This window comes from Macaca fascicularis, chromosome 8 (assembly GCF_037993035.2).
Source record: "Macaca fascicularis isolate 582-1 chromosome 8, T2T-MFA8v1.1".
In the NCBI taxonomy this organism is placed as follows: Eukaryota; Metazoa; Chordata; class Mammalia; order Primates; family Cercopithecidae; genus Macaca; species Macaca fascicularis.
The window spans coordinates 135,547,667-135,691,845 of record NC_088382.1 but is presented as its reverse complement, the minus strand read 5'-3'; the positions used below and the strand labels follow the sequence as shown (position 1 = coordinate 135,691,845).

At 38.0% G+C, this 144,179-nt stretch overlaps 2 long non-coding RNA genes, 1 other non-coding gene and 2 pseudogenes across 5 annotated transcripts; 2 read left to right on the top strand and 3 right to left on the bottom strand.

Annotated features, from left to right (window-relative positions):
- Positions 1 to 64,020: 64,020 nt before the first annotated feature.
- LOC107130690 (uncharacterized) lies at positions 64,021 to 69,548 on the bottom strand. The gene is made up of 5 exons (XR_001493148.4): positions 69,193 to 69,548; positions 68,597 to 68,757; positions 66,606 to 66,870; positions 65,777 to 65,846; positions 64,021 to 64,808 (listed from the first exon to the last, which is right to left on the bottom strand). It is a non-coding gene; the product is annotated as an uncharacterized lncRNA (long non-coding RNA).
- A 2,374-nt stretch (positions 69,549 to 71,922) lies between these two features.
- Positions 71,923 to 72,493, top strand: LOC102123468 (superoxide dismutase [Cu-Zn]-like; annotated as a pseudogene).
- Positions 72,494 to 73,074: 581 nt separating this feature from the next.
- Positions 73,075 to 117,590, top strand: LOC102122467 (uncharacterized). Of its 3 annotated transcripts, XR_012416948.1 has the most exons (6): positions 73,075 to 73,311; positions 87,947 to 88,040; positions 104,346 to 104,557; positions 105,663 to 105,821; positions 108,866 to 109,009; positions 115,556 to 115,694. It is a non-coding gene; the product is annotated as an uncharacterized lncRNA (long non-coding RNA). The 3 variants fall into 3 exon arrangements; XR_010577484.2 differs by lacking the exons at positions 108,866 to 109,009; positions 115,556 to 115,694 and adding an exon at positions 117,358 to 117,590 and having other exon boundaries at positions 105,663 to 105,829; XR_010577485.2 differs by lacking the exons at positions 108,866 to 109,009; positions 115,556 to 115,694 and adding an exon at positions 106,844 to 107,089.
- Positions 111,745 to 112,217, bottom strand: LOC102122078 (small ribosomal subunit protein eS25 pseudogene; annotated as a pseudogene).
- Positions 117,591 to 128,097: 10,507 nt separating the features above from the next.
- Positions 128,098 to 128,200, bottom strand: LOC123575341 (U6 spliceosomal RNA). Its single transcript, XR_006700639.2, has one exon. It is a non-coding gene; the product is annotated as a U6 spliceosomal RNA (small nuclear RNA).
- Between the last annotated feature and the right edge of the window lie 15,979 nt (positions 128,201 to 144,179).

Sequence of the window (144,179 nt, the reverse complement as noted above, 5' to 3'; positions counted from 1 at the left end):
GGCCTGCTCTGCTATCATTTACATTTTTAATTTCTCATTGAGTTACTTCATATATTTCAATTGCTTATAATTGCAACTGTGATAATTTATAAAATACTAGTCAATCATATGGTCTTTAGTCAGCACACTTCTGTTCCTTTTATTAGAACTTGCAGTAAAGAGTCTGACTCCATTTTGATGTTTGACTGCTGACAGCTTGCCTTCTGCCCCACATCTGGGCAAGATGTCAAGAAATCAAATTCTCCCTCCTTTAGCACCAGTCTGAAAATCACATAAGCTCCAGCCTCTGGTGCACAGGAACCCCCTCTCCTACCACATTTAACTATTATAAACACCCTAAGCCAGCCTCTTTTCCAGCTTTCTCAAGCTATTTTTGGACAAGGTTTGGGAGCCTGCCTTGCTATCCTCAGAAAGCCTCAATATGTAAGGAATAAACTTTTCATGCTGTATTAGCCTGTTCTCACACTGCTAATAAAAACATACCTGAGACTGGGTAATTTGTAAAGGAAATAGGTCTAATTGACTCCCAGTTCCACATGGCCAGGAAGGCCTCACAATCATGGCAGAAGATAAAGGAGGAACAAAATAACTTCTTACATGGTGGCAGGCAGAGACAGTGTGTGTAGGGGAACTTCCCTTTCTAAAATCATCAGATCTCATGAGACTTATTCACTGTTATGAGAAAAGCATGGGAAAGATCCACCCCCATGATTCAATTACCTCTTACTAGGTCCCTCGCTTAACATGTGGGAATTATGGGAGCTACAATTCAAGATGAGATTTGGGTGGGAACACAGCCAAACCATATTATATATCCACTAGGTGTGTATGTGGTATCCTCATTCTCAACATCTGAACCAAAACTTTGGGTTCAAATTTTGGGGTCCATCCTTATGCAGAGGGAATAAAATAACTCTTCATTTTTGTATTTTACACACTATTTAACAATTATATAGAGAATTTACCTAGCTAGAAGAAAAGATCTCAGTTGGTCTGAATCACTTTACCAAAGGAAAAAAAAAAAACTGTATTGTGTTTAGACAAGTTAGATAGAGCAACCTTTTCATCTTATTTGCTTTAATGAGCAAGGAACTAAGCTAGACCAGGTGATATAAGTTTCCTTTTACCTGAATATGAGGAGGGCTTAAATAATTTATAACAATAAGTATGATTGGCACATGTTTTTACAGCTAAAATGAGCAAATTCTAATATAACTATCCACCCCAACATACACATTCTATAGAATAAGAAACAGTACTTATTTAAGGAGGTTATATTTCTGGTAGATTAAAATTACCTTTGTATTTAATATTGAGTGAAAATAGAGACAAATAAGATCTTTTCTGTACTTTCTAAAGTTCTTGACATAATAGAGTTATTTCCTCCCACATTTTTATAGGTTATCTTGTCAAACTATGATTTATATTTCTCAAATAATGTACCCAAATTATCTATTTTGATTATTTATTCACTGATTAATTTATTTCCATCCCCATGTCCGAATTGAGTTGGCAGTAGTTCTTAGAGATGACTGGCACAGAATCATTGTTGGTCTGTGTCTGGTCTCTTTCTTTCTTTCTTTCTTTCTTTTTCTTTCTTTCTTTCTTTCTTTCTTTCTTTCTTTCTTTCCTTCTTTCCTTCTTTCCTTCTTTCCTTCTTTCCTTCTTTCCTTCTTTCCTTCTTTCTTTCTTTCTTTCTTTCTTTCTTTCTTTCTTTCTTTCTTTCTTTCTTTCTTTCTTTCTTTCCTTCCTTCCTTCCTTCCTTCCTTCCTTCCTTCCTTCTTTTTCCCTTTATCCTTCTTTCTTTTTCCTTCTTTCTTTATTTTTCCTTCTTCCTTTCTTCTTTCTTTTTTTTCACTCTTTCTTTTATATGTTATTGTTTCTCTCCACATTAGAGTTTCCAGATAAAATATGGAATGGCCACTTAAATTTGAATTTTAGATTAACAGCATTTTTTTGTAAAAATATGACCACATATTTAGTATAGGTATATGCCATGCAATATTTTGGACTCAAACACACAAACGAAACAACTACTGCTGCTTTTCCTTGTAAATCCTCTTGGGCTGGTCAAGGTTGAAATGGTGGCCCTCTCAAATGGTAGTCTTTTTAATCCAATATTATTTGATTACAATTAACTATTATTTGTTGTTCATCTAAATTTAAATTTAACATCATGCCTTTGTCCTTATCCCCTGAACTTAATTCACACTTACATAAGCTCCTAGTCTTGTATATTTAGTATGTAAATATTTTCATTTATGTTTAATTATATATATTCATAAAGTATTATATATGCATGTATATATTTAAAATTTAAGTAATTATTTGACTTCAAATCACATTCTGCTTTCTCTTTTAGCATGACTATTTTTATGTTCTATCCAGTAGGCTAATACATAGTATTCTACCTAGGCATGGACTACAATTCACTCATACTTTCCCCTAAGGCTAATACTTATGATGTTTTGTTTTTTTGCAAAAAGCAATGCTGAAATTATATTCTTGTACATGTACTCTTCTGTCCCTGTATTGAAATTTCTATGACATACACACAAGAGTGAAATCACTGACTTGGATATGTATTTGTTCTTCATTTAAAAATAAACTGCCAGATGGTTCTCTTAACAGTTACTTCAGTTTACACTCTCAACAAAAGCACATGAGATTTTCTTTCTCTTGGTCTTCTTCAGCAATTAATATTATTAAATTTTCCTTTTTTGTCAAAGTATAACATTTTAAACTATACTTTTAATTTTTACTTATCTGATTACTAATGAGATTAAGCACTATAATATCGTACTTTTCTAGTACATCACATTTTTGTGCTTCTCTTTGTGTGTTGGGTAATTTTGGACTCTTTCCTGCACACTTTGAATGTTATGTTTGGGGCCTTTGCAATCAAAGACCCTTTTTTCCCCAAAGGAGTGTTATAGTCATGTGTTTGTTGCTTGGTTAAATACACTGTTCTACAAAATGCATTAGCTCAGATCTCTGTGCAATTGATGACATTCAGATTTTTTACTTAGCTAAGGTATTTACTCTCCATCCTGTTTATGTGTAGTTCAGTAATCAGACCGAGACTAGACAAAGTTTACACATACAACCTGAGTGGGGTCCACTTTCTCTGCCCCTCTTCCCTCACACATTGTTCTCTCACTATTGGGCATTTATGGTCATGACCCCAGCTTTTTCCTTTCTTGTGCAAGAAAAGACGACATGTTTTCTCCTGGCGCTTCAGCCACCTACAAAATGTCATGAACAGGGCCCACTCTCAAGCTAAGTCTACAAAGGTGGGGAACTCCCCCATTCCCATCTCTTCTTCTGAGTTTCAGTTTACCTCCAAAGTCTGAGTTTGGTAATTGCCTTTTAAATTTTGTTCAGAGTTTATAGTTGTTTTCTGTAGGTGGATTGATCTACCATGAAGTTACTCTGTCACATGGAAGCAGAACTCCTCGCTCACGAAGTTTTATACTGCATTATTTATATATTTCACTTTTACAATTTTCATTTGGTCTATTGCAATTTTTTTCTGGTCACTGGAAAAATATTCTCTTGTTCCTTGTATATTTTGTAATATAATCTGTTTCATTTACTTTGTATGTGGTAATTCAAATATCTGATGTCTTTCAGGGTTTCACTCTTGTTTGCAGTTTCTACTGCTTTCTCTCTTCTTGTTTTCATGTGTTTTTTTGTAAATTTTTTTCATTGTAAGCTCATAATTGGCTCAATGTAGTCTATGAGAATCTGAAGGGTCATAAATTGAGCCTGCTTTTCTCAAGATAAGAGTTTTTATTTGCTTCTGCCATATGTTTGGTCTTTCAAACATGCCACAAACATGGAACAGCTTTCTTTTTTTTTTATTTTGTTTTAACCTAGTGATAACCTAATGAGAGGACAGTCAGTGCAGACGTTATGGGTGGCCAGACCTGTGTGGGCACACAGAGCCTTGAACTCAGAAAGACATCACACTTGGTGTGATGCTCTGCTGTGGCCATTCACAAATTCTTAATAACAATTTTTAAACAAAGGCTCTCACAGTTTCATTTCACACTGGCCCCACCACAGCTGATCTTGAGGAGCGTATACCTGAGTTCACTGAACGAATATTCCTATAGCCATAAATTCTATGGAAATACTATTTTCTTGTTATTGTTGAAAGTATTTCCATGGTATAGTGAATAAATGAACTCTCTGTTGCTTCCATTTATAGGCAGCTAGACGTTCTTCTGTCTACACTTATACAGAAGTTGTATTTCTTTGAATGCCAATGTTTTATTAAGATACTCCACTTCTGCTCCCCAACTGTAGCAGACAATGCTAGTGATGACACAGATGCCCTCCAATCCATTTCAAGCTAAATATCTTCAGAGAGCCTCCCTTAAGCTACTAGAGCCATTGTACTGGATCTGCACAGAAACTAGAAGTTCCTAGGAGTTTCTCCCTTCAACCTCCCCATATATACCGTTAGCCAATTACTATTAGGTGCAGGTGTGTGAAAACCCAGGATTTTTTTAGAACTGAATAAATAACATTACTATATAATATTATAGTAATCTATCATTATAATAATTACCTGCCAATATTTTAGTAATAGAATATATAATTTATGATAACATATATAATATTACCTCATAATTATAATAAACTATAATAACTAAATAACAACATTACATTCTGCCTGTGAGATCAGGTGATAATTACTTTAACAAGATTTCCCCTGAAGGTATAGCTTTGGTTGGCTTCTTACACGGTTTGGCTGTGTCCCTACTCAATTCTCAACTTGAATTGTATCTCCCAGAATTCCCCCATGTTGTGGGAGGGACCCAGGGGGAGGTAATTGAATCATGGGGGCTGGTCTTTCCCGTGCTATTCTCGTGATAGTGAATAAGCCTCACAAGACCCCGTGGGTTTATCAGGGTTACCTCTTTTGCTTCTTCTTCATTTTTCTCTTGCTGCCGCCAGGTAAGAAGTGCCTTTCACTTCCCGCCGTGATTCTGAGGCCTCCCCAGCCATGTGGAACTGTAAGTCCACTTAAAGTCCATTTTTCTTCCCAGTCTTGGATATGTCTTTATCAGCAGCATGAAAACAGACTAATACAGCATCTTTCCTTTCTTTCCTACTTCCTCCTCTTTTTATTGGTTTTATGGGTTTCCTGTGGTAGTACTTCCTTAAATGCCTGCACAAGAATTTTTATTTTTGGATCTGCTTCTAAAGAACCTATTGACTTGGCATCGTCTTAAAACCTTATTTGTATTCTTTCACATTGGACTAATACCTCAAATTCTGAGTTCCTGATAGTGGCTTAGGTCCTAGGGTATTATCTCTATAGTTTCAGACCTCTCTCTCTCCACAGAGGATTTCCCATACATTTGTTAATGAGTTCAGCAATGTATTTAAAATAAATGTGTTGTAAATTATTCAGAATGTGGATGTTTAAGGCAACTGAGCTATTTTTAGAACACCTGGAAGGCCATACTCCTGGAAGTATAAAATGTTTTGCTTTTTTCTTGTTTGTGTTGAATGCTTAGCTCATGTTTCAGTCTATTTTTTTCTAATCAGTGGATTAAAAGCTATATATACTTCTCTAAGAATTGTTTTATTCACACATATATTGTTATTCCTTGCTTTCATTGTGATTTAGCTCAAAGTATTTTGTCATTTACTGTACATTTTTTTTAACACAGGCGTTTTTCCATAAGTACATTTTTTAGCTTAAATTCATAAGTAATTTAACAACCTATTCTTTTGGAGTTTCATTTCTAACTTTATATTTTTGTGTGTCCAAGAGAGACTGTATGGTACAACGTTAATTCTTTTTTTTAACGGTACTATATTGATATCTGTTTAAAGATACGTTTGTAGCCTAGTACATGATACATTTTTGTGACTATTTTACTTGTTACAGAAAGTTCTCTATGTACCTCTGAATGACAGTCATTTATCACTACATACAAATCTATATCTTGCTTATTTTTGTCTGCTTGTTCTATCAATTTCTGAGAGTGATGTGTTAAAATTTCCAATTATAAGATTAATTGCTACATTAATCTGTCACTTTCTGCTTTAATATGTTTTGAACTTATATATATTTACATGCATATATTTGGCTGGTTGTTCTATCTTCCAGATCTATTACTGCTTTTCATAGTAAGTAGCATTTCTCTCTGTCACTGATTATGCTTTTGCCGTAAAATCTATCTTGTGCTCTACTAAATTGCTACTCTGTATTTCTTCTGGTGTACATTTGCCTTACATTTTTATATTAACTTTGTTTTTAACTCTTGTGTATCCATTTAGAATAATTCTTACATCTGCTGGTTTTGTCATTGTGATGTAATACAATCTGACAAAATACAAAAGTATTGCTGTATTTTGACCAATGAGTTGAAATAGTTTTTATTTTAATTTAATTTAATTTTATTCTAAGTTCCAGGATACATGTGCAGGACATGCAGGTTTGTTACAAAGGTAACTGAGTGCCATGGTGGTTTGCAACACCAATCAACCCGTCACCTAGGTATTAAGCCCTGCATGCATTAGCTATTTTTCCTAACACTCTCCCTCCTTCTGCCTCCGATGCAGGCCCCAGTGTGTGCTGTTCCTGTCCTCCTCCCTGTGTCCATGTGTTCTCATTATTCAGCTCTCACTTATATGTGAGAATGTGCGGTATTTGGTTTTCTGTTCATGTGTTGTTTGTTGAGGATAATGACTTCCAGCTCCATCCATGTCCTTGCAAATGATGTGATCTCGTTCCTTTATATGGCTGCATGGTATTCCATGGTATATATGTACCCCATTTTCTTTATCCAGTCTATCACTGATGGGCATTTGGGTTGATTCCATGTCTTTACTACTGTCAATAGTGCTGCAATGAACATACGCATACATGTATCTTTATATTAGAAGGATTTGTATTCCTTTGGGTATGTACCCAGTAATGTGATTGCTGAGTCAAATGGTATTTCTGGTTCTGGGTCTTTGAGGAATCACCACACTGTCTTTCACAATGGTTAAACTAATTTACACTCCCATCAACAGTATAAAAGCATTCTTATGAAATTGTTTTTATTTATTAAAAATGATTTTATATTAAATGCACAGTACATAATATATATGTGTGTGAGTAAATATTATCCTTTATTTTTATCAATTAATTTTGTTTTATGATTACTAAGCTCTTTTTAATTTTTGGTTTTCCTTCTTCTTTCTACCTTCCATTACAGAGATTGAATCTTGATTTAGTAATATCCACACTTAAATTTACTTTACGCTCTCGATACCTAAAAGTTTAGTAATATATATATTTCCCCCAAAGCAAGACAAGAATCTTAGCATTCTTATCTCCCACCATTGCTCTCAAATTTCTACATTATTAAAATATATGTTTATATATTACTCCTTATTTAGGATATAATATAGCTTACAAAAAAAGTTTGCTTATTATATTTCATGTACTTTATCATTAACTCTCAGATTTATCCTACCAGGGTATACCTAGCAAGAGATTTTTAAAAGAGGCTTTAGTTGAGTAAAATGTCTGAGACACTTTGCATGCACAGGAATATTATCATTGTATCCTCATTTTTAGATGATTAGTTAGTTGAATATAAAATTCTAAATCCAAAATTATTTTTTTCAACACTTTGAAGATACTAATCCACTGATGATTGCTAAAGCTTTGATGTTGAAAAATCAGGTATCATTCAAGAAATTAATTTATCTGGGCTTTCAAATTCTGTATTTGTCAAAGGAAAAGTCTTTAGTAGAGTGTGTTTTTGCATTAGTTAAAAATGAACCTGGCTATGACAGGCAAAAAAAAAAAAGCTTTATTAAATTGGTTAATAAATACACAAGAATTTATTTGTCCCGTGTGAAAAGAAGTCACGAGGCAGACAACTCGGAATTAGCTCAACAAAACCATCAGGAACCCAAAGTTCTCTAATTGCTAGTTTTAAAGGAAAGTTTCAATTTCCCCATCTTTAAAATAAAGGGATTTTACTAGATGACTACTAAGATCTCTTCTAGCCACAACATTCTGTTATTCTGCAAACAATAATATCACACAATACAATCAGAGGTGCTCACAATAATGGCCTTGAGTTTTTAAGAAATTAATATATCATGCAGCTTGATTGAGACTTTAATAAAACTGAAGGGCTTTTTTTTTTTTTTTTTTGCCTGACAAAGGCTGACAGATCATCCAGGCTAGTATACATAGTAGATGAAGTCTTTTAAAGGTTTATGTATTTCAAGATCTAATTTTTCATGTTCATTTTAAATAAAACTGTTAATATACCTAAGGGTAATCTGGCTCTTAGATATTGGCTTCTGTCACTGCATTCATGTGATACTGACATATAAATACTACAATAATAATGTATTCAACTGTAGCAAAAATAAATAATCTAGTGAAATACTTGCCCGAAACTTCTGCTCACTGCATTCTCTTACTATAGATAATTTAACAAAGATAGTCATTTTTTTTAAGGATGTAGCTTGACGAGCATGATAACAGAGCGAGGATATCAAGGTATGCATCCATTTATGTGTGCATTCATTCAAACGTACTGATTTAGAGCATACCCTGTGGTAAAAACTTCCGAGAAATTTAAATACCATGGTAAGGCTTTTATAATTTTAAGAAAAAATTACATACAGTATAATGAACAAACATTAATCATTTAACTCAATGAATATTTAAAGTTTGTTCCTGTGTACCTTCCATATCAGCATACGGTATTTCCAACAACTCAGAAAGTTTTCTGGAGAGATATCAGAAACAGCAGACTTTCCAGACTGGGTTATAGGCATACTCTTATCTTCCCACAACTACTTGACCTTGTTGTGACTTCTATAATCGTAGTTGTGTTGACCTGTTCTTGAACTTCATCTTCATGAAATTATGTACTCTATTTTTTGTGTCTGTCTTCTTTTGACCAAGCACATATTTTAAACACTCATTCAATACTGTTATGTATACCAGTAGTTTATTCCTTTTAATTTCTGAATAATATTCTATTGTATTGCATGAATATACCACAAAAATTTGCTTATTCTTCTCTTCAGACACATTTAATCTGTTTCCATTTTCTTAGATAAGTAATAAAGCTGCTATAAGTCATCTTATATACTTATTTTTATGGAGATATATATATATATATATATATATTCATTTCTCTTTGATGTATACCTAGGAGTGTAATTTCTTGATCACAGGGTAGGTACATCTTGAATTTCGTTAGCAGTGTCTAAAAAGTTTTCCAAAGTGGTTTTGCTATTATAAATTCCCACAAGCAATGTATAAGAATTCCAGTTGCTCTATTTCATCTTCGAAACTGATGTTTCTCCACCGAAGGTTTAAGTCTGCAGGTTTAGGGAATTCAAGCTCTGTACATTCCAAAAAGTCAACCAGTTCGTGATCTGCTCCTGAGAGATAACCTTTGAATCCTTGAAATATCCTGCATGATAACAGTGAATTTGTAAATGCGGGGCCTTCGACTAGGCCAAATAGTTTATGCTAACCATGTGATTTATGGTGGGGAACTTGAGCCATGTTGTCAGTTTGACATTCGGAGGGGCTGAGTGCTAAATAAACTAAGGTTGGCCACATGGCAGTTCATGCCTATGTAACTGAAGTCTAATAGAATCTCTAGACAACAAACAGCTTGGGTGAGCTTCCCTGGTTGATAATATTCCACGTTTTTCTGAAAGAATTGACATTGTTTACACAGCTTCACTAGGAGCGCACAACTGGAAATTTGCCTCTGGTCTTGCTGATTTTAACCTGTATCTCTTCACTGTAACAAACCATAACCATGAGTATAGCAGGTTTTTTGAGTTCTGTGAGTCCTTCTAGAAAATCATTAAACCTGAGTGGTATTGGGGACACCTAGCACAACGCTGTCGGACTTTAAAAATTTAGTCATCTCGTAGTGTTGGGGAGGTTGCATATTTCTCTAAAAACTAACCATGTTGCGTATCTTTCTATGTGCTTATTGGCCATTGTGATGTTTTCTTTTATGAGGTTTCTGTTTAAATTATTCACTATTTATTTTTTAAAACTGGGTGTTTGTCTAATTCCTTTTGATTGATGGAGGTTCTTTATACTGCAGATGAGTTATTTGTAAAATATATGTATTTCAAGTATCTTTCCCAAGGTTGTGTCTTGTATTTTTACATACTTAATAGTGCATTTTGATGAGAAGATTTTAATTTCATTAAGTCCAATTTATCAAAGCAATAAATAAATTTTTAAATTTTTTTCAAGAAACTTAACATTCACATTTAGATATGTATCCTAATTTAATGTTTACATATAGTGCAAGAAAGAGGTTAAATTTTACTTTTCAATATGGCTAGCCAATTGCTTCAACACCACATATTAGAAAGACCTCCCCTTCTCCCATTGAATTCCTTTGGCACGTTGTTGAAAATCAATTAAACATATATGTGATTGTCTACTTTGGGGCTCTTCTTTTTTTCATGTGTATTTATTTTTATGCCAATACCAGGCAGTCTTAATTAGGGTAGCATAATAGTGAGTCCTAAAATCTGATAGTTTAGGTACCCCAACCTCTTTTTTAGACTTTGATATTGTCAGGTAGCCTAAGTTTTCCAACTATGTTCTTTCTTTTCAAGATTGTTTAGGTTATAGGCATGATCATATCTACTTTAAAAGCAGCTTGTCCATAACTTTTTAAGTTTCCTGTCATTTGACTTTAATATCACAATTCTTGTAGGATTGTATTCAATCTATGGGTCAATAAAGAATAGTCATCTGATACAATTTGGATGTTTGTCCCTTCCAAATCTCATGTTGAAATGTGATTCTCAATGATAGAAATGGAGCCTGGTGGGAGGTGCTTTGGTCATGAGGGCAGAACCCTCATGAATGGCTTGGTGCTGTCCTCACAGTAATAAGTCAATTCTACTCTATGAGTCCATGCAAGATCTGGTTGTTTAAAAGAGCCTGGCACCTTCTCCCTCTCTCTCTAGCTCCCTCTCTCACTATGTTACACACTGGCTCCTTTTGCCTTCTGCCATGATTGTAAGCTTCTTGAAGCCCTCATGAAAAGCAGAAGCTGGCACGATGATTCAGCCTGCAGAACCATGAGCCAAATAAACCACTTTTCTTTATAAATTACCCAACCTCATGTACTTCTTTATAGCAATGCAAAATTGACTAATACATCATCTTAAACATATTTTGTCTTTCAATCCATAAACATAATGTATTTCTAATTAATTAAATATTATTTCAGTATTTGAGGGGTTACTTTTTAGTACAAACATCTTTCATTTAATTTATTAATTATTAAATATTAATGATTTTATTATTAATATTTTTTATTAATTTTTAAATAATATTTACAAATATTTACTAAATATTTGATATGATATTTGATATGATGCTATTTTACATACTTTATTATGTTTTCGAAATGTCTGTTGCTAGTATATAGAAGTGTGATAGATTTTGTATAGATTTTGTAACCAATTATTTTGACATGGTTTGTAAATTCCTTTGCATACTGTATGTATACACTCACATCATCTTTGATTGAAAACAAATATACATATTTTTCCAATATTTATGCATTTTGTTTCTTTTCCTAGTCTCATTCTACTCGTTAGAACCTCCAAGTTAATACTGAATTGAAACTGTGAGAGTGGACATAATTGCCTTGTGTATTAGTCTTCTCAGGCTGCCGCAACCAATACCATAAACTGGGGAATTTAAACAGAAATTTATTTCTTATAGTTCTGGAGACTGGGAAGTCCCAATCCAGGTGCCAGCAAATTCAGCTCCCGAGTGAGAGCTCTATTCCTGGCTTATGATGGCCACTTTCTCACTATGTCTTCACATGTCAGAGAGAGAGCTCTGATGTCTCCTCCTCTTGTGACATAAGAGTCCCACCATGAGTGCTCTACCAGCTTGACCTTATCTAAACTTAATCGTCTTGTAAGATCTCATCTGAGCATCTCATCACATTGAGGGCTTTCAGCATATGAATTTATGTTGGGGAGGATGGAGGAACACAATTCAATCCATACCACTTTGCTTCAAATCTTAGAGGGAAGACATTTAGTCTTCCACCATTAAATATGATAATATCTATAAAACCATATAAACTCTTAATCAGTCTGAAAAAGTTTCCTTTTATTTATAGACTGTTGAATTTGTTTTGTTTTTATCATGAAATAATGCATATATATGTATTTTTTCTCTCTCTCTAACTAAATTTTACAATTTACCTTTTTTCTCCTTTCCAAGGGTTTTGGCCAAGACTATAAACACAAAGATATAAGATAAGAGCAGTAATGTATACTAATGTATGTTAAGGACCTAGAATAGTGCCTAAATTACAGTAGACATCTAATATAAATATTTATTAAGTGAATGAATGAACTATGGCAAATGAAACAGATGTTATACAAGTACAGTGTTTCCCAATAAGATGAATTATAGAAAATAGTAGACACCCTAGGCACATGCCTGAGTAACTCCTCCTTTCCTTCTAAATTGGAAAAATATAAGCTAAAACAATAGGGCCTTCCTGGTTTAGTTACAGGCTTAAGTGCACAAAGCAGAGGCAGTTAACTACATGGAATGAAGACCTGAAGAACATAGTCCTTGAGAGAGAGGAGGAGGGAAAAAAGAAATAAAGAAACACAAAGGCATAGAGACAGACAGAAACAGAGACAGACAGAGAAAAATCGAGTCAGAGAAATCTGTTTCTGAGACCCCACTTATAACGTGGATAAGTCAAAATTACCATTCATTCTTTTTAGGAGAAGAGCAAGTAAAATGGTGAACAAGAAGACAGAGTGTATTTTTGCAATTCCTGTATGAAGGCAGGAGTATTTGCAGAGGGGAGAATGTGGAAGAAATAGAGAATAGTTATCTCTTACCAAATGTAATGGCTTTTCTTGTGATTTTTCTTTTCTAATAAAATAGTGTTAGCTGCCCTTTTTGTTTCTGTTTGTCTGTCAAATATTTTCCTGTCATTTTCAAGTTATTTTTTATTTATAATTTTAAGTATTTTGTAAACCACTTGTGATGTGATTTTGTGTTTTAAACCTTATCCAAGCCTTTGTCATTTACTAAAATAACCCATTTACTCATTTTATCATATAGAAGTCTACCTTTTAACTGACACTTTAAGTGATAGAAGAGTGGTTATTATAACTTAGGGTACAAACGATTTTTAACAATGTAGTAATGGCTAAATTACAAAGCAAAGACTCACTACTACAGAGCTCAGTTGAAAAACAAAATCACTCTACCATTGGTTCTTTCACATATTGAAAATATCATCAATCAAAAAAATAAACATCATATCAGACGGAACCAGAGACACTCAAGAAGAATAAACTGCAAGGAAAATTTGACCAACAAATTATAGCAACAGCAAGAGTTTAATACTTGGGATCTTTTTTTTTTTTTCTATTGAGAATATGTTGTGACCTTTCTGGGCTTCTGAAAATGATGTTATAATAGGTTTAGCTAAGAATAATAAGAGTTAACATTGAGTGGCTGTTTTGTGGGAGTCACTGTGCTAAGAGTTTTACGTTTATTAACTTTTGTAATCCTCACAAAGATACTAAAAGGTCCTATAAGTCTCCTTACCATTAGATAATATGCACCCAGTATTGCCATAACCCTCAGAGAAATAGCAAAACCCTTTTGGGTTTTTCTGTAACATATTAGTAACCACTTTGCTATGTACCCTGTGTGTATATTTTGAAAATAAAAGAAAATATACTCTGATATATGTATTAAAATGGCAATACTGGTGAATATTATCTAATAGTAAAGAGCAACTCTTTAATTATTGAGACCACAAGTCACCAAATAATGTCACCTGGCAGTGGTCAGAGACAGATGATGGGGTCTAAGAGTGGCGCTGGCTCATAGGAAGAAAGACCTTGGTGACTGTTGAGGAAACTAAGGCTACAGAGAGGCCGTGGTGGCAAGAGCATATGCAGTGCCTACTGGCTGCTCCTGGAAAGCCCAGCACTGGCAGGGGCATCTGTCCAGGCGGCAGGACAGGTGGTATTCACAGCAGCATTGTCAGCATGAACCAAGGTTAAAGCAATAGAGTATGTATTCACATCTAAATGAATACTTGGCTATGCCTTATAAGCAATGTGTCCAGCACCTTCTGGCTGCAACAAAACACCAGACATCAAGCCACCTTCTGGTTGCAATAAAGCACTAGACACCCAGTACCTAATGATAATGAGTTAAATGGGAATGTTGGAACATTTTGATGTGGTTCCTATGTCAAGCCATGACTCGTCAGGGGTAAAATCGCAATAAACACTTTTCAAACTTAACAGGTGATTTGTGAATAAAATGATGTGATAAGGAGTTTTCTCTGTAACCACATTACTTCGTAACCACTTTGTTATGTACCCTGTGTATATATTTAGAAACGAAAAGAAAATATATTTTAATATATGTATTTATTTAAGTAATAATTTATATTACTATACCAGTGGCTGAGTATGTTGAATATTGCATCTGAGACCTATTTTCATTCCCTATTTTTCAGATGAAGAAACTAGACACAGAATAGTTAAGCAGCTTGTCCAACGTTATAAATATCAGCTCTGAGTAAATATCAGAGCTGAGATTCAAAAAGAGACCAGCTCTGGAGTTTATGAGCTTCAACACCATGTTTTACTGCCTGTCAAATTATTGCTCTGATAAATGGTTTTTCCACCACTTTTTATTTAACACAACATTTTAAGATTATTGCCAGATGCTAAATTACCTTTTTTAGGAGAATTAGTGCACATTTGAAGTTCTGTTTTGTTGTAAAAATTGATAAGAAACTGCATTTATGTTCTTTTATAACTAAAATTGTTTTGGATTTTTTTTTGCCCTATATTCAATCTAAAAGAAAAGCAATAACAGATACCTAACACATTCTCAAATTAACTACAAGATTATACTTGGTAACATGAAACCTTAACTTTGTTTTTCTTTTTAGATTCTAAATTTATTCTATGCCATATCCACTAGAACACATTTTGAGGTTAAGATATCCAAACTCTAGAAAAAATATTTTATCCAAAACAGGTCAGGTACTATATATTTCAGTTAAATTAGTTTCTATATCAACTGCTGTGAACGATATTTCTACTATTACTCTTTCATGCTTTCTTGTTTTTCTGCCTTACTGTTCTTTTATGTCATTTTCTATAAGTACGAAGTTTAATTTGCTTATATCTTCCCAGAGTTGTGGAAAGTTCATATGTCTTGTTTTTGTAACTATACATAGAGAAATTGCCAAGTTTTTCAAAAGCACGTTTTAAGCTCTTTTTCTAATTATCAGTGGCAAAGAAAGGCTACAATTTGTTTGTAAAATATAAACTATTAAAGAGTCAGTACATTTTTTTCCCTTTCACCATTATGCCATCCCTTATTATTCATACTTCAGAATGTTTGTAAAAGTAATCTGAAATTGTAAATTGGCATTATTAATGTCATAGTCTTATGTATTATTATATTAAGTACCTTGTGCTTACAAATAATATAAACAATAAGATCTCCAATGTGCCCATCCCCCAAGTTTATGAAATAAAGCTTAATGAAGACAAATTAAGGTTTTTCTATGACCACCAACATTAACTTCTATCCTGAATTTAGTATTTATCTTTCTGTGCATTTAAAAAAAGTTACTACATATTTAAATATCTCTACATTTTAAAAATGTTACTACATATATACCTTACTATATATGTATATTTATATAATATATAATTTGTAACCATGTATACAGTTTAGAACTATATATTACATTGTTTTGCCTGCTTAGGCTTTATGAATAGTACACATTCCATGAGCTATTCCGCAACTGGCTTATTTCATTCAATAGTATATTTTTGTGATTACTATATTGATATGTACAGCTTCATTAAATAATTTAAATGTGGTATTAAATAGATTGTAACCAAACTGATTATTCTCCTGTAAGTGGACACTTTAAGTTCTTTCCAACTTCCTACTGCAGGCAAAATGGCTGTGAAGATTCTTATGCATGTATTTTTGTGAAAGGTTCTCCAGGATCAAAACCTCAGAGTGGAATTAGTAAGCCGTAGATCTGACTTTACATAGACTTTGGCTTTACTAGATATTGCCAAGTCCTTCCCAAATCAACTGCAGCAATTTACACTCCCACAGGCAATTAGAGTTTCCAACTCCATTCACATCCTTGCTAATGTGATTTTGTCAGAATTTTTTATCTATACCAGTCTGTTGCATGTAAAGTGTATCTCATTATGGGTCCTATTTTTACTTCCTTCGTTACTAGGGAGGTGGAGCATCTTTTCATTTGTTTACTGGCCATTAAGGTTTTCTTTTACCTGTACCTATTTTTTTTTTCTTTTTGATTGCCTTTTTCTTATGGATTAGTAGAAGTTATTCTCCTCTTTATTATGGACAGAAAGTGTCTTATCAGTTTTATGTGTTACTAAAATCTTCTCCCAGTCTACTGCTTGTCATTTTTATAATGTCATTTTCTGCAAAGAGGCAGAAAATTTTAAAATAGTGCATCCAATTTTTCTTTCATGATTTGGGCTTGGGGACATCTTATTTAAAATATTTGTTCCTTCCCAAGGTCATAATATTATCTTCAAAGGTTTTTGAAGTTTTACTTTACACATTAAGACTTTAATCCAGTTATAATATATTTTTGTGTATTATATGAGGTGAAATTATTATTATTACCTTTATATGTGGATAACAAATTATTCAAGCAAAATTATTAAATAGTCTACTCTTTTCCCATTGGCTTTAATGCTTCCTCTGTCATGCATCACATTTTCATGCCTTTGTATGGCTTTTTCTGGGTTCTTTACTATATTTCATTGCTATAGGCATATGGCTAAATTCTTGTAACAATATTTCACTTGATTATTATTACATGTCATAATACATTTTGATATTTGATAATGAGGCTTATCATAAGACTTACTATATAAGTTATTACATAACTTTGTAAATCAATAAATTAGAGGTATTCTTTGGCCAGGATTTTTACCAGACACTTTAAATCTGAATACCAAGTGGAAAAGTTTGTATCAGAAGAATTTCCTTCAATTAAATTTTTGATTATTATGAGAAACAAACTCACCCATCCAAACCAAAGAATGAACTCAGAGCCCAGAGGACGGCAAAAAAGTGAGACTTTTAATGATGGTCTTGCAAGATTGGGGATCTGATGGGCAGGCACACGCAGCACAGTTACAACAAGCAATTTATTCCCTAGTGAGCAGGTCCTTCCCCTGGTTCCTCTTAGGCTGAGTACTATGGGGTAACAGTCTTCCTGGATGTCACCTATCAGTAGTTGGGTAGGGGCTGTAGGTGCTTTCTTTAGGGTTGTCTGGCTGCATTTTGTTGCAGCCCACAATGCATTGCAATCCTAGTCAGCTCAGGGGTTTTTCAAGTATTTGACTTATGGCCTAAGTAGCTAGGCAGTCTGATAAGAACAGACAAAGCGAGATATTTTGGAGGCTTTCATCTTGGACGGAATTTCTTTGGTTCAGGTGAGGGCAACTAAGGGGTGGGGGGTTGGGGCCTAAAAAGCAGGCATTGAACATCCAAGCAGGGACCTACTATATCCTATTTTTTATGTAGCTTGCTGACCTAAACCAATTCAAGGCACTTTGTCTTGGAAATGGACCACTGTATACATTATTTCCTTCAATTCCGTCCTCTTTTTCTTTTTACTCCTTTTGCTCCCATTTCCACATTTATTTTTGTGTCCTTTGGTCCTCAAATCATTTCAAGAACTGTTGACTTTCTTGATTATAAGAAAGTAGATCTGATTTGATTTCTAATAATAGTTGATATGTTATGGGCATTTGTTGATGGCTGTTTCGATTAATTTTGGGGTTAACCCTCTAACACAGGCGATAACACAACACCCTACAGCTGTTAGGATTTCAGCCACTATGATAAGGGAGATTAAAATGGAGGCTACCATTCCTTTCCATTTCCCAAACCAACTCTCTAGCCAATCAGTAAATGGGGCATCAATTCTGACATTTTCCACCAATTCATTGGCTAAAGTTGTTCACCCTTGGGATGCCTTTGTGATGTTTCCATCTGGGGCAATATTGTTAGGAATGAAGGTGCAACACTTTCCACCCAGCATGATGCATATGCTCCATTTTTCTGCTAAGATTATGTTTAGTGCCAAGTTTGTTCTCCCAGGCCATTTGGCTGGTGGCATCTAACTGACTAACCACTCCTTTGAGAGCTTTTTGAGTATACTTGATGAATCTTTGTTGATTACAAAAGATGTAATTAATTTAATTCACTTTTTTTTTTTTTTTTTTTTTTTTTTTGAGACGGAGTCTCGCTCTGTCGCCCAGGCTGGAGTGCAGTGGCCGGATCTCAGCTCACTGCAAGCTCCGCCTCCTGGGTTTACGCCATTCTCCTGCCTCAGCCTCCCGAGTAGCTGGGACTACAGGCGCCCGCCACCTCGCCCGGCTAGTTTTTTTGTATTTTTTAGTAGAGACGGGGTTCACCGTGTTAGCCAGGATGGTCTCAATCTCCTGACCTCGTGATCTACCCGTCTCGGCCTCCCAAAGTGCTGGGATTACAGGCTTGAGCCACCGCGCCCGGCCTTCACATTTTTATTAATAGTCGACCACCAGAAGAGTGCTGGTTTAAACCCAGTAGCTATTCAGTTTCAGGCCTTAAATTTATTAGGTATTCCTTTAGGGACTTCTATTGAGTCAATATAAATGTTGGGATTAAAATAATTTGTTAGATCTCTCTGACATCGGTGGCCATGTGGATTCTTGGGGATTTTATGGAATGCCAGGGTGAATCAAATGGCCGATTGAAGTAAGGTACAAGTCCCGGTCGAATTGAACAGTAACAAGTCACGGAGGTTCCTCTTTCCACGATACCACCAGACATCAGCTCAGGGTATATGGAGAGCCAAGTACTTGCCTTTGTTTGACTCACCAGTAATGTTTCAGATAAGGGTACAAGTTGAGAGTTCTCCCACGGGCTTATTGAACTCTGCCCCCTGACAAGAGAGAAAAGAGGAGTGGTTCATATTCCCTATAGAGAATGAAGGGATTGCTCTAGGGTCTGATCTCTGCAAGGTGGGAAAGAGCAATGATAGACTTTGCAAGCCTCATTTCCCCATGCATCCCTGTCCTGGTATAGAGCCAACCTGCAACTCATTCCATTGGGATTGGTATCCCATCCTAGGGGAAATGGAACCACCTGTGCCTGAGGCTGCGCAGCAGAGCATGCGTAACAGTTGCTCTTATTAAGAGCTAGTACTGAAAATTTGACCCGTTCAACCCAGGCATTTACATCCCCCAATCCAGTCTCAATTTCTAAAATCTGCCTCAAGTCAATTACCTTAATTATTTTTACTCTCTTAGGGTCATTGTCTGGTGGGTTAAAGGACGAAATGGGACCGGGAGTTATAGTAACCTGGGTTGGGCTCAGGGTGGAGTTGGTGACTAGCCTAAAAGCCAACTCTCCCACAGGATCCCTTCCTGAGACATTTATTCCTAATCCATGCCTCCAAGGTTCCTGGTCTAGAGTAGCTGGGTTGTTTATGGTAATTGATATAGGATTGCATTCTAAATTTCTACAGTTAGGTGGCATGGGGCCCTTATACAAATGTACTTTATTCTTTAAGGGTTTGTTTTTGGAAGAATGGCTCACCCAGCCTCCAAATTGAGTGGTCCACAAGACCTCATTCCAGCTAGAATGGGGCTTGCCCCAATGACAACCTGTTTCAGGATAGATATTTGTTTGCTTGTGACAGCTGTCTTTGGTTCCCTAAATTCCTGAAATGTAAGACTTGGCAGGCATTGAACTTTATGGTCTGGGGGGTGGGGGTTCTAGTTATGTTGACTATTACTTTGACTGGATGTTATTCTTCTACCGGGCTCCATCCAATCATTGTGAACCCTCTCACCCCTGGTAGTAGGATTAATCCTAACTACATCCACCCCCAGTGACAGAGCCTGCTCATAGCTTCCTTCTAGGTTTTCCTTAGAGTTCGCTTTAAGAGTTTCTTAAGTGATCTATACACTTCCCATTCACACATTTCTCTTCCTTCTAGGGGTTCTTTTACCAGTCACCTGACCTGAGTGTAATGTGTCCACCCCCATTCAGCTGTTCCTACAGCTGTCTCAGAGATCAGGAGCACTTGATAGGGACCTTCCCAGCTTGGGCGAAGCTTGTCTTCTTTCCAAGTCTTAATTAGCACCTAGTCGCCATGCTGGAAGAGGTAAACCATGAACTCAAGAGGCAGGGTTTGAGTGAGAAGTCCTTTCAACCTAAGGGATGACAGGGTGGAGGATACGGCCAGTATACAATTTCTAACAAAGTGGTCTTTGGTTTCCACAGTAGGAAAACAGTAGTCCTACCTAAATCCGGGAGTCCATATAATAACTCATGAGACAGTCCCACATCTTTCCTTGGGGCTGTCCTACTCCTAAGCAGTGCTATTGGGAGACATTTGGTCCAAGGCATTTCAGTTTCTAAGATTCATTTAGTAATATGCTTTTTGAGAGTCTGATTCATTCTTTCTACTTTTCCAGAGGAGGAGGGATACCAAGGGGTGTGGTAATCCCATCTAACGTGTTAACCTTCCATAATTCCCCTTAGCACCCTTGAGGTAAAGTGGCTCCAGTTGTCTGAATCAATATTTTCTACCAGGCCAAATCTGGGTATAATTTGTTCTAAGATTATTTTGATCACATTCCCGGGGGTGGCAGTTGGGAGGGAGAAGGTCTCCACCCAGCTGGAGAGGTGGTTTACCATTGCCAGTAGTCTCCCTATTTGGGGCATTTCTGTAAAATCTACCTGAATGCTTTGAAATGGCTTTAACCTAGGAGGTTTTCCTCTGGTAGTCTGTTTTTCTAACTACCTTTTTGTTTATTTTCTGGCACCTCGCATAACCCCCACACACTTGTTTAGCAAGGGTATAAATCTCTGTACACCCATAACTCTTAAGCATTGTATTACACATCAGCTAGGGACCCCGATGACTTTCCCTATGCAGTATGGACATTAGTTTTCTCATTATGGGTTCATTTATCATTTCTCTCCCATCAGGGAGCACCCACCTCCCATCCTTAGTTTGAGTGTCGCCTATCTTGCCCAGCTCTTCCTCCTCCTCTTTAGAAAACTGGGGTTTTAATGTCACCTCAGGGATACCTAGGATTGGTCCAAACAGTTTAATTTTTTCCTCCAGGGAGACTTGCTTAGCAGCGTTATTTGCAAGCCTATTTTCTACAGCTTCTATACTGTTTCCTTTCTGATGGCCATTTACATGAACTATGGCTACCTCTGCGGGAAGCAGGAGGTTTTTCAAAACTTGTGTGACTAGTTCCCCAAGTACCAATTCTTTCCGCCTGCTATTTATTAGGACCTGCTCTGTCCATATTTTTCTGAAGGTGTGTACTACTCCATAGGCATATTTGGAATCAGTATATATAATGCCTTATTGGCCTTCTAGGAGCTTTAGGGCCTAGTTAAGAGCATATAATTCACAGGTTTGGGCTGGCCAGTTATTGGGCAATCCACCTTTTTTGTATAAGGATTGTTTATTTCCACCAGTGACAGCAAAGCCGTTATGTCTTTTACTGTTTATCACTTGGAATGACCCCTCCACAAACAGCCTTATCCCATCACATAGTGGAGTTCCTCTAAGGTCTGGTCTAACTTTGGTTTGATATTCTATGATATCTAAATAGTTATGGTCTGATGCCTCTTCATTCTCCTCTTCTGTCCATAAGAAACTGACTGGATTCAAGCAAGTATCTGTTGTTAAGACCAAATTATCTTTTTCAAGTAATACGGTTTCATCTTTTAAAATCCGGGAATCAGTCAACCATCTCCCAGCTCTTTGATTTAATATATTCCTGACCCAATGCGGGGTGCTTACCACCAGGGCCCTGCCAAAGGTCAGCTTCTGACTCTCCTCTACCAGCAGGGCCGTGGCAGCTACTGCTTACTTGAGCTTTTGTCTCTGTCTCCCGTCTTTCATGGACTCTCTCTCTCTCTCTCGCTTCCTCTTGTACTTTTACTTCCTCTTACATTATCTTTCTTTTCAGTCTCACCTTCTGTGCCTCTCTTTGATCTCTGTCTTTCCCAGTCTCTCTCTCGCTCATTTTCTTCTTCTATCTCTCTCTCTGTCATCCCATTGTCCTTCTCCCTCATCCTCATTTCTTCCTCTTTCTCTCTCTCTCTGGCCCTCTACTTTTGCTGTTTCCTCTCCTTTCTCTTTCCGATTTCCTTTCTTACTTTTTTCTTTTCCTCCCTTTCCCAGTTTCTCTTTTTTTTTTTTTTTGACAAAAACCTTTGAGCTTCCCTCAGTAGTCCTTTAATCCATTTTTACTTCATCCATTAATCTTTTACAGTTTCTTAGTAATATCAGGACAGCTTTTAGTCACAAAATTAACCTTTAAAAGACTTTGCCCTGCTGGGTTCTCTGGATCTAACCTTGAATATTTTCTCATTTGATCCCTGAGTCTCTGCAGAAACAGAGAAGGAGACTCCTTTTGTTGTTGCTGTTGTCGTCATCGTTGTTGTTGTATCTCAAATGCTTTGGAGACATTTTGTGTCCCAGGAGTGGACTTTTTAATCTGTTTAATTATTAGTTCCTTTAGGTCCTGCATTTGGGTCTGATCTCTGGAGTTATTGTTATCCCATCTGGGATTTGCATTTGGGAATTTCTGCTCAGCTGACAGGACTCCTTGCCTGGGAGGATGCTGTCTCTCCCAAATGTTCATGGCTTCCCTTCTAATCATTCCCCTGTCTTCCTCAGTAAACAGAATATTTGTGATTGACAGCATCTCAGCCCAAGTGTAAAAACTGAGTCCTAAAAAATTGATCTAGCTGCTCTGGTAAACCTAGGGGATCTTCCAAGAGTGGCATCATTTCCTTTTTAAAATTTCTAACCTCAGTACTTGTTAGAGGTGCACTCACAAATCCAACTCCTCCCTGTCCCATAGGGACTTCTCTAAGAGGGTACATGTTAGACATCTGCTGTTTAGAGGAGATAGGGAAATTCTCAATGTCCTTCTTACTTTGTTCTAATTCTTTCCTCAAGTTTGGATAAGAATTTAAGAGAGCATTGCGTTTACCTCCTTCATGACCCCCAGATTCCTCTTCCTCTGGTCTTCCTGTTACCCCCCAATCTCCATGTCTACTTGGTGAGATGTATGGGGGTGGGGTCAAGCGTGTTAGGGGATCCCAGGGCTTTTCATTGAGTGAGAGCTCTTTACTATGCTCTTTTTTTTTTTCCTTCCTCTTCTTTAAGGGGGAACATGGGAATTAATTCACCAATCCAATGAAGGCCATAACCCATCTCCCCTTGTGAGGATGGGGTTTTATCATTCACAGAGAGAATTAAAGCTTGGCCCACTCAGTCCTCATCTGAGCCAAACTTAGGCCAAAAGACCGAGGACTGATGAATGGGCTCTTTGGGCCAGATAAAACAGCAATACTTTATCATCTTTTGTTTTTCCTTGTTGCTGGTTCGAGGGTTATCCCTCCAAACCTGTAGCATTCTCCCCAGTGGACTATTTGGGGGAATTTCAGAGAGAGTTTCTTTAGTTCCCTCTTTCCTTTGTTCCCTAGGCCTAGGATTCTTATTTCCCATTTTTAGTTAGTCTCTGTGTCTGAGTGTGTCCCTGTATACTCACTGCCATGCCACTGGAGGTTTCTTGCACACTCAAGAATCACTTCATCCATCTCCAGCCGTTTCCCTTACGGGAGTAGGGAACCATGGATTGGGACTCCGCACTTGTTTTGTATCTTAGATACGTCTCAGTCACACACACTCGACCCCCGAAAATGCCCAACCACGAAGGCAGTGCTTACAGTCCAATTTTCCTACCTTGGCTCATGCACAAGGTTGCCTGGTTGCTGCAGTGCCTGCTTTTCTCCCTGTGTCACTTTCGTTGTCTCCTGAGTAACAGTCTCAGGTTTATCTATGGCTTCTGTGGGGAGCTGGGACACCAGGACAGAGTGGGCCACCTAAATCAAGTGGGACGAGTCTCCCCTTTCAGCCAGAGTCCCACTGCATGCAGGCACAGAGCTCCCCATACCGGCCACCAAGTTGTGAGAAACAAACTCACCCATCCAAACCCAAAGAATAGACTCAGAGGCAGGCGTGGTGGCTGACGCCTGTAATCCCAGCACTTTGGGAGGCCAAGGCAGGCAGATCGCGAGGTCAGAGGCTTGAGACCAGCCTGACCAACATGGTGAAACCCCTCTCTACTAAAAATACAAAAATTAACTGGGCGTAGTGGCACGTGGCTGTAATCCCAGCTACTCAGGAGGCTGAGGCAGAAGAATTGCTTGAACTCAGGAGGGAGAGGTTGTAGTGAGCCAAGATTGCACCACTGAACTCCAGCCTGGGTGACAGGGTGAGTCTTTGTCTAAAAACAAACAAACAAACAAACAAACAAACAAAAAAACAGGACTCAGAGAACAGCAAAAGTGAGACTTTTAATGATGGTCTTGCAAGATCGGGGGTCTGTGGGCAGGCACATGCAACACGGTTACAACAAGCAATTTATCCTCTAGTGCACAGGTCCCTCCCCAGATTCCTCATAGGCTGAGTACTGTGGGATCACAGTCTTCCCAGACATCACGTATCAGTTGTTGGCTAGGGGCTTTATGTGTTTTCTTTAGGGTTGTCTTGTTGCATTTTGTTGCAGCCCACAATGCATTGCAATCCTACTCAGCTCAGGGGCTCTTCAAGTATTTGACTTATGACCTAAGTAATTGGGTAGGCTGATAAGCACAGACAAAGTGAGATATTTTGCAGGCTAGTAAACTTTTATCTTAGACTAAATTTCTTTGGTTCAGGTAAGGGCAACTAAGCAGGAGGGGAGGGGAGTTGACAAGCAGGTGTCGGCTATCCAAGCAGGGACCTAGTATATCCTATTTTTTTCTGTAGCTTGCTGACTTAAACCAATTCAAGGCACTTTGTCTTGGAAAAGGACCACCATATATATTATTTCCTCCAATTATTAATGATTCAGAATATCTATCAAGCTCAATCTCCAAAGTCTAATGTACTTTGTTTTCATCTATTTGTCTTTTTCACACACATTTCTGGAAAGCAAATAATTTTATCCTTCACATTTCTGATCTGATATATTGGCTTTCATTTTCTCCATGATAGATTTTTAACCTCATCTCATTTGTATTTCCTGTGTCCTTCTTTACCCCTTCTACCTCCACTTTGCAATGTCTTCTCTTTATAGTTTCCAATCAGCCTATTCTCTCCTAAAGCAAATAAAAGAAAAAAATTACCGATTTATAAATTCTGGGAATAAATTGCAGGAGACAAGCATGGTTTTTGAGGATTAAAATTCAACCTGAGTTTTAGGTGGGGACAAATATCCATACTATATCACTGTCTATCATCTATCAATCAATCAATCTATCTATCTTTCTATCTATCTATTGACATCTATCTATTGATGCACACATCATATACATAATTAAAAATAAAAAAGTAAAGTAAAATTAAACGTAAGAATAGGCTGAACTCTTTTATAAAAACAAAAAACATGTTCACAATGCCTAATTGGATAAATAAAACCTATACTGAGCATAGTTCAGTATCACAACAAAATCAAGTAGAATGAAAAATTATTAAAGTTGTATGAGGACTAAACAACAAAATCAATAAAGTAGAATTGCCTAGTTATACATGAAGAGATACAGTTATACCTTAAAGAAATTGCAAGTTTGGTTTCAGACCACCAAATAAAGCAAGTATCACAATAAAGTATGTAACTTTTTGGTTTTCCAATGTGCATAAAAGTTATGTGCATACTATATTATAGTTTATTAAGTGCGCAATAGCATCATGGCTTAAAAAGTACATACCTTAATTAAAAATACTTTATTTCTAAAAAAAGAGAGAAAGACAGAGAAACCTGCCAAGCCTTTCATTCTCAGCCATTAGTGAGTCATGATCATTTTGCTGGTGGAGTGTCTTGTCTCAATGTTCATGGCTGCTGACGGATCAGGGTAGTGGTTACTGAGGGTCGGAGTGGCTGTGGCAATTACTTTACATAAAACAATGATGAAGTTTGCCACATTGATTAAATCTTCCTTTAATGAAAGATTTTTCTGTAGTATGCAGTGCTCTTGACAGCATTTCATCTAGGGTAGAACTTTGAAAATTGTAGTCAGTCTTCTCAAACTCTGCAGTTGCTTGATCAACTAAGTAGATGTAATATTCTAAATCCTTTGTCATTTCAACAATGTTTCCAGCATCTTCACCAAGAGTAGATTCCATCTCAAGAAAGTGCTTTCTTTGCTCATTCATAAGAAACAACTCCTCATCCACCCAAGTTTTATCATGAGATTGCAGGAATTGAATCACATCTTCAGCCTCCACTCCTAATTCTAGTTCTCTTGCTATTTTCACTACATCTGCAGTGACTTCCTCCACTGATACCCTCAACCCCTCAAAGGCGTATATGAAGGTTGGAATCAACTTCTTCCAGCCTCCTGATAACGTTGCTTTTTGACCTCCTCTCATGAATTACAAATGTTTTTATTGGCATCTAGAATGGTGAATTCTTTCCAGAAGGCTTTTGATATACTTTGCCCAGATCCATCAGAGAAATCAATGTCTATGGCAGCTATAGCTTTATGAAATGTATTTCTAAAATAATAAGATTTTGAAAGTTGAAATTGTTCTTGGATCCATGGACTACAGAATGGATGTTGCATTAGCAGAATTGAGAACATTGATTTCCTTGTACATCCCCATTAGAACTCTTGGTTAACCAAGTTCATTGTCAATGAGCAGAAATAGTTTGAAAGGAATCTTTCGAGCAGCAGTTCTCAACAGTGGGTTTAAAATATGGTTAGTAAACCATGCTGTTAACAGATGTGATCTCACCCAGACTTTGTTGTTCCATTTAGGGCATATGCAGAGTAAATTCAGTGTAATCCTAGAAATTTTGAAATGGCAAACGATCGTTGGCTTCAATTTAAAGTCACCAACTAAAGTAGCCCTATCCTTTGAAGCTGGGCTTCAGAGAGGATCAGCCTATTCTTTGAGAAAGGCAGCATGTCCTTTGAAACTTTGAAGCCAAGCCTGAACTTTTCTCTAGTTATGGAACTCCTAGGAACCATCTTCTCCCAATGTCAAGTGGCTTCATCTACACTGAAAATTTGTTGTTGGAGTAGCCATTTTCATCAATTATCTTAACTAGATGTTCTGGAAAACTTGCTGCAGCTTCTACCTAAGCACTTACTGCTTCACTTTGCACTTTCATATTATGGAGATGGCTTCTTTTCTTAAACCTCATGAACTGACCTCTGCTAGCTTAAAACTTTTGTAGCTTCCTCACCTGTCTTAGCCTTCACAGAATTTAAAAGAGTTAGGACAGTGCTCTGGATTAGACTTTGACTTAAAAAAAAAAAAATGTTGTGTCTGGTTTGATCTTCTGTCCTGGCCCCTAAAACTTTCTCCATATCAGCAATAAGGCTGTTTCACTTCTTATCATCATGTGTTTTCCTTGCCTATTGGAGGAACAATTTTGATTTTCTTCAAGACTTTTGTCTGCATTCTCAATTTGGTTAATTTTTTGGTACAGGAGACCTCGTTTTCAAGTTTATCTTTTGTTATGCCTTTCTCACTAAGCTTAATCATTTCTATCTTTCAATTTAAACTGAGAGACATGCAACTCTTCCATTTGCTTGAACAGTTAGAGGTCATTGTGAGGTTATTAATTAGCCTAATTTCATTACTACTGTCTCAGGGAATACAGAGGCTAGAGGAGGGAGACAGAGATGAGGGAATGGCAGGTCAGTGGAACAGGAAGAACACACACATTTATTGGTTAAATTCCCTGTTTTATTTGGATGTGGTTTATGGCTACCAAAAGCAATTATAATAGTAACATCGAAGACCACCGATCACAAATTAACATAATAACGAAAAAGTCTGAAATACTGTGAGAGTTTCAAAATGTGACACAAAACTACAAACTGAGCACATGCTGTTGGAAAAATGGCACCAAATGTGGTCGATGCAGGGTTGCCACAAACCTTCAATTTGTAAAGAAAAAAAAAATCTGTAGCACAATATTTACAATTGTACAATTGTATCTGAAGCACAGTAAAATCAAGTGCAATAAAAATGAGTTATGCCTATATCTATATATAAAATCAACCCTGCTAATCAAGAATATCTATTTTTAAATGCATATGAATCAGTCATGAAAATTGGCATTCCTTGATCTACAAAAAACACCTCAATAAATTCCAGGCACTAGAAACAATACAAATACTATTTTCTGACATTATGCAATAAAATCAAAAGTTAGTTAAAATAAAAAGGTCTTTTATATGAAAAAAATTTAGAACTCAAATTTAAAAAATAAATTAAAAACTTTTAAAAGGGATGTCTAGGCCAGGCACAGTGGCTCACACCTGTAATCCTAGCACTTTGGGGGGCCAAGGCAGGCAGATCACTTGAGTCCAGGAGTTCAGGACCAGCATTGGCAACATGGCAAAACCCCATCTACACAAAATACAAAACTTAGCCAGGCATAGTGGCAGTCACCTGTAGTCCCTGCTACTCAGGAGGCTGAGGTGGGAAGATCACCTGGGCCCACAAGGTCGAGGCTACAGTGAGCTGTGATTGTGCCACTGCACTCCAGCTTGGGTAACAGAGTGAGACCCTGTCAAAAAAAAAGAGGGGTTGTCTATTAAATAACTCAGGACAAAGTTTATTTTTTTTTAAAAAATGGGCACTTTCTCAAAATTAATGATAATGGAAACAGTATATCCAGATGTGTGGAATATGACTAAAAAATCTCTAAAGTGAAAATGTCTATTAAATACTTTATTAAAAAATAGAAATAAAAGTAAATTAATCAAACTTACCACAGAGAAAGCTAAGTATGCAAAATAACAAATATTAATAGATCTAAATATTTTTTCTGTAAAGATAATAGCTAATTTAATAAACTAGAAAACAAAAAAAAACTAGAATAAACAAATATATTCAAAAAGAATTTTTTTTTAAATCTACAAAATTAAAAAAAATAATACTACCTAACCTGCTTCAACAGAAAAGGAGAAAGTCAAATACACATTTTGGAAATGACAGGTAAAAATAGCCATAAAAAACAGAAACTGAATACATCAAAAAACTACTTTACCTAGTTTTATATAATTTTTTTTTTTTGTTTCAGTAGCTTTAGAAGTACAAATGCTGTTTGGTTACATGGATGAATTGTACAGTGGTAAAGTCTGAGATTTTAGTGCACCCATGACCTGAGTAGTGTACTTTTTCATCCTCATCCCTGCTACCCCTTCCCCACTTCTGAGTCTCCAGTGTCCATTACACCACTCTGTATGTTTTTGTGTACCCAAAGCTTAGCTCTCACTTACAAGTGAGAACATGTTGTATTTGGTTTTCCATTCCTAAATTACTTCTTTTAGAATAGTGGTCTCCAGTTCTATCCAAGTTGCTGCAAAAGACATTATATCATTACTTTTTATGGCTAAGTAGTATTCCATGGTGTATGTATACCACGTTTTCTTTATCAACTCATTGGTTGATAGGGACTTAGGTTGATTCCATATCTTTGCAATTGTGAATTGTGCTGTAATAAATGTACACATGCAGGTGCCCTTTTTCTAGAGTGACTTCTTTTCTCTTAGCTAGATACTCAGCAGTAGAATTGCTAGATCGAATGGTAGATCTACTTTTAGTTCTTTGAGAAATCCCCATGCTGTTTTCCATAGAGGCTGTACTAGTTTACATTCCCACCAGCAGTGTCTAAGCACTCCCTTTTCACCACATCCATGCCAATATTTACTGTTTTTTGACTTTTTAGTAATGGCCATTCTGGCTGGGGTAAGGTACCAGCTCTTTGTGGCTTTAACTGTCTTAGCAAATAAATTTAAAAGCGTAAGTCAAAAGGATAATTTTTTTGAAAAATGTTACTTACTAAAATTGACCCCAGTAGAGACAAGACTAACTAAGCTAATTACTGCACCTCGTGGGGCAGGGGGGAATCAGAAAGTACAGTAGCTAATAACGCCTCCACAAAAATAAATGAATAAGCACCAGGCCCATAATTTTTAGAGACAGATCATTCTGAAGCTCTGTGAACTATTTCAAAGTATAGAAAAAGGATTTGTTGATGAGACAGGTATAACTTTCATCCCAAAATCTAAAAATGATAATGTTAAACAAAGAAAACAAAAGACCACTCCTACACATGAATGAGTATAGAAATTTCAAATAAAATACTAACAATGAGAATTCAATCAAATTTTTTAGAACTTTTTGATCATGTGAATGCAAAGGAGTTTCGACATTTAGAAATCAGTAAATATAGCTGGCCATGGTCGCTCACACCTGTAATCCCAGCACTTTGGGAGGCCGAAGCGAGCAGATCACGAGGTCAGGAGTTCAAGACCAGCCTGGCCAACATGGTGAAATCCCATTCTACTAAAAATACAAAAATTAGCCAGGCGTAGTGGCGGGTGCCTGTAGTCCCAGCTACTTGGGAGGCTGAGGCAGAAGAATTGCTTGAAACTGGAAGGCAGAGGTTGTACTGAGCCGAGATTATGCCACTGAACTCCATCCTGGGCGAAAGAGTGAAACGATCAGAAAGAAAGAGAGAAAGAGAGAAAGAAAGAGAGAAATCGGTAAATGTAACCCATCATATTTGTAGAGCTATGCAGAAAAATTATGTAACATATCCATTGATGTTACTACGTTGGTGCAAAAGTAATTGCAGCTTTTGCCATTAAAAGTAATGGCAAAACCTAATATATATATTTAGCACCAACCTAATATATGGAAAATATATTTTATAAAATTCAACACCTATTTATAACAAAACATTAAATTCAATATAAACTGATGAATAAATCTTTAACATAATAATATTTACCTTAGTCCCCAAACCAGCATCTTAATAGGAAACATTATAGGGTGCATAATTTTTCCTCTGAAATTAGGGAAAAGATAAGGATACTTATGCTCTCCCCCATTACTTAACATGACAGTGAAGGCATCGTTAGCCAAATAAATGTGACAAAAGGAAGCAATTGGGAGAATAAATTTTGGAAAGTAATATGTAAATCAATCACTATTTACTAATGACATAGCTATAAATTAGGAATTCTCCTTGTCTCCTTTCCAGTCTCTGCTGCTGCTGTCCAGTGCCACCAGCACACCCAAGCTCCACTTTCGGCTTTAAAGCAGACTCTCTGGATTTGGCTTAGCAGTGACAAGATAAAAGGAGCAAGAGCCCCAACTTGGCTGTGAAGCCCTAACTGCCTGCCAGAACTTAAATTTGTTCTCCTAAATTATAGGAGATCAGGCATTTCCCTGATTGTATAATCTGGCAATGAACCCTTACGAGTATAAATTTTCCAGTCAATGTAAAGGAAGGAATGGTGAGTGGTAGGATTTCTGGATCTTCACCCAGAAAACTTAGTACCAAGTACATCACAATTAGCTCTCAGAGCTAATTATATAGCTGCTGTAACAAACTGCCACAAACTCAATGGCCTAAAACAACGTACATTTATCATCTTACAGTTCTGGTGGACAGAATCCTATAAAGAGAAGCCTGGGCTAAAATCAAGGTGTAGGCAAGGCCATATTCCTTCTGGAGGCTCTGAGAGCGAATCCCTTTCTTTGCCTTTCACTGCCCAGATTCCATGACTTGTGGTTTCTTCCTCTATCTTCAAAGTCAGCAAAGGTGGGCGGGTCATTCTCACAAGGCCATCTCTCTGGTTCTTTCTCTCTTCTGCCTTCCTTTTCTGCTTATAAGAACCCCTGTGGTTACACTGTGTCTACCTGGATCATCTAGGCTAGTCTCCACATCTCACGGTCAGCTGCTTAGCAACTGTAATTCCACCTGCAACCTTAATTTGCCTTTCCATGTAACCTGACACTCACAAATTTCAGTGATTGAGATGTGGACATCTTTGGGTGACCATTATTCTACTTACAGCAAGCTTTTAGAGGAGAGAGCCATAATTTTACAAATCAGGAATCTGAGATCAATAAAAGTAAAATGATCCACCTAAAATCACACAGTTAGCTCTAATCTTGGTTGAATATAGATTAGAATCAAATATTCCTATCTTTTAAACCAGAATAATATTCCCATAGAAGACTCAATACACATTAGATACTACAGCCCTCCTGCAATACAAAAATATACTACTCCATTTACAGTATATAGAACATTTTAAAAGTTTAACACACAAGCAGATATTTGACATACACTTAGTTTTTAAATTGAAAATGTAATGCCTCATTAGTGTTTTCAGTATACTAGGTGACAGTGAAGATGACAGCAAAACAAATTACGGAATTGGGATTGTTATGAATATTCCTGCTAGCAAAACTTGAAAACCCGAGCCCTGATATAGAAAGGAAGTTCTTCTTTTATTAAACATACATTGAATTTGTGCATCTAAAGGGACTTTCTATCACAGCACTGAAATTCAATGTTTGATCTTTAGGCTCACATTTAAGTTATTATACACTGCACTTACACATACACACACTTGCTTTTTCTACGTGAATAAATGTCTAGCCTTCTTTTTCTTGGACAGGTCAGCGTTTTTCACTTTGGGAATGTCATTAGAGACACCTCTCCCTTTTGCAGTGAGGTGACAGGGAATATTAGTTCTTGGAACCACAGAAATTAAAGAGCAAGGGGGACCAGGGAGGTCATACATTCATATTCATCTTCATGACACTCAAGGACTGCCTTTTACAGACCTCTTCAGTGAATTGTTCCCTTCTGTTTTGACTGCAGAAAAGAAAGGGTGCTGTAAACCTCATTTAGAAGGTTATTTCACGTTTCTACGTGTTAGGTGCTCTTTTCTCTCGATGTCTTCCTTCTTTTATTATAACCCCATGCTCTTGGCGATTACCTTTCACTCTCATTCATGCATTGCCTCATGAGATTGTCTGCGTAATTTTCATCCATGAAGAGAACCAATTAGCTCTGTGTTCTATAAAGAGGTCTTTGGCCTCTTTGAAGAAAGACAAGGCTGGCAGAGAAAGGGAATTAGACTGACTCCATGGCTGAGTTTGGGGCCCGAGATTAAGAATCAATGATATTGTTCTCTCAAGAACAAACTGTTCTTTCCTGCTCTGGTGTTGACTGAGGTTGGATACCTACACATCTCTGAAAATTTCAGGCTCTCTGAGCTCTGGACATTATCCAGGGAAAAAAACAGTTGTGAATACTAAGGAGTGAAAAAGACTCTATGGGCGACCAGGAAAAAATTCAACATAATTCTACTGCAGATCATGAGGTACTTTTCTAAGTTCTGAAAGGACACCTTTAAGTTTAGAAGAAACAAAGGAAAGAACACATTAGTTCCAACATGAGTAAGAGGAAGAGATGAGCAGGTGAGACGCTTTGTGAAGGAGCCAAGTTCTTTAAGGGTAGCCACTGGTTTTTCATCATAATACCAGCACCACAGAGGGTTGCAGAGCCTTGAGTTTTGTAAGCCTAGGAAGTTTGATTCCCTCCCCCATCTCCATCTGTGGAGAAAGTAGGTTTAATACAAGGAAAAAGGACTTTGTAGTTATTTAAACCTTGGCTCGAAAATCACTCTAACACAAGCTGGGGGATCTCAAAAGAAATTTAACCCTCCTTAGTCTCAGTTCTCTCATTAAAAACAGCAGCAGGCAGAGGTGTCCCACTTCCAGCTTGTTTTGCTGATGAGAAAATATGCAGGCACTTGGAATCACCGCACACGAAATCATGCAAATCTTTGGATTTCAATTTTAAAAAATAGTAATTATATTTCTTGCTCTCTTTCTGCTTCCTTTGATTCTCCCCCCCTTCATAACAGGTCATTATTAAAGGTAATAGAGTTAACGGAAGCATAGTTAAGACGATAATATCCTGTCGACTACTGTGGAACCTTCCTAACTCTTGCTACTGCCTCTCTTCATTCAGTTTCCATCAAGATCGTCCACTGCTACTTCCCACACTTAACTTTATATTCCACATTACCATATCAAACTTGATAAAAATGTTTCTCAGCTCAAAATAAAAGCTCTTCAGCATGAAATTCAAATCCATCTACAATCTGGTCTCTGTCTACTTCTCCAGCTCAGAGATAACAAGGTTATTTATTTTTTCATTCATTCAACAAATATTTATAGGCTACCTAGTATGAGCAAGGTACTATAGCAGGTGTTAGGCAATTAAATTTGAAGATGTTGACAGAAAAAGAGAGATGAAATGTAATTTTATAGATTTAAATTTCCATTATGCTCAGCTTATTTTCTAAAATAAGTATGTATCACTGATATAACTATTTTTAAAAGCCATATCAGGTCTATAACATCTCTGTTTTATTAATGAGAGCATCAAGACTCTGAAAAATTAAGTGAATTTTCCAAAATAAAACAGCATTAAAAAGCCAAGTAGAATTTGAATTATATAATTTTAAATTCTGCCATTTTTGTTTGTGTGGTCCTTTGGCCTTTAACTTACTTTAAGAATGCTTCTTATCTGTATCTGCTCTCATGAGTTTTAACAAAGACTTTCATGTTTTCAGAAATAATTTCTTTTAAGTGACAATGAATCAAACATTTAAAGATGCTTTTTCCTACCTTCTGTATCCCAGTAAAGGAATTTCCTACCTTAGCCAGAAACCATAGAATGACAGAATTGAGCAATGCAATTCTTGCATCTTTACAACTATTTTCTGGCCTAGAGTTCTTTTATCCTTGGGAGATTCAGAAGCATTATTTATATATGACATTTTGAGGTTGGTAACCCTCTTCAGAAATTTTCTTTCCTTCCAATGCAAAGGAAATGAAACACTCTTTGCATACATTTTTCACCTCAAAAACTCTCAGGCATGTAATCAATTTTGACCCATTTGGGGACCGCTACATACAGTGGAAAAAAATATGGCCTCAATGATCTTGGTAACAATTGCCGTATTTTTCGACCAAAACCAATGAAGGTTTTAGGGATTTGAATCTCTTGTCAGAATGTTATCACTTATTACGTTGGCCAGGCTGGACAGTGACCAAATTGTTACAGAGTTTGTTTTGTTTTGATTTGTGTTCTTTGCCTCCTTGGGTTTTAGGGTAGGGTAAGAATGTCATTCTCTTGCCAAGCAAAGATGCAAATGGCAAATCATAGGATAGCACTGTGACCTAAGATATTTTAAGGAGACTGCCTTTCTCTTCTAGTAGTCTTTCTACTTGGGGACATATTTTCATAATTCTCTCTCTAGGGGACAACATCTGACTAACACCCAAGGCTGCTAAATCTTCTGAGCTCAAGTTCGTCTTCTGCCTTCCTCTGGTGTTGGTTTTCCTTGGATGTTTAGCTATTCCATGTTGTGTGTTCAGTTTTTGGATTGGTGTTTCCTGTCAGACTACCTGATACATCTCCGCAGTGTCAGCTTGAAGGTAACCACAGAATGTGCTGCTGAGGCTGTCCTCACTGGGAAGGCGAGGCATCTGAGGATGGCGGCCCACCATTTTCTCCCAAAGGGACCAACCATCTAGGATACAGTCTTTTATATCCAATCCAAGCTCCCACAACCTCCGCATCCACCTAGAAATGCACATTGAAGTGAGGATACATGAATATACAGTCAAGTGCTGAGCTATTCCTAGTGGCAAAACCAACGAATCACTTTGCTGGTTGTCAAGAGTTGTTTTCTGCTCTGAATATAGGCCATTCCCAGGGTGCAAGCATTTTTCTGCCAACTTCAATTTTGTTATCACACCTTTTAGGGTAGTTTTAGGCTGTGGTTGCAGTCTTCAACTCTATGTCTTTCATGGATTTCACACAGTTCCTGGTCCATAGAATGACTCTTTTGTGTGCATCATGTACACGGATTTATTTATTTATTTACATGCCATTTTTATCATTTTGTATTTGGAGCAAGAGTGGGATGCTAGAGCCTATTTCAGTCTACCATCCTCAACAAATGAACTGAACATATGCTCTCAGCTGTGGTGGGTTGAATATGGATTGAATGGTTTTTTTTTCCTCCAAAACCCATGTTGAAATTTAATCCCCAATGCAACAATGTTGGGAAGTGGGGTCTAGTGGGAGGTGTTTTGATCATGAGGGCTCTGGCCCATTAATGGATTAATGCCATTTTAAAGGGCTTGAGGGAGGGAGTTTGCTCTCTCTTGCTCTCTTGGCCTTCCACCCTTTACCATGGAATGACAAAGCAAGAGGGCCCTTGCCAGATGCTGGCTTCTTCATTTTCAACTTCCCAGCCTCCAGAACTATAAGATATAGATTTCTGTTCTTCATAAATTACCCAGTCTGCAGTAATTTGTTATAGCAGCACAAAATAAACCAAGGCAATAGTGTCCTCTAAAAGCTCACGTTCACCCAGACCTCATGATATCACTTTATTTGGAAACAGAGTTCTTTACCGATGGAATTAAGGACCTCAAGATGAAATAGCCCTGGGGTTAGGGTGGGCATTAAATCCAATGACTGGCATCCTTGTAAGAGGAGAGGACCCAGAAAGACTTAGATACACAACGTGGAGGCTGCTGTGTGAAGTGAAGGCAGCACATTGAAGTGATGTATATACTAGCCAAATAATGACAAGAATTGCTAACAACCACCGGAAACTGATGTATGGTAGGCAAACCCCAAAATTAGCTTAGTCCAGGAGGGTCCTTGGCTTTATTCAGGAAAGAATTCAAGAGCAAGATAGTGGTAGAAGAAAGCAGGTTTACTGAAACAGCAGCACATAACAGAATGGCTGCTCCTTGCATAACTGGGATAACCCCTTGGCAGTGCGCCTACCGTAGCAGTGTACAGCAAACTGGCTGCTCCATAGGCAGAGCAGCCTGGAGTAGTAGTAGTAGCAGCAGCAGCAGCAGCAGCAGCAGCAGCAGCAGTGCCAAGCAGCAGCAGAAGCAGTATACATCAACAGTAGCTGTCTGGAACAGCCGTTGGGGCAGGAGCAGTGGCCGCAGCTGAAGCCACAGCTGCAGAGGCAGCCCCGGCATGGATTGCTAGCTAGCTATATTTATACCCACTCTTAATTATATGCTAATTAAGGGGTGGGTTATTCATAATTTTCTAGAAAATAAGTGGGGAGTTCCTGGAGCTATATAAGGTCACTTCCTAGTTGTTGCCACGGCATGTTGCCATGGCATTTGTAAACTGTCATGACACTGGTAGGAGTGTCTTTAATTATGAACAGTGTGGGCACCAGAAGTCACTTTTGTCACCATCTGCTGGTTTTGGCACGTTTCTTTACAGCATCCTGTTTTTGATCAGCAAGGTCATTATCAGTGCTCAGAAAACAAGCTCTACTGATATCTCCACTTCAAAACTAGAAAAGAAGCGTGAAAAGACTTCCTTACAGCCTGCAGAAGGAACCAACCATATCAGTATCTTTATTTCAGACTTCTTGCCTCTTAAACTGTAAGAGAATACATTTCTGTTGTTTTAAGCCACCCAGCTTTCAGTACTTTGGTACTTTTGGTACTTTGTTACAGCTGAGTAATTATACCCTAGGAAACTAATACAACAGCTCTCCTCATTCACATAAATTTCATAAAGATACAATAAATTATAATTTTTATAAGGCAAGGGTAAAATGATCTCTATTTATATATCTTTTCCATTATTCTTTTCATGGTATGGCTAGAAACCCAGAAAAGTCTGAATCCTGCTTCATGATTTATTCCTACTTTTTCCATTCTTTCTTCCACCTCCAATCCCCATCCTGTAACCCACCCCAACCAAAGCCAGTTTCCTAGAGAGCTACATATAAGAACAGAGGTTACATGAAAAACAAAGTATTACTTTATTTAATGGAATAGCACCATTTAACCTTTAAATCAGAGCAGTGGTAAAAATTAGATTGGAGAATATAGATCAAGCCTGAGGCGTAAATGGGATCCCCTAGATCCCTCTGAATTTAAGTCCTGAGATGAAAAGAGGAGAGACATAGCTCTGCATCTAGCTCAGGGCTATTGACCTTGCTAATGCCTGCTTCCTATATGAAAAGGAGAAGCAGAAAGTGCAAGAGAGTGCCATCCGCACCTGTGCATTCTATCCTTTTAATGTCACCAGACTCCAGTCACCAGACTCACTAATAACTATTAGCCAATCCAAACTCAAGACTCTGATTGAATTAGCAGATTCTCTTATCTTGGAGGGGGGGTTTGGATTAAGCAAGAAGAGGTAGAATCTTCCTGTTAGGGCAAAGAGTACAACAGTATTTTCTTCCCTCTCCTCTCCAAATTGATCCCAGTACTTTGCATACAGCTAAGCAGTCAATAAATGTCTATTGAAATAAGACATTCAGTTTAAATAATACATATTAAATACACTACAGCCATCAATTTATTAGATCCAGTTCTGACTTGCTTTTTTTCAGACCGCAGGGAAACCTCAACGTACATTTGCTTTTAAATCTATTCATTTATTTCAAGCCTATATAAAGTGACTATTTAATGGCAGTTTTTCTGGTAGGCACTTAAGATCAGAAATAATGAAATAGTTCATGAAGCTCAGAATCCAATGAGGATATGTATAGAAAAATAAGCAAAGAAGTATGATGCTCATGATAAATGTCATTGCACAGACGTCCAGAAAAGCCCAGGGAAGATACAGCTAACACTGAATATCAGGAGCTAGAAGATTAGGAAAGGTGATACTGAAATGAGTCTTGTTTGTTTGTTTGTTTGTTTTTGAGATGAAGTCTCACTCTGTCACCAGGCTAGAGTGTTGTGGCACAATCTCTGCTCACTGCAACTTCCAACTCCCTGGTTCAAGCGATTCTCCTGCCTCAGCCTCCTAAGTAGCTGGGATTAAAGGCATGCGCCACCACACCCAGCTAATATTTTTTGTATTTTTAGTAGAGACGGGGTTTCACCATGTTGGCCAGGATGGTTTTGATCTCCTGACCTCGTGATCCATCCGCTTTGACCTCCCAAAGTGCTGGGATTACAGGCATGAGCCACCGTGCCCAGCCGAGATGAGTCTTCAGTGATGAGTACAAAGAAGTACAATCAGAAGAAGGTTGGCAGAAGGTAAAATATTTAAAGCAGAGAAGAAGGTTTACATAAAATTCTGTGAAGATGACAGAGGATTGCGTAGAGATAGGAGCCACACACACACACACACACACACACAAGCAATTTAGACTGTCAGTATCATGGGGTGTTGATAGGTGGAGAAAATCAGTGAAGTTAGAAAGGCAATTGGAGGTTATGCCCTGGTGGGTCAAAAGGGACCGAACTGCATGTTTAAAACTAGAGATTGTGATATTCATGATGATGATGGCATCTTCAAGCAAAGGCGAAATAAATTCATGTTCAGCATACTCTAATAGAAGAGATTCATGTAAAGACTGCAGTGTCACTTACCTAGGAAGCTAATTTATCATAAAATTTTTATTATAAATATACAGGAATGATTCAGATATTTTATAAATAAAATTTATAATAAAACGAATTTGTATTAACTACTGTTCCAAGCACTTAACAACATATTCTCCCTCATAATACAAAATCCTCCAAGGTGATAACAATTATCACCCTGTTTCACAGATGGGAAAACTGAGGTAGGGAGAAGATATCTTACCCAAAGTGGCAGGTCCAGTCAAGCCAGGATTCAAACTCAGGCTGTTAAATCAGGAGCATGTTCTCTCATATCAGCATATTACAGTGTGATGATGGACCACCAAAAATATACAGAATGTGGGTGCCCCATGGGTTTTCCTCTCAGTTAGTCCTGAAACCCACAATACAAAATCAGGGGCAGCTCTACCAGGACCTAAGTAAAAGCCTCACTTGAAATAAGTTGTATTCCTCTGGCATCTATTTTTTTTTCATTTTTTTAATGTAGCCTAATTCAAATATTATTCCCTTGTCATATGATTTGCTCCTTACAGGCATTTGTGTCATGGACATAACCTTATTTTTTCTGCTACTAACCAATGGGTACTTGGCTTTTCCAATAAGTTTATGCTGCTTATGAATTGCGATCTCATCGTTTCCTGGAGTCAAGCCTGAGTTTTCATAGCTCTTATAAACAAACCACTCTGAGTATATGACTCACACGTGAACAGCATCTGGCTGAATCTGACTAGGGGATATCATTTGTGGCATTATTGGTATATTAGCCTACTAAGGCTGCCATAACGAAATGCCATACTCAGATGGCTTAAACAACGTAAATTTATTTTCACACTGTTCTAGAAACTAGAAGTCCAAGATCAAAATGTCGGTGAATTTAGTTCCTGCCAAGGCTTCTCTCTTTGGCTTGCAGATGGCTGTGCCCTCACCTTGTCTTTTCTCTGTGCTTGTGCACCCCTCGTGTCTCTTTATGTGTCCACATTTTCTCTTTTTATAGGGACATCAGCGAAATTTCATTAGGGTCCATCTTAAAGGCCTCATTTTGACTGAATTATCTCTTTAAAGGCCTTATCTCCAAATAAAGTCACGTTCTAAATTACTGGAAGTTAAGGCTTCAACGTATGAATTTGGAGGCCAGGACACAACTCATCCCACAGCACTCAGTCTAAAAACATCAACATTGCATAATTTGTAGGGCACATACCAGCTCTTACGTGTTTACATGAGCATCTAACAATGTGTCTTTCAAAAGATTCTGCAGATGCAATGCCCTCATATGCAATATCTTCCCTTATAAATGACCAAGGCAATAACAGAGAAATTGAGGCTGAAAGTCTTGTGAAAGTTTGCTTGGATACAAATTTCAGCTTCACTACTTGCTGGGTATTAGCCTTAGGCAAGTCACTAATGTGACTAGGCCTCAGTGACCGCATCTGGGGATAATAACAGTGCATATCTCATAAGGATTTTTGAGGATCAAATCTGATAATGCCTGCAAAATACTTAATATAGTCCCTTGCATATCATAAGCGCTTCACAGACATTAGATATCACCATTATTATTATTATAAATGGCTAAAATCTACACACACACACACCCACACACACATATATATATGTAGTTCATCAGTAGTCTGAACTTATAGAGATGAAAAAGCAACATAAAATTTTACAATAATGGAGGTTCCCAAATTTCCAAGTAAGCAGGAGAAGTGTTTATCATGGTTTGGTTTGAAAAATTACACATGAAGTAGTTGCCTCCTTAATAGGGGCAAATCTCATAGGTTGGTTCACTTACCATCTATTCACAACAATGCTCTCCTCAATCACAAGGGTAGAAGGAGCCAAATACTTGATTTTCTGGGTCAGCTTATGAGAGAGAAATAAAGTCTTCTGGAAAGAGTTCCCCTTCCTAAATAAAAAGACAAAGTCCACTTGGTACCAATATTTGTTCTTTTAATGTCATTCTCCAAAGAAAGGGACCAGGGAACCTTAAAGAAATGGCTCATTCTAGAGAACATACAAGGTGAGGAGGGAGCACATTGCCAGAAAGAAAGGAAGGGCTCAAAACAAAAACAATGGGTGTATATCAAAGGGCCCCAGGAGTCAACTGAAAAAGTTCCCAACAGCCAAAACTGAAACCACATCAACAACAAAATAAATAAAGTAGTATTGGGTAATAATCCAAAGCATAAAATAATTTTTCATGAATACACACACACACACACACACACACACACACACCTGTGTGTGCGCGCACACACATGGCATATATACTTATATTAGAGACAGGATCTTTCTGTGTTGCCCACGCTAGAATGAAGTGGCACGATTATAACTCACTGTAACCTCAAACTCCTCGGCTCAAGTGATCCTCCTGCCTCAGCCTCCTGAGTAGCTAAGACTATAAGCCTGCACCAAACACCTGACTAATTTTTTTAAAAAAACTTTTTTGTAGAGACAGGTGTTCTGTGTTGCCCGGGTTGGTCTCAAACTCCTGGTCGCAAGCAATCCTCTTGCCTCAGCCTCCCAAAGAGACTGGATTAGAGGCACGAGTCACCATGCCCACCCTACAGAGATATTAATAAAGGATTGCCCATATAAATAAACGGAAGAAACACACCTCTTGTGCAGAATTTCAGTTAACACTGCATGTGCCTTCAGAGATGGCCTTATATTCCATAAGTATCTGTGGATTATTATTTATGACAATAACAATGGTGCAGGACTGAGACTGGCCCCTGTTTGAGCTTGAGATTTCTCAGATTGTATCTGCTCTGCTCTGACCATATCACAGTTTCAGGGACTTTTCCTTCCATACATTCTCCACCTCTTAATAACCAGGACCCACCTTCTCTTTTGTTGGTGAAGGACGAAGGCAGTGAGGGTGGTTGTTCCACAGGGTAAACAAGGCAAGGACAAAGCAAAGGCCTAAGGCAGACATGGGAACCGCTCCTGCCCAACAGTTCACAGGCGATGTCTGGCTGTGCTATGGACACTAGTGATGGCATCATCAGTGCAGCCCTCAAGATGCAACAAGAACAGCACTCACTCATGAGAAGCCGAGCTCTCTTTGGCTGCTTACTGTACTTCTCCAAGACAGTCTGCTCAGTTCTGGTCCCTCAGTTGGGGCCACACATTCCCCTCAACCTTCGCACATTCTACTCCCTCCTTCCCCTCAACAAAGCCTGGGGAAATTATCTGGTCTCATTATAGAAGCCTTTCTCTTGTCTTCACATATTCCAGTTTTATTCTTTATGCCTTGGATTTTTATTTATTGGCAACTAAGTTTTAAGATCTTGAATCTCAAAACCGTCTTAATGCTGCCATATCCTTTATTGGAGGCACTTAATGAACAGTTTAAAGAGAACCAAATGATGACAGAATTGGGGAAAAAAAAAAGTTAACATTTTGAAAATATTCTACTTCATTCTCTCTCCTTTTTCTCCTCCTCTCCCTCCAGTCCTGAAGCATCCGTGTATTCCAGTCATTATATGCAACGTAGAATTTCCCCAGTGTTTTACAACATGTATGGATAAGATGAAGAGGCACATGAGAGAGTATGGTCAGCTTGTAGATAAGCCTTGAAGGATGGGGAGCTAGGCACACAGGACGTGGGAAAGGGCATTCTTGGAAGAAAAGGCAGCCTGGAACTAAGCAGGCAGCAGAGGAGGGCCCATTTGTAGCAAGAATAGCTTGGCCAGTTTGTTTGAAGCACAGGCTTATAATGCCAGGAAAGCTAATTTGTACTTTGCACCCTTGTTAGGACATGCTGGAGTCATGAGAGGAGGGGAGGGGTATGGTAGGAACAGGGCCGAGTAAGACATACTGCTGATCATCTGACAGGCAGATGGACAAGAATAGAAAATAGAAACAAAGTCTGGTCCAACAACTTTTATAACTATCAGCTGAGAGATAACAAGGGCCCAATCTGGAAAACAGCAATGAAGAGGATGAATAGTACAATCAACACAGGACCGCAAAACAGTCAGAGCACATCCAGCACCCGCCACTCTATGCCAGACATAGGACCTCAGGTTTCACCAGGATTAATTCATTCAATCCTTACTGCAGGTCAATGCAAGTTACCTTATTATTACCCATATTTTACAGAAAAGGAGACTGAGAGTGGGGTTGGATGGCAGTCCCTGGGGTAATCCTGGGTTATGTTTTTTTTTTCCTAATGTAGTTATTGAGGTAGCTCCTCTCTGTGAGCACCACCACCACCTCTTTTCCTGTTGTGTGAAAGTACCACTCTCCCATCAGGAAGCATTGTCTATTCATCCTGTGGACTCCAGGCTGTCCTTTGGTCAATATAATTTTGTGGAAGTGATACTGTGCCAGTTCCAAGCATCACTTTTGGAGGACTTGTGATTTTCACCTGTGCCTCTTATAGAGAATGCTTGTTGGTACGGATATCCTTCCTCAGAACTCAGTGCCACGCTGTGGTTAATCCAAGCCACATAAAAAGGTCACACATAGGTGCTTAGTCCCAGCTGATAGCCAACACCAAATTTCTGCCGTATGAGAGGGTCATTATAGAGATATAATCCAGGTGAGTCTTCAGATGATACTGTGTCCGGAATTGGTGGGTTCTTGGTCTCGCTGACTTCAAGAATGAAGCCACGTACCCTCCCAGTCAGTGTTACAGTTCTTAAAGAGGGTGTATCTGGAGTCTGTTCCTTCAGATGTTCAGATGTGTCCGCAGTTTCTTTCTTCTGGTGGGTTCATGGTCTCACTAACTTCAGGAGTGAAGCTGCAGACCTTCCTGGTGAGTGTTATAGTTCCTACAGATGGTGCGTCTGGAGTTGTTCATTCTTCCCAGCGAGTTCGTGGTCTTGCTGGCTTCAGAAGTAAAGCTGCAGACCTTCGTGGTGAGTGTGACAGCTCATACAGGCAGCGTGGACCTAAATAGTGAGCAGCAGCAAGATTTATTGTAAAGAACAAAAAAACAAGGCTTCCACAATCCGGAAGTGGACCCCAGCGGATTGCCACTGCTGGCTCCAGCACCCTGCTTTTATTCCCTTATCTGACCCCACCCACATCCTGCTGCTTGGTCCATTTTACAGAGAGCTGATTGGTCTATTTTACAGAGAGCTGATTGGTCCATTTTGACAGAGTGCTGATTGGTGCATTTACAATCCTGTAGCTAGACACAGTGGTAGACAGAAAAGTTCTCCAAGTCCCCACTAGGTTAGCTAGACACAGAGTACTGATTGGTGTATTTACAAACCTTGAGCTAGACAAAAAGTACTGATTGGTGTGTTTACAATCCCTGAGCTAGACACAGAGTGCTGATTGGTGTATTTACAATACCTTAGCTAGACATAAAGGTTCTCCAAGTCCCCACTAGACTCAGGAGCCCAGGTGGCTTCACCTAGGGGATCCCGCACCAGGGCTGGCGGAGCTGCCCGCCAGTCCCATGCCCTGCGAGCCCGCACTCCTCAGCCCTTGGGCAGTCGATGGGACTGGACGCTGCAGCGCACGGGGGGCACTGGTCAGGGAGGCTCAGGCAGCGCAGGAGGCCACGGTGGGGAGGGGGTGGAGTGCGAGACTCAGGCATGGCGGGCCCTGCCCCACGGGGAGGCAGCTGAGGCCTGGCGAAAATTGGAGCGCAGCTCTGGCAGGCCTGCACTGCTGGGGGACCTGGCACACCCTCTGCAGTTGCTGGCCCAGGTGCTAAGTCCCTCACTGCCCACAGCCAGCAGCCACGGCCGGCTGCTCCCAGTGCGGGGCCTGCCGAGCCCACGACCACATGGAACTCGGGCTGGTGCAGCCTTGGTTCCCACCTGCGCCTCTCCCTCCACACCTCACCGCAAGCAGAGGGAGACTGCTGCGGCCTCGGCCAGCCCAGAGAGGGTCTCCCACAGTGCCATGGCGGGCTGAAGGGCTCCTCAAACGCTGCCAGAGGGGATGCCAAGGCCGAGGAGGCACGGAGAGTGAGGGCTGCTAGCATGTTGTCACCTCTCAATACCACTCCCAGCCAACAACCACACAAAAGAAGACGAGTGAGAACCACCCCTTGAGCCAAGCCTGATCAACACAGAGAGAATCATAGGTGATAATAATAATGCCTGTTTTAAGCCACTAAGTTTTGGAGTCTTTTTCCACAGCAATAGGTAACAAAAGCAATTATTAATAATGTTCCCTTTGTCTCTCAAAAGAAGTCTGCTGTGGACAATATATTACATGACTTACCTAGCTAAGTAAGTGTTGAATAAGTATAAATGTTGAATTAAAATGTTTAAGTGAATAATTAAATAAATGAATGGGTTTAATGGATACATTAGGGTCGACTGCCCTTAGTTTGTTTAATGATTGGGGAGGCACTTCTCCACATTGGCCAGCAGCACCATTTGCAGAAAAAGAGACAGTGGATGCACTTACCAGGTCACAGCATGGCCTCATTGCCTGTTCTTAGCCTAGTCTTTAACCACCATGGGGAAGTAAGGGTGGCGGGGGAGCGGGGGGGCAGGGGGAAACCTAAGTATGAGACAAAGTCTATTATGAGGTCTTAATAAACTCTAGCATGGACACTTTAAAAAATGATCTAACTTTTTTTCTAGAATAGAAATTCTGTCTAGCTTTTATAATGGCTCAGGCTTTCCTCGAGCACTTTCCCCATAAATTTTAACATTAGCATCCGTAGTAATGCTTAACTGCAGGTAATATATTTTTTAAACCATATTTTTCTCCTAGAGCTCATTAAAAGCACTCACCCTGCTAATGATTTCTGAGCCTCAAGTTAGACTTAGTAGTGCACAAGGAGCAATAGATGCCTAAATGTCAGGCCTGTTTACCAGATCAAAGTGTGGTTGCTGTGGTGGCATTTGTCTCTTGTGGGACATGCTGACTGTGGATAGTTCACTCTATTTTTTTCCTGGTGGGAAATGATCCTGAATCCAATGCTGTTTCATTCAACCAAACTTCAGCACAGAGAATTACACTCTGAATCAGCACCTTGCCAGTGTGGATTTAACTGAAGGAGTTATTGCTGATGCTGCCTCGGAGTCTTCCCTGCCTTCTGGGCAAACTCTAAACCTGCAATTTTATTTATCCTTTTGTTAGTAATGCTTGTTATAGTGCCTAGAACGAATATCCAAACCAATAAATGTTTGTCTGCCTTAGTTTTGCCTCTTTTTCCTTCTTTCTGTATCATCTGCTTCTATTTGATCAATGTTTAAAAATTTTAGATTCAACCTCCTTTAATAATTCTCAAACCCAACCCCTCTCAACTCCATTCTTTCACTTGTTACCTGAGTCCAAGGCTACATCATCCCTCAACTGGAATCTTGTGCAGTCTTCTAATACCTCCTCCTCCATCCATTCTCCACATTGATGCCAAAATGACAGTGAGCTTTGCTCCATTCATACTTAAAGCACCTCAGTGACTCCTCGTCGTCCATCTCTTATCACAGGAAAAATTCAAACTAATCTTGGTACGTAGTCAAGGCCCTTTTGATCTATTCTTTCTGTGAGCCCAGAAAATTTGAGACAGGTCTCAGTTAATCTGGAAAGTTTATTTTGCTAAGGTTGAGGATGCACACTCATAACAGCCTCAGGAGGTCCTGACAACATGTGTCCAAGGTGGTCAGAGCACACAGCTTGGTTTTACACATTCTAGGGAGACATGAGACATCAATCAACATATGTAAAATGAACACTGGTTTGGTCCAAAAAGTCAGGACAACTGGAAGCAAAAGCAGAACAACTTGAAGCGGGGAAGGGGCTTCCAGGTCACAGGTAAGTGACAGACAAGTGACTACATTATTTTGAGTTTCTGATTATCCTTTCCAAAGTAGGCATCACATACGCATTTATCTCAGTTAGCAGAGGGGTGACTTTGAATAGAATGGGAGGCAGGTTACCCTAAGCAGTTCCCAACCTGAATTTTTCTTTTAGCTTAGTGATTTTGGGGCTTAAGATATTTTCCTTTCATGTCCCAATATGTTCTAGCTTCATTTCTTGCTCAACATATCTAGGCAAACTCTGGCTTAATCAAGCCAGACTCCTCATTCTCATAATATTTCATGCACTTTTCTTCATTTTGTTGTATTGTATGGTTTTCTTCCGGAGCCTAGAATATTATTCCTGAGCCTAGAATATTCTTCCTGCTGTCTCAGCATGTCAAAATTTCTGTTTTCTTTTTTTTATTTTATTTTATTTTATTTTTATTATTATTATTATACTTTAAGTTCTAGGGTACATGTGCATAACGTGCAGGTTTGTTACATATGTATACTTGTGCCATGTTGCTGTGCTGCACCCATCAACTCGTCAGCACCCAACAACTCATCATTTACATCAGGTATAACTCCCAATGCAATCCCTCCCCCCTCCCCCCTCCCCATAATAGGCCCCGGTGTGTGATGTCCCCCTTCCCGAGTCCAAGTGATCTCATTGTTCAGTTCCCACCTATGAGTGAGAACATGCGGTGTTTGGTTTTCTGTTCTTGTGATAGTTTGCTAAGAATGATGGTTTCCAGCTGCATCCATGTCCCTACAAGGGACACAAACTCATCCTTTTTTATGGCTGAATAGTATTCCATGGTGTATATGTGCCACATTTTCTTAATCCAGTCTGTCACTGATGGACATTTGGGTTGATTCCAAGTCTTTGCTATGGTGAATAGTGCCGCAATGAACATACGTGTGCATGTGTCTTTATAGCAGCATGATTTATAATCCTTTGGGTATATACCCAGTAATGGGATGGCTGGGTCATATGGTACATCTAGTTCTAGATCCTTGAGGAATTGCCATACTGTTTTCCATAATGGTTGAACTAGTTTACAATCCCACCAACAGTGTAAAAGTGTTCCTATTTCTCCACATCCTCTCCAGCACCTGTTGTTTCCTGACTTTTTAATGATCGCCATTCTAACTGGTGTGAGATGGTATCTCCTTGTGGTTTTGATTTGCATTTCTCTGATGGCCAGTGATGATGAGCATTTTTTCATGTGTCTGTTGGCTGTATGAATGTCTTCTTTTGAGAAATCTCTGTTCATATCCTTTGCCTACTTTTTGATGGGGTTGTTTGTTTTTTTCTTGTAAATTTGTTTGAGTTCTTTGTAGGTTCTAGATATTAGCCCTTTGTCAGATGAGTAGATTGCAAAAATTTTCTCCCATTCTGTAGGTTGCCTGTTCACTCTGATGGTAGTTTCTTTTGCTGTGCAGAAGCTTTTTAGTATGTTTTCTTTACAACCTAGTGAAAATGCTTTCAACACCCTCAAATTCTTTTCTACCACTTTCTTAAGACCCTCACGTTTAAATATAATTACTCCCTTCTCTGTCACCTCCACAACCTCCCACACTCACATCCTGTTTGTGCTATTGAAACTCAGCAGGAAGGCAGCAGAGGATAGGGGTGACAACTCAAATTTGGAGGTTGCCTGCTGGGTTTAAACCAAAGCTCTGCTGCTCACTGGCCTTGTTACCTTGAGCAAATTATTTTATCTCTCTCAGTTTCCTCAACAATAAAATGGGAATAAGGATGGTGTCAAAGTATAGCATTGCTATGATAATTAAATGACTTTATTATCTGATCCATTGAAAGTGCTGTGTAAGCATTCTTCAATAAAATAAAATTCTCCTAAATCACTGATCAGAGGTTCTCCAAGCATGTCTAGCAGCATCAGTCTCACCTAGGAAAGTACTAGAAATTCAAATTATCAGGTCTCATGTCCAGGCTACTGAATCAGAAACTCTGAGCATGGGACCCAGCAGCATAACAACCTCTCAGAATAATACTGATGCACCATCGAGTTTGAGAACCACTCTACAGATGATCTCTAAGATGTCTTTCAGCTCTCACCACCTATGGATTGATTACAATCCTCCTGTTCAGTCATTGAAAACTGGAATATCCCATCTGAAGGCAATTTTAAATGATTGGAAAGGGAAGTAAGAAATTAAGTAAAGAAATTAAAAGTGAAAAGGGAAACAACATATCCATTTGCAGGAAGGAACAAATGAGGCAAGAGGAAAAATAACACTTAAAGGGGAAAAAAAGCCAAGGGTGTTTTTTCTTAGTTCTTTCTTTTCTCATAAAAGCAAGAAGCCTCACATAGACTACTGATCTAAAGATTTATTGATAACTTTTTTTAAATTTCTATACTCACATTAGCAAAACTCTCTTTCCTTCTTAACTTTTCTTGACTTGGGAATTGTATCTTTGGGGCAAGAACACTGAAAAAACTTGCTTAAAAATGCAACCAACTTAGTGTTTATCACTAGACATAAATATGTGTGAAAAACTAAAATAAGACACAAGATGGGTTGCACATAGCACCAACCAGCAAAATAGTTCTTTGCAAGGCTGAAGTCATGCAGCAGAAACTGTTGCCAAAAGAAAAGGCATTCTGAAATATTTTAGACATACAAAAAGGTACAAAATATATATCTGTGCATCTAACAAGAAGCTGAAGAACCTTCATGCACCCAGATATTCCTACAATTGGTTTTCAAAGGATGAAAAAACATTTATGTATTTAAAATGGTGTGTGGCTATTAAAAGTAATTTTAAAAGCATAGCACAGGGCTTATCACAATAAATGTCCACTCCCTCCTTGTGACCCCCTCCTCTCAAAATGTGCAAGCAAGTTGTCTGGCAGTGGGACTTCCAGACTGAAATATGCCTTTGTGGGTAAATTTTGGGATGGTGAAATTGTTACAAGTGAATAAAAACAATTACTGCTGTTGTATTCTCCAAATGAAATAATGTATTCTTACAGGAGGTGTATTTTACCCTTTAATAAATAAAGATTTGTGCTAAAAATGCTTTGGAAAACTCCTAGGGAGAATTCCACTATTCATGTGAAATATTACAGATTCTGAGGGTGAAAAAATCAATGCTATTTAACTCTGATGATTGTGAATGTTTTTGTAAGCAGGAGGGAAAAATATGGCCATGAAAGCCTACAGAGAAATTACACAAACATGTAAAATCAACTAAATATAACTTCCACGTGCTCTTTATTGATTCCCCTGGAACTCTGGCTTGCTAAGATAAAACAGAAAATGTAAAAGGTTATCTGGATTTTCTCCCTTCTTTTATTGGTTCATCTTACTATTCGTCTATCAATTTTATCTTTTCTCAGCAAAATCGGCATACAAAGGACATACCTCAATGTAATAAAAGCCATCTATCACAAAACCACAGCCAACATAATACTGAATGGGGAAAAGTTGAAAGCATTCCCTCTGGGTACTGGAACAAGACAAGGATGCCCACTCTCACCACTCCTCTTCAACATAGTACTGAAAGTCCTAGCCAGAGCAATCAGACACAAGAAAGAAATAAAGGACATCCAAATCGGTAAAGAGGAAGTCAAACTGTCACTGATGACAATATGGTCGTTTACCTTGAAAACCCTAAAGACTCCTCCAGAAAGCGCCTAGAACTGATAAAAGAATTCAGCGAAGTTTCTGGATACAAGATTAATGTATACAAATCAGTAGGTCTTCTATATACCAGTAGCAACCAAGCAGAGAATCAAATCAAGAACTCAACCCTTTTTACAATAGCTGCAAAAATAATACAATACTTGGGAATATACCTAACCAAGGAGGCAAAAGACCTCTACAAAGAAAACTACAAAACACTGCTGAGAGAAATAATAGATGACACAAATAAATGGAAACACATCCCATGCTCATGGATGGGTAGAATCAATATTGTGAAGATGACCATACTGCCAAAAGCAATCTACAAATTCAATGCAATCCACATCAAAACACCACCATCATTCTTCACAGAATTGAAAAATACACACACACACACAATTCTGAAATTAATATGGAACCAAGAAAGAGCCTGCATAGCCAAAGCAATACTAAGCAAAAAGAACAAATCTGGAGGTATCACACTACCTGATTTCTAACTACACTGTAAGGCCACAGTCACCAAAATAACATGGCCCTGGTATTAAAATATGCACATAGACCAATGGAACAGAATAGAGAACACAGAAATAAACCCAAATACAGCCAACTGATCTTTGCCAAAGCAAACAAAAACATAAAGTGGGAAAAAAACACCCTGTTCAACAAATGGTGCTGGGATAATTGGCTAGCCACATGTAGGAGAATGAAAGTGGATCTTCATCTCTCACTTACACAAAAACCAACTCAAGATAAATTAAGGACTTAAATCTAAGACCTGAAACTATAAAAATTCTAGAAGATAGCACTGGAAAATGCCTTCTAGACATTGGCTTAGGCAAGGATTACATGACCAAGAACCCAAAAGCAAATGCAATAAAGACAAAGATAAATAATTGCGACCTAACTAAACTAAAGAGCTTTTGCAAAAGGAACAGTCAGCAAAGTAAACAGACAACCCACAGAGTGGGAGAAAATCTTCACAATTCTCCCATTCTGACAAAGGACTAATATCCAGAATCTGCAATGAACTCAAACAAATCAGTAAGAAAAAACAAACAATCCCATCAAAAAGTGGGCTAAGGACATGAATACACAATTCTCAAAAGAAGATATACAAATGGTCAACAAACACATGAAAAAATACTCAACATTACTAATGATCAGGGAAATGCAAATTAAAACCACAATGAGATACCATCTTACTCCTGCAAGAATGATCAGAATCAAAAAAATAAAAAACAGTAGATGCTTGCATGAATGTGGTGATCAGGGAACACTACTACACTGCTGGTAGGAACGTAAACTAGTACAGCCACTGTGGAAAACAGTGTGGAGATTCCTTAAAGAACTAAAAGTAGAACTACCATTTGATCCAGCAATCCCATTACTGGATATCTATCCAAAGGAAAAAAACGTCATTTTTTGAAAAAGATACTTGCACACGCATAGTTTATAGGAACACAATTCGCATTTGCAAAATTGTGGAACCAGCCCATATGCCCATCAGTCAATGAGTGGATAAAGAAATTGTGGTATGTATACATGATGGAATACTGTTCAGCATAAAAAGGAATGAATTAACAGCATTTGCAGCGACCTGGATGAGACTGGAGACTATTATTCTAAGTGAAGTAACTCAGGGATGGAAAACCAAACATTGTATGTTCTCACTGATATGTGGGAGCTAAGCTACGAGGACACAAAAGCATAAGAACGATACAGTGGACTTTGGGGACTTGCAGGGAAGGATGGGAGGGGTGAGGGATAAAAGACTACAAATAGGGTGCAGTGTATACTGCTTGTGTGATGGATGCACCAAAATCTCACAAATCACCACTAAAGAACTTACTCATGTAACCAAATACCACCCGTACCCCAATAACTTAAGGAAAAATAAAAGTAAATAAATAAACAAGAAAACGTAAAAGAACATAATAATGTTTACTTTTAATGAGCAACTTTCAGATGAAATCATTGTGCTAAGTACTTTATAGATGCTAATTTGTTTAATCTTTATAATGATTCAAGTTGGTAGGTATTGTGAGGCACTTCTTCTAACTAAGGAAATCGGTCATAAGAGAAGTTACGTGACGTGTCCAGAGTCAATGTTAGGAAATGGAGGCGTTGGGGTCTAACTCCTGTATTTTAACCAGTAGCCACTCAGAGTATATTGCCAAAGACTGAGGACCCCTAGTCATTTAGGAAGCAGTTGACCAATAGATAACTCATTTAGTCCAATCTCTTCATCTCAAGGGTAAGGAAACTAAGGCTGCAATGGGAAAGGCACTTCTCCAAGGTTACAGAGCTGAGGCTAGCATGTAGGATTCCTAAATCTGTTACCCATTCTCACTGGTCCAAATGAAATGGATCTTCTTTCCCTTCAAAACCTGGTTATTTGTTCAGCCATATTCTAACTCCAGAAAGGAGTGTGTGTATTTGTGTGTGTACACATAACATGCACAATTTTAAAAGATCATACCTTCCAAACAAGAACCCACACTGAGACGCACACAGTAAATGCATGCATTTCTCCATCTAACAAACATTTACCCAACATCTGACTCAAACTGTTCCAGTTGTGTCTGACTGCACCACAAGGTCATTTGAGGAATTAAAAAAATACCAAAGCCAGAATACCACTCAAGAAATTTTTATATATTTTGGTCCAGGGTGGGGCCAGGACTCTACATTGCCTCAGTTTGTACATATTATAGGGTTCTGAAAACTAACATGGACACAATAGCTCCCTTCATTCTGTCTCCATAACTCAAAGAAACCCAAGTGAACCCTACTGGGATCCAAATCTTTTGCATCTCAGTAAATAGCACCACCAGGTTGCCCAGGCCAGAAACTAGCATTTATTCTTTATTCCTCTTTTCCTTGTCCATCTATGTCCAATCCGTCAGCTTGAGTCAGGTGTTGGGTAAATATTTGTTAGATGGAGAAATGCATGCATTTACTGTGTGCATCTCAGTGTGGGTTCTTGTTTGGAAGGTACAATCTTTTAAAATTACGCATGTGTACACACACACATACACACACTTCCTTTTTGGACTGTTTCTCCTGTCATTCCTTCATGTGTTTGAGGGCTCGGAGCTCCTCTTTGAGTAGGTTGAGCTGCAGACAAATTATTGGACTGCTTTTTGAGCTCTCACATTTTTCAGTTATATTCTTCCCTTCTATGCTTCATGCTTTTCTCATAATTGGCCTATCTAAACAAGCATTTTTGTGGCCCTAGAGGAGAATGTTCTGCTCTGGAAAAAACTGATAAAGTTTCATTACTGTATAATCTCCATCACCTTTTAGACAAACAAGAAATAAATAGTTTCAAGATTGAAACAAGCAGAGGCCTCTGATCGGTCATGAGTCTGATCTGTCTGGATTATACTGTCACAAAGAAAGGGTACCTCTTTGGCCTCCCATACCTTAGCCTCACTTGCAGTGGTGTGAACAGACCTCACATTCCAGGGCTGTGACCTCACATGTTGGGAAGAGTCAATGACCAATAACAATTTTAAAGTCGGAAAGCCATAGATGATTTTCTTCTTTCTGATGATCACACAGCAGGTAGAGTGCTTCAAAGTTTGGGCTTTGTATTTTAACCAAGAAACAAAAGTATTCTAGAGTAGTGCTGTCAAATAGAAATAAATATGAGCCAAATATGGATCTTGAAATTTCTAGCAGCCACATTAAAAATAGTAAGAACAGATGAGATTAGTTTTAATATTTTATTTGTCCTAATATATCAAAAATTATTACTTCTACATCTAATAAATATAAAAATTGTTAATGAGATATTTTACTATTTTTTCATACTGTCTTCAAAATCCAGTGAGCATTCTATGCTTATTGCACATCACAATTTGGATGCTAGGTTTATAATAGTTTAAGTAAAATTATACTTCTACCAAAGCAATAAAGTTATATTTAATGGAAAATAATTAAAATTGAAATTTAGTTTCGTGGTCACACTATCCACATTGCAAGTGCTTAATAGTGCTGGGTGGCTCATAGACACCATATTAGACAACTCACCTTCAGATGCTAGAATATGGCTTTTATGATTTTTTATTAATAGTATTAAGGACCTTGTAAAGTATCCAGTCTTTTTTAAATGTTATTGAATTCTTACTAATTGATAAAATTATTTTTAAAACCACTGAAACAAAAGAAAGAAAAATATTAAGTATGGAATCAGAAAGAAGGACAAGTTTGTTTTACATCTCACAACTCAAATGTCCTTATCTGTCAATGAAATGTTAAGTTCTTCAGTACTACCTAAAGCGTATCTGTGGACAAATGATTCAAGAGCAAGCAAATTTGGGAAATGCTGCATACAAATCCATCTCACCAGATATTCACACAACAGACTACTATTATCTTTTACATTCATGGATCAGAGATTCAGAGCAAGCTTTGTCTTATGCTGTGTGCTCATCTTTGGTCTACAACTATCTTTCTTCTCTCTCTCTCTGTTTCTTTTGTCAATGTAGTTAGCAAGTATGAGCCCAAAACAATATAGAAAATGCAGAACTTTAAAGTAGCTTACAACTTTGGCCTAAGGTAATCATTATTCCAGCCAAATCCTATGCTTATGATTAAGATTTCCTTACTTTCACTTGATAAATATTTATATCACATATGCTTTAGCAAAATGTGATATATAATTTATTACACACACAGTCATACTATAGTGAGTTATATTATATATAATTTTGAAACCTACTATACATTGAGTCAGATTGAAAAATCTATAAGATACCTCCTCAATCTTTGTTCAAGCCTCTGTCATCTCTAAATCTATCTCTAGACTATTTTATTAGTCTTTTAAATGCATTTTGCCTAACTTCAATCTTTTCTCTCTTCAGTTCATCATCCATACTACCTTCATAGTTACCTGTCTAAAACATAAACTTGACTATATAATTCCACTGTTTAATACCCTTTAGAGATGCCTCAATCATTAAAAGATAAAGTTCAAACTCCTTACAAGATTGTATTAGACTTTTTAAAATTTCCATAGTTTTCCTATTCCAGTAGACACTGGTATACTGCAATGTGACTTTGCCATTCCTGTCATCAGTCCTGGGACTCTTTCTCCATTCTCTTTAATCTGGGCTAGCTTTATAACTTGCTTTGATTAATAGAATGTGGCAAAAATGACAATTCAATTTTTTTTTTATTTTAAGTTCTGGGATAAAAATGTAGAATATGTAAGTTTGTTACATAAGTATATGTGTGCCATGGTGGTTTGCTGCATCTATCAACCGTCATCTATGTTTTAAGCCCTGCATGCATTAGCTGTATGTCCTAATGTTCTCCCTCCCCTCACTCCCTAACCCCCAACTGGCCCTGGTGTGTGTTTTTCCCCTCCCTGTGTCCATGTATTCTCATTGTTCAACTCCCACTTACCAGTGAGAACACGTGGTGTTTGGTTTTCTGTTCCTGTGCTAGTTTGCTGAGGATGATGGCTTCTAGTTCCATCCATGTCCCTGCAAAAGACATGATCTCATTCCTTTTTATGGCTGTACAGTATTCCATGGTATATATATACCACATTTTCTTTATCCAGCCTATCATTGATGGGCATTTGGATTGGTTCCATGTCTTTGCTATGGCAAAATAGTGCTGTAATAAACATATGTGTGCACGTATCTTTATGGCAGAATGATTTGTATTCCTTTGGGTATATGCCCAGCAATGGGATTACTGGGTCAAATAGTATTTTTGGTTCTAGATCCTTGAGGAATCACCACTGTCTTCCACAATGATTGAACTAATTTACATTCCCACCAACAGTGTAAAAGTGTTCCTATTTCTCCACAGTCTCGCCAGCATCTATCGTTTCTTGATTTTTTAATAATCACCCTTCTGACTGGCATGAAATGGTATCTCATTGGGATTTCAATTTGCATTTCTCTAAAGATCAGTGATGTTGAGCTATTTTTTATATGTTTGTTGGCTGCATACATGTCTTTTTTTTTTTTTGAGAAGTGTCTGTTCATATCCTTCGCTCACTTTTTGATGTGGTTTTTTTTTTTTTCTTGTAGATTTCTTTAAGTTACTTGTAGATATTAGACTACAATGGATATTAGACCTTTCTCAGATGGGCAGATTGCAAAAATTTTCTCCCATTCTGTAGGTTGCCTGTTCACTCTGATGATAGTTTATTTTGCTGTGCAGAAGCTCTTTAGTTTAAATAGATTCCATTTGTCAATTTTGGATTCTGTTGCCATTGCTTTTGGCATTTTTGTCATGAAGTCAGCCCACGCATATGTCCTGAATGGTATTGTCTAGGTTTTCTTTTAGAGTTTTTATGATTTGGGTTTTACATTTAAGTCTTTAATCTATCTTGAGTTAATTTTTGTATAAAGTGTAAGAGAAGGGTCCAGTTTGTTTTCTGCATATGGCTAGCCACTTTTCCTAGCACCATTTATTAAATAGGGAATCCTTTCCCCATTGCTCATTTTGGTCTGGTTTGTCGAAGATCAGATGGTTGTAGATGTGTGGTGTTATTTCTGAGGTTTCGGTTCTGTTCCATCGATCTACATGTCTGTTTTTGTACCAGTACCATGCTGTTTTGGTAACTAGCCTTGCATAGGTTGAAGTCGGGTAGCATGATTCCTCCACCTTTGTTCTTTTTGCTTATTATTGTCTTAGCTATACTGGCTCTTTTTTGGTTCCATATGAAATCTAAAGCAGTTTTTTCTCATTCTTCGAAGAATGTCAATGGTAGTTTGATGGGAATAGCATTGAATCTATAAATCACTTTAGGCAGTATGGCCATTTTTATAATATTGATTCTTCCTATCCATAAAGATGGAATGTTTTTCCATTTGATTGTGTCTTCTCTTATTTCCTTGAGCAGTGGTTTGTAGTTCTTTTTGAGGAGGTCCTTCACATCACTTGTTAGCTGTTTTCCTAGGTATTTTATTCTCTTTGTAGCAATTGTGAATGGGAGTTCATTCATGATGTGACTTTGCTCGTCTGTTGTTGGTGTATAAGAATGATTGTGATTTTTCACACAGATTTTCTATCCTGAGACTGCCTAAGTTGCTTATTAGCTTAAGGAGTTTTGGGGCTCAGACAATGGGGTGTTTTAAATATAGAATCATGTCATCTGCAAACAGAGACAATTTGTTTTCCTATTTGAATACCCTTTACTTCTTTTGCTTGCCTGATTTCCCTGGCCAGAACCTCCAATACTATGTTGAATAGGAGTGGTGAGAGAGGGCATCTCGTCCTGTGTTGTTTTTCAAAGGGAATGCTTCCAGCTTTTGCCCATTCAGTATGATATTGGCTGTGGATTTTTCATAAACAGTTCTTATTATTTTGAGATATGTTCCATCAATACCTGGCTTATTGAGAATTTTTAACATGAAGGGATGTTGAATTTTATCTAAGGCCTTTTCTGCATCTATTGAGATGATCATGTGGTTTTCATCATTGGTGCTATTTATGTGATGGATTAGGTTTATTGGGTTTGCATATGTTGAACCAGCCTTGCATCCCAGGGATGAAGCCAACTTGATCATGGTGGATAAGATTTTTGATGTGCTGCTGGGTTCAGTTTGCCAGTATTTTATTGACGATTTTTGTATTTATATTCATCAGGGATATTGGCCTGAAGTTTTTGTTGTTGTTGTTGTTGTGTCTGCCTGGTTTTGGTATCAGGATGATGCTGGCCATATAAAATGAGTTAGGGAGCAGTCCTTCCTTTATGGTTGTTTGGAATCGTTTCAGAAGGAATGGTACCAGCTCTTCTTTGTATCTCTCGTAGATTTGGGGTGTGAATCCATCTGGTCCTGGGCTGTTTTTGGTTGGTAGGCTCTTAATTGTCTCAATTTCAGAATTTGTTATTGGTTTATTCAGGGATTTAACTTTTTCCTGGTTTAGTATTGGGCAGGTATATGTGTCTAGTAATTTATCCATTTCTTCTAGAGTTTCTAGTTTATTTGCATAGAGGTGTTTATGCTATTCTCCAATGGTAGTTTGTATTTTTGTAGAGTCAGTGGTAATTAGCCTTTTATGATGTTTTTATTGTGTCTATTTGATTCTTCTCTCTTTTCTTCTTTACTGGTCTAGCTAGCTGTCTATTTTGTTAAGTAAAAAAAAAAAAAAAAAAAAAAAAAAAACAAAAAACAGCTCCTGAATTCATTGATTTTTTGCAGGGTTTTTTTTTTTTTTTTGTCTCTATCTCCTTCAGTTCTGCTCTGATCTTAGTTATTTCTTGTCTCCCGAGAGCTTTTGGATTTGTTTGCTCTTGCTTCTCTAGCTTTTTTAATTGTGATTTTAGGGTGTCAATTTGAGGTCTTTCTAGCTTTCTGATGTGAGCATTTAGTGCTATAAATTTCCCTCTTAACACTGCTTTAGCTGTGTCCCAGATATCCTAGTACAGTGTCTCTTTGTTCTCATTGGTTTCAAAGAACTTCTTGATTTCTGTCTTAATTTTGTTATTTGCCCAGGAGTCATTCAGGAGCAGATTGTTCAATTTCCATGTAGTTGTGTGGTTTTCAATGAGTTTCTTAATCCTGAGTTCTAATTTGATTGTACTGTGGTCTAAGAGACTCTTTGTTATGATTTCAGTTTTTTGCATTTTCTGAGGAGTGTTTTACTTCCAATTATGTGGTTGATTTTAGAATAAGTGCTATGTGGCACTGAGAAGAATATTTATTCTGTTGGTTTGGGATGGAGAGTTCTGCAGATGTCTATTAGGTCTACTTGATCCAGAGCTGAGTTCAAATCTTGAATATCCTTGTGAATTTTCTGTCTCATTGATCTGTCTAATATTGACAGTGGGGTGTTAAAGTATCCCACTATTATTATGTGGGAATCTAAGTCTCTTCATAGGTCTCTAAGAACGTGTTATATGAATCTGGGTGCTCCTGTATTGAGTGCATATATATGTAGGATAGTTAGCTCTTCTTATTGAATTGATCCTTTTGTCAATATGTAATGCCCTTCTTTGACTTTTTTTATCTTTGTTGGTATAAAGTCTGTTTTGTCAGAGACTAGGATTGCTACCCCTGCTTTTTATTTTTTTTCCATTTGCTTGGTACATTTTCCACCATTCCTTTATTTTGAGCCTATGTGTGTCTTTGTACATGAGATGGGTCTCCTAAATACAGCACACCAATGGGTCTTGACTCTTTATCCAATTTGCCAGTCTGTGTTCTTTAATTGGGGTATTTAGTCCATTTACATTTAAGGTTAATATTGTTATGTGTTAATTTGATCCTCTCATAATGATGCTATCTGGTTATTTTGCACACTAGTTGATGCAGTTCCTTCATCGTGTCATTGGTCTTTATATTTTGGTGTGTTTTTGCAGTGGCTGGTACCGGTTTTTCCTTTCCACATTTTGTGCTTCCTTCAGGAGCTTTTGCAAGGCAGGCTTGGTGGTGATGAAATCCCTCAGTATTTGCTTGACTGGAAAGGATTTTATTTCCGCTTCACTTATGAAGCTTAGTTTGTCTGGATATGAAATTCGGGTTGAAAATTCTTTTCTTTAAGAATGTTGAATATTGACTCCACCACTCTTTTGGCTGGCTTGTAGGTTTCTGCTGAGAGGTCCACTGTTAGTCTGATGGGCTTCCTTTTGTAGGTGACCTGGCCTTTCTCTCTGGCTGCCCTTAATATTTTTTCCTTCATTTTGACCTTGGAGAATCTGATGATTATGTTTCTTGGGGTTGATCCTCTCGTGGAGTACCTCAGTGGTATTCTCCGTGTTTCCTGAATTTGAATGTTGGCCTGTCTTGCTAGGTTGGGGAAGTTCTGGATGATATCCTGAAGTGTGTTTTCCAACTTGGTTCCATTCTCCCCATCTCTTTCAGGTACTCCAATCAATCATAGGTTCAATCTTTTTAAATAGTCCCATATTTCTTAGAGGTTTTGTTCATTCTTTTTCATTCTTTTTTCTCTAATCTTGACTGCATACCTTATCTCAGCAAGACGGTCTTCAAACTCTGATATCCCTTCTTCTCATTGGTCAATTTGGGTATTGATACTTGCGTATGCTTCATGAAGCTCTTGTGTTGTTTTTTTTTCAGCTCCATCAGGTCATTTCTGTTCCTCTATAAACTGGTTATTCTAGCTAGCAGTTCCTTTTATCAAGGTTCTTAGTTGCTTTGCATTGGGTTAGAACATGTTCCTTTAGCTCAGTGGAGTTTGTTGTTACCCACTTTCTGAAGCCTACTTCTGTCAATTCGTCCATCTCATCCTCCGTCCAGTTCTGCACCCTTGCTGGAGAGACTTTGTGATCATTTGGAGGAGAAAAGAGATTCTGGCCTTTTGGGTTTTCAGTGTTTTTTCAATGATTCTTTCTCATCTTCATGAATTTGTCTGTATCAATCTTTGAGGCTGCTGACCTTTGGATGGGGTTTTTGTGGGAACTTTTTTTGCTGTTGATGCTATTGTTACTGCTTTCTGTTTGTTTCTCTTGCAACTGTCATGTCCCTTTTCTGTAGGGCTACAGAAGTTTGCTGGGGATTCACTTCAGGCCCTATTCATCTCATTCATTGCTGCTCCTGGAAATGTAACTTGAGGAGGCTGGAGAACAGTATAGATGGATGCGTGCTCCATCCTCTGGGATCTCTGACCTCGAAGGGCACCAATCTGATGCCAGTAGGAATGCTTCTGTATAGGTTGTCTGACAACCCCTGTTGGAGGGTCTCACCTAGTTGGGTGGCACAGGGAGCAGGACCTGTTTAATGAAGCACTTTGACTATCCCTTGGGAGAGGGGATGTGCTTTACTGGGGAGAAACCCATTCATCTGGGTTGCTTGGATTCCTCATAACTAGCAGGAGAAAAGACTAAGTCTGCTAGTCTGCAGAGACCACAGCCACCCCTCCCACTAGGGGCTCAGGCCCAGGGAGGTCGTGAGCCCCTGGCTGGAGTTGTTTGAGTTCCTCTTGGGAGGCCCCACCTGGTGAGGAGAAATGGGTCAAGGTCAGGCCTGAAGAGGCACTCTGTCTGCAGTATGTCACAGCCAATGTGTTGGGCTGTGGGGGATACCTCTTGCGACCAAGTCATCCAGCCTTCCCAGCTCCAGCAGGGGAAAAGTGCAGACTGGAGCTATAGAGATGACTGCTGCCTTTCCCCACCCTGGGAGCTTAGTGTATTAGGAGACTATCAGTCCCAGTGTTGGCTGTCACCCCTCCCGCAAGGAGCTCAAACAGCTTAGGCAGCAGGCAGCTGCAGCTGTGGTGCTGGTCACCCCTCCCCATGGGAGCTTGGAAGGCTTAAGCAGATTCTATATCCGTGGCTATTGGGAATCTGCAGGGCTTCATGGTTGGGACCCTAGGCCCGGGTGGTGTGGGCTCACGAGTGGGATCTTCCGATCCATGGGTTGCACAGTTCCACGGAAAAAGCACGTTTTCCCAGGCTGAGTAGCACGCTCACTCACCACCTCCCTTGGCTTGGGGATGGGGGCTCCCCTGCCTCATGTGGCTCTCAGGTGGGCCGCTGCACCACACTGCTCTTCCTTCCTCTCCGTGGGTCACACCAGCCACCTAGTCAGTTCTGATGGCAGAACATGGATGCCTCAATTGCTAATGCAGAATTCGTGTGCTCTTATGGTTCTTTTTGATGGAGCTTCTGATCGCTGCTGCTTCTAGTTGGCCATCTTGGCTGGCCCCCTTGAAAATGCAACTTTTGAGGTTAGGTTTAGGAGGCTTTGCATTTTCTGATTTTGTTCTCTTGTAACACTTCCCTGAGTCAGTCATGAAAATAATCTTAATTCACCTACTGAAAGATGACAGGCCATGTGGAGAAAAACCATGCTATCCCAGCCAAAGAACAGAATCAGTGGCCAGAAAGGTCATCTTGTACCTGCCAGTCTAGTCAAATCTCCAGCTATAATGAATCACATGAGTGAATCCAGGAAAAATCTGTACAAGACTCTCCTAATTGACCCATAAAATGATTATAATTTTTTTAAAATAATGATTGCTTTAATTCACTAAGCTTTGAAATGATTCATTACATAGCAATGGATAACTACAAAACCCTTTATTAAGACTTTAGACATTGAAGACTGTGCCTGGTAGACCCTCTCAGACAAAAAGGACTTCTAATGATCTTTGCATTTTCACAGACAACAGAAGTAGATGGAGGCTTTACTTAAAAAATAATTATGGATATGTTTTTTGAGGCATAGGGAAAGTCGCCTATCAGATTCATGGAAAATTCACAGAGCTTTTAAGAGAATTTTCATCAGTAAAAATACTGGCAGTTTGAATTAAAAAGGACAAAGATAGCTTGAAAACGGTTCAAATTTACTGTATTCAGAAAGCAGGCAATCAAAAAGCTTAACACCTGCAAACATGGGTCATTTGTTTTCTTTTTTTTTTAACAAGTATATTGAGATACAATTCACATACCATACAATTCATGCATTTAAAGTATATAATACTGTGGCTTTTAGTATATTCATATATTTTGAATCTATCATCACAGTTTTAGAAAATTTTTTTACCTCAAAAAAATTACCGTTTAGCTATCATTTCCCACACTACCCACTAATCCTTCCCATCTCTACGCAATTATTAACCTACTTTCTATACCTATAGATGATGAAATCTATAGGTTGCTTATTCTGGACATTTTATATAAATAGGTCATAAAATACATGGCCTTTTGTGATTGGCATCTTCACTTAACATAATGTAATCAAGGTTCATTCATGTTATAGCATGTATAACTACCTGATTTCTTTTATGGGCAAATAATATTCTACTATATAAATATATCACATTTTGTTTATTCACTCATCAGTTGATATGCATGCGGGTTGATTTCAACTTTTAGCTTTTATGAGTATTGAATATTAGAGCTGTAAACATTTGTTTACATTTTGTGTTTTTATTTCTCTTGACTATATACATAGGTGGGAAATTTCTGAGTCTTAGGGTAAATATATGTCTTATCATTTGAGGAAACTGCCAGATTGTTTTCCAAAGTTCTTGCACTATTTTACATTTCCAGCAACAGTCTATGAGGATTCAAATTTCTCCACCTTCTTGTCAACTCATATTATTATCTGATGTTTTGATTCTAACTGTCCTTGGGGGTATTGTGGGTATACTACTTTATCTCATTGTGGTTTGGATTTGTATTTACTTGATGAGTAGTGATGCCATGCATCTTTTTATATATGTGTTGGCCATTTATTTATCTCTCTTGAAAGAATGTGTCTTTAAATTATTTATCACTGATAAAATTAGGTTATTTGTCTTTTTTTATTATTGATTTGAGGAGTTCCTTGTATATTCTACATACAAATTCCTTATCAGATATATGTCTTGCAAGTATCTCTATAGTCTGTTGGTTGTCTTTTGACTTTCTTGATAATATTCTTTGAAGCACAAAAGTTTTTAATTTTGATAAAGCTCGATTGCTAGATTTTTATTTTGCTGCTTGTGCTTTTGGTGTCATATCTAAAAATCTATTATCACATCTAAGGTCATGAAAATTTACTCCTATATTTTCTTCTAAGTTTTTATAGTTTGAGTTCTTATATTTAGATCTTCAGTCCATTTTGAATTTTTCAAAAAGATATTGTAAAGTAAGAATTCAACTTAATTATTTTGCTTTTGGCTATTCAGTTTCCCCAGAACCATTTGTTTAAAAGACTACTTTCCCCCTTGAATGATCTTGGCACCTTCATCAAAAATCAGTTGTCCACAAACACCTGTAGACATGAATCTTACTGGAGTCATGAGGAAAAGTAGACAGGAAGACTTATCTAAGTCGTATGAAGCAGGATGTTTTCACTGAAGTAAGTCTTTCTCAGGAACACAAATGATGGAGGGATTTCTTAATCATCAGTGTCACTGTTTTCCAGGAACACAGAGCTCAGGTAAAGTTCCACAGTGTCAGGCTCTTCTTTTGTCCAAGATGAACAAATATAATAGATTGCTGAGCAAATAAAAGACAATATAAACTTCCCGAGTGGGATGAAGCAGGATCTAATAAATAGTCTCTCCAGGGCTTTTGTTGGTGTTCCTCCTGTAAAATAAATTGAACCATCTGATGAGAAGTGTTAGAAAAGGTCAATTATTTTAGAATCCTGAAGTGCAAGTGTCTTAAACAAGCATTCCTGAAATGAAAAAGAGAAATGTTAATGTAGAAGATTGAATTAAAGCAAATAGCCAGGAGTCACACCCTGAGGGCGACAAGTCGAGTGGATTGAGTGGGTTGCAAGAGGTTGGTGGAAAAAAAATCTTTTGATACAAGCAGCACTGGTGTGAAATTACCAGCTAACCAGAGAGGTTACATATTTGGATTTCTATTTGTCTCTTTCAGATGGCAAGTATTTAGCCCATTGCCCTCAGAAAGTTGTTGAATTTAAAATTAGAATTACATAGTATCTGATCAATAGATTATAACAATTGAGTTTTTTTTCTAGGAAAGGTGGATATTAGTAAAGTCACAGACTGATTTGTTTAAGATCGTTTTTCCATGAAGGTGCAAGTAGAAAAACTGTCAACTATAATTTCTTATGGTCTTATTTGATAAGGCAGAGGCTTTTGTAATAGGATCAGGAGATGAATAAAATGTCTAGCCATCAGTATGACTAAGAGCAGTGATTACTGTTTGGGATAAACTAGGAACAACATTAGGATCAGTATCTTGTGACCTAACAATTATAATAAAGAGGAAAGGTCTATTATGAGTAGATGACAAGCAATGGTCTATAGAAAATAAGAACAAAAATGATTATGAGCAAGTAGATAAACAAAACAGAAATTAGAAAGAGGTCTTGGTTCCAGCATCTTGAGCAGAATCTGTCCACTGTCTGAAATCATCTGCTTGTTCCAAAGGTGTTGGGTCAGTCATTGCTTTCAAAGATCAGCTGTATCTACAGGATCACCGAGCATCCTCATATTGAAGTCCCTGTTAGAGTAGTCTTCCAATTGTACAAAAATCTGAATCACCAAACATTGACTCACTACTGTTTTTGTTGTTGACAATACCTGACAAGGTATCTTCCAATGAGAACAAGAGAAGTTTTCCTCTGATGCCTCTTCCAATAGATGAAGTATACTGTTCGAAGATCAGAAAAAAATGTACTTTAGGAAAACGTTCTGCAAGGGTATCCTTAATCCTTTAGATAGGACAGAGTATAGTACGTGAGCCGCTTACAATATTTTGCCATGCCACCATGCAGTAGGAAGTCTAGCAACAGACGTAAAATCCCTAAATGCATAGGCCTTCCGGTTACCAATTCATAGGGAGATAACCAATGTGCTCCTGAGTGAGTGGTCTGTATGGCCGTGAGAGCTAGGGGGAGTATCTTTGGCCTAGGGAGCTTAAAGGTTTTAAAAAGTTTTGTAATTTTAATTTTAAAATGTAGTTAGTCTATTCAACCTTTCTAGAAGATTGTGGGTGGTAAAGACAGTATTGTTTTTTGAGTAAGAAATATTGTTTTACAGAGTTCTTTTATAATGGTTTTTGTTAAGGGAGGGCTCAATCACTTGATACAAAATTTGGGCTGTCCCAGTTTGAAAACACAAAATCCAGCAGCTTTTTTGGTGTCTATAAGGATTATAGCTTTTTAGCAAGGACATGCTATAGCCTCTCCTGAAAATAGATATACAAAAACTAAAACAATTTAAATCTCACAGAGGTTGTAAACTGGATAAAATTCGTTTGAAGATATTCAGAGTGAGACATTGGGTCCTGGCCATGTTTAATCTTTATAATTTTTTCCAGGATTATGTTGCTGACAGGTGACACATAACCTGAAAATAGCCTCAGCTTCTTTTTAAAGTTTTCTCACTAATGGTGATTAAAAATACTAACCGATTTTTATATTCCATGATGAGTAGTTTCATGAAGAAATTTAGTTAATATCCACTTGAAATGATCTGGTGCCATAAGCAACCACCTTGAGCATTTCAGAGATTATATCAATGAAGAGTACAACTAGAATTTTTCCACTCTTCGTTTTCACAGTTTCACCAGAGATTTATCCTTTGAGGGTTTAGCTTGTTGAGCATAATGATCTGCTTGAGTATTTCCTTTAAGTGGTCTCTCTTTCCATAAGTTCCAACATTTATAGTCATCTCTGTAGGTAGTAGGAGTGCATGTAAAAGTTACTTCACTTATTGTCCATTTTTAGAAAGGTCCAAGCAGAGATAAGAAACCCCCTTGTCATGAAAGCATACCAAAGTCATGTACTACTCCAAAAGCATTATCTGCTATCTATCCATCTATCCATCTATCTATTTATTTTCTCTCTGGAATTTAGCTAGTTGACAAACACTAGTAAGTGTAAGAAGTTCTGCAATATGGGATGATTTTAATTCTAGTAGAGGACTATATTCTAAAACCTATCTTCTTAAATTATTGATGGCACATCCTGTTTACTAACTTCTAGTTTCAGTTTTGTGATATGATTCACCAATTAGATCAGGTTTCCCAGGAGGATCTTTAATGTATCGGAGTGAGGCAAATAAAGTTCCCTAACCGAAATTAGACAATCATGATGTTGCACTTATTTCAGGTGGGGCAGGAGAGCAGTAGGACTCAGTGTGTCGGAGTGATAAATAGTAATGTGAGAGAAAGATAGAGTATTAGATGCTAGTAAATTGGCTAAAAAGTGTTACATATACTCAGTCAATAGTAATGTCTGTGCTGCATGAGGAACCATGAGGTCAAGCAGAGAGCCTAGAACTAGTTTAGCACAAGCATTGAAAAGTTTTGTAGCTGTTACCTGTTGTCTTAAGTCAAGAAGGATAAGCCACCACAGCTGAGTCAAAATTGAGGCTATGGTGATAAATAGGATTTTCATGAATCCCATGAAACTAAGCTAAAACCCTAAGGGCATGTCCATAACACTCATGCACAAATTAATGGAATGACTTTTTATATAATAGTTAGGGATGACTAAGGAAGGAGGCTGTTGAAGGGCTGTCTTCAGATTACAGAACACCTGCTCATGTTTGAGCTCCCACATCAGAGACCGGGATTTAGCCAATTTGTAAAGAGATATTGCAATCACAGAAAAAAATTGGTCCCCATTGTCTGCAATATCTAGTCATATCTAGAGGAGCTCTCTGTTGCCACCTTGAAAAGGGTCTAGAAAGAGTTTTGATAATCTAAAAGGAGATAATGCTTTTTCTTCCTTAAATGGGTCATGCCACAAATAATGGGCTGTGCTCTGGAAAATTTATAATATATCTTCGAAATATTATGTTATTTTTCTGCTAGGGCTGAGAGCAATTAAGTGGAATCCTTTTTATAGGTCTCCTTGTTTAGTGAACAAAGTAAGAGATCATCTACATATTGTATCAGAAAAGAATCACAAAAGAAATTTATGAATCATGTAAATTTGGATTGAGGATCTGGGGAAAATAGGAGGGGGCTTCAGTGAACCACTGAGGTATGAATGTCTAGGTATATTGTTGTTCTACCCAGAGGAAGGCAAAAGGGTATATCCTGATCTACAGTCTACAGGCACACTCAAGAAAGGCCAAACAAAGATCCACAACAGTGAAGCAAATGTTGTTAGGCAGAATGGATGACAAGATGGTAGTTGAGTTAGGAACTAAAACTCACTGGTCTCTGAAACTAGCACTAACAATAGTCTTAAAAGACCCATGCCAGTGTTCTACCCTGTGATTCTCCTTATGACAAACTACACTTTTAGGGAGCATAACACAAAAGAGTAACACAAATGAGGGCAAAAAAGGGATGAAAAGAAGGGCTTGGTTTTGCCAAAAATGCAAACAAATGGTAAGGAATAACAAAACCAGGGAATCAAACACAGAATAAATAGTCAAAGAACTCACCACAAAGAGAGTGGAGTTCAGACCTGGTGCTGACTCGACAACATCACTGTGGACTTGATAAGTGGCAAACAATAAGGCACAAGGGGTTCTGCCCCAGTTGAAGGCTAGGGTCTGTGGTGATAGGCAGAGCAGATCTTATCTTGATGGAATTTCAAAGAAAACTGTGAAATAAATAAAAATCACTCAAATGAGAACAAATGTTATTTATTCAGAGTTTGATAAACAAAAGAGTCACCAATCATTTATGTTTGGCAGAGACTAAAATGCAGGTAAAGTGATAGGAAAGCTGTACAGTGGAAAAAGGGAAGGTATTAGGTATGCCTAATTGGAGGCTGTTGGCATGGGGAAATTAGAAACAGGCTAATTAGAAGTGGATCATCCTATGTGATTTGTTAGGAGTGCATATTTGGCTTCCTATGATTGGTTCTAAGTTAGAAATACAAGCAAAAGGGAATCTGGCAATTATTGACCAGGTCCTTACTGATGTTGAAGAGGTTGTGGTTGGGCTTCATAGACTGGTTGTTACAGAAGTTATAGTCAAAGTTGTATTTTTACGTATGGCTTGGCAATTGTATATTCACTTTCCCACCACTTACTGAGTTTTTGAAGACAAGATGTTGATCATATTGGTAATGATGTCCACAGTGTTGGTTACTTCTCCAATAAGGGCGTGCATGACCTGAGCATTTTGCCAAACTTTCTAAGCAGTCCAAAAAGTGGCTTATCCAAAGAGATAGTTGGACCATGAATGTTTAGCTGGAATGGTAATAAGTTCTTCTAGGCTTATAACAAATCCTCAGACTTGAACTTGCAGTGATTCTTCAAATCCTAGGGGATAAAGACCAGCAACAGGGCAACCTAGAGTCCTAATAAGTATCTAGGCAGTCAGATTTTAGTTCTCAGTGACTACAAGTTTAGAGGAAGAAATAAAAATAGAATCGTTTTTAAGGCTGTTAGTTTGTAGCCAGATGCTGAAGGAAACTGGAATAATTGAAAATTTAGTAAAGGTTGACAATCTGTGCCAGGTTAACAATCTGTGCAAGGTAAATACCAAGCTGAAGTTTCCACAATGATAGAGAAAGCTTGGCTACAAAGTTTGCATATTGATGAGTTACTAGCAGTTTACAAAGTGGCACTAAATAGCTCAAACACAAATTAACAGGATCAGAATCTGATAATCCAGAAAGATGTGCTGTGATTTCCCATGGAAACACAAATTTTCTTTCTACAGTTACTCCTCCTGTTTTGATCAAAGACAATCTCAAAGAAAGATTATTCTTGATCACAAATTAAAGTTGGTCTCATGAGATTCGGCCTGGTTATTTGCATAGGTGCAGCAAGAGTGGCAATTTACATATAGATCATATTATAGTTGCTTTGCTGGAAGTTTTCATAAAGAATGTCAAATTGGACTTTTCAAAGCCTCTTGAGGATAAGAAGCCAAGCCAACAACTCACATCAGATTACGCATGCAGTACCTATCGATTTGGCAGGCATTCCTTTCTTCATGAAATCCCACAAATATCCTAAGATTCCAGAGCCTGCTGGGAAGTGATATTCCTTGCTCACCTACAAAGCTGCGAACCCTGCAAAACCAGGTTTCAAGCCAGTTTTCACAAGAGGAGCTTTGTAAGCATTGGCCCCATAAGGTCAACCTTAGTTCCTAAAAGTGTCTGGTCATATCTGATCAAATAAATGTCATTCTCAAATGTGACATCCAGGCAAAGCCTTGGTTGTATTACCAATGTTTTTGTGCCCTGTTAACAAAGAGGACAGACTCTTATGGAATCTATGCAAATAACCATGAAGATTCAATGAGAGTTTCCAAATTGTGAATGGATGAGTCAGGGAAGAAAAGAAAGAAGTTTCATTTCTGTTTACAAGAAATTAGCATAGTTTATAAAATTGTTTGAGTGATAGCTTAAGAGAAAAAGAAAAGAAATTGTTATTTCCAGAAAATAGAACAATAAAACATCAACAATATTTCAAATAAAAATCATAACCATCTGCTCATTCAGTTCTATAAAATTAACTTTTCTTCCACCTGATCTTGTGTTACTTGTTTCATGAATGCATCCGCTTCTCAATTAGAAGTCTGCAACTCCTGACTCAGTCCAATGGTATGGTTTCATAGTCATTTGAAAAATGCCATCAGAAATCTGTTCCCCAGAGTGTATGGCATGATCCTTTTCCACCAGACTCTAAGATTGTTCTTTTTTGCTGAAGATAGAAAACCTTAGCCTATAATTGATTGCAAGGATTTTATGGAAACATCAGTGTAAAACAGAACAAACAAAACTATCAGTAAATGACAAAAGTCTAAAAATGGCTATCATGTACATATTATTGATAATTTTCTTTCTTTATTTTATTTTTATTTATTTTTTTTTTTTTGAGACGGAATCTTGCTCTATCGCCCAGGCTGGAGTGCAGTGGCGCGATCTCAGCTCACTGCAAGCTCCGCCTCCCGGGTTCACGCCATTCTCCTGCCTCGGCCTCCCGAGTAGCTGGGACTACAGGCGCCTGCCACCAGGCCCGGCTAAGTTTTTGTATTTTTAGTAGAGACGAGGTTTCACGGTGTTAGCCAGGATGGTCTCGATCTCCTGACCTCGTGATCCGCCCACCTCGGCTTCCCTAAGTGCTGGGATTACAGGCGTGAGCCACCGCGCCTGGCCTATTGATAATTTTCAAAAGTGAATAATCTGAATAGAGTTCATTATAAGAATAACACAATTGACAAACACATCTGGTTGTTTCTGTTGTACAAAATAAAATAAATTCAATCCAAAAAACATTTTAGACAAAATATCTATAAATACAATGTATTAGCAATATTTTCAAAGAGGTTATATCTAATTTATAAAAATGCTTATATATAACCTTACAAAGAAAACATTTTCATATATAACATAAAAATACTGAAACATTAGATGCCGCAAATACCTAGCACTTCATTAGAATTTACTAAAAATATATCAGTTATCAAGTAGAGTCAGTAAATCTGAAGTAGATTCAGAACATTAGAGTATTAATAAAAATGCAAAGATAAGTGAAGTGAATCCCCAGTGTAAAACTACCAGCCTAGCATATATTGGTTCCAAGTAAAAGAAGTAAAGTTTTAACCAAGTTACATTTTGAAAATATAATGAATTATGACTGATAACACTATACTGTTTTTATCTAACATCAAGCAAAGCAACACCAGGAGTCCGATAAATAGAAATATATCATGGACAGTGAAAACATTAACAATTCTGGGGTTTGTGTTGTCATCTCTTACAGCATTTCCTGTTTCCCTGGCAATCCTCAGAACTCAGACAGGAGGGTGGCCCCATCAGTGCATGTTGAAGGGCGAAGGCCTGGTACAGAGAATTATCCATTTCAAGCAGAAGGAAAATGGACAAGTTGTGGTGTTGGGACACATTACAGGATTGCCTGAAGGACAGCAGATTCCATGCTCATCAGTTTGCAAATAATATACAAGGCTGTACTAGTGCCGGTCCTCACTTTAATCCTCTATCTCCAAAACATGGTGGACCAAAGGATCAAGAGAGGCATGTTGAACACCTGGGCAATGTGACTGCTGGAAAAGATGGTGCGGCAATGTGTCTATTGAACATTCTGTGATCTCACTGTCAGGAGGCCACTCCATCATTGGCCACACAATGGTGGTCCATGAAAAACCAGATGACTTGGGCAAAGATGGGAATGAAGAAAGTACAAAGATGGGAAATGCTGGAAGTTATTTGGCTTGTGGTGTACTTGGGAATTCCCAGTAAACGTTCCCTTGGATGAGGTCTGAGTGCCAGTAACACATTTGTTATCCTGCTAGCTGTAGAAATGTAACTTGATAAACATTTAACACTGTAATCTTAAAAGTGTAAAGAAAAAAAAAAACACACAATTTCACAATTCTCCAGAAACTTCTTATGTAGAATACAGTTTTAAACATGTTTATGGTAATAACATTTTACCCATACAAATTTAACCTGTGCAAATCTAAGCATCTCTTCTGATTGGACAATACTTCCTAGACATCTTATCAATGATAACATATCAAATCATCCTATTTCCAACTCTCATCTTTTCCCACAGTAAAAGAACACATCTTTGCAACTTTCAGAGATCCTCTGGGAAATCTCAAGGGCAATTTTGGGCACTGAGGAGGCTAGGAAGACTGTGCTTGATTGTTAGCTGAAACAACTTTTGGCTGTTTTGCACAGGACTAACAGGCCCTCTGCTTTATGTGAATTTCTCACTTTAACTTGCTTGCTCCATTTTGGGTGCAGACCCAGCCCCATGTGCCTGACCACAAACCAACATTTCCTGTCTCAATTCTCCTATTCATATAATGTTTGAGGATGTTTGTTAAGTTTTAAGAATTCCCTCCCCTCCCCCCAGATTTAAGCAGGGTTTTGTTAATTTCCCCTCAACTTCCCACAAGTATCTTAAAAACTTTGCTCACTCATCCCTTCTCTGAATTAGGATTTGAGCATCTTTCTGTTATGCTGTTGCCCCACTCTTATTGCAATACTCCCCTTCTTCAGAAAGTTTTTCTAGACTAATGTCCAGATTAAGCTTCTTTTCTTTGACAATAATGATGCCACGACTTGGGCAAAATGCCCATTGCCCCTGGCTCCTGCTTTCTTCACCCAGTGCTGCCTTATTGGACTCCTTGTGCCTCTCCGTGACTGGGGAAATCAGGATCCACAGTGGTAAGTCATGATTTCTAATCCAGTGTTCCAGACATCTGTCTGTTGTAGCACAGTGAGAAGTTGACTTATATTTCTCTCATTTTTGTCATTTTCTTCTGTTTTTCTATCTTTCCCTTCTGCCTTTTTTGAGTGTGGTGAAAGCCCCTCATTCTCTCCTGAGAATCATAACTGAGTTGAAATCCCAAGGCCTCTAGCACTGGCAGGTGTCCCTTCCATTATCATGAGAAATCGTCAGTTTGGCTGTTGTTCTCCAGACCCCTCAACTGTGGGGTATACTTTGTGTTACTATGGTAATAATTCCACCCACTTTCTTCAGAAAAAAATGGTAATATTTTACAACTTAAATTTCAATGGCCTCTTTGGAGAATGTAGAATTTTTCTAAATTGTCTCATTCTGCAAAGGGTTATTGAATCCTGCACCACCAAGATCTCATCGAAGCGATAGATGCTTTGTTGATGGTGGTGGGCATTTGGTACAAAGAGGCAGAAAAAAAAAATGCTCTCTCTCAAAAACTTTTCAGTGACCATTGCTTCTTTCAAAGACAGTCTTCCTTCCGCAACACCTCCTGTGACCTGTGTCTTCCATCACCTATCCCCCAATCTCTCTTTTCTACCGTCTTCCATGTTCCCTTCAGCTCCCTTTAATTCTTGGATCTTCCTCTTTCAACCCTCTATCTCCTCCACCTTTCTGTCCACTCCTGCCAGACCTTTCCTCTTCCACTCTGGCCCCTCAATTCCTTATAATCACTTGAGCTTTAAGTCCTGTCCCTTCATAGGAGGCTCTAGAGGAGCCCGGGGCACTGAGAGCAACAGCCTGGGGCTAAAAGGGCTCACTGGAAACAGGCTGAATGTTTTAACCACTCAGGTGGACTCTGAAGACACCAGATGACTGCTTGGTCTCTCCTCTATGCCTCCCTTAAAATTGGGTCCACAACTTCCCTAGAATTATACACCAGAGCCAAGGGTAGCTTATGGGTCTCCTACACAAATATTGGGGAAGATGCTTCAGTTCTCATATTGAACACGTTACTTCAACTTGCCCATCTACCAAAAATATTACCCTTATAAAAATATAAAGGCGAGGCAATGATGATACTTTGTTTCTTTGTTTGTTTTTTGAGATGGAGTCTCGCTGTGTCACCAGGCTGGTGTACAGTGGCACGATCTCGGCTCACTGCAATCTCCACCTCCCAGGTTCAAGTGATTCTCCTGTCGCAGCCTCCAAAGTAGCTGGGATCACAAGTGCATGCCACCATACCCAGCTAATTTTTGTATTTTTAGTAGACAGTGTGTTTCACCATGTTGGCCAGGATGGTCTCGATCCTCTGACTTCATCATCTGACTGCCTTGGCCTCCCAAAGTGCTGAGATTACAGGCATGAGCCACTGTGCCCAGACAATACTCTGTTTTTTTATATGAATCAGTGAGTTTTGCATTTCTGTGATTATGCCTAAGTCATGGCTAAAATTTAAAAATTAAAGCTGTAAGTTGGCTATGTCTGCCTATATGTTTATGTATGTGTGTTTCTGCATGTGCACATACATTTTGTTTGTGTAATATTTTCCTACCTCCAGATGGTATTACCACATTAAATTATAATACACCTTAAATAAGCTCGTTTTGGGTTGGCTTAGAGATGAATGAGAGCCTACATAAGTATTCTTGAACTTCCTTGAAATTAGGATAATCAAATTTCTAACATCGTCAGTGTGAAAAAAGTATTTTTATAAAAGTTTAACAAAATGTTAAAAAAAATACAAGTTCACCAAATTTAGATAAACCTTTGGCCATTGAGAGTAGTTTGATATAATTGATTTAATAAATAAAGATAGCTATGTCTTCTGAGTTGTCCACATTATAAAAATACATTTTTGTTCTATATGAGTATTTTTTTCCTAAACTTATACAAATATACTGAATCTCTGTGCTTGATAATCTAAATGCATTCTTGATATACTCTAACTGTATGTTTGATATATTCATGACATATTATGTCTCATGATTATCATGTATTTCTTTTATTTTTATTTTATTTTATTTTATTTTATTTTTTGAGATGGAGTCTCACTCTGTTGCCCAGGCTGGAGTGCAGTGGCACGATCTCACCTCACTGCAACCTCCACCTGCTAGGCTCAAGGGATTCTCCTGCCTCAGCCTCCCAAGTCGCTGGGACTACAGGCAACTGCCATCACACCCAGCTAATTTTTGTATTTTTAGTAGAGACGGGGTTTTACCATGTTGTCCAGGCTAATCTCCAATTCCTGACCTTGTGCTTGAGATCCACCTGCCTCGGCCTCCCAAAGTGCTGGGATTACAGGCATGAGCCACTGCGCCCAGTTGATCATGTTATATCTGAAAATGTTTTCTCTATAAAAATTATGCCCATCCACTTTCATAAATTTGATGTAATATCCACCCTTTTTAGAAAATAAAATTAATTATTATGTTTACACATATTTTCTCTGAAACTTTCTGTGGCAACTTTAAGTGCCATAATGACAATTAAATTTTTCTGCCAATTGTATTATTTTTATAGCAAACTTCATCAGATCTTTTACTTTCAAAAATTATCAAAAACATGTTAACCACGGCAATTTTAAGTCTTTTGTCATCTATGGAGGACTTAGTTTCAACCAAAAAGGACTGACTCAGAGATACATGGAAAAGGATTATGCTAGGTACTCTTGTGTAAAAGTTTCTAATTACGTTGTTTAAATAACTTTGGGACCAAAACAATGAACCGAGTCAGGAATTCTAGAACTCTAGTTGAAAAAGAGATGGGTTCATAAGACTACTAATCTGTGATCAAGTGGGACAAGAACTAATTACTTAGGAGTGAATGAACTGATGATGGATAATTATGGGACTTTTTTGGAATAGGGCTATTCCTTTAATGTACTATTTTCCTATTTTCTCTTTTATTTTTTTCTTTTCTTTTCTTTTCTTTTTTTTTTTTTTTGAGACAGAGTTTTGCTCCTGTTGCCCAGGCTGGAGTATAATGGCATGGTCTCGGCTCACTGAAACCTCTGCCTCCCAGGTTCAAGCAATTCTCCTGTCTCAGCCTCCCGAGTAGCTGGGATTACAGGGGAGTGCCACTACACCCGGCTATTTTTGTATTTTTAGTAGAGGCAGGGTTTCACCATGTTGGCCAGGCTGGTCTCAATCTCTCAACCTCATGATCCACCCGCCTCGGCCTCCCGAAGTGCTGGGATAACAGATGTGAGCCACCACGCCTGGACTAATATTCTATTTTCTGGACATAAGAAAACCCGTCCTCTTTTTTTTAAAACTATTCATCACTCATAACAATTTCATAGACTATGCTAATTTCTAGTAAACAGAAATGAAACTTCTTTCTTTTCTTCCCTGACTCACCCTTTCAAAATCTGGAAATTCTCATTGAGTCTTCTTATTTTCATGGCAATATGGTTATTTGCATAGATTCCATAAGAGTCTGTCCTCTTTGTTAACAGGGCACAAAAACATTGGTAATACAACCAAGGCTTTGCCTGGATGTCACATTTGAGAATGACGTTTATTTGATCAGATATGACCAGACACTTTTAGGAACTAAGGTTGACCTTATGGGGTCGATGCTTACAAAGCTCCTCTTGTGAAAACTGGCTTGAAACCTGGTTTTGCAGGGTTCGCAGCTTTGTAGGTGAGCAAGGAATATCACTTCCCAGCAGGCTCTGGAATCTTAGGATATTTGTGGGATTTCATGAAGAAAGGAATGCCTGCCAAATCGATAGGTACTGCATGCGTAATCTGATGTGAGTTGTTGGCTTGGCTTCTTATCCTCAAGAGGCTTTGAAAAGTCCAATTTGACATTCTTTATGAAAACTTCCAGCAAAGCAACTATAATATGATCTATATGTAAATTGCCACTCTTGCTGCACCTATGCAAATAACCAGGCCGAATCTCACGAGACCAACTTTAATTTGTGATCAAGAATAATCTTTCTTTGAGATTGTCTTTGATCAAAACAGGAGGAGTAACTGTAGAAAGAAAATTTGTGTTTCCATGGGAAATCACAGCACATCTTTCTGGATTATCAGATTCTGATCCTGTTAATTTGTGTTTGAGCTATTTAGTGCCACTTTGTAAACTGCAGGTAACTGATAGTTATGCAGACTCTCTCTTCTCTGGTAGAGATTTAACTGACTTTCTCTCACATTATGGAAAAATTAGTAGTTTTTGTAACTACTAATAAATTGTACTTGAATCTGTTATCTTGCCCAAATTGTGCACTTTTACTAAATTTTCAAATCTTCCAATTTTTCTCAATATCTAGTCATAAAGCCCTAAAGTAACCTTCCAATGTTTCTCCTCTTGTATTACTTATAGTCACTGAGAAAGCCTTACTATCCAGATCCCATTTGAGACCCTAGGTTGCCTTGTGGCTGGCCCCCAGGCTCTGAAGAATTACTGCAAGCTCAAGTCTGATGACTTGTTACAATCCTATGAAGATCCATCATTGCTAGCAGACTATGCATGGTTCTGTTTTTCTCTGGACAAGCCCTGACTGGACCACAAAAAAAGGATGGGGAAATGCTCAGGTCATGCATTTTCTGATAGAAGAGGTAACCCAGACTCTGGGCAGCATTACCAAGAGCATCAAAACATTCAAAGATCAATGCTACATGATCAAAAGGGCTCATCCACTAACCTCTTGAAACCTTCTGGAATGGATACCCTTGGGTTCAACTTCTGTCTTTCTCACATTAAGATCTCCTTTTATATTAACATTTCTTTTTTTTCCTTTTAGGCATCCAACTTTTAAGATGCCTGATCTGAAGGACACTAAAACCACTGACCTTTGCCAGCATGCCAAACAGATGGTTTAACTAGTCCTCCAGGAACAACACTGAGCAATCCTGACCTGGGACTATTTAACTCTGCCATCTCCTACTTGAGATTCTCCTTGTCTCTCTGTTCAAGGATACTTTTTCTGAGCCTTCCTTGAACAAGAGTGGAGGATTGATAGGGCGATTAAACTGTGTCCTTGACACAACTTTAGGTTGGTTTGCCTAAACCACTAGGTGGTCAAATCTATATGAACCTCCTCCAGCATTCTAATTTGTTTTCTCTATCTTAGACCCAGAATCCCACTCCATGTGCCTAATCATAAACCAATCTTCATGCCTTAACTTCTCTGCTACCAATATTTGATGTAGCCCAGTAAGTTTCAGCATCATCCCTCACCTCCACACAGTCTCCCACCCCCTCACCGCCCCCACCCCCCCCACACACATATACCAGCTCTTAGCATCAAACTCCCTTCCACTTTCCATAAGCATCTCTCCCAAGGTCTCTGCATATAATAGCTATGTTTGCTCACCCCATGCCTGAGACTTTCCTGGCTTAGATCTTGAGCATCATTCTATTGTAAGATTCTCCCTTAGTAATGTTTTCCTCACTTAGCTTCAGATTTGTAAATTTTTTTTTCCTTGACAGTGCAAAAAGATACCATTTAGGATTTGATTTTCAGAAGGTAAAATATAAAACGTTGTCAGGAAATTTGAATACTTAATTAAGTAGGATAATGGATTACTGAGAAATAGTACTTGGTTATCTATTTAATCAAATGATGTAAAATAATTTTAGAGTAGATATAGGAGGTAACGTAATTGCAAAGAACTTCATCTCTTTTATATGAAGACTGTTCTCTTAAACAATCAAGGACTCGAGAAAGTCAGTACAAAGCACAGAAAATTATTCTGATGAGATTCTGAATGTTTATCTTCTAAGTAGATTACTCAGAAGGTAAAGAAAAATATTTTACAAACTCTTATTAAGAGAATACACTAATCCAAATAAAATATTTTAATAGAGAATAAAACAAATGCTAGTTTTGCATCTGCATATTTGATACTAACGCTTATATTAAAAATTTTGTAAACAAACCCATTAAGCTTTAGCCAGCTGTGACTACAAGAAACAAAATTTCCTATCCATGAACCTCCTACAACTTTATCTAGTTAGGGTTTTGTAGGGTTTTGCCCTACACTTTCCCATTTCTCATCCTGGGATAACTACTCATTTGACTTCAGAAAAAAATTACTCTTGTTTTCCTTAACAAAAAAATATCCTGCATACCTTGCACTCAAAATGTTCCTTCCTGCCACAGTCACTTCTACTAGAGTCTCATTCATCTCACTGATGTATATTGGTTATAACTTTTTTTTTAATGTTTTTTTGAGACAGAGTCTCACTCTATCACCCAGGCGGAGTGCAGTGGAGGAATTTCAGCTCACTTCAACCTCCGCCTCCTGATTTCAAGCAGTTATCCTGCCTCAGCCTCCTGAGTAGCTGGGATTATAGGCATACGCCACCACGCCCAGTTAATTTTTGTATTTTTAGTAGAGACGGGGTTTCACCATGTTTGTCAGGCTGATCTCAAACTCCTGACCTCGTGATCCACCCATTGGCCTCCCAAAGCGCTGGGATTACAGGCGTGAGCCACCGTGACCGGCCTTGATTATAACTTTTAACTACAGTAACTCCTATTGCATAGAGAAACCTTGGAGGTAGTATAAAAGAAAAGTTACTGGATATGTATTAAAACTGCCAGATAGATCTTATTCAAACTGCTGCAGTAAGGGAGAGAGGTTTCTGTATGGAACTGAGCTCAACTTCTAATACAGCAAAGACAGTTGTGGATTTATAGCCAAGGAGTACAGCAAGGTGGTAAGCAGATGGAAAATTAACTAGATATCCAAGGTAGAGGGATTCTTGCTAAACTGACTTAATAAAATTATTTTTAGTAATAAAACTGTTAATTAATAAAACTATTAATAATAAAACTACTTTCTAAAACGAAGATATCCAGAGAGGAGAGTGAGAAACTTGATCAAATATCCAGTGGTCTAATATCAAGAATTAGGAAATTCTTAATAAATTCACTAAGCAGGAATCTTTGCTAAAACTGGACTGGGCAAACCAAGGTCAAAGTCTACTTAGGAAGAATGCTCCAAGGAGCCTGACTCAAGTTTGGTCAAGGGAAGAGTCTTCTTCAGTGGATAATTTTGAATTATTTTCATACACACTATTTTGTAGCAGACTAACATCTTAGGAATATACATCTCGTAATTTTTGCTATGTATGGATGTAATAAACATCCCTATAATACAACTCACTGTAGCAAAAAAATAAACATGTTCATTAACACACCCAAATATATAGACTCTCCGTATTATATAAAAAATAATAGGCAAAAAGTCTATAAGCAGAAAATTATACTTAGTAATTAATGCTTCAGTATTTTATTCTAGTTAGATAATCTAGGTGTCTAATGAATGCCCATTAATTTACCAAATTTGGCATCAGTGTAAAGTTTTATCTTATCAAAAGATCTTGGTCTTGAGCCAAGATGACACACTATAAGATGGAATTAGTTACTTTCGAATTAACATTTGTCAAAACAGTGATTCAATTTAACTAAGTGAAAATTTGTATTTTTATAATTATAAATATATAGTAACTAAAATGATAGATTATTAAACCAAGAAACCTGTATAAGCTGAGGAAGAATGTGCCCAAGTAGATTAAATTGTGTGCTTGTGTAATACCTAATACTGAGAACTCAGAAGACATAACTGTTTTAATTAAACCAACAATATAAAGCTAGTCTCATTTGCCAAAATTTACCTAAATTATGTGAACTTAAATTCTTAGAATATTTTAGTTAGTATATATAAGAATATTAAAAGTAGAAATGCAATTATCTTAATTTCCAGAAATTTTTGAATATTTTATGTATATAAGACCTTAGTAAGCTCTAAGTCAATCAGAAAATAGTACCTTTAAGAATTTTGATAGTCTAATTTAGTAATACCATCTGGAGGCAGGAAAATATTACATACCCACAGACACATAAATATACATACCGATCTAGAAAACTTATCATTTTAATTCTAAAATCTCAGCCATATGTCAGGTGTAACACAGAAATACATAACTCACCTGTTTCTATATAAAGGGCTCTTTTTGTTCCACTGGGTAGAAATTCCTGATTGAGTTCAAAATAGAGAAAAAATAGACAACAAACAAAAATCACAAACCCAATTTTCTGACATCTTTCTGACCTAACAGAGACACAATATCTGCAAACCATTTAATTCATTTACAGAGATTACCAAGTGACCACACACACACACACACATACAGAAATTCAGCACTAGAGATCAACTGCACAGTCAATGAAAATTAAATTCCTACCATGCTACCAACAGACAAGAGTCTGGAACACTGAATTAGGAATAGGGCTCACCTTTAGGTCCTCGTATTGCCAGTCACAAATGGAGCATAAAGGCTCCAAGTGTCCTTATTACCTGGGTGGAGCAGATGGAGATCTGAAGGCATGGTCCCATTTTGAGTCATGGCACCAATCCTGTCAAAGAAACAGACAAGTTAAAAGATTGCTTTTATTTAGGCTATTGCAATAGGGAAACCACTCTTATATGAAGATGATGGGAATGGCTCAGCCTCTTAGGCAGTTTGGCTTTTATAGGGAGGGGTAAACACAAATGCAAATGATGTGGTTTAACACTGTTCAGTTTGCAAACTGCAGATGTCACAGTTTGCTAACTTTCCAAAACATTTGGAGATGTTTTTCTCGGTAGTGGTTGCGGTTTTTCTTAGTCAGCTTCGGAGAGCAAAGTTATTATCTCAGCTAATCAGCTATGAGACAAAGAACAGAATGTAGATTTTTTGCTTTGTCAGCAGGTTTTGTCAGCAGATGAAAGGGTACAGTTTGTGGTAGGTCTTGTCACACTTGACCAAAGATCTTCTAGAAGAGTTTTACACAGAGATAACATCAGACAGGAAAATCAGAAACAGGAAGGAGGTTGTAGTCGTTCCCACCCCCACCCCCCACCCCAAGTAAGGCTAAGAGGCTGAGACATACCTCCTTGCAGCGTAGCTCACTTACTTGCATGTGATGCACTTCCTTCCCATGCCTGCCTGCCCTACCCCACCCCACCTTCTTACACATAGCCTTTCTTGCCCTGTGAACACCCATTTCTACACCTCTCTATTTGCACTCATGCTGACTCAATCAGTGTGTCACCTCATCCCTCCAAGGCTACTGTACTACCTTCCAAAATGGCCGCCTTCCTTCCACTCTTTTTTCTCACAATTTAGTTTCCACAGAGAAGCCAGAATGAACAAAAGTGAAAATCTGATTTTGTTACTAACCTGTTCAAAATTTTTTTGTCCCTCCCTATTACCCTTAAAGGGAAGCCTATGCTACATAACACAATATTCAAGCCCTTCATGTTCCAGGTTACCCCCTTTTCTTGCCAGCCCTTAGCCAACTCTACATTCCAGCTCTGCGGAACCTCCAGCTGCTTTCCTACACCCCCTGAGCTTCTCCATGTCTAGGACTTTGCTTGCGCCTTTTCTTTCACCTCCAATGCCCTCCCTCCAACTGACTAAGTCCCAATGTATGTATATAAGAATTTAGAGGATACCTCTTCTGAATTTATCCCAGGCCCCAACTTCAGCCCCCAGCCTTCCCTACCACCTTGAAGCTGAGTCTGGTTGAAATTCCTCTATTCCCTACCCTTTCCAGTCACAACACTTACCACACTAACAAGTTCCTCCTTCTTTTTCTGTCTCTGCAGCTAGACCAGGAGCTCCCTACAGGTCAAGACCATGTGCTCTCTGTTGTTTTTTCATGGCAAGGGGAGACATAGGGTTGCAGTAGTGAGTGGGCATCTGTTCTCAGAAGGCAGTGCCTAGAGCACTATAAGTACTTAATAAACTCTTGCGAAATTAAAAAGTGGGTGAAGTCATCGTATATGTTTAAAATTGTACAATACACTGGATTTACAGAACACATCTCAAATCCTGTAGAAACAAGACAAACTCACATAAAGCAATTAGCAAAAACTGAAGACTCTGAGAGGTAGAATGTGAAATAGAATGATTTATGTTAATCAATTGTGTTACATCTCATGAAACCTAATGAATGTTAGAACATAGTAACCAGCCACTCTGGGGGTCTGGATATTCACTTATTTCAGGATTGACTTCTTTAACTCAAACCCAGGAGAGAATTCCTCCTTAAAAGCTAATTCTTGGGACATCTTCTGAGCAAGCCGCATACTGAAATCAGTTTCATTCCTTTTTAATTAACCAATGTGAACATCCTCTTTGCTTTCATGACTATGGGACGTATTCCTCAAAGTCACATCCACACTCACAACTATATTGGTTCTCACACAGTACCCTAAGCATGCTCAAGACTTGATAGATACTGCCTGAATTGGTGACTTGCAGAACAGCTGTACACCACTTCTGGGATGGTTTATGATTTCCTTAATATGAGTCTTGGTTTTCTTTATCCCAAATGTATTGTCTGCAATATCACTCAAGATTGTTAAGATCATAGTCACAATTTAAAAAACAAAAGTATGTATCCTTACTAACTATATTCATAAATATGAGTTACAAAGTGTAGAATAACTTCAGAAGAAGCACACCCCAAAACTACAGAGTAGTGCCATAGGTAAATTGCCTCTTATAGATGCTGTATCTCAGGACAGGGCACTCAAAGGAGTAGGAAAGCTCTGAGGTAGAAACTGCATGGTTTAATTTGGGTTCCCCCAGAGGTAGACCCTGACACAGGATTATTGCAAATAGATTTGAAATGGGATCCCAAGAAACATCAGTAGGGGGCTGGAGAATGAGAGAGGCAAGAAAAAGAAGCTAAAGGGGAATGTCATTGTAGGAAACAAGGTCTCAGTCTCCAGGAGATGGAGCAGAACAGCCTCAGAGATGACTCACCTGAGCAGTAAGACATCTGAAATATTTAATTTAACAATTCCCATTAGCTATTAGTTGACAGCTGTCCTGAGGGTATTAATTCCCTGCATTTCAGCCCACCTGACATCAGGTCAAGCATATTATCATGGCAGAGGGCGCCCTTAGGTAGAAAGTCATGGGTTCTTGTAGCACAAAGAACACAAACTCTATTACATTTCAGTTGAATCTAAGCTGTTGCATATGTAATAAGCTGTCTCAGCTGATAGGCAGGCAAAAAATAATTATGAATTTATTTAGTTTCATTAAGTTTCTGCAATACACCATCCAATAACTGGATTTCCAAACTCATTCTCAGACTTTCATTCACTCCTTTTCTACCTAAATGAGAACAGTTACCTCAAGCAAATTAAATGTGCTGATTCTGTACTTTAAACTTTTGCTCAATCCACATCCAATGCATGTTTCTTGTAGGTCCAGAAGCAGATCCTGATGCAGGAATCCCAGTATAAATGATGTATTAAGGATGTTCTCTTACAAGAAGGCAGGCAGGAAGCAGGAGAGGGAAGGGAAGAAGCGAAGCTGACGTGTGATTTCTCAGGAAGCTCCAACTGCAGCCTGTTCTACAGAAGGCTCTGAAGTATAAAATATACCCTAGGGTGGTCATGACTTAAGACAAAGGAGCTGGGTTATTCTATTCCCAATAGACAATCAAGCATTGGAAACACTGCCCTGAAATGCTCTAGGTGGGGCACGTTAAGTTTGTCCCATCTGTCACAGATTCTTACATTTTCTTGTTAGTCACAATTTCTGGGAGAAAATTTATAAACAGAAAACTTAGTGGAATAAAGTAATCTGTTGTAGCATTTAGAGCTGAGGCCACAAATGATGGTCATCATCTCCCTTCTCTGACACTGTTTTAGATTCCTTGTGAAACTTTGGCTAGTGCCTCTGTCAGTGTAGGTGACCTTCCTGGAGGGGCTACTAAAATCACCCTCCCTGAGGAGTCTAGGTCGCTAGTTACCACATTTTATCAAGCCATAGCATGATAATTCTAAGAGATGCCCCAGTAGGTTTCCCAAGTACAGAACATTATTTTGTGTGCTCACCTTATATAGCAGACTATTCTCATGGTCCTGGCAACTCAGCTCTTTCATGCATCTTCTGCTGCTGAGCATCCACTGAGTTTCAGCTCAAGATCTCACCTCTTCCATAAAACCTTCCCTGGTCCTTGCATTCCTCAGTGCCTTCTTGTCCCCATAACTCAAAGAAGTTACTGCTTATGCCTCTCAGCTGGCCTGAATCTCATTCTGCATTGTAATTCCTCATTACAGAATTTTTATTGACCTTGGACAATGTAATTTGGTTGACTTGTGAGTGTATGTGTTGTCTTTTTGATGGGAACCTGGGCACCTGAACAGGGTTCTACCCCACCCTTCACGGGCTGCCTCCAGGGCCCGACACAGGTTGCTCTGTGTCCCCAGGCCTCAGGGAACTCACGTTGAATTAGCAACTGAACGCCTCACAGAATAGCATCTCTGCACCTTAGAACTACTTGTGATTTTTCTCATCATAAGTCTTGCTTCCAAGAGTTCTCTAACTTATTTGGTTGTCAGTGACACTCATTATCATTCAGGCCACAATCATCTTTCAAAAAAAACAAAAAAAAGACAGTTTTCAGAGGCTTAGCCTTATTACATTTTAAAACCAGCCCTTAAAAGCATATATTTCTAGATGCTTTATTATTAATCCAAATTATGTGCAAATGAATGCCATAACTTTCCCCTACAAAGGACAGGGTATTTTTGTTTTTTTTTTTTTTTCTTTTTTGGCATTACTCAGACCTTGAGGTTGACAAACATACTTTGGGGATATTGGATATTTGTGGAGAAGGCATAGAAACATTTACATAAACAAGCAATTCAACCTATATTGAACACGTTTTGGGTGCCAGGAATTGCCCAAGGGACTTTATATAAACTGCATTGTCCACAGGTTTTTTTCTTCTCTTTTTTTCTGAAGCACATACATTGGAATATTTTGAGGCATTTTATAGCCTCTTGTGGGAGCTTAAAGCGAAAGGAGGAAAACTCATGTCACTTCGTTTTGCAATTAATTACTTCTTCTGGGAAGACTTTGCCTTGTAATTGTAGTATTTATGTATTTATTATTTCTGATTGCTCCTGTCTTGTATTCTCTATTCAGAAGCAAAACTTTGATACAAAAATAGTACTAAACTTGACTATGTATCTCCAGGTATCTAATCTACTCTCCACAAATAGTATTGAGATGACATAAAATGTTACTATTAATAGAGGTTAAAATCTATTGAATGTTTGCTGTAAACCAGGCACTCTGCACAGCCCTTTATACACATCATCTTATTTAATACTCATAGCAATTTTCAGAGGTAAGTACTACTATCATCTCTGTTTCATAGATACAGAAATTAAGGCTCAGGGCAGCTGAACAACTCCCCAAAGACCACGCAGCTAGTAAGTAAAGAAATTGAGCTTATGCTGCACAGAGGACAAAAAGCCTCCCTCCTTGGCTCTCTCCTTGGAGATGGCAAAAGAAGTTGTATTCTCAGCCTGTGATCTTGCTAACCAAGAGATCACAAACTCTTTGGGTCTCAGTTTCTTTATTTATTGAATTGATACTCTAATGCCCACACTGCTATGCTCATCTATCTGTCCATCATTTGTTCATCTTCAAGCATTTAACTTTCACTGCTTTATATTTTGCTTATAGGAGTTACTGATAGCTCTCAAAGAACATAAAGTATGTCACATTCATCTTGATACCTATTCTTGATACATCTTGATACATCTTGATATACTTGGCCACTATGCTAAATGCTTTAAATATCATTTATTTAAATCATTTATTCCTCATGATACCATAAGAAAGGTAGTCCTTTCATCCCCACTTATTTCAGACTTAAGGAGGTTATTTGACCCCAATCACAATTACATTAATGGTGTCAGATAGATTTGAACATAGATATCTGGCTCCAGAGTCCATGGTCTTAGTTACCGTGCTATACAAGAAAGCAACTTAATTTTCTTCTCAAATCCAGGTGCTGTTTCAGAAGAGAATGTCATATGTGTTTTTATCTCCTTTTTCTCTTTACTCTTTAGCTCTTGTTTTTATTCCATGATCTGCATTTATTTTTGTGTAACTAGAGATGTGATTTTTCACTGCACATTACTTTTAAAATCCCACATATGAAATCTCATATAGACATTAATTTTAATTTGCCATTGATTTTATTCTTAGAAACAATATTGGAAGAGAAAAAGTTTCCTCTAATTTTTAAGTTTTATGACCTTAAATGTCATGGGTAGCAAAAATGCCACTTTAGCATAATAATAATTTTGAGTAAAAAAATTGTGAAGATATAGATACCAAAAAAAAAAAAAAGAAGAAGAAGAAGAAGAAGTGCTCTGTCCTCCACCTGTTTTCCTAAAATTAGGAAGTAAATTTGCAAAAGTGCACCTCTTCACCTCTGTATCAGGAAAGATGAAAGTTAATCACCTTTAGATAGAGACAACTTTAGATCCTTGTCAGCCTGGAGATGGGATGGTACCAGAAGGGTCTGCAGAATAAACTTTACCAACTACACTTCGTCTACCACTAGCTTTTCATATATTTGCATTTCCACAATTTACTATTCCTAGAGGTTAAAGGTCCCTTTCTTCTATCTTGTCACTTCTCTAAAAATTTATTGTTCCTTTGCTATGTAAGTCCAAGTTCTAACCAAGCCTTTAAGTTAGTTATCCCTGAGTTTCTCTCGTGTACATATGAGATATACACATTAGTAAACTTCTGTTCGTTCTTTGCTCATTAATCTATCTTTTGCTGCAGAGCTTCAACTGAGAATCTAGAAGAGAGTAGACAGAAAAATACTTTTCCCTTCCCTCCAAATGCAAGGATAATCTTACGTGAGTCCAGGAGGAAGGTAAGTAATATTAAAGATACAAGAAGATGAATAGCTTCAGATTTTGCCTTTTAGAGTTTCAGAAGATAAGGGTTTAGATGAAAATCAACACAAATCTAGGATAAAGCAATTACAATGAGTGGTAGGTCTCAGATATGCTAATTTTGGTCTCTGCAGGTCATAGAAAACAGAATTAAGACATAGGGACTGAAAAAGATTGTTAACTAAGTCCTTCACCTTTAAAAATGAGAAGTAACAAATAATTTAAGATTCAAACTAAGCAGAACATAATTTTGAAAAATGAACGCCATGACGAAAAAATCAACAGCAGTAAAATGTCTAAAAAAAAGAAAAAAGATTGGTCAGTTAAGCTATTCATTGTGAAAACCTTGAGGTATAACCAAAGAATATCCAAAAGCATTTCTGCCATCAAAACATTACCCTTAAGATTAATATTAAGAAATAAAGGAAACGAAGCCTAAAATATAAACAGATTCATTTCTTAATGTGACTTTTATTATTTACTTAAAAATCTGCAGTCAGAAAACATAAAAAGAACATTCACTAACCAGAGCCAAGGGACTACTCTCCCACAAGTTTTTAACACTTTGCAGTAAATTGTTATAGAAATAACCATCACACACACACACACACACACACACACACAGAGAGAGAGAGAGAGAGAGAGAGAGAGAGAGAGAGAGAGAGAGAGAGCACACACATTCTTCCCAGCTTTCTTGCAATTGGTTTGGGATCCATTAGTGAGAGATGTTTTTGTAGCCACAAGTAAACAAATTTAGAAAAGAAAATAGAATAACATAGCATTTAAGCATATGACCTCAAACTGAGGAAGCAATAATATACAAAGTAAAGATAGATGATGATGGATGGGTAAATCATAGATAGACGATAAACAGGTGGGTGGATGGATAGATAGATAGATAGATAGATAGATAGATAGATAGATAGATAGATACATACATACATACATACATACATACATACATACATACATAGATTTCAATTAATGTGCATTCAAAAAATATTAATCACAATATTCACTCAGAATATTTAACTGTAGAAAGGTTATATTCCAAGGCCATCAACAGGCCAATGCAGGTCTGCAAATGTTTATCTCTGACAAGATGAGTACTGAAATTGAGAGTAAGTCTTTAGAAACTTTTATAGACGTTTAGCAAAGAAATTTCAGGTCTGTTGAATCTAATGAAAAAAAAGAGCTGCATTTTATGCCTTTTTAATAATTTTTGTAGTAATTGATTTTTATTCTATTTTATGAAACAATCAGCATTAGAAATTAAAAAAAATAAAATTATCCTTTTCCCACAGGTAGTTTGAGAAGCTTGGAATAAAATTATATTTGGTCTTGGGGAAACTAGGGATTCTTCCTTCTGTTGTGGTTATACAAAACATACATTTAACGGGCCTATCATTTTATTTTTGCGGAGATTGTAATTGCTCACTATCAATGTAAGATAAATTACAGGAGGTGAGTGAACTGAGAGAAAGGAAAAAATACCTTCCTGTTTAGTAGTTACAAGTTAGAACTGTAGGCACAGTGTAACATTAGGAAATACAGCTGCTGACACACCAGTAGTTTGCCCTTTTGTACAAATAGTCCTGAGGTTATTATTATTTTTTGTATCTATACAGTTTTTCAAAACTCTGTTGTGGACTTTATTCTGTTATTCATAGACATGACAAGATAACTTGTCCCATTAACTTCTGGGCTAAAGCTACCTTTTAGACTAAAGGACAAGGAAAATGTAAGCATCCCTTTTAGGTTTTGGGGAATTCATGGTATCTGTGACATTAGCCTCACTTTGTTTTTGGTGGCACTTTTCATGTGCTGTGGTTTGCTGTCCATGCAGGGCAAAGCTGAGCTGGATGTATGTAAGCAAAAGGTGCCCAAGAGTATAAAGAACTAAAATCTTTATGCAAAAACAAAAAAAAGATGTAAAGCTCAAGCGTACCTCCACCCATTTACACTTCTTAGCTCCAAACCACAAAGAGAACAAAAAGGTACTTTCTCAGACTTGTTTTTTTGTCACGTTTTTTGAGAAAAGTCATGGTTAACTCTTAAATGTACTGTCCTGGCCTTACTCTTAGATGTTGATCTTTTCAAAAAATTGATAACAGTTGACTGCTCTTAGAGAGCATCTACCTTGCCCGCCCAAACCATATCCCTGTTTCTTGGTCCACTGGTCCTATGAACAGCCTTGAACTACAGTACCTGTAATGTACAAAATCTTTGCAAATTGCCAGATGTCAAGGCTACTTCACATTTAGACCAACCTTCATGCTAGCAACACATACGTTTTTTTTTTTTTCTCACCTCTGTAACCTCTAAGAAGTTTTTGTAAAATTAGGGCACAGTCCGTTTTGCTGCCAGGCAGTTGTCTCTCCAGAATTCCTTCACGTGGACTGTGTCTATGGGTGAAAGTATATGGCTAATGTGAAATTCAATGCCGCAGATAACACTTACCTTGAAAAGGAACTCAGAATGGAAGTGATATTAACGTGCCCTCTAGGTGTTAAATAGAACAGCTGGAAAACAGTTTAAATTATCATTGACTGAGCCCCATTTTCGAACCCCATTTTCCATTGATCTGGAGCCGGCATGTCCATTAAGGTTGTTGGAAGGACCTAAGAACACCTGTAGTCAGATTTGCTAAAATTGACATCATCTGCTAACAGAGGGTAGGCCAAGAGGCTGCCTAGATTCCTGTTCCTCAAAGAGTAGAAGTACTCTGCTAATTTTAAAACAGAAAAACTTAGGAGGGAAAATATGAAGAGTCCTAAAACCCCATGTTGCTTTGTTTTGTTTTGTTCTGTTTTTTGAGATGGAGCCTTGCTCTGTTACCCAGGCTGGAGTGCAGTGGCACAATCTCTCCTCACTGCAACTTCTGCCTCCTGGGTTCAAGCAATTCTCCTGCTTCAGCCTCCCAAGTAGCTGGGACTACAGGCACCCACCACCATGCCCAGCTAATTTTTTTTTTTTTTTGTATTTTTAGTAGAAACAGGGTTTCACCACATTGGCCAGGCTAGTCTCGAGCTCCTGACCTCAGGTGATCTGCCCACCTCAGCCTCCCAAAGTGCTGGAATTACAGGCATGAGCCACTGCAACTGACCCTAAAAACCCATATTAATGTTAATATGTTCAAGGATAAGGAAAATGAGATGAGTTACAGTTATCTTTCAAATGAGTTTAAAAGAGGAAGAGTTTAAAAGCATCTATTACACATAAGATACATAATAGAACATAATAGAACTCTAGGAATAGCAATAGTAAATTTGTCAGATAAAAAGGAAATTCCAGCATGTGTCAGAAATAACCATTTATTGTGGACATCCTAGTGGTTTCGATTAAAAAAGATCTCCTCTAAATTTCAAAATAAAACACAATAAATTGTAGCCTACAAAGATATGTTTACAAAAAAAAAAAAAAAAAAAACAAGCACACAATACAAAGTAGTAGTATTAATTGAGTAATCACCCAGCAAAAAGAATATTAATTTATGCTGTTACTATTACTAAGGAAATGCTAACACAATAAACTCACCGTCAAACTAAAATACATACTAAATAAATATTTAAAGCCATTAGAAGAGAGAAGGAAGACAACAACACAAAATCACAAATAAAACAAGGAAAAGATAAAATAAAATAAATTTTTGATAAAATAGCAGTAATATTAAGAGTGCTTTGGAAAAAAATAGTGAAATCTATGCATTTGAATTTAAACAATTTATCAAACACTGAGAAATATGTTAATAAAATTTGGAATAAAAACCTAAGAAACCCAGCAATTTACTTGTGTTTATATAACCTTTGTTATTTTATTCAATCTTCAATGATTTAAACCAGTGTCCAAATCTCCTAGGAAATTGAGACCTTCAGTGGGATGGAGGGTAGGTCCTGTTCATGTTTCAGTTACCTATATAATAAGTGTTCTGTAAATGTTTTTAAATGAAAGAGAATGTTGAGAGAGTTCTAGGTTATAGGAAAAGAAAAAGATTTAAAACAATACAAAAAGTAAATAATTACTTAAAAATAAAACTACCTTACTTTGGCATATTTACTGGACAATTTTTCCAAACACTGAAAAAGAGATAGGGAAGATAAGAATGAAGTATTATTTTTTGAGAGATAAGTGCTAGGTACCATGCTCAGAGCATTACATTAAAAGAGGAGAGAGAGAGAGAGAAAGAGAGAGAGAGAGAGAGGTGAAAAATTATAACAGAAGACACTGATTTATCAATGCTTGTGAGTAATAAAATTATGACACTAGAAAATAGGATAAAAATAAATACTAAAACAAATTAAGCTCTTTTTGTTGTAGAATCTAAGGAAACCCCAAGCATTGCAGTTAAATTCTTAAATACTAGTGACAGCTAGAGTGTGAAATGAATGGATTCCATTTCTGGCAGCAAAAACTGAGTACCTACAAATCAATGCATTAAGAAAGAGATGTTTTTTAAACACACACATACCCCACCCTAAATGTACAAACACACACCCATCAGTGAAGAGGGAAAGCCTCTATGAGACTGAAAAGGCTTTAAAATACCTACATTATTCTAAGTAGCAACCCATGTCAGTGGTATTATTTCTGAGTCCTGTCAACCCCCATCCACACTCCATCTTAACTTCCACCACTAGATTGAATTATCCTAAAATAGAAACCCCATGATACATCCAAAGGTCTAAAACCTCTTCATCCCCCAAACTCCACCCTTGCCATAGCACAGAAAAGATCAAATTCCAAAGTCATACAAGTGGCCCCATCCATTCTTGATGTATCTCTACTTACTTTTTAAGAAATTCGTAATTATTAAGTTTTTGTTGTTATTTATGGCAGTAAGAACATTTACCATAGGACCTGTCCTTTTAACAAATTTGTAAGTGTACAGTATCGTTAACCATAGGCATGATGTTGTACAGCCAATCTCTAGAACATACTTTTCTTGCATAATTGAAACTTCATATATATTGAACAGTAACTCCCCATTTCATCCTCCTCCCAGCCCCTGGAAGCCACCTTTCCACTCTCTGCTTCTATGAGATTATTTTAGGTATTCGTGTAAGTCAAATCATACTGTATCTTTCCTTCTGTGACTGGTTTATTTCACTTAGCAAAATGTCCTTCAGGTTCACCCATGTTGTTTCACTTACTTTTTATATTCATTTTCTGTTATCCTCAAAGTTGCTCATTTATTGACCTCCAATGTCTATGTCATAGGCTCCCCAACCCTGCACTTTTTTATTTGTGTGCCTTTTCATGAAGCTTTTCTACATTTTTGCAATTTAGATTACTTATCCTTTCATCACAGAGCATTTAGTCTTGTATGCTGCCATTTATTGAAACTTTATACTTCATTTTGACATTTCTTGTTGGCTTTGTTTATACTGCAATTTACAAGTCTGTGTGTTTCTGTCTAAAGTTTCCAATTAGGTTAAACACATATCTTACACCACATTTATATCTCTCATAGTATTTAGTACAGCGTCTTACACGTAGTAATTGTGCAGTAAATACGGTTTAATCAATTGAATGGTTGTAAACTCCTTGAGGGAACATTTTATTTGGTTTACTATCCCCAAAGCCTGGGAAGTACTTGACATGTAGTAAATGCTCAGTAAATATTGTGTTGTGCCTGAGGAGAAACCGAAAGAGGAAATTCGATGATTCTGCTAAGACCACACATTGCTGAATACAGGGGTCAATTCTCAGTTCTCTTCTTACTTGACCTAAATGCTTTTGATCCAGCTGATGACTTCTTCCTACTAAAAATGCTTCCTTTGCTAGATTTCCAGCATATTCCTTGTCTTGGTTTTTCTCCTGTGTCACTGACTGTTCCTTCTCAGTCTAATTTGCCAACTTTTTGTCTTCTCCCAGTTGCTTTCTCTGCAATGTGTTAGGGGTCAGTCAGTCTTCTTCTCTTCTCTTAACTACATTCACTCCCTAGGGGATCTCATTAGTTCATGACTTTAAAAATCCCACGTGTTGCTGACTCCTGTATTTACACCTTCAACCTTGACACCTTTGCCAGCTCCAAAGCTATGGTGTCCTATTGCCTACTTGATGTTTCTACTGAGATGGCCAACACTGTTTCTAATGAATATACCCCTGGTCTGCCTCCTTGAGCCTGCCCTCCAACAGTATTCTCCATCTCAGTTCAAAATGGAAACATCCTTTTCTAGTATCTCAAACATTATTGGCAATCTCATTCTCTTATGTCTCAATCCATGAGGAAATACTGTTGTGCTCTACTTTCAAAATATTTACAGACAGCAACACCTTCTCACCTCCCACCCCTCTACCTGTCCAACCTGAAACATAAATACCAGCAAGGTGTTATTTACCTTGTTTACCTGAATTTTTACCAAAGTATCCACAGTTTATTCCCCACATGGCAGCCAGAGGGGTCCTGTTAGAATGGAAGTCAGATCATGTCACTCCTCTTTCATAACCCCAGAACAGTTCTCTCTTTCACTCAAAGCAAAACTCAATGTTGTTACAAGAAAATATCCAATTGAACTTCCCAAGTCCTCTCTGACTTCATCTCCTGCTAATTTCCTTCTTGCTCACATTCCTCTAGCTACCATGTTCCTCTTTTCATTTATTTTAGTCATCTATTGTTCCATAACAAGCCACCCCAGAATTCAGTGGCTTAAAATGATTTGTTGTGTTCTCTATTGGGTCTGTGGATTGACTGACTTCAACTTGGGCATTTGTGCTTTAAGACTTCTTGTGTGGTTACAGTCCAGTGTCAACTAAGTCTCAAGTCATCTGAAGGATCCATGGGCTGACGTCCACAGTAGCTTGCTCACTCCAGTGACTGACAGTTGATGCTGAGAGCTGAGCTGGGATTGTGGACCAGAGTACCTACATGCCTCTGGCCATGGCCTTTCCACATGCCTTGGGCTTCTCATAGCACAGCAACTATGGCATTCAGTGTTCTGAGGGTCAGAGTCCCAAGAGCAAGTGTTATAGGAAGCAGGAAGTAGAAGTTACCAAGCCAGTTAAAGACTATGCTTAGAACTGGCCCATCAACACTTCTACCATATTCTACTGGTTAAAGCAGTTACCAGACCTGCCAGAATTTGAGGGCATGGAGTAATAAACTCCACTTCCTCATGGTAACATGGCAACATCACATTGCAAAGGAGTACGTGGAATAGAAGATATTATCAGGGAAGTCTTTGGGAAATACAGTCCGTCATCCTATTCTTTAAACACAACAGCTGCACTCTCACCTCAGTACTTGCACTAGCCTTTCCCTCTGCCTAGAATGCCTTTCCCTTGATATAAGTATGTTTTGCTTCCTCACAGCTTTCCAGTCTTTGCTCTCTCACTTACTTCAACTCTGCTATTATGTCACCTTCTCGATGAGCTCTTCCTGGACCACTCTACTGAACATGGCACATAAACAGTCTCCTTGGTGACCAAGGGCTCACCATTACCCATGAACTTTGGCTTGACCGAACTTCAGCAAGACTTCTCCCCTCCCTGCAGGCCCCTACGTTTTGACTTGCCCTCAAGTTTACATAAGCATCTCAGGTGCAGAATATCCTCCTCAACACTCATTCCGAGAATCAGCCAACCACAAAGAAAAACAATTTCTCTGCTGAAGCAACCTGATTTTGCCACCTTCTTACACTGCCCTCTTGCCTTTTGCCCCAACAAACTTCCCTGCCAGTTTTACCTCTCCCCCTCTCCAAAAGATATGTCCCCTTCTGTTTGATTTTGAGACACTTGAGATTTCTGAGATGGAAGTGTTCTCCCTGCTGTTTAAGTTTCCATTTACCTAAGTCTGCATTGATTTTGATTGAACACCTAGCACTCTCAATACTGTTTACCCTACCCCCGTTTTTCACATTACACATTACCTTTTACATACTAAATGTCGTCTCTATTTAACTTCAACTATTTTTTATGTTTATTATCTCTCGCCTTCCATTAGGATATAAACTGCCTGAGAGCAGGATGCCTTTCTGTTTCATCTACTGAATTCCCATCACCTACTACAAACATGATAAGTACTCAAAAAGCCCTTGTGAATCTGATGGATAAACTTATTCTTACCTGTGATGTGGTAAGAGCAGGTTTCGTCTAATACATAGATACAGAATAAAGAAATATTTGTTACTGGTTCTGCCAGGATCTCATTCTCCACTCCAGTTAACTGAATCTCTGACATGTTCCTTGAGCTTGTTTTAAATTCTTGTTTTAATCATCTAACTCCTGTAATACTGTCCTGTTCTTTTTAGCTCTTCCTAACTTCCTTTCCTCTGCCCTTCAACTCAGCTCAGAAACTGGGGCCTCATGATTTGTGGACAGTTGTCCCTGATGCTGTTAACCCACAGGCTTTTCAATCATTTCCTCTGAGTAGATTCCAGTGCTTTTCTGTTGAACTCAGATCCCAGCTGTACCAGTCACCTGTCTAGCCCTTCCCTATCAGATCCCAGGTATACCAGCCATCTGTCCACCCCAGCTTTCCCTCCTTCCTTGGGCAGGTACCATTCCTGTTTCTGACACCTCCAATCATCCATGTCCTACGTTAGTGAACAAAGTGCCTTATAACCACATCCTAGACAGAAGAAAAGAAGTATCATTGCTTCACGATCATGCATAGGTAATATTTGTGGAGTGAATTTGTGTCAAAAACATCTGGAGGCACAGTGGTTTAACATTCTAAGTTATTCCCCTATTCCAAGGACTTTGGCAAAGGGAGGGAAAAGAATCAAAAGTTTTATGATGATTATAATGAGTTTCAGGTCATGACCACATAATTCACCTTGTTATTACACACTTCTGATCCTTTAAGTAAAATACCAGAGCCCCAGTAAAACGAATGAGATACCAGTGCCTAAGGATTTCACCCAAGCATCGCTAATTAAGGGTTATCTTCAAATGCATTCAAGCTACACAAGTCTCTTGAGTTTGCATAATTGAGCTGGAAATCAGTTGAAGGAAATTTATGGGATTTTTTAGCCCAGGAGAGAAAGCAAGAAAGTTGGGAAACTCAAAACCATGGGGAAACAAAACAAACACACACACACACACACACACACACACACACACACACACACACACAAACTTCCTTCACATTGAAAAATGAAGGTTTTGTTTCTGACAATTTTTTTGATGTTAAAAAAAAAGATGTATAAAAGATATATCTTTTATATCCTCTTTGTCTTGTTTTCCAATTTTTAGACCTCCAAATGAGGTAGAGGGTGAAAGAAAGAGCCTGAGAATCCAAGTCCTAAGTCTTGGGTTATACCTTCCCCTATTCAATATCTGACTCTCATATGTGAAATATAAATAAAAATTACTGTATCTACTCCATGGAGCGATAATGTGGATTAAACAAGAGGATGAATTGAAAATACAACAAGTCCTCAATGTCATCCACAGGTTCTTGAAAACTGTGACTTTAAGTGAAAGGATTTATAACAAAATAGGTTCATTGATACAAGCAAAGTTAAGTTCCTACAGCATATTGTTGGTCACAGAAACATCACCGAACTTCTAAACAAAAACCAAAGCACTTCTAATGGTAAACATTGAAACAAATGTGAGCACTCTCTCGCTCTCTCTGTCTCATATATACTTTATATATATATATATAAAATATATGAAAATTATTTTATATATATAATCTTCCATATATATGAAAAATCTTTCTCATATATACATATAGTCTTTCATATATATATATACACACATATATATATAGATATATATGAGAAAGATTAACAAAAACAAGGTAATTATTTACCCGATTATTTCAGTTCAGGGTCATGGGTGGCTGGAGCCTATCCCAGCACTTGTGACCTGGACATAGAAGTTCATGGTGGCCTGCAAGCTTGTTTGGAATTAGAATATGGAGCTGATCCCATTGTTGGCCTCAAGGGAACCTTGGATAGCCTTGCGAGTGAGGAGGCAACAATGAAAGTGGAAAGTTGGGGCTCTAGAAAGCTCAAGGCTCTCTATTGGAACAAAGAGAGCAGAGGGATGAGATGTTATGAATTAAATAGGATGGAGATATGATGGTAACTTTGACAGCATGGCCTGTTGTATTTCAAAGAACAAAGAGCCTTCTAAACCTTTGCACAGAAACACAATCAAAGGGTTTAAGCAGCAAGGGTTTTTTCTCTGTATAATAAGTATACAAAGGTTATACAATTGACAACACAATCTCTATAAAAAGCTTTTTTAGCCACTCCCATCTTCAGTCTCTTCTATGAACTGTCTACATTATTTGCCCAACCATTTATTTTTTACAAAACTTCCTTAATTTTTTCCATTTAAAAAATTTGAGTTGTCATTTAATTTTACATGTAACTTTGCCTGACCTTTATCTATGTTTTGAGCAACTTGAGCACTGGAAATTTGTTTATTTTGTAACCTCCAGAGTATGGAGGATGATTATTTTCCCTAAAATCGTAGCACTTGTGATTTTAAATTCTATCCGCTGGATGAATCAATACAAGTGAATAGAAGATAGAATAATACCTCATCTACAAGAATTCACTGCACTAGCAGTCTTATCTATTAGAAATACGTGAAAGAATCAATGAGTAAGAAAAAAAAGCTTTCAAATAACCAAAATAAATGTTACTAAATCATTTTTGCCATCTTAAATGAGTATCAAATAAGTAAAGGCAAAACCTAAGATGATTACATCTAGGAATTATTTTACAATATGACACAGGAATTAAGTATAGCATCAATAACCTTTGACCAAGTGAAACAGGCTTTTTTAAAGATAACATAAACTTGTATTATTTTTTCATCCAAACCCTAGCAGCCTAATCCCCTCTCCTTGCTATAGAGAGAAGCCATTCTCAGATAACAAGAGCTTAAGCAAAGTAATTTTTACAGAGTATACTTTGAAGGAGGGGAAAAAGTCCTTTAAATTTCAGCATTTTTATGGATGAACGCAATAGGCAATAGAAACAAAAATAGCTTTTGTAAAAGTGCAATAAATGAAAGCTGTTCATAATTGGTGTTCTATAAGGAATTACAAATGAAGAATTTGAGAAGTCTCTGGAGTTACACTTTCCACACAGATACAAGGTAGTGACTTATCTGAAACAGAATTATTTGGCACACCTGGCATGGACAAGCATGAACCACAGAAGAGATTCAGCAAAATGTGTAAAATCAGACATGAATTAGTAAGAACATCTAATCAAGCACAAGAGAGCAGTATTACCCAGAATATGTTACTAAAGTACTCACTGTCACCTGAGTGGGCACAGACGGGAGGCATCGACCTGTTAGAGATTTATCAGGATATCATTTCACTGTGAGATGATGACATTGTGCTTAAGTAAACCAATTAGTAAGTCATTCACAGTTGACCTTATGTATTAAATTAGTCATTTGTAACTAGTTCTTTATGTTATCTTTAAAAAAAATCAAGTAAAAAGCACTGTTCAGATATTGTTAGAAAGAGGTTTTATATAGCAATTGCAGGCACAACTTAGTTGCTCGAAATGATGGAAGCTCACAAATGGCAAAAAAGATGATTTAATAATTTTTTCTTCAAAATGTATAAACAGAAATAAATCACAATTAGATAGGCAAAGAAAAGTTACATTAAAAACCTAAAAGATGGCCCTGGCAAAAATAAAATAAGCACACTTTGGAAATTTAAAAATATGCATTTTAAAACCAAAAACTTCCAGAACCCACCTGGTTATGTCAATATTAACAACTTAAATAAGATTAAATTAAAAAGTAATATTTTGGGTTTGGCTGCAACAGAGTATGGGTGTTACCTAGACTGTTCTTCCTCCCTTCACAAAGGTAAACAACTATGAAACAGAACAAAATAGGTGAAGCATTTTTTGGAGGAGGACTGCAATGCTAGCAAAAAAGCAAACACGTGTGGTGAGATCGATGTTTCTCAACTTTCTGCCGTAGGGAATTTTCAGGGATCTGCATGTCACGAGGAGATGGAGCCCAAGGAAAGCACGGCAGTGTTGCTGAGCTGGGGTGGCAGAGATTAAAGTTGAGGGCTGCGAATGCAAACTGGAATTTGCAACGCAGATTAACAAAGAGAAGGGCACTATTCAGACAAGAGTCCTCAGAATGCTGGATGGGGAAATGTCAGTGGATCCTTGGCCCAGAGCTAGGTTGTACATATATAGAGCCAGTCTCTTTGAGAGCTCGCAGGAAATACCACAGTGCTTACCAACTCTATTTCTGAGTACAAAGGAAATACATTAGAATTCAATAACTAAAAACATAAAATATGCAAATATTTAGAAATCAACACACTTCCAAATAGCACATAGGTTGAAAAAGAAATCACAAAGGACATTAAAATATTTGAAACAATCATAGTAAAAATACAGCAAATAAAAAAATATTCACAGCTAAGGCAGTGCTAGAGGAAATTTTACAACTTTATAAAAATAAAAGACTAAGAGTGGTTCATGTTTCCACCTTCAAAGGTTGGAAGAAGAAGTGCAAAGTAAACCCAAAGTAAATATAAGGAAGAAAATAATCAATATGAAAAACTACATCAATAAAATAGTATACAAACATTTTAGAAAGTAAGAAAGTCAAAAGCAGAATTTTTAAAAGAACATCAAATATTTTCAGAGCTCATCTTATGCACCACGCTTTCTGCCACGTGTTGATTACACAGATTAAGATATTGCAGTCCATCTGCTCCTGTCCCCAGGTTCACCATATTTGAACTTTCAGTCATGTATTTCACAAAATGATTTCAACATAATGCATCTGAGAGTTCATCTCTCCAGCAGTGCCTGGAACACAGTAGAAGCTCAATAAATGTGTGTTGAATGGATGAATGAGCTTTTTGCTTTAACACATGGGGAAGGCCACAGAGAGGAAGGGACTTTCCCTAAGGTCACTGATGTCTTACATGGTACAGCCTGGATTCTGTCTTCCATACCAGACAACATTCTCTGCCTTAGCCAACTCAGACTGTAGTCTCAACTCTCTTATGCCATTAGAGAGCCTTAATAACTAGTTCGGTGTTTAAATTGCCTGGCAGCCCATCTTGGAAAGGCATTTCATTAGCATTCCTGTTTGTGTAATGCCAGCTTGCCAGCTAAGGAGCCCACTGAGAGATCAGGGGAGAGTGAGTGAGCACACAGACTCACATTGAAACTTGCAGCTCCACTTAGCACAGGGGAGCTGAACTGTATTGACTGTTCATTGCTGGTATGAACCAGCAAAAGCCACCTTTCTCAAGCTCTCCCCCACTAGCATTGCTCCTGTTGCCTGATTGCACCTGGTCAATCAAATTTTCTTGGGGCAGAGCCCAAGTATAATTGAGACAACAGGACCATTTCCTACTAGTGGAGAACTAAGCCTTTGCAATGGGAAATAGAGGGAAAAAGCAACCAATATTGTCATAAGCCAACACAGATTACGAGTAAGACACCCTCAATTTTTAGCAACTCAGATTAGAAGGGAGGCAGAAACAGCTATAGCTACTGGGGAAATGGGAGGATGCCTAGGAAGGAAGTGGTTATAGGGGTTGGCACTTGAAAAGGCATAGCATGTGCCATCTCCAAAAAAAATAAAAATAATAGAAATTACTTATATAGCATGTACTATATGTCAGGAACTATTATAAACACTTTGTAAAATAAATATAAATTATTTAATCTTAACAACAACCATACAACATAAATACTGTAATAGCCCCCACTTTACAGATGGCAAAACTAAGTCAGAGACAGGTTAAGTAAGTCACTTAAATTCACAGAGCTAATAAGTAATAGAATCCCGGCGGTCCGATTCCAAAGTCAATGCTTTTACCAATCCCGCAACTCCATACTACATGAAGAATTGATTTTACTATGAACATGGGCTCCTAGTTAGATAGGTAGACCAGCTCTGGAATTCTCCTCCAGAGGTCAAAAACTCACAAAATAACAAGAACTCTGCAGCTCAAGTCTTTTTCTTTTTAATTAATTAATTTATTATTATTATTATACTTTAAGTTCTAGGGTACATGTGCATAATGTGCAGGTTTGTTACATATGTATACTTGTGCCATGTTGGCGTGCTGCACCCATCAACTCGTCAGCACCCATCAACTCGTCATTTTCATCAGGTATAACTCCCAATGCAATCCCTCCCCACTCCCCACTCCCCATGATAGGCCCCGGTGTGTGATGTTCCCCTTCCCGAGTCCAAGTGATCTCATTGTTCAGTTCCCACCTATGAATGAGAACATGTGGTGTTTGGTTTTCTGTTCTTGCGATAGTTTGCTGAGAATGATGGTTTCCAGCTGCATCCATGTCCCTAAAAAGGACACAAACTCATCCTTTTTTTTTTTTTTTTTTTTTTTTTTTTTTTTTTTTTTTTTTTTTTTTTTTGAGGCGGAGTCTCGCTCTGTCGCCCAGGCTGGAGTGCAGTGGCCGGATCTCAGCTCACTGCAAGCTCCGCCTCCTGGGTTCCCGCCATTCTCCTGCCTCAGCCTCCCGAGTAGCTGGGACTACAGGCGCCGCCACCACGCCCGGCTAATTTTTTTTTTGTATTTTTAGTGGAGACGGGGTTTCATTGTTTTAGCCAGGATGGTCTCGATCTCCTGACCTCGTGATCCGCCCGTCTCGGCCTCCCAAAGTGCTGGGATTACAGGCTTGAGCCACCGCGCCCGGCCATCCTTTTTTATGGCTGCATAGTATTCCATGGTGTATATGTGCCACATTTTCTTAATCCAGTCTGTCAAGTCTTACAGACAGCTAAGCAATGATAAGACCAGTTGTGTCTACTCCTTCCTTCTCCATTCATTCACTATGACCAATTAGAGTTTGTACTCTGAAGAAATGGCAAACAGTTTTTTGAAAGTGAATCACAAATTTTGATTTGCCAACCACCATAATCTCGTTTCACACAGAATGGAGGCTATCTGGGATTCAGAGAGGGCAAGCAAATGTTTAGATAGTAGCTGCCTGTGAGTAGACAACACGATCTGTGCCAGCCATGCTACGCTGTCCCTGTTCTTATGGAGATTCCAGTCTAAAAGGAAAGACCAATATTAATTACCGAATCCATTAGCGAATGCTACCTGCAAAGCAAGTGAGGTACTCTGAAGGAAAGGAAGACCGGGACTCACAGCGGAAGGTGAGCTGGCCCTGGGGCAGCAGAAGGGCTTGCCTTGAGAAACGCTTGGGTTGAGAGCTAAAAGATGAAAAGGCTTTATTTCAGGTGGCACAAGAGAGATGAGAAGAGAATTCTAGGCAGAATAAACAGCACTTGCAAAGGCAAGAGAGAACAGGCTCTGAAGCCTCCTGGTATGCCCAGCCCCAAGGCAGGGAGCAGGGTATGGAATGAGTTGAGGCTGGAGTGGGAAGGAGAGGCAGGCCATGCAGCAACTGACAGAGTCATGATCTCTGTGCAAAGAGCACTGGGGAGCCATGGAAAGACATAGGCAGAACAGTGGCATTAAGCAAGAAATACCCAATGCATCCAATAGGTGACTAGACTAATACTCAAACTTAGATCCTTTGCCCTTCTTCCCCCCCCATCTCCAACCTCACTGCATTTTGCCAGCCCAGGAAGTTTAGCCAGTAGAGGTCATCACCAAGCCACACAGATCACAGAACCTCAGGGTTGGCACGGACTTGGCTATCTTGGAGACACATCCACTAGCTAAGCACTCCCATGTCCTCTCTGAATCCCAGCCCATTCCCAGTCTGTGTGAAACTGGACATCTGGACTCAGCATATGCTTAATAGCTGGGTCATCTCTAGCAAATTAAATCACTTCTGTGGGTCTCCCTTTCTACACCTGCACTACGGCAGTGCTAGCGTCAATTGGCTATTAAGATAATGTAGGTCATGTTTTCAGGACCATATCCAATCTTTAGTAGATGCCCAAAGAGTGATGATTTAATCTGAATTCAGCCATTCATCTTGAGCTATATCTTTCTCCCAACTCAGCTGTGACAGTTCCAAGACATCATTCTGCATATCAGACAGAGCTTATCATTAAGTCTAATAGTCCACTAAATAATTATGCATGTTAATTATGCAGCCCATAGCTAACGCAGAAATTAAAAAAAAAATCATAAACTTACCCACAGTGGAGAAAGGAGGAAGTGAAGAAATCTCATCTTTCTGGTATAATTTTCCATTGTTTTATTCCTTGGAAAATAGCCAGCATAATTTTGCATGGTGTTCAAAAAATGAATGTCACCTCACAAAAAGACAATGAGTTCAATATTTCTGTTGAAAATAAACATTTGAAAACAGTATCTATTTTTATATTTATGTATATTTATTCATCTATTCAATTTATAATTTCAGGCTCATTTCACACTAAGTGTTCTGAATCAAAAAGATGAACAAAATACAGTGCCATTCTTCAAGGACTTCACAGTCTACAGGAAAGGGATATAGTTAAACAAATAACTGCAGAATTGGAAATTGGAGCTGATGTGCTTAGAAGGGTTTTGAACAAGGGGCATGACTGTGACTTCCTCTGCTTTTGCAAACTTCAGGAAAACCTTTACGCACAGGTGAGTTCCACATGAGGCTAATTTGAAGCTTGTGTTCTGATTTTGCCAATTAAGATAAGAAGGAAACATATTGATAGCAAGAAGAATAGCCTGGGCAAGAAAATGAAGGCCCAAGAAGGATGTGTTTTCTCAGTAGCCTGGAAAGGCATCTCCTCTCAACCTCCAGGGAAATCAAAATAGACACTCAGTGATGGGTCCTGAGCATTTTCAGATACAATGAAAGTTCTAAATTACTGGAATTAGATATGTTAAATCAAGACTATCATGACAACCTGACTTCAAGTCTTATTTGCTGAAAGTGCAAAGTAGAAGAAATGACCATTCTGTGTGTGCGGCACCCTTGTGATCTCACAAGGACGATGCTTAATGACATATGGAAACCCGTTGGGTAATTGAATAGTCTGAGGCTAATTGCATCTGACTGTGTTATTCTAATGTGATGGGTTGAGATGTGCAATGGGTAGGAGAAAACAGATTTCTAGAATTGCAATGGGTGACTGTTTGCTCTGACCTTCATTGAATTTGAACATGGGGAACAGGATGCAGTGGGGCACAAGTTGACAGCCAGCACGTGAGGAGTGGGGCAGACTAATTTGTCAGTGTGGCTCACAAAGGTGTCTTGTATTCATTTCAGAACAAATCCAGCAGCTGTGATTCTGCCTTGTCCTCCAAGTAAAGGCTTATCTTCTTCTTCCCAGGCTAAATGCATCTGCAGAGCCCTCCAGCTCAACATCATTATTTATATGGAACTTTTATATAATTCCTTCTAAAAACACAAATATTCTCATTTGCTCCTCACAATTGTGAATGGTTATTATCCCTCATCCAACCTCATTTTGCAGATGAAGAAATCAAACTCCAGAGAAACTGAGTAGCCTACTGGTTACAAAGTGATAGAATCATGACTCATGTCCATGTCATTCTACTTGCAAATGCAGTGTCCTGCTGGACTCTGCTCTCACATTTTAGTTGGGAGAGGCCTGGGAGAACTGTTTGTGCCTTTAGGCAGACACACAGATCCTGAGGTGGCCCAGGCTAATGAGAGCAAATATTAAGAAAATGGAGATGGTTAGACTTAATGACTATTATCATTTTCACTTTACAGTTGAAAATACAGAATCTCAGAGTGAAGCCCTAACTTCCCACAGCAGATGGGGTCTATGAGGAGGAAGAAGTGGATGCATGGACCAGTCCTGTTTTGAAGACAAGTCTCATGGTGCTACTGTGCCTCCATGAGCTCCTGATGCCCAGAAGCTGGTATCCTGTGAGTGGGTAGGCTAATGATTATACCAACTAACCCTGCAGGGATTTGCACTGATGTTGAGGCCCATTCACACATTAGTACAGCTCCATAGGTTGTAGGACATTTTCCAGGCTGGAGCAAATAAGTTATTGCTTTCAGTAAATCCCCTCCCTCCTTCCTCTCCTTTTATCTCAGATTTGCAATGATGGAGTGGGTTAAGTTTTAAGACTATTATCTGTCTGTTTATAATATTCTCTGGGTGACCACATCTGCAGAAACCTCTTGCAATATTCAAGTCCAAATCCAACACAACTCTATCACCAATCTATAAGCTCCATTTACCTCCATATCCCTAGTGAGTACATCATAACATCAGAGATACACAAAAAATTACTTACAGAAATAATATGGAATTATTTTATGAAGTCCAAATAATATATATTGGGTTTATTGCATGGTGTTATGTTTACAAGCAATTACTTGACTCGCAAAATCTGCTTGATATGAAGTGTGTTGTAATGGTTTTCTGCCGCTACTCCTCTGAAGTCTTGAGTGTTTCCACCCTCCAGGGGGAAACAGCTAATATCTATCTGCCTGTTCTAAAACATTGCGTGCAAGTACATACACACATAATCCCCTTGCATCTTCTGAGATTTAGCAAATGATTAAATGCTGAACAATTTAGCAATCTATTGAGTGACTTTTCATTTGCTATCAAAGGAGGCAGATGTATGGTCCTAGGGAATGTGCATGGATTTTAGTGGTATATCATGGTACCTACAATCTCTGGCATGTTAGGTAAGTTACTTAACTCTGAGGTTCTATATTTTGAACTGTGAAGTGAAAATGATAATAGTCATTGAGTTTCAAGGAAAGAAATTACAATGAAGTCATGAGGGGTCAGGTTTCCTGAGTTCCAATGCTTCTTTCACCACTGTAGTGGATGCTGTGGTGCTGCACTCAGATTCCAGAACTGAGAAACTCATGCCCACGGCTGCTGGAATTATGGGTTGTTGATATCTCACAGCCATGTTTCTTCTCAGGAAATGTCCTCTCTTGGCCAAAGAGAGCTCCTCTGTCTAATGCTACACCCTTCTCCTGGGGACAGTCTGCAAGGCTTCAAAGTCTTGGCATTCCTTCTTCAATTCGGCCCTGAAGGGTTATTCCAACTCCAGAAATGCCTGGGAAGTCACCTGCAACCAGTATGACCCAATCCTGCTTCTCTGACCCCCTGACATATGCTGCTCCAGAAAACACCCCCAATAAACTTTACACAAATATATTTCCAATTCAGAGTCGGCTTCCTGGAGTCTTGGTAGTTCCATGAAATTTACTGCTTATTGTGTATAGAGGTCACATAGATAATTACACATGGTAGAATTGGAATTGAAATTCTGATAAGAACCCTGTGATTTCAAGTCCAGGTCTCCTATTGGCCTCCATTGTTCTATTTCATTCTGAAATAGATTGGAGGAACTCACAACACAATAGATCCCATATTTCAGCTAGTTAATAATCAACATATTCTGGTCTTAGTGGCCATTATTTTTAAGAAGTTGTATACACCATTATAATTAGTGTGATTCAGTCAGGTTTTTCTACTACAGTGGGGCAGTCTGGAACTCAGTCAGATATACTTGACTTCCTCAAGTCTTTATGAGATTCATTTTTATATTTTTAAAATTACATTTTGAACTGACACAGAGTGCAATGTTGAAGAGGTGATCCTATAAACAAGCAAAGGTCACTGTCATTTATTCCTTCATTCATGCTGTTTTTATCCATCCAACCAGCCACCATATATTGTGTGCTTCCCATGTACCATGACACATTCTGAGAACTTTCCACACATGCTCTCCTTTCATCTTCACATCAACAACATGAATCTTAAGCTGTGCTGAATTTTGTCCAAAATGACTCAGATAGGAAAAGGCAGAATAAGGAATACATTCCAGTTGTCTCCAAATTCCATGCTTTTCTAAGTGTCACATTATATTGTCCTTCCCACTGGCACACAGCTTAAATAAAAGTCAAACTATGAGAAGCAATAGAAAGTAATATCAGAGTAGAGGTGAGAAGATGCACTTACATAAATGATCATTCAAGACTTCCTGGAGAAGGCACTAGTTGGCCTTTGGAGTGACCTAGACTCACTTCCAAGTAGAAAGCTCAGTAATTTTGCTTGAGACATAGCGCGGAAAGGGCCCAGGCTTCAGTGTGTGGCTGACTTGAATTTGAGCTCTATCTTTATCTATTACTACCTATGTGGCTCTGGACATCTTACTTAACCTCTCTGAATCTTCATCTTGTCATTGTGAGAGACCTCATTGACTTGTTGTAAAGATTAAAGAAATCATGAAACACAACTAGTCCAATAACTGATACTATAGTATTTAACAAGTGATGTGTGATTTGAGTTAATTCAAGTCTCTAGGTTATAGCAAGAAAATGGCAAAAAAATTAATTAATCAGCTTCTCCAGTTTGTGCCTTTGAGAAGGGTAAGCCAAAGGAGGACTTTGTTCTCATATCTCATGTTACATCATTTGTCATAAAAATTACACATTCACACAAGCGCGCGCGCACACACACACACACACACACAGGCACAAATACTCAGACATGAGCCACAATCCACAATGGAGGAGAGCTTAGAGTGCTTAGACACCATAATAAACTTTCACATAAAGTAGAGCAGTAGTGTTCTTAATTAAAATCTCTAAAGAACTCTTGTTGTTGACAATATCACCACCCAAAGCCATATTTACCTTGTTAATTATTCAAGTTGCAGTGAATAAGAAACAATGCCCAGGCTTCCCATAAAATTTCCAAAAATTAAACCAGGGAAATGGGCAATAAATGTCATTTGAAATGGAACTGATGCCAGTTAATTACAAGACAACTGTAAAATAATAGGGCATGAGGTGCTCCAACAATGCCTAATTAGTAACTATATGGGTATTTCCTTGGAAAAAATGGCAATTACATGGTGCAAACACTTAGCAGTCATCATCAAAGGCCCTTAACCGATATTAGCTAATTAATCTTCCTTACAACACTCCGGCAGGAGGCAGCACAAGTCCTCATTGAAAGAGGTAGAAGGGAAGGCCAAAAGGTGAAATGGAAAATCCTCTTCTGCTCAGCATCTCTAAAGAACCATTTGACACTCGCAGCCTAGAAGCACTCAAGAGAGATTCCTAGGCCAAGAGAGGTAGATTGTTTTCTTTTTTTTTTTTTTAATTTATTTATTATTATTATACTTTAAGTTGTAGGGTACATGTGCATAACGTGCAGGTTTGTTACATATGTATACTTGTGCCATGTTGGTGTGCTGCACCCATCAACTCGTCATTTACATCAGGTATAACTCCCAATGCAATCCCTCCCCCCTCCCCCCTCCCCATGATAGGCCCCGGTGTGTGATGTTCCCCTTCCTGAGTCCAAGTGATCTCATTGTTCAGTTCCCACCTATGAGTGAGAACATGCGGTGTTTGGTTTTCTGTTCTTGTGATAGTTTGCTAAGAATGATGGTTTCCAGCTGCATGATTGTTTTCTTGATGAGTGACTTGCCCAGGTGATGCCTAAGGTTAATGTGGTGAACGCCAAGCTTCCTCCTGATTTTCTGCCATGGCTCACATCCTGGTTGTCCTCCAGAACTCCCTGCACCAAATTGCTGTTGCAGGCACACATGCACTCTTGCACTTATCAGCCCTTTTCTCTTTCTCAGCAAGAAGGCTTTTGACCTCAAATATATAAAACCAATGGGGGAAGAGTGAAGCTATGCCTCTTTCCACAAAGCCAAGCTCGTTATATAATAACGTGATCCACAGCCTTTGATTTCAACTTAATGTATGAGATCAGGAATCATTTCAGAAGTATGATTGATTTTGATTAGATGAAGGTATTTTAAAAGGAGTGAATTACCTCTTATGTGACTTAATTTAATCCACATTAAACATCCGTGACAAAATCTCATTTGGGTCTAATTTTGTATTCTTTTACCTAAAGAGGGTCCAAAATTTGTATAAGCTCCAGACCCAAGACAATCTAAGTCTGCCCATCTATCTGGTTGAGTTCTTCCAGCTCTGAGTCAGGGGCCATATTTTGTGGGATTCTGAGGCTTCAATGCCCTTTTGAGGTAGACTTAGTTTCATAAAGCAAAGTTAGGCTACATCACAAAATGAGGCTTGCATGAGTTTTTCTCCACCTAATTCCATTTGTCTTATAATACACCTGATTCTTCCCATTTAAAAAGTTACAAGTTTTAATTAGAAAATGGATAAGAAGGAAGGGGTATAATTACTCCTGCTACTCCATTTTATAGATGGTGAAACTAGGCTATGCAGAGGTTAAGTGACCTCCAAATATGGGACTTTATTAGCTATTCCTATAGCTAATGCAATAGTGAGCCTCGCCCGAACCCATCTCCATTTGATCCTAATTTTTCAGTTCTTTGTGAGTTTCCTTGTCACCTCTAACCTGCCTCTGAACTCATAGCTAATTGATACCCAGAAGGCATGCATAAAGAGCATTTGGAATGGTCCTATCCTAACAGAGTGTTGGATGAGCCGAGATCTAGTGACAGGTCAAATCCAAATATAATTTTCTTAAAGTAACACACACACTTCACAGAAGAGGAGTCATGATTTGTTCCTTCGGTATCCCCCAAAATGTTCTTGCTCCTTCAGTGTCTTGTTCTTCTTCTATTTTGGGGGATACTTGTTCCTTCAGTACCCCTAAAAATGGAAGAAGATCATATAACATTTGGAGGATAAGTTTGACAGTCTGATAAGCCCAAATCCAAAAATCCTGGACTCTATTTGTTATCTGTAAAATGGGCACAATAATAGCACCTACCTTGTGAGGCTAATGTGAGGAATAAATGGACAAATGCTTAGGACCTGGCATATAGAAAGCATGCAATAATTGTTAGCTATATTTTTAAAATATTTTACCCTATTAAGGATCACTCCTTTACTGAGACTATACTGTAATAATGAACTGTGTTGGCTTTGGAGTCACACAATCTAAATTTAAATCTTGTATCATCGAGTCACTCTCTGTGTAACCATGGGGGAGCTACTTGGTCTCGGCATGCCTCAGTTTCCTTATTAGTAAAAAGGGTGTAGTGAGAGCATCTACTTGATCTTTTTAAGTGGGTTGGTCATAGGGATTGAATGAGATAGTGTATGAAATCCTGGCACCTAGCCAATAACAAGAATTTGATAAATGTTAGCTATCAATATATTTTGAGTAGGCATACCTTACACCCAGAGGGGACTCGGTCCAAGTTTGAGCAATAGAATTAACAAAATTAATTTGACATTCACTCAACAAACATTTGTTGTATACCTACTCTATAGTAGGCAGTGTCCTATGGGCTAGGGATTCAGAGAAAAATAAATACATAGTCTCTGCCCTCAGCTGAGATAACAGTGTCTTCTGGCACAGACAATTCAATCAGAATTATAGATACCTGTGGAGAACTATTCTTTTTAGTGCATCCAGGAATGTTGAATAAATAGTGTTCTGTAGTTTCACAAAATTTCAAGAAAATACATTTTATCCAAATTCCTACATTAGAGTTTATTTAATCTCAATTCTTACTCAATAAGGACAAATGATGAATGAATGATGGCTCCTCCTCTTGAAGTGAAAACCTGTCCCTAAACATCTCTACAGACTGGACTTCTTATTGTAAAGCAGCTATTTCCACTGTTCAGTAGTTCTAAAGTCCCCCCAGCTATTGATTATACTGAAACCTGGTCCCCTCAACATATCCACCCTTGATGATTTTCCTTCCTCTAGTACTGGGTGAAGAGAGTCTAACCCTTCTTCTACCTAATGGGCCTTTCTCATATGTCCACTCCCACTTCTGAGTCATCATTTCTTTAAGCTAAACTTCCAGATGCACCATGATAAAAGTCTAATAGACATAAGCATCTCTTCTTTTTTTTTATTTAATAAAGTTTTATTTTTCCAAATCTACAGTTGGTTGGACCTATTCATTCATCTTCACCAGCAGCTGGAGCATCTCCGCCCTTGGTATTTCTGGTGTAAATTACTTGAGCTCTGTGCTTTGAAACCAGTTTGATAAGTCCTTTACTAAGGAGCTCCTGAAGGGCTGCCCTGGCCAGGAAGCCTCGAATCTTCAGTCTCTCAGAGACCACAGTTGGGGTTATAAGTTTATAGTTGGAAACTTCCTTACAGAATTTGTCATAGGTAGCTTTGTCAAACAAGGCTAAGTTATTGAACTTGTCTCGAACTTTGCCTTTGGACCACTTCTTCTTTTTGGCCTTGCCCTCAGATTTGTTCACTGGGTCTTTGTCTTTCTTGGCCGACTTTCCAGTGTCCTTCTTCTTCTTGTCGTCCTTGGGTGGCATTGCGAAGCTCCGAGAGCAGCAGCGGACACTGCAGCCTTGCTAAGATGTCAGCATCTCTTCTTAAAGGTGAGCTTCCAAATGGCAGGAGTGACAACTAGGGCCAAGCTGTGGGTACTTGGCACCCACAGCTCTTAGTTTCAGAACCTCCTCCTCCCCAGGCTTCATATCAGCCTTTGCCATGCTTGTTAATTTGGACCAAATCTACCAGAGTCCCCTCTTCTAAGTCCTAACTGTTGGACTAGGCAGGGATCGGTCTCAGCCCCTGGATAAAAGACTGCTATCACATCTGTCTTTGAGGCCTTCAAAGAGTTGCTAACTAGAAAAATGACTAACACAAGGATTTCAGGGCCCAAAACAGGGACAGTGGGAGTCCTCAAAGTATTCCCTGTTGGCATAAGGCCAAGGCCATTCTCTTCTAATTCATGGGTCCAAAAATTACTCAGTTGGCTCCCAAATTACTGGGTCTGCTGACTCTTGCGACTGAAGGGCTTTCCTGCTGAATTTTGACATTCTTAACATAGTGTTCTTGAACACTTCTGAAAACAGGGGGTTTGTGAAGCAACTGCTTCTACTGCTCAATTCTAATGTTCTTCCATATCAAGATAAGCTGGAATTTTCCCCCTTGTCACTTCCACCTCTGGTCATTTTCCTTCTCTCTGGAACTGGACAGAACAAGCATAACCCCCTTTTGCACAAATAGATGTTTGCATATTTGACTTTATTGTGCTTGCATTTGCATTTCTGGGTCTCTGCTGCTTTAGGTTAAAACTTCACAGCTTCTCAATTGTTCTTTAAAATGATGTTCACATTTATCATATGAATGTTTTCTGCTGGATATATTCCAATTGATTCATGCTTCTCTTAGGCTATGGCACCTAAATCTGACAGTCCTAATAAAGCTGAGCATTTAGGGAAAGGACAGACAATTCCACAGTGCCATGGTGGGATATTTAGTAAGAGTCTTCTGTCTAATAGAGAGGCCATGGATCATCTGGAAGTCAACCACTGAGTGGATTCTCCGCTATTGTGGGAATATAAAACTTACAAGCTACCCGGGAATATCTTCCTATGCTTATTGACCCTAAAGGATGCCCATATCATTTTGGTTCTCCACACAAGGAAGATATTCACCCACGCTTGACTCCCTCACGAGTCAACTCTCCAAATCTGCCATAAGGTTAATTCTTAAAACATGTTCATGATCAACTATCTCATGTGCCAGTCCTAATCCAGATGGCATTTGGCTTCACACTCTATTAGCTGAAAGAATGGAGATCTCTGAAAAATAAGACTCGTATGCCTTCTTTACATACATTTGGACTAATTTTCACTCCCCTCATTAAAGCTCTCTGTGATTGACAGCAGTTGATGACAACCAGATCTGCTGATAGAACTAAATGTTTTCAGTTTTCTCTTCACAGAAATAGACATCCAGAGCAATTTTAGAGCTCACCATTTTGGTGAAAGTTAGAAGGAGAGCATATAGAAAGAATATATACATTAAGACTGAAGCAGAAAAGGCCTTTGATTAGGTGGAGGAAGTATCTCAGGAAATGTGTAGACAGAAATGATCTCTACTCACTCTCTCAGAGATAAAATCTCCAAGACAAATGCACAAATATACCGTAAGACAAATACCTTCACTTATGCATTCAAAATCTACCACTCTTTTCTGAGCCCCACGCCTAGCATAAATGAGGCAGTAAGCACTGATCGTAGAGTCCCTAGGCTTGGATATGATGACTTATTCTGCTTCATATTGGCAAAGCATGTTAGTCTCCTCTCTGAACTTCAGATAATGATAGCTAGCTGCTTGCAAATCTCAAGAATTATTGGGTTATATAGCTTAAGTTATATAAGTTGGTTAAAATGTTTTGTGTTACTGTGAAATGTTATAGAAAGGTAAAAGATGAATAATGCCACATTCTGCCTCATCTGATACTAAGTTGTACACACTGTCCACTAGAATATAAATGCTAGGCAGCTGGAATTGCTCTCATCTCTGCCGTTTCAGTATCTAGCATAGTACCTGTCATGTTCTAGGAGCTTGATAAATGTTTACTGAATTGACTTCCATTAAATTGAATTACTAACTTGCAAGGTCTTTGGGGGCAATTGTGGAATCTCATTTTACATCATCACCATTTCCTTGCTCAAAGCTGACATGAGGAAGTATGCAATAAATGGAGAGTGAATGAATGAATGGACGGAGAGGAATTGAAAAGATGATTCTCAACCTCGAATGCCCTTTAGAATCACTTACAGTGCTTTCAAAAATTAATCTCTGGGCCCTTATCCCAGAGAGTGATTTAAAAGTTCCCCAAAATATTCTAATGTAAAGTCGAGGTTGAGAATCAATGACTTTGAATGACAGGAAAATATAAGGAAGAGTCCACTCCCTCCTTTTTTTTTTTTTTTTTTCTCACCAATGTAGGTTTTACATTCTTAAGTGAAATAAAGCATTCTGAAAGTTTTTTTTTTTTTTCTGAATAAAGTACTCTAAAATGGAAGAGTGATGTTGCTACTGCTTTTTAGAAAATACTGTTAAAAATTGGTTTTCTAGACTTCTAGAGGCTGGTGGACCTCGCAGTAGCTATCACTGGGCAGACACTTGACCCTATTATCTCAGTATAACTGAGCTATGAAGCCCAGTTCAACCGCCAAGGCCAGGACCCAGTAATTCCGCTGGCCTAATGTTCTGAGACGCTGCCACCTTGTGGGCACTCTGGAGCGACACTTACACCAGCTTCCTTAAAACAGGTATATATATATCTCTCAGATGGCCTTAGGTTTTCCTTGTTATGTATATTCTGATATTTCTGGAAAATAAATATTTATAAGGAAAAGAGAATTCTGGATGCTCCATGAAGACGATGCTACAGATCCAGACATGAACAGTGGGTATGGTGTGGAGTTTACATGAGCAGGATTGATTTATCTCTGTTGAATAGCAAGTGGCAGAGGCCATGAGAGGACAAGGTACTCAGGGACAAAGAATTGGTTATGTCAAATCCACTTATAATGGAAGCCATCATCCTCAGCAAACTAACACAGGAACAGAAAACCAAACACCACATGTTCTCTCGCATAATTGGGAGCTGAACATTGAGAACACATGGACATAGGGAGGGGAACAACACACACCAGGGCCTCCCAGGGAGGTTGGGGGAGGAAGCACATCAGGAAAAATAGCTAATGCATGTGGGGATTAATACCTAGGTGATGGGTTGATAGGTGTAACATGCACATTCTGCATATGTACCCCAGAACTTCAAATAAAATATATTTTTTAAAAATCCACTTGTAAGTCTTTACTTCCATGAGAAAAAAATATATATAAAAACAGTAATACAGCTTTCCTTCCCATTTTTTAGGTGGACAACTGGAGGGCCCAGGAATTAATTGTCTTAGTCAAAGCCACAAGGCAAGCTGCTAGATAAACTCAAATTGAAAACCAACGTTTTAAATCAGTATCTTCAGAAAATGAAATTCCTTTCCATCCTAAAAGAAAAATTCAGGAACAAATATCAAATTTCAAGACTGGACTTATATGTGTGTATATGGGAAACAAAATACCCACATACATATATTATACAAGCATACACTTTTTTTTTTTTTTTTTTTTTTTTTTTTTTTAGGCAGAGTTTCACTCTTGCTGCCAGCTAGAGCGCAATGGCGCGATTTCGGCTCACTGCAACCTATACCTCCTGGGTTCAAGCAATTCTCCTGCCTCAGCCTCTTGAGTAGCTGGAATTACAGGCATGTGCCACCACGCCTGGCTAATTTTGTATTTTTAGTAGAGACGGGGTTTCTCCATGTTGGTCAGACTGGTCTCGAACTCCCAACCTCAGGTGATCTGCCCACCTCGGCCTCCCAAAGTGCTGGGATTACAGGCATAAGCCACCGCACCCAGCTGCATATACATTTTTTTAACTTTGTAATGAGGATGAATTGGCTGATAGAAATTTTTACTTCATGAAAAATTGGACTTTGTGATACCATTAAAGAAATACATTTTCTTGAAAGACACAAACTAATTCAGACAAATATCTTAATTTCCAAGTCTTGTCAGGTCGGCTATAATGAATAGATTAGACTCACTGGTAAAGGCACCTGGAATCTAAATATCAGGTATGAATGTATGAATCACATTCTTCACATACGTCTGCTTTTTCAACTGGATTAAATGTGTGTTAAGTTGAAATATGTGTAACTGGGGCCAGAGAGACCTGGTTTTGTGTGCCAACTCTACCACTATATGCTGTGAAGTCTTGCAGAATTTACGTAAACTCCCTATACTTCAATTACCTTATCTACAAGGAAGGCTAATAATGAAAACTCACTAATAATTTTTATTGCTGTAAAAAATGTGCCCAGACAGAAGTTCTAAAACAGCACCAAAATATTAATTTAATGAGTGGAGATTAGTTTTCTTTATCAACACTACAATTTTCTTTAAATGTTCAGCTAATTGATCAAATTGCTCATCAGTGAGTGATCAGTGGAGCAGAAATTATTTTGGTACCACACCACTCTAGATGTGAAGGATTTTATGAAGGTACAAAAAATCAGACTGTTCAGACCATTAGAAAAAAGCATTAAAAAGGATCTTTTAGGCAGCTAAGAGGAGTTGGCAACATTGCGGAATGGACCAGTGCAGTCATCGTGGTAAGTTAAATGGTACATTTGGGCACCACTTTAGGGTGTAATTGATTGGACTACAGCTTTAGACAACAGCCCTGTACTCAGCTCTCAAGAAGGCTCTGACCTTTGATTCTTACTTGACGGAGCGATGAGCCAGCTAGGGTCTAGAAAGCCAAATCTTGATGGAACGGAGCTGGTCTTCAATGATACAGGTCATGTACTCAAATATCAATGTTCAAGCGAAGGCCAGGGTAGAAGGATCACTTGAGGCCAGGAGTCAAGACTGGCCTGAGCAGTATAGTGAGACCTTATCCACAGACACACACACACACACACACACACACACACAAATACTGTTAAAGGATTGACTTCAGAAGCAGAGATACAAAAATTTCTCCCCACAAAAAATCTCCAAGCCAGACACCAAACATGAAAGAGAGAAATTTGTACTGAAACTAGGATACCGTTCTAAGGGCTACACCCCAGAAAACGCATGCCGGTGTTCATCTTGTTTCTTTTTGTTTTCCTACAGTACTACTAGAAGGAAGTGTGGTGTTCCTGCAGTGAATGAGCACAAGATTTAAGGAAACTATTGTGGTGCAGGTGCTATCTGTATTTACGTAACTCATGGGAATGGGGGACTAGAAATGGATGAGCAGAGCTGGAAAAATGAAATTGTTACCTGTTTTTAGAATACAGTCTATATTAGTGTGTTCTTGCATTGCTGTAATAAAATACCTGAGACTGGGTAATTTATAAAGAAAAGAGGTTTAATTGGCTCATGGTTCTGAAGGCTATACAGGAAGGATGATGCTGGCATCTGCTTGGTTTCCAGGCAGCCTCAGGAAAGTTACAATCATGGCTGAAGGCAAAGTGGAAGTAGGCACATCACATGGCTGGGACAGGAGCAAGAGAGAGGGATGGGAGGTGCCACACCCTTTTAAACAACCAGATCTCATGAGAACTCACTATTGTGATGACAGTATCAAGAGGGAAATCTGCACTCATGATCCAATCACCTCCCACCAGGCCCCACCTCCAACATTGGGGCTTACATTTTGACATGAGACTGGAGGGGGACAACACCCAAATTATGTCAGAGTCCCATCCAAGTGCGGTGGCTCATGCCTGTAATTCTAGCACTTTGGGCGGACAAGGCAGAAAGATCACTTGAGGCCGGAAGTTCAAGGCTACAGTGAGCTGTGACGGCATACCACTGCACTCCAGCCTGGGCAACAGAGTGAGATCCTTTCTTCAGAAGAAAATAAAATAGTAAAAGCTATTTGTCTTAAAACATATATCAGATTATTTAAAGAGGGTAAGATATTACTATAGCAGATCAAGAAATATCAACATCAATAATAATGGTGATGCTCAACTAGGCCTGTGTTCTAAACTGGCAGTGAATAATTATCCACAGGTGTGGTTTGAGGGACACAAGAATACCACTTTAACCTCAAAGGATTTTCCCTACCAGGATTCTACCGAGCTTGAAATTCTTGTTTTTCCAGTTTAGACTGCCCCTAAAAGGATTCCATTAAAAAGCACATATGATTCCTTGGAATAATAACACTAGGAATGCTATTTGGCCTAGATTACTTTATCATGTAGACAAAAAACTTGAAGTAGAAAGAGGTGAGGAAAGTGGGAAGAAAGGGCGATAGAGAACCAGGCTACCCATATATCTCTACTCAACTTGTAGACCTGCACTGTACCATATAGTAGGCTCTATTCACATATGGCTATTTAAACTTAAATGTAAATTAAGTAAAATTAAACATTCAGCTCCTCCATCACTGTAGGCATATGTCAAATGCTCAATAGTCACATGAGGCTAGTAGCTAACATAGTGGTCAGTGCAGACACAGAACATTTCCATCAAAGTTCTATTGAACAGTATTGCCCTGGTAAGTGACTCTCTTTGAAGGAACATATCATATACTTCAGAAGTGCTGGACTTAAAAAAAAGAGCTAAGCACATTGTGCTAGAGAGAGAGCTGTAGTATCTTGCAGGCTTTTTAAACTGTGACATACAAAGAACTAAGAAGCAGGGTTTTTGTTACCCAATAAGCTACATGGAAAAAGAGCAAAGTGGGTCACAGAGAAAAAGATTCAGACAGAACAAGCCAGCAGCCTCTTCCTTAGCAACCCAAAATGAAACAGTTCACCGGTGGGCACTAAATGAAAACCAATTGTAAAACACGTTTTGTTCTGTAGAGCTATTGACTATAATCATGTGTTGTACGCTTTATAAAGTTCTCATGGCAGAGTGGGATCAGTGTCTCACAAATTTCCTTTGTCATCTTTAGTGTTTTGCTTGATGGTGTCCTATAATTCCCACAGGCTTTCTTTACTCTTTTTTTTTTTTCCTTTTTGTTCCTCTGACTGGGTAATTTCAAATGACCTGTCTTTGAGCTCATTGATTCTTTCTTCAGCTTGATTGAGTCTACTGTTGAAGCTCTCTATGGAATTTTTTAGCCCTTTGTCATCTTTATAAGCTCCAACTGGTAGAAAGCCTCCACGTATTTTATAGACAGGAAAGTCACTACCTGATCATAAGAATTAGATGAGCATCCAGATTATGGAAGTTAGTTGTTGTTGTTTTTTTCAATGTAAGTAATCCAAACTTAAACCAACATCTATATAACCCAGAAGTCCATATTTTTAAACCATACCATGTCATCTCCATAAGGAAGAAAAAATATTATGAAGGGGTTGTTTTGGCCAGAAATATGTTCAGAGAAGGCTGCTATGATGTTACATTGGGGAACACACGGCCTGATCATAGTTAACCATAGGCTTAGGATATTTATGATTTATCTGAATCTCAATACCCATTTCTATAAGGTGACATATTCAGACAAAATTATCTTGGGCCCCTTTTACTCTTGCATAATTGTTTAATTCCCTAGGATTCTGTAAAGAACTCAATATGAAGCCTCTGTAAGTGAGGATTACTTTATTATCCACTAAAATAGTTCTATTGGTACATATTATTTTAGTGTTAAGAAAGGACATCAGTGCACATTAGCTGGCCGCAAAATTGATAGTTAACAAATTGACTCGCTAGCCAACTTTTTCAGTGCATTGAATGCTAAAAGGTATTTTTTTAATTAAAAAGAAATTACCAGAGAAAAAGGACTATAGTCAAATTTTTGCCAGATTCATCACCACAATAATTTTTGCATATGTATGTCATCACATTTGCATTGTCTTTGCCCCTCCCTTTCCCCCAAGCTAGACATGTTTATGCTTGAAGCTGTTTTGTGAATCCCAAGAAAGCATTTGAAGAAAATTAAAAATCTCTGCCAAAAACTATTACCATCTCTGAGCTTGGTTATAAAGTTTAATTGGAAAACTGATATTAAGTATGCATCTTCATTACATTTTGAAAACATGAATAATATATGTAATCGTCCAAAGACTGTGCTAGAAATGTTGCCGCATTATTCAAACACAAATGGAAGTACACTGTATTATCAATTAGTGTCCAGTTTCTTTGGAAGAACAAGAAAAAAAAATCTGTTGAGCCTCAGCTTGTGATTTACATTCTCAAATATGTTTATTCACAAGCCTAAAAAGCACGTTAGTAACAGTTGCCAAAGCAGTTGCCAAGACAACTTATCCCTGGATTTAGTATTATTGCATCAGGAAAAACGCCTACAAGGAATTTAATTAACTAACGCCTCATCCTCCTTGGCCAAAGAAGGATGGATTTTCTTTCAACCCAATGTCCCTAAAGAATGAGATTCGATGGAATCAAGGTAGACACAGACACGCAAATAGACTCACATACACACACACACACTCACAAATGCTGGATGAGTGTACAATAACGAGGCTAGTTTCCAGATATGGTTTTTTAAAAATCTGCCTCAGTAGTTCCTACATGTTTATTGAGTGAATGTGGATAAATATGTAGCTAGGGTTTTCTATGTACATATATATGTACATGGAAATATACATATATACATGTAATATATATATAACATGCAATTACACATATATTTATAATGTGTATACATTATTTTTTCTCTCTTTTCAATAAGAAATAGACAGTTTATAAGAAATTTAACTGAAACAAAAAACTAGCACTAAAGGAAAGATACATCAGATATCTACACATCAGATACACATCCAAACCACCAGGCTTAATCTGGATCCCTCCCACCAACAACACAACCTGGAAATTCTCTCAAAGCACTTAGCTGAAATAATTGCAGGGCTCACCTCATTTGTTTTCTGTCTCTCAGGAGTTATTGCCTTCTGTTGTCTGATATCTACTGTTTTAAAAATTATTGTGTCATGTTTTGTCTAGTTTTTTAGTTTCCGCAGCAGAGCTAATATAGTCAGATATAAAATTGATAGGTATTTTATAATTATAAAGAGTATAATTCATCATTGACTCTGAGCTTTCAGCTAGCCACAGCAGCAATGGAAATAGAACAAATCGCATAGCTTGCATTATTCTCCACAGAAAGAAATGTTTCTACAATACCAAATTCTAAAAGAAACCATGACTTGGAGGAAGGGGGGTGCTTGAAAACCATGTATATTTTTTACTAGCATTACAAAATTCCCAATATAAGTGTCATACTTTGTTCCTCATTTTCTGCGCATGCTTCTATCTCATTTAATAATCAACACTCACCACTAACATCCAGTATCTACAGAGCTAGTAGAATATGCTGTGCAAATTTTAAGAATATTATTATATACTTGAATATATTATTATATTCTTCTTCCTACCTGCTGCTCCTAAGTATTTCATGTTTATATGCTGTTAATAATTATATTTATTTCAATTTCCAAGTATTTATTGCTAACATATTTAAATACAATTGAATTTTGTATGTTAGTCTTCTATCTTGCAACTTTGCTAAACTTAATTATTAGTTCAAATAACTGTTACATAAACTCCATGAGATTATCTACTTAAAAAATGAGGCTGCCTGCAAGTAAAGACAGGTTTACCTCACCATTTTCTTTCTTCCTTTTTTTTTTTTTTTTTTTTTTGGTGTGTAGTGATATCTCGTTGTGGTTTTATTTTGCATTTTCCCATGGCTAATTATGTCGAGTATCTTTTCACATGTTTTTTTACTATCTGTATATCCTTCTTGGTGAGATATCTGTTTGTCATTTGCCCATTTTCTGATTGGACTGTTGCTTTTTACTATTGAATTTGAGACTTTTTATTTTATTTTATTTTTATTTTACTTTAAGTTCTAGGGCACATGTGCACAACATGCAGGTTTGTTACATATGTATACATGTGCTATGTTGGTGTGCTGCACCCGTTAACTCATCATTTACATTAGGTATATCTCCTAATGCTATCCCTTCCCCCTCCCCCAACCTCAAGACAGGTCCCAGTGTGTGATATTCCCCACCCTGTGTTCATGTGTTCTCATTGTGCAATTCCCACCTATAAGTGAGAACATACGGTGTTTGGCTTTCTGTCCTTGTGACAGTTTGCTCAGAATGATGGTTTCCAGCTTCATCCATGTCACTATAAAGGACATGAACTCATCCTTTTTTATGACTGCATAGTATTCCATGGTGTATATGTGCCACATTTTCTTAATCCAGTCTATCATTGATGGACATCTGGGTTGGTTCCAAGTCTGTGCTATTGTGAATAGTGCCACAATAAACCTACTTGTGCGTGTGTCTTTATAGCAGCATGATTTATAATCCTTTGGGTATATACCCAGTAATGGAATGGATGGGTCAAATGGTATTTCTAGTTCTAGATCCTTGAGGAATCGCCACACTGTCTTCCACAATGGTTGAACTAGTTTACAGTCCCACCAACAATGTAAAAGCATTCCTATTTCCCCACATCCTCTCCAGCACCTGTTGTTTCCTGACATTTTAATGATCGCCACTCTAACTGGTGTGAGATGGTATTTCTTTGTGGTTTTGATTTGCATTTCCCTGATGGTCAGTGATAATGAGCGTTTTTTCATGTGTCTGTTGGCTGCATAAATGTCTTCTTTTGAGAAGTGTCAGTCCATATCCTTCGCCCACATTTTGATAGGGTTGTTTGTTTTTTTTCTTATAAATTTGTTTAAGTTTTTTGTAGATTCTGGATATTAGCTCTTCGTCAGATGGGTAGATTGTAAAAATGTTCTCCCATTACGTAGGTTGCCTGTTCACTCTGATGGTAGTTTATTTTGCTGTGCAGAAGTTCTTTAGTTTAATTACATCCCATTTGTCAATTTTGGCTTTTATTGCCATTGCTTTTGGTGTTTTAGTCATTAAGTCCTTGCCCATGCCTATGGCCTAAATGGTATTGCCTAGGTTTTCTTCTAGGGTTTTTATGGTTTTAAGTCTAACATTTAAGTCTTTAATCCATCTTGAATAGATTTTTATATAAGGTGTAAGGAAGGGATCCAGTTTCAGCTTTCTACATATGGCTAGCCAGTTTTCCCAGGACCATTTATTAAATAGGGTATCCTTTACCCATTTCTTGTTTTTGTCAGGTTTGTCAAAGAGCAGATGGTTGTACATGTGTGGTATTATTTCTGAGGGCTCTGTTCTGTTACATTGGTCTGTATCTCTGTTTTGGTAACAGTACCATGCTGTTTTGGTTACTGTAGCTTTGTAGTATAGTTTGAAGTCAGGTAACATGATGCCTCCAGCTTTGTTCTTTTGGCTTAGGATTGTCTTGGCAATGTGGGCTCTTTTTTGGTTCCATATAAACTTTAAAGTACTTTTTTTCCAATTCCATGAAGAAAGTCATTGGTAGCTTGATGGGGATGGCATTGAATCTACAAATTACCTTGGGCAGTATAGCCATTTTCACAATATTGATTCTTCCTATTCATAAGCATGGTATGTTCTTCCATTTGTTTGTGCCCTCTTTTATTTCATTGAGCAGTGGTTTGTAGTTCTCCTTGAAGAGGTCCTTCACATCTCTTATAAGTTGGATTCCTAGGTATTTTATTCTCTTTGAAGCAATTGTGAATGGGAGTTCATCATGGTTTGGTTCTCTGTTATTGGTGTATAGGAATGCTTGTGATTTTTGCACATTGATTTTGTATCCTGAGACTTTGCTGAAGTTTCTTATCAGCTTAAGGAGATTTTGGACTGAGACGATGGGGTTTTCTAAATATGCAATCATGTCATCTGCAAACAGGGACAATTTGACTTCCTCTTTTGCTAATTGAACATGCTTTATTTCTTTCTCTTTCCTAATTGCGCTTGCCAGAACTTCCAACACTGTGTCGAATAGGAGTGGTGAGAGAGGGTATCTCTGTCTTGTGCCAGTTTTCAAAGGGAATGCTTCCAGTTTTTACCCATTCAGTATGATATTGACTGTGGGTTTGTCATAAATAGCTCTTATTATTTTGAGACACGTCCTATCAATACCTAGTTTATTGAGAGATTTTAGCATGAAGGGCTGTTGAATTTTGTCGAAGTCCTTTTCTGCATATATTGAGACAATCATGTGGTTTTTGTCTTCGGTTCTGTTTATATGCTGGATTACATTTATTGATTTGCTTATGTTGAACCAGCCTTGCATCCCAGGGATGAAGCCAATTTGATTGTGGTGGATAAGCTTTTTGATGTGCTGCTGGATTCAGTTTGCCAGTATTTTATTGAGGATTTTTGCAATGATGTTCATCAGGTATATTGGTCTAAAATTCTCTTTTTGTTGTTGTTGTTGTGTCTCTGCCAGGCTTTGGTATCAGGATGATGTTGGCCTCATAAAATGAATTAGGGAGGATTCCCGCTTTTTCTATTAATTGGAATAGTTTCAGAAGGAATGGAACCAGCTCTTGTTTGTACCTCTTTTCAATCTGGATGCACTTTTTTTCTTTTTCTTGCCTACTTGCACTAGTTAGAACATCCAGCACAGCATCAAGTAGAAGTGATGAGAGCGGATAATCCTTTCTTGGTCCTGATTTTAAAGAAAAATAATTTTTCCATTTTTAAGTATAATGTTAACTATAGGTTTTCACAAAGGCCCTTTAATAAGTTGAGTGTGTTTTCTTTTTCATTCTGGTTTGCTGAGAGTTTTTATCAAGAGTTGATGTTGCCTTTTTCCTTGTCCTTGTATACTTTTCTACATGTGTGCAACCAATCAGTACTCAAATGAAGACTAGAGGGAGAACTCTGCAGTTTTTCAGAGTCCTCTCTGTGTACTACTTTCTCTTCTCTGGTACTTTACCCTGTAAACTCTAGACACTTCAGCTTCCTTATATTCCCAAGTCGACTTCCCCAATGTGCAGAGACCACCAGGCTCAATCTGGATCCCTCCCACTAGCAATACAACCTGGAAATTCTCTCAAAGCAGTTAGCTGAGATAATTGCAGGATTCACCTCATTTGTTTTCTATCTCTCAGGAGTTATTGCCTTCTGTTGTCTGATATTTAACATTTTAAAAATCACTGTGTCATATGTTTCATCTAGTTTTTTAGTTTCTACAGAAGAGTTAACATAGTTTCTGTTATCCCATCTTGGTTGGAAGCCACAATCTCTTCTGGACGATTTTTATACATGCACGTTCCTAGGGCTTACTTCATACATAAATTGTGGACTAATCATTCTTGAGAATCTGCATATTTTCAAAACTCTCCACTGAATTTATTAATAATTCCAGCTTGTGAAGTATAGATTTATCCACTATCTTATATCTAACAAAATCTGTGGTCTGTGGGGTGAGTTTTAGGACATGACAAGGATCATAGACCCAGGTTCTATGACCCTGTAGCCACAACATTTTCCACTCTCTCCCGTGTGTACAACCAGTGTGTCTGCTACATTAAAGCCAATGCTGAGAAGCCAAATTTAATTTTCTATACGTTTCATTAATTATTAATCATCTAAATATTAGAAAGATTGTAACAGAAATTGGGATACTCAGTAGAAACTGGATACTTCTTGCCCTGTTGTAAATATCACACACTTGTACCAGAGGACAAAGGAACAATGACAGTTTTACTGCATATGTAAGATGTGATCATCATCCTAAAGAGAAAGCCATCAAAGTTTTGATGCAGTGAATATCCACCAAGATTGTTATCATCCTTTGTTCTTTAAGTGTTACTGGATACCTTTCCAAGGTAGCACCACTTCGGTAATGGTGTTTCCTAGTAGTATCGGATAGTCTTAGAAATGCTTTAAAACACAGCCAAGTAATCACCTCCTCCATGTTATCTTCTCACAAAATTCTGGGCAACTTTAATTGCTCTCACTTCTGCATGTTTATTGTGGAGGACATGTAGCATTATTTTAGCCTTCTTTATTGTATACAGAGAATTTGTATTTGTATGAATAATACTTGTATCAGTACACAAGTAAAGTTTTCTATTTCATGAAAATTATTGATTGGTAATCCATTCCTCCTTTTCAGTTATTCTAGAAATGTTCAGAAAATTAGAAGATATGATAATATATATTACATAATGTGAATGTATAATTATGAATAAATTTCAATAACATAATTTAACTATGTATCATATGAATATAGATTTATTTCTTCTTTTCTGGAATTCTGCCTGGGAATATCTGAAAAATATATAACTGGGTTATATTAAATTTAATTAATATTAAACAGCATTAAGTTGGCAAGCTCCCTGTCTGCTGTACTGCCAAATTTCTGATCTCATGGGTATCTAAACTGGCTTACAATGACTACGTATGTAGAACATTGTTTCCGCTTGGGATTATTTTATCCTAAGCATGCCCTGACACTACAGCTAAAATCCCCAGGATGTTTCAAGTTCCCTCTGACACCACTGATTTTTAGGAAGTCAAGGAAAATAACCCTTGGCAGGGCTTAATAACTCCACACAAATGTTGAACTTATAATTAAATGTTATTCCTTTGTTCTTCAGATCATCTTCTAAATTATTCATAGCCTGTCAAACTTAATTTCTAAATAAAGTAATGAAGTTTTGTTATCATTCAGCAGTCTGATTTTAAGCCCCAGTGCTATATTTTACCTGTAAGCTTTGACTGACTCTGAAGATGAAAAAGGATAGGTGGGCTATGTGTACATGTGCAGCCTAAACTATGACTGTCTTACCAATCTCAGTAAGGACCTGATGAGGTACAAACTCAGCTGACAATGAACTCAAGCTCCTGTAACTGAGGTTCATGAATATATTTTCTCTGCAAAGGGCTTTCTAATATTATATTTCTTATATTAGTTGAGGGAGGGGTGATGGTGGTAATCAGAATTACCTGGGATAGTGAGGAAGAGAATGGAGAAGACTTCAGCATATATAGTTTGACAAGACCCTCAAGAAGATCATTTTTAAACTTCCCAAAGTGACAAATCACTGACCCAACCAATGCCCTATTAGCCATGGCTACAATTCAAGCTCCAAGGAGCTTTCAAAAATTCTTACTACCCAGGTCACATCACAGGCCAGATTAGAAGATTTGACTTGGACCCAGCACCCATACTTTAAAGAAGGACCTTGGAGAGGCAAGATCCACCGAGAACATGGGACTTGCTAAGACTGGAGTTAGAATAAATAGCTGCCTCCCATTAGAGTGGCCACAAGGAGAGTCCCTCTCCACTTCTCTCTAGACATGTTTAAAACAAAGGATTGGCTATGCCCTACAGGGAAGGTGTTATCTTTACATAAACAATTTTTTAAATTGTGATAAGATACACACAGTGTAAAATTTACCCTCTTCATCATTTTTAAGTATATAGCTCTGTAGTGTTCAGTATATTCATATTGTTTTGCAACCGATCTCTACAACTTCTTCACCTTGTAAAACTGAAACTCTATAACCATTGAACACCAACTCTAGTTTTCCGCTCTCTGCAAACCCTGGAAACAACCATTCTACTTTGTGTTTCTACGAGTTTGCCTATTTTTGATACTTTATATGAATGGAATCACACAGTATGTGTCTTTTCTGTGACTGGCTTATTTCACTTACTATAATATCCTCAAGATTTATTCATGTGGTAGCACGTGCTACACAATAAAAAAGGATGGTATTTCCTCTTTCTAAGTTGAATAATATTTCATTGTATGTATATGCCACATTTCTTTATCCATTCACCTGTCATCGAACATTTAGGTTACTTCCACCTCTTGGTTATTGTGAATGATGCTACAATGAATATAGGTATGCAAATACCTCTTCAAGATCCTGCTTTAATTTATTTTGGATATATTTCCAAAAATAGATTACTGGATCTCATGATAATTCTATTTTTAATTTTGGGGGGAACCTCCATAGTATTTTCCATAATGGTTGCATCATTTTATGTTCCCACCAACAATGCAGAAGAGTTCCAAACAACAACGAATGCTTCGTGAATTTCCATGTCATCCTTGCACCAGGGCCATGCTAATCTTCTCTGTATCATTCCAATTTTCATACATGTGCCGCCAAAACAAGAAGTAATTAAACAATTTTTGATGCAATTTTCAGAACTTATTGACAAATCCCATGCTGTTGACAGACATTAAAAAAAATAAATCTGTATGATTTTTAAAATGCATGTTTGAATAATTTCATTTCATTTTAAGAGGAATCAGATCAATGGTCAAGAAAGTTACCAATAGGAAGCCCTCACAGGGTGGGCCCAGACAGCAGCATTGGCCTCAGCTAGGGACCTGCAAATTCTCAGGCCCCATCTCAGACCGACTGCATCAAAAATTCTGTGAGTGATGCTCAGCAACCTATGCTGTAAAAGCCTTCCAGGAGATACTGATGCATGCTACAGAAAAAGGATTTATTTCTTATAGTTATGGGGGCTAAGAAGTCCAAGACCAAGGAGTCACATCTGGTGAGGGCTTTCTTGATGGTGGGGACTGTCTGCAGAGTCCTGAGGTGGCACAGGGTATCACAAAGTGAGGGGACTTAGCATGCTAATGTGCTCACTCAGGTCTCTTTTCCTCTTATAATAAAGCCACCAATTCCCCTCCCATGATGACCCATTAATCCATTATCCCACTAATCCATTAATCCATGAATGGGTTAATCCATTAGTGAGGGCAGAGTCCTCATGATTCAATCACCTCTTAAAGGCCCCACCTCTCAATGCCACCACATTGAAGATTTAATTTTAACGTGAGTTTGGGAAGGCACAAATATGCAAACTATAGCACAGCCCTACCAAAAAAAATTACAGTTAAGACATGAGATGCAATACATTTGACATCAGTGTCTAGACAACCTTGATTATCTCATCTAGTTCTGTTCTTTTCAAATAGTTTGTATTCTAAACACTGTCAATTCAATGGGGTACTCTGAAGTTGTAAGTATTCTGTGAGCTTAGTTTCCTCATCTACAAAATGCTACTAATATTACCTACCTCCTGGAGTTTCTAGGAAGTTTAAATGAAATAATATATTTGAAGTAGCTAGACCAGTCCTAGACACAAAGTTTTAAAAACATCCTTAGTTTTAGACCTTAGTTTCTGCATTCTCTTCTCTTCTTTACATTGATTTTCTAGTTTGTCTGTTTGTTTTGTTTTGTTTTGATTGTTCATCTTACACTGGGCCAGGGCCAGGGCCAACCATAGCTGAGCAAACTCAGTGCTGCTCTGAGAGGTATGAGTGCTCCTGGTATTGGCTGGGGAGTCATAGGAACTGACTGATTTCTCAGTCAATGTTTCTGCTGCAGCATTTGTTTTCCTCATCACCCTGTTTACCAAGTCTACACATTTGTTCAAACTAGTAACAGGTGCATGAAAAGGGAATTTTTTCCCTTGTTGTTTAATCTGCTCTCACAACAGCAAAATCTAAATAACCATCTTCCCTTGCACAAAACTAAGTTCTGCATAGATATAACAAATGTTTTAGTGCTCCCCTGGTAAGGCATTAGTGAAGAGGTTTCCATCTAGATTAGATGTAAATAGGTTAAGATTTAGTGAGGACAAATCTTTTGTGCGCATGTACAAAAGCTTATTAGCCAATTTGCTATTCTATCTGATTTATTCTTCCCAAGAACACTTTGAGACATGGATAACTGTATTGGCTCTAATTTACAGATGTGAAAACTGAGGTCCAGAGAAATTAAGAAATGTAACCAAAGTCCTAAACTTATTAGCAGAACCAGCTAATTCATTTACAGAGCCCAGTGTAACATAAAAATGTAGGACCTGGTGTTCAACAGATTATGAAGAATTTCAAGACAGAGACAGCAGAGCATTAAACCAAGTACAAATTTCTCGGGGGCAGCATCCTGGGCAAGTGCATGGCTTGTAAGCCCATAAAGCCAACCCTACTTGTGTCAAAATTGATTCCAAAGCCTATGTCTTTTTTCTATTTCATCACATATGAGAGCCAACAGACTTAACAGAAAACATATATTGGATCTCTGGCTTTGGATGAGAGTAAAAGGTACAGGGAATAACAGTGAAAACCCAAAGACAACTCCATCAACTTCATGGTTTTGATAAGGGCTGGTTCTGATGCTGAGAAGCAGCCTGTAGTCATGGAAGCAGCACCAGTTTTGAGTCAAAAGACCTGGGTTCAAACCCTTGCTTAGCAACGTTCACTTGCATGACCTCATGCAAGACATCCAGGCCTTCTTAGCCTGCGTCTCCTCCGCTAAAATAATAATAATAATAAGAGCGCTGCCATTTTTTCTTAATTTACTGAATGAATTATTACATGGATAGGAACATGTAAATGTATGCAGTATGCAAGCATGTTTCCAAAAATACTACTGTAAAGCTAACCTCAAGGCCCTACCTGCTAAGCCCTACCTGAACTATAGCCTCAAGGCCCTACCTGCAACCTCTCCCTAACTTTGTTTGTATCCACTGATTTAATAGGTGCTAAGAGGTCTCTAGGCAGAAGGAAAATCTGAGCTGCGTCCAGAAATGGGATTGTGACATAGAGTAGCAGATGGTTGAACTACAGGGAGGTCAACCAAAGACTTCAAAGACCCTGTAGAAGAATTACTTGAATACTTGATAGGTCTTGATTCAATAGTTTGAGAGCAAATTATTTTTAATATTAACAATGAATGACTCTGAGATGATATAGCATCTATTTCAAAAATGTCTTTCTTCACCTTCTCTTCCTCCCTCCCATGATCACTCTACGAACCCCATAATCATGTTGGGGAGAGAGAATATAAGGGCTGTCCAGTGTTCCAGGACATCATCTTCTCCTTAGCTACTGTTATTGCCTCTGATCTATAGCACGTCTTGCAGTTCAACAGTTCCTTGCTGTAGTAGTGACTGAGACACAACCATTAACGTTGGTTTAAGAGGAAGGTGTCCTGTTTCAAAGAGCAAGCCATTCTCTCTTAATATAACCTGCTATGGTCACATAAGATGGGTGTCTTTAAGTCCAGTGCCACAGCTCAAGTGCTCATGGCCTACATCTACACACAGAGGAGCACACACTTATGGAGATTCTTATGAGATTCATCAATAGGACAGATTGGCAGGATTAGAACAGATTCCAGCATCAGCCACACCTTGTACTCAGAATCTCTCCAAGTATCTCCGTATCTCTCTAAGATAGGCGTGGGCAGCAAGTATAACACAACTTCATTCTGCTCCAAAAGGTCAGTCCAATTTCTTCTTACCATTTCTTAGCAAGGCAATAATAAATAAAGACTTTTCTGTAAGAAGCTGGGGCTCTACCACATGAGGGCTTCTGCCACTACGTGCTCTGCCACTGCACTTAGCTGGAGGTGGCTCTGCTCATCTTTGCCTGTCTCCATGAGATCAAGGCTATGAGATCACCTGCCTCTGCACGGTGTAGAGACTGTTTCTTGACTCAGTCTTGAACAAGCCTCTCTGGCCAATGAAAGAACAACTGCGTATAAACCAAAGGATGGCAACAATGGGACTCAAGCAGCAAAGTCACAGAATCCTTCTCAGAGTGTGCAATCTAGTGGATCAAATTAAGTGACAGAATCCATTATTTCACTTTCTTTTCCTCCAGCCCACAGCAATTCCAAGAACCCCAGCTTGGTTCTTTTAGCTTCCAAAATCAGTGAGGGCTTAGATTTGGATGAAAGGATTCATCCAAAAATCTATTCAGTGATGATGAAAAAAAGAAAGAACCTTGGCGGCAGGAGTCCTGTGACCCACACACAGAGAAGCTACAACAGTGGTATGGTCAGAGCATAGAGCATGCTGAAGTTAAGAGCTTAGGAGCTGAGAAACAGCAAAGATAGGAATGATGACCTAGGGGGAGCACTGAAAGTAGAAATTCAGACAGATTCCATGAAGCATTGTGAGTTGAAACCCAGCCTGACATGATGAGTCTATGTGAGAACCTCCCGCCTTGTCATCCCACCATGAGAAATCCAGGGGACCAGACAAAGAAGACAGTAAGAAAAGTGGTGAGGACGCTACAGTTATGCAGGTTATGGTTGGGACCTAAGTTGCAATTTTGAAATCACAGTGTGATCTCGCCACCTTGAAGACCATAGAGTGACAATTATTTATGTAGCCACAATTATCCTGTATGTTTTGCCTTAAAAGCCTAGTCTTTTCTGCCTCTGCCCTTCCGAAATCGATAGAAACTCACTGAATCATTTGTGGTTGCCTCAGTTTCACAAATGCCATTGTTACTCTGTTCTCCAAGTCACTCCACATTTTGTTCTACTTGGTGACTGGTGGATGAGTTGTAGCTGACAGAAGAATTTAAATTGCCATCTTGTCAAACACAAATTTCAGTAAGTCTATATGACTTTGCCAGTTTAGGATAAGGCTTAAGAAATATCTAATTTTATCAGATGGAAAATTGCAGAGGTGGTAAGAGGCACAAAATCCTTATTACTCGGCAAAGGGTCTGGGTAAGACATCAAAAACATCTCAAGGTTTTAATATCTTTTTAAAAATCACTTCTCTTCATGTTCATGTACTGTCTGATCTTATTTATGGTCAAACTGACCCAAAGTAGCGTCTCAACTTTGCCACTAGCCATGTGACCTTGGTCTACTCATGCATCTTTTCTGAATTTTAAATTTCTAAATAAAGAAAATAATAACTATCTTTCAGGGCCAATGTAAATATTACATAAAAGAATACAAGTACAATAATTTCAGAGTCTATGGTCTTTTGTGGCTTCTCAATAAATATTTGCAATGATAAATGATTGCATAAATGGGCAGTCAATAAACAGCCAAACCAATAAATGTTTGTTTTCTTTTCTTATGCATTCTCACCCCAGAGTCATCTAAGACATAAAAATGGAAAATAAACACTATATTTATACTTATATAGGAATTTAATTTATAAAATGAGACATTATCTGTCTCATGTGATCCTCATAAAATTCCTTGAAAGACAGTTCAGACAAGAGCTGCCATTTCATTCTAAAGAAAAGTGAACCGAGGTTAAGGGCAACACTTTGAATTATCCAAATCCATATAGTAAAAAATAAATAAATAAAGGGAGATAGAGAGGGAAATAGGGAGCTATGAAGGGAGAAAGAAAGGAAGGAAGAAAAAAGAAAGGAAGGGAGGGAGGGAGGGAGGGAGGGAGGGAGGAAAGAAGGAAGGAAGGAAGGAAGGAAGGAAGGAAGGAAGGAAGGAAGGAAGGAAGGAAGGAAGGAAGGGAGGGAGGGAGGGAGGGAGGGAGGGAGGGAGGGAGGGAGGGAGGGAGGGAGGGAGGAAGGAAGGAAGGGAAGGAAGGAAACAGAGAAAGAGAGAGGGAGGGAAGAAGGAAGGAAGGATTCTTAAGCCAAAGTCTTCTAATTCTAAATTCTTTCCATTTTAGAAAACCATCACTCTACATATCCTTGGATGCTGAACCAACCCATCTGCAATCATTGGACTAGTTATTAGCACAATCAAAATAGACATTTCCTTCCTGACTAAACCTGATTAATGGCTTAATCTGTCTATAGTATCATTCCTGGAAAACTCAAAAGAGGTTATTCTATATTAGGCTGTCAAAAAAGGTTCAGGCTCAGAAAAAGCAATCTTTTAATCATTTTCAGTTGGGCTATCTCCAAGATGACTTCTAGTAGAGCAAAGAGTAGGATACATAGCCATTTCAAAAGTGTCATTCTCATCATTCTGATCTGCCAGTCAGAATCTAGAACAATTACAGATGAAGCACTTGTTCTAGATTCTGCCAGTCAGAATCTAGAACAATTACAGATGAAGCTCTTTTTCATGTGATGAAAAAGAGCCTTTGTATTAGACACCAAAGAGGTGGAATAACTCAGAAATTCCAATGATGTCCTGAAATCAAGCAGAAAAATTAAGGAATAACTGGGCACGGTGGCTCACGCCTATAATCTCGGCACTTTGGAAAGCTGAGGCAGTGGATCACCTGAGGTCAGGAGTTCGAGGCCAAGCTGGCCAACATGGTGAAACTCCATCTCTACTAAAAATACAAAAATTAACCAGGCATGGTGGTGGGCACCTGTAGTCCCAGCTACTCAGGAGGCTGAGGCAGGAGAATCACTTGAACCCGGGAAGCGTATGTTGAAGTGAGCCAAGATTGCACCACTACAGAGTGGCAGAGTGAGATTGCATCTATAAAAAAAAAAAAAAGAAAGAAAGAAAAATTAAGGAATAGAGAAATATGCTAATATTTATTGAGTGCCTACTATGTGCTAAGCGCTGAAATGAAAACTGCAAATACAGTATCCCATTTAATCTCCCATATATACCTGAAAAGTAGATATTTTTCTCCTTGTACAAATAAAGGATTTGTAGCGTATAGAATTTAGGTAACTTGTCCATAATTAGTGGCTGAGTTTCCATTTAAATCCTGGCTTGTCTGAACCTAAAGGCTTATCACCTGACCAGAATTTCTCTATGAGCAGTCCACAGATCAGTGCAGGGCTGAGCAGAAAGAAAGAATACAAATATCCATGTTCCATTCTACCACCAATATTATGATTCAGTGCATCTGGAGTGGAGCCCATAATTCTGTATTTGAACAAATTTTCTGGGTTATTATAAGAGACAGCTAGTATGAAAAATTATACCATGTTGCCTACTCAGAAGACAAAGACATAGTTCTTATAGCAGCGGTACTTGGCAATTCCCTGGTGTAATAAATATGGATTGTTCCTTGACACTCAAAGTGCAAGAAAGATCCTATTTCTTTATATTTGCAAATCAATTTTGTCCTATTCAAGCTCTCAATTATCTATGCTAATTGGCCACTTTTTATGACCTTGGAACATGCTAGGAGTTCTCAGGATTACTCAAAAAGTAGGAAGGACTGTTTTCTTCAGGTCATTTACCATCATCACCATTACTCAGTCTACCAAACAACTTTGGTTCTCTTCACCTGCACAAGCCACAGAGTCCCTGGCCCTTCACATAGACTGTCTATGACTTCCCAGGCTATAGACTTGAGCTCCTATCCTTTTACAACCCAGACTTTCTCTGTGTACTCTTAAGGGTAGTTCTCACTAACTCAAAGAAACTGAAAGTCCAATCATTCCTCCCAATCTCAGGGAATGTCCCCTCATCTCCTCCTAATCCACCAAGCAAAGCAGCCCTTACTTTCAATTTCAGGACCCCTGTTTACTTGTCTTTCACCACATTTTTTTCTTTAATAAGGAGGTTTAATGGTAACCAGAATGCATAAAATATTTTAGGTCCAAAAATTATCAGATGACTTTTTTGTCTTTTGAGAGAGTAAGATCAGCCTAAAACAATGCATGAATTAATTTTTCATCCCCAAGGATGAACAGCTACTTCTTCAAAGCATGAAAAACAAAACACAAGTTTGAGTGTTCATATTGTACTACATTAAATTCTCATTAACCCACTTTGTCACACTGTTTACAAACTTAAATTCAAAATGAGATGGAATTCAAATCAATGTGCATATGCTTGGCCATACAGGTGTTCAATACCAAGTCAGCAAAATATGGGGGAAAAAACATGGTCCATTCCCCACAACAAATTTATAATCCTATTGTGAAGTGGAGTATATGTTAAAAGGAACTTGGACTCTTATTCATTGGGATTCCTTTCTTTGTTTTATTATTCACAACCTTCAGTACTTAAATCCAGGCTTTCTACTCTGACCAAAATAATTATTATTAAATATTTAAATAATTTTTACAATAATGATATTATTATTGTAAAACACTGACACCATAGTTATTCTTTTTAAGCAACAAAATAAGGTGTGTCAGCGTACTTTGAAAACTACCAAATGTTATCTACGGTACCAGAAACTCTAAAAGGTAAAAAAAGAATCAAGAATTTTATCACTACACTATGCAATAACCTCTCCTCTGGCTTCATCTTATCTTCTTTACCTTAATTTCTTCTTTGTTCTACTATCTTCATCCACTTAGGCTTATCTTTAATTTTGTGTTATCTCATTGAGTTTAATGTATTCAAGAAACATGTCTTAAATCTTATCTGTAATAAACTGAGATATTTTACAAACATAAAAACATAGAGTGTTATTTACAGAAAATCTACAAAGCAGTGCAAATTCAAGTGCTGCATAAAGATACAAACCTTTAAAGGAATCCAAAGAGAGAAAGACTGAAAAATAGAAAAGGAAGGGCTGGATGGAAGAGATAGGATGAGGGAAAGCAGATTTATAGAAAGGGGTAGGATTTGAACAAAATGGATATATAGTAGACAATGGGGTTGCTTGACCAGATCAGAGTTCATATTGGTGAGCAGTAAAATACAAAACTGGAAAACATAGTTGGCTAGTAGAATAAAAAAAAGTATATACAAAATTATACATCATGGCCAAGTGAGATTTATTCCAGGTAGGCAATTCTGATTCAACATTCAAAAATAAGTGTAATCTATCACATCAACATGTTAAAGAAGAAAAAAATTATGTGATCATATCAATAAATGATGAAATAGCCTTTAACAAAATATGACACACATTTATGACAAAAAATTCTAAGCAAACTGGAATAGAAGGCAACTTCCTCAAGTTGATAAAGAGTATCTACAAAAAAATAGGTAATTCATATCATCCTTAATGGTGAGAAACTGGATTCTTCCCCCATAAGATTAAGACAAGGCAAAGATAATGTTCTCATCACTTCTATTAGATATTGTACTAAATATTGTACAATAAAATGAGAAAAGGAAGTAAATTATATCCAGATTGGAAAGGAAAACATCAAACTGTCTTTATTCACAGATGACTTGGTTATCTATATAGATTTGACCCAAAACAATAAAGTAAGAACCTCCTGGAACTAATAACTTATTATAGCAAGATCACAGAATATTGGGTTAATGTACGAAAGCCATTTGCTTTCCTATATACCAGCAATAAAAACTATATTTAGAAAAGAAATAATAGATAACACAAACAAATGGAAAAATATTCCATGCTCACAGATTGAAAGAATCAATATTGTTAAAATGACCACAGTGGCCAAAGCACTCTACAGACTCAATGTAATTCCCATCAAATTTCCAAGATCATTTTTCACAGAATTAGAAAAAAATAATTCTATAATCTACATGAGACCAAGAAAGAGTCCAAATAGCCAAAACAATCTCAAGCAAAAAGAACAACTTCAAATTATACTACAAGGATCTAGAAGCCAAAACAGCATGTTACTGGTATAAAAATAGACCTATAGACCAGTGGAACAGAATAGAGAACCCAAAAATACAGCCACATAAGTACAACTAACTAATCTTTGACAAAACTGGCAAAGATATACAGGGGAGAAAGGACAGCATATTCAATAAATGTTGAATTTATTGAATTCAACATTTGAATTCACCTGCACAAGCCACAGAGTCCCTGGCCCTTCACATAGACAAATGGGATTTAATTAAACTAAAAAGCACAGCAAAATAAATAATCAACAGAGTAAACTGAAAAAAAAATACAGAATGGGAGAAAATGTTTGCAAACTATATATTCAACAGTGGACTAATAATCCAGAATCTACAAGAAACTAAAACAACTCAACAAGAAAAACAAATGACTCTATCAAAAAGTGGGCAAAGGACCTGAACAGATATTTTTCAAAGCATACATACAAGTGTCTAACAAACATAAGAAAATATATTTAACACCAGTAGTCATCAGAGAAACAAAAATTAAAACCACAGTGTAATATTATCTCACCTCAGTTAAAATGGCTTATACAAAAAGACATGCAATAACAGATGCTGGCAAGGATGTGGAGAAAAAGGAACCCTCATATGCCATTGGTGGGAATATAAATTAGTACAACCTCTGTGGCAAACAGTGTGGATATTTCTCAAAGAGCTAAAAGCAGAACTATCATTTGATCCAGCAATCTCACTACTTGGTTATCTACCCAGAGAAGAACAAATAATTATATAAAAAAGACACCTTCACTAGTACATTTATCACAGCACTATTCACAATAGCAATGTCATGGAATCAACCTAAGTGTCCATCAATAGATTATATATATATATATATATATATACACACACACACAAAATTTTATACTTTGAAAACTGCCAAATGTTATCTAAAATACCAGAAACTCTAAAAGGTAAAAAATATCAAGAATGTTATCACTACACTATGCAATAACCTCTCCTCTGGCTTCATCTTATCTTCTTTACCTTAATTTCTTCTTTGTTCTACTATCTTCTTCAACTGAGGCTTATCTTTAAACATATATATTTGCCATGAAATACTACTTAGCCATAAAAAAGAATGAAACTGTGTCCTTTGTGGCAACATGGAGACAACATGGATGGAACTAGATGTCATTATCTTAAATGAAGTAACTCAGAAACAGAAAGTCAAATACCACATGTTCTCACTTACAAGTGGAAGCTAAACAATGAGGACATATGGACATCCAGAAGGAAATAATAGACACTGGGGACTTCAAAAGGTGGGAGGGTGGTGAGGGATGAAAAATTACTTACTGGATACAATATACACTATTTGGGTAATGGGCACACAAAAAGCCCAGACTTCACCACTACACAATATATCCATGTAACAAAACTGCACTTGTACCCTCTAAATCTATAAAAATTAAACATTTTCAAAATTTTAAAAATATTATTTACAATAGCACACACAAAATAGACTTAGGTATAAATCTAAGACTACAGCCAAAAGAAACTATATGTAAGCACTATATCATGGCTGATAAAGATTTTTCCCATAGGCTTATGGGTTAAAAATTCTGATACCATTATCGTGTATATCAGAATGGAACAATTGAGGAAATGGATGATGAATTGTAGGAACCATGTTTCTCACTGTTGGAATGAAAGGTTACAGATAAGCAAGGAGAAAAGTCTAGAATAATCCATGTGGTAATGGATTAGAGGTGGAGACACCCATATGCACTCATGCTTAGCTAAATATAGACACCAATCTTTACATATGAAAATATTTAAAGATATGTGCATATACACTGATTACTAAACATAAATATTCCTCAGCTCTATCAGCTTAGTCATTGCCTAGAAAAAATAACACCCAGGGGCAACACCACAGTAGCAACAATGTCAAAGCAACACAGAAGCCAAATGAATAAACTTCCAATGTCCAACCTTAGAATAATTTAAGCAGCACAATAAAAACTCTAGTAAAATTATAACTCAATTATAAAATACATATCTATGAGCAGCAAAGAAAGGAAGAAGGAAGGGAAGGGAGGGAGGGAGGGAGGAAGGAAGGAAGGAAGGAAGGAAGGAAGGAAGGAAGGAAGGAAGGAAGGAAGGAAGGAAGGAAGGAAGGAAGGGAGGGAGGGAGGGAGGGAGGGAGGGAGGGAGGAAAAATCTACAATGCAAAAGAATTCCAAATAATTAATGTAGATAATCTACCTTCAAGACAGTGGCACACACTTCTTCACACCTTAAGTGTGGGCTGCAATATAGTGAATTCCTTCCAAAAGGCACAGTACAGAAAGCAGGAAAATAGAGTCATTTTACAGTGGAGAAACTTGACAAGCCATATCTCAGCCAGATAATCAAGGTTCACCTCAAGAGTGGTAAGTCACGTTTATAGCACATACTGTGGTATGCACTAGACATACTAATGTGATGAGAATGGCACTTTCCCTCTGTGGTCTTCTGCACAAAGGCCCATAACCCCAGTCTAATCATGAGAAAAACATCCGACAAATCTGGTAGGTGGTGTGCTACAAAATACCTGACCAGCACTCCTCAAAACTAGCAAGGTTATTAAAAACAAGCAAAGTCTGACAAACTGGCAGGGCCAAGTGCTGCCTAAGAAGACAGGAAAACTAAGTGTAATATGAAATTCTATAAATGGGATCCTGGAACAGAAGAAGTGTATAGGATAAATAAAAACTAAGAAAATGTGAACACGTGGACTTCAGTGAATGAAAATGTATCAGTACTTGGTTTGTTAACTGTAACTAATGTACCCTATTAATGTTAAGATGTTAATAATTGGGAAAACTGAGTAAGGGGTATGTGGGCACTTCTTGTACTATCTTCACAATCTTCCTATGAATCCAAAACTGTTCTAAAATAAAAAGTTAACCAGTAAAAAACAGACATCATTTTTTAAAAGATGTAATCCAGTGGAGTAGAGGCCATTGAATGTCAAAGAAAATTGGAGGTGTCTAGCCCAAGGTCATCAGCTAGTTATGGCTAAGTTAGAATCAGAGTTGAGATTGTTTAAAAACCCCTGGTGTAGCCGGATAAAGTAAAAAAAAAAAAAAAAAAAAAAAAAAAAAAAACTGAAAATAGGATAAGATAACGAAATACTATGTTTAGAATATCTTCTTCCAAATGCAAGCATAGAACTCAGCTTACCCACCCTTATGATATTTGGAGAATACTAATGAAGCTCAGACAATGACAATGTGCTAACTGATGATGATGCTAACAGGAAGAAAAGTATCCGGAATGTATTTCTTTTTCAAGTTATATAGGTTTTCTTGAGTTAGCTTAATATATATTCAACATTCCACCCCCAAACCCTGCTAAGAAAGTTATGTTACAGATATAAAATCTTTGTTCTTGCAATCATTTAAATGTTTCAAGATTTATAAGGAGTGTTGACTTGGCCAGAGCACAGGTTTCCTGAGTCTGACATTGGCTCTGATGATGGTTCCCATATGCTGGGCCTGCCAGGGGCCACCCACATTGTCTGCGTTGTCTGATTCAACCTCACAATAATACTATGAAGTCAAAATCATCAAGTTTTCAAGATTGAGCAAACTGTACTTCTAAAAGTTTAAATTACCTGCCCAAAATCATACAAGTGAACCGGAATTGGAACCCAGGTATGTTTATTCAGAAACCCATACTGCCTTTCCAATTCTGTTAACTTAAACAAGCTATTACATTTATTTTTTAAACACTCTGTGGTGTTTTCACGTGCTGGGCACAGTTCTAAATTCTTTACAAATATTAATTTATTTAATACTTCTAATCAAGTACTAGGTAGGCGTTACTAATGACTCCGTTTTGGAAATAAAAAAAACATACTTTGTCTCTCTGAGTCTGACTCCTTTTCAAAAAAAATAAAATGGTTTCTAAGAGTCACTGTCTTAATAATAAGCAATATGTCCCCCAAGTTGAACTCCCCAGCCCTGTGCCTGAGACAAGGGCCCTTTGAAGACTAGGTAAAACCATAAAACTCAAGTCAAAACAATGGGGAAAAACAGTCATCAAATTTAATTTTCCTTGGGAAAGTCATTTAAATAGAGAGATGTCATCAGCTGACACTTGTGCAAGTTGCTATTTTAATATACATTTATTTGAAAAGGGTGCCTGAAAATATAATGAAGTGAAAGGATCCAAAACTTCTGTCAATAGTACTCAGTCCTTCATCCTCTCACTCAACAAAATAAGAAAAAGAAAAAGCAGAGAGAAAAAGGAAGAAGGGAAGGAAGGAAGGGAGGGAGGGAGGGAGGGAGGGAGGGAGGGAGGGAGGGATCGAGACCAGCAAGAAATGCGGAGAGACAAAGAGAGAGTGGGAGAGAGAAAGAGAGAGAGAAAGAAGGAAAGAAAGAAAATTACTTGACCCAGTAAAACCCTTCTAGAAGCTAAGTGTGATATAATAGACTTGTCAGCTACACCTGGGATCAAATCTTTGTTTCAAGTCTTAAGAATGGAGTGACCAGTGACAAGTAGTCTCTAAATATCAGTCTTTTGTGCTTAAAAAAATCAGAATTATATACGCTTCATTGGATTTTTATGGGATGACTAAATGAAATAATATATGTGAAGAAGATAGTACTGTGCCTAGAACATAACAGGTACCAAACATAAGTTCACTGTTTCCATTCACTCTTCTTCCCACATGTCTCAAATAGTGGTACATAAGCCCTGAGACATGACTGTGCCTACTCCAATAAAGTGAGGCTTGAGAACATAATAAAAATGCAAATGGAGAACCTTACCTTGAACCATGACAACAAAAATTGTACTTTGATGTCCATTCTCAAGACCAGATGGAACCAGATGATCTCTGGAATTATAGAAAAATGTACTTTACTGCACTGAAGTAAATACTGGCAACTCCCAGCTGACCTATCCTAACTATTTGAGATTCCCAAAGACAATGATCAGAGTAAAAAGCGGCTAAGACCAGCACATCCTAGTTATTCTAAACATTGCCAGTATACATGAAAATAGTAAGTATGTCTTAAGTTTTCTCAGTGACATTTTTCAGAGTCACATAAAGTGCCAAGAGCAAAGCCTAAAAATAATGTCCTTCTTTCCATTTGTAAGACATAGCCTGTCTCCTACGTGAAGATGCCTGAGACTTTATCAATCATTCGAGTATTAATCTATTTATTCAAGAACATTTCTTCTCTCTGTGCATTCTTCAGCCAGCATTTCTTTCATGATCACTATATTAGAAAAACTTTGCTACTAAAGTTTGGTGTTCAAATTCTAGCTCTTTTAAGCTATTGAGCTTAGACACATCATACTCTCTGAGCCTCAGTTTTCTAATTTTAAAAATTTGGAGTTAAGGATATTCTCTTCATAGGGAGTTAAATAAGCTAATATAATGAAAATGCCCATCAAAATGCCTCTGCTCACATTAGTTACTCAGTATGTGTCAATTACTGATTTATTGTTTCATATCATTATTTATTGTCATCTCTGAGTCTTACTCCTTACTGATACTCTTGAAAAACTTCACTCTGAATTCATAGTGCCCCATGCCTTAGATGCTATGTCTAAAACCCCACCTTCTGGGATGGTTTGTAATTTCCTAATCTAGAAGACTTCTGATCAAGTCCTTCACCAACTCTGAACTTGGAAACTCTTGGGGAAAAAAAAAAAAAAAAAAAAAAAAAAGCCCTGAAGTCCTGTCATGGATTTGAGCAAGGCTAAGAGATAGAAATAAATGTGCTCTCACTAACCTTGAAAAGGAAACATGGCTCTTCAATATATTAGTTAATGATCAGGAAGAAGATGCCAGCAGCCAAGAGGGCTGATTTTCAACAATTAACACATTAATCAAGAAGAAGAATGGCCACAAGAAGAATTAAGAAAACCAATATTGAACAATATGGGCAGAGGTGATGTTTAGCACAGAAATGAGCTCCTCAGGTCACTCACATTGTCAACAATAACTTGAATGACATGGACATTCTGAATATCGAAGAGATAATGATTCTGATCATGCATTCTAATAAAATCCTTGAGATAATTAAAATGTCTCAAACTGAGTGAACTACCAAAGCAGATAACTCTACAGAGATACCAGCTCTCTGTATTATAGTCACAACACAGTGTCAAAACAGTGATAAAGATTTTAGACTAAAACAATTCTCGCTTTCCTTGGCCAATAGGTGGGATGACAGTGACTTCTGACTAGTGTGTGCTCAATAAGGTGTAGGCTTGAAAAAGACAGAGGGGACATGAGGAGAGGGAAGCTAAGCTGCTGTAAGAACAATATCCCAATAAATTCTACCTTGAACTATTGCACAGATCCAATTTTACCACTTTCTTTGCCAGAAATAACTGTCAAAAATGCAAAAGGGATGCATGTTCTTCCCCTAACTAAAACTCCTCAGAAAGGTCACATTTCATGGGATGCATGGCTTTTTGTAATCTGAGCCCTCCCAATCATTCGATCATGAGATTTGCAATTTTTCATGAAGCTTGCAGGCAAATTGATTGATCTCTATGCCTCTATCCTCTATCCACATCTGTCCCTAGCATTTCTCCAGGCTATCTTTGAAAACTTTATGCCACAGTAAGCTTATTCTTACAGGTTAAACCATATATGATGACACAGTGGTTAAGAGCACAGGCAGGCCAGGCACAGTGGCTCATGCCTGTAATCCCAGCAATTTGGGAGGCCAAGGCAATTGGATCACGAGGTCAGGAGTTTGAGACCAGCCTGCTCAATATGGTGACACCCCATCTCTACTAAAAGTTGCCGGGTGCAGTGGCTCATGCCTGTAATCCCAGCACTTTGGGAGGCTGAGGCGGGCAGATTACAAGGTCAGGAGTTTGAGACCAGCCTGACCTACATGGTGAGACCCC